Genomic DNA, 140,455 nt, shown 5'->3' with positions numbered 1-140,455 from the left:
CAGTGAGCTGAGATGGCGCCACTGCATTCCAGCCTGGGTAACAGAACAAGACTCCATCTTAAAAAAAAAAAAATTAAATTAAATTGGACCATGCATGGTGGCTCACACTTACAATCCCAGCATTTTGGGAGGCCAAGGAGACCAGCCTGGACAACACAGCAAGACCCCATCTCTACAAAAAACCTTAGAATTTGCTGGGCGTGGTGGCACATGCCTATAGTTCCAGCTACTTGGGAGGCTGAGGTGGGAGGATTGCTTGAGCCTAGGGAGGTCAAGACTGTAGTGAGCCATGATTGTGCCCCTACACTCCAGCCTGGGCAAGAGAGCGAGATCCTGATTCTGTATTAATAAATGAAGTTCTCTATTCCTTGAGCCACTGTGATTTTGGCTTTTGTCCCAGCAGCCAACAAAGAAAAAGTCTTCCTTCATTGACTTTTGTGGGGATTCAATGAGGTCGTACACATAAAGCACATAGCATATGCCTAGTACATAGTAGGTGCTCAGTAAATGTTCATTGTTCCTACCCACACTTTGGTTTTGGGAAGGAGATGCCTTTGGTCTCCAGACTGGCTTTTTAGGGGTGTCCCTAAGGTGCATGAGGAAGTTCGGACAGGTGGCTTCTGTGCAGGTCATTCTCTGTTCCTGTTACCCCAGGTTCAATCTGCAATCCAATCCTGGTTTTTTGTTTTTTTTGTTTTTGGTTTTTGATTTTGAGACAGAGTCTCGCTCTTTCTCCCAGGCTGGAATGCAGTGGAGTGATCTCAGCTCACTGCAACCTCCACCTCCCAGGTTCAAGCAATTCTCCTAGCTCAGCCTCCCACAGTGTGGGGTTACAGGCATGAGCCACTGCGTCCGGCCAACCATCCTGTTCTGTGTCCTGGGAGCTGACCTCTAGGGCTACACCACTGTGCTCCATTGCCCTCTGCTTTGGGGTTGGATTCAGCTAAAAGGAGGTACTGGTGGGAGGGGAAAAATCTGGGCGTTCCCCTGCAGCTTCACCCACTCATGGGCAGATCTTCTACTTCTTCCAAAGGGAACCTCTTTTCTTCAATCAGTCACATCCATTTCTTTTTTCTTTTCTTTCTTTATTTTATTTTTAGACAGAGTCTCGCTCTGTCACCCAGGCTGGAGTGCAATGGCGTGATCTCGGCTCACTGCAACCTCCACCTCTGTGGTTCAAGCGATTCTCCTGCCTCAGCCTCCTGAGTGGCTGGAACTACAGGCCAGGCATGTGCCACCATGCCCGGCTAATTTTTTGTATTTTTAGTAGAGACGGAGTTTCACCATGTTGGCCAGGCTAGTAGTGTTGAACTCCTGACCTCAAGTGATCCACCTGCCTTGGCCTCCCAAAGTGCTGGGATTACAGGTGTGAGCCACCACAGCCGGCTGACATCGTTTTCTTAAATGCCCCTCCACTAAACCCCTTGAAGCAGCCGCACGTGCTTCACTCTGGCCCCAAACCCGCCAGCAGCCCCAGGCACAGGGCCTGGACCGGTTTCTTGCAAAACTTTATCTGAACCCGCTCTGACTACTAAGTGGTTAAAAATATCCACTCCGCCCAGGCAATTTTGCTAAGCTCGTGTCAGGGGGAGAAAGGGAGACTCCGGAGAGCTCACAAATGAAGCAAATTGCTGAAAATCGGATTTTTACTGTCTTATCTCGGAGCCACATGAGAGGAGAGGAGATTGCAATTTCTGCTGGAACTTTCTCACATCCCCGAGTTTGAAGAGAGCAAGTGGCAGGGGAGGAGGTGCAGAGAGAAGGCTGGGAGAGGGAACCAGAGAGAAGATAGAGGTGTGAGAAGGAAAAAGCAAGTAGAGGCTGGGCGCGGTGGCTCACACCTGTAATCCCAGCACTTTGGGAGGCTGAGGGGGGTGGATCACTTGAGGTCAGGAGTTTGAGACCAGCCTGACCAACATGGTGAAACCCTGTCTCTACTAAAAATACAAAAATTAGCCGGGCATGGTCACATGCGCCTGTAGTCCCAACTACTTGGGAGACTGAGGTGGGAGAATCGTTTGAAGACGGGAGGCAGAGGTTGCAGTGAGCCAAGATCACACCACTGCACTCCAGTCTGAGTGACAGAGACTCAGTCTCAAAAAAAAGCAAGAAGACAGAGGGGGAGGAAAGAATGCACAAGAGAAAAGGAAAACAGCCACATGAGACATTAAGGTAGAACTGAGAAAGGTAGCCGGGTGCAGTGGCTCATGCTTGTAATCCCAGAACTTTGGGAGGCTGAGGAGGGAGGATTGCTTGAGACCAGGAGTTCAAGACCAGCCTGGCCAACATGGCAAGACCCCATTTCCACTAAAAAGAAAGAAAAGGGCCAGACACAGTGGCTCACACCTATAATCCCAGCACTGAGGCAGCCGGATCACCTGAGGTCAGTGGTACACGCGTCCATGTGACGAGACCACCAAACAGGCTTTGTGTGAGCAATAAAGCTTTTTAATCACCTGGGTGCAGGTGGACTGAGTCCAAAAAAGGAGTCAGCAAAGGGAGACAGGGGTGGGACAGTTTTATAGGATTTGGGTAGATAGTGGAAAATTACAGTTAAAGGGGGTTTTCTCTTGCGGGCAGGGGCGGGGGTCACAGGGTGCTCAGTGGGGAGCTCCTGAGACTCATTGTCCAGGAGGAATGTCACAAGGTCAATTGATCAGTTAGGGTGGGGCAGGAACAAATCACAATGGTGGAATGTTACCAGTTAAGGCAGGAACTCACTATTTCACTTTTTCTGTGGTTCTTCAGTTGCTTCAGGCTATCTGGATGTATACATGCAGGTCACAGGGGATATGATGGCTTAGCTTGGACTCAGAGTCCTGACAGTAAGGAGTTTGAGACCAGCCTGGCTAACATGGTGAAACCCTGTCTCTACTAAAAGTACAAAAATTAGCCAGGCATGGTGGTGGGCGCCTGTAATCCCAGCTACTCAGGAGGCTGAGGCAGGAGAATTGCTTGAACCCGGGAGGTGGAGGTTGCAATGAGCTGAGAACATGCTACTGCACTCCAGCCTGGGTGACAGATTGAGACCCTGTCTCAAAAAAGAAAAGAAAAGAAAAAGAAAAGAGAAAAGAGAGAAAAGGGCTGGGTGCAGTGGCTCACACCTGTATTCCCAGCACTTTGGGAGGGTGAGGCGGGCGGATCACCTGAGGTCAGGAGTTCGAGAACAGCCTGGTCAATATGTCGAAACTCTGTATCTACTAAAAGTACAAAAATTAGCTGGGCGTGGTGGTGGGTGCCTGTAATCCCAGCTACTCAGGAGGCTGAGGCAGGAGAGTAGCTTGAACCCAGGAGGCAGAGGTTGTAGTGAGCCTAGATCACGCCACTGCACTCCAGCCTGGGTGACAAAAGTGAGACACTGTCTCAGAAAAAAAGGAAAAGGAAGGAAGGGAGGGAGGGAGGGAGGGAGGGAGGGGAGGGGCAGGGAGGGGAGGGGAAGGGAAAGAGGGAGGGGGAAGAAAGAAAGAAAGAAAAGAGAAAGAGAAAGAAAGAGAGAGAGAGAGAAAGAAAGAGAGAAAAAAGAAAGAGAAAGAAAGAAAAGAAAAAAGAAAAGAAAAGAAAAAAGAAAAGGAAAAAAAAAGAGAAAGAGAAAGAAAAGAGTAAGAGAGAAAAAAGAAAAGAGAGAGAAAAAAAAGAAAGGAAAGACGTGCGGATTACTGGGGTGTTTTGGATCCTGTGACTCCAGCCAAGAGCACCTGCAGGAGCTGTCCCACTTTCAAAGTCCCTTGGCCCATGACATGCCGTTTTAATTGCAGAGCAATTAAGTAGGGGCCACTCACCCCATTTCACAGAGGACAAAATGGAGCCTTAGAGAAAGAACACTGACATATTTGACTGTGTCTCCACCCAAATCTCATCTAGAATTGTAATCCCCACATGTCATGTCAAGGGGAGGGACCTGGTGGGAGGAGATTGGATCATGGGAGCGGTTCCCCCTTGCTGTTCTCGTGATAGCGAGTTCTCACCAGATTTGGTTGTTTGATAAGTGTCTGGCACTTCCCCCTTCTCTCTCTCTCTCTCTCTCCTGCCTCCGTGTAAGATGTGCCTTGCTTTCCCTTCACTTTCTGTCATGATTGTAAGTTTCCTGAGGCCTCCCCAGCCATGCGGTACTGTGAGTCAATTAAACCTTTTTTCTTCATAAATTACCCACTCTCATGTAGTTCTTTTTTTTTTTTTTTTTTTTTTGAGGCGGAGTCTCGCTCTGTCGCCCAGGCTGGAGTGCAGTGGCGCGATCTCGGCTCACTGCAAGCTCCGCCTCCCGGGTTCCCGCCATTCTCCTGCCTCAGCCTCCCGAGTAGCTGGGACTACAGGCGCCGCCACCACGCCCGGCTAATTTTTTTTGTATTTTTAGTGGAGACGGGGTTTCATTGTGTTAGCCAGGATGGTCTCGATCTCCTGACCTCGTGATCCGCCCGTCTCGGCCTCCCAAAGTGCTGGGATTACAGGCTTGAGCCACCGCGCCCGGCCTCTCACGTAGTTCTTTATAGCAGTGTGAAAACAGACTAATACAGACATGTTTGTTCAAGATCCTAGAACTAACTTATTCATTGTGGGAATGACCAAATGAAGTCTACAGCAGAGGATGGAAAGCTTTTTCCATCAAGGATCAGAATCTAAATACTTCTGCCTTCATAGGCCACATGTTCCTTTTTTTTTTTTTTCCTTTGAGATGGAGTGTCACTCTTGTCACCCAGGCTGGAGTGCAATGGTGTGATCTCAGCTCACTGCAACCTCTGCCTCCCAGGCTCAAGTGATCCTCCCGCCTCAGCTTCCAAAATAGCTGGGATTACAGGCGTGTGCCAACACGCCCTGCTAATTTTTTGTATTTTTAGTAAAGACAGGGTTTCACCATGTTGCCTAGGCTGGTCTCGAACTCCTGAGCTCAAGCGATCCGCCTGCCTTGGCCTCCCAAAATGCTGGGATTACAGGTGTGAGCCACTGCGCTGAGCCAATGCTTCTCATTTATAGAATCCACCCCGTAACACTCCTGGCGACAGAATCTTAGACAAAGAGTAGTTGCCAGAATTCCAGCCCCTGAAATACACGGGAAAACAAGATGCAGACAGGCTAACAGATAATCCAACGCATTCAACAAGGTGACAAATGGCATTGTTGGCCACAGGGTTTGAAACATGCTTGAAGGAGGAACTGGAAGTGTTTGGGGCCATGGTAGAAATCCAACTCCATTCCAGACGTCCAACACAGCTTCCTTGTTCCATGAGGTCATTGCCTCCCAGTGTCTCTTTGGTCGTGTTCCTCCCCACAAAGCAATAAAAGTTGGATGACAAAGTTGAGCCCTGGTGAATGAAGGCTATATTAAAAAGTAAAGAATGGAGAATTGTTGGTAATAAAAGGAAATGAGCAGGACGGTCCACTGTGGCTCACGCCTGTAATCCCAGCACTTTGAGAGGCTGAGACAGGAGGATTGCTTGAGCCCAGGAGTTTTGAGACCAGCCTGGGCAATGTAGTGAGACCCCATCTCTACAAGCAGTAAAAAATATACTAGCCAGGCATGGTGGTGTGCACCTGTGATCCCGGCTACTCTGGAGGCTGAGGATGGCTTGAGCCCAAGAGTTTGTAGCTGCAGTGAGCTATGACTGCCCCACTGCATTCCAGCCTGGATGACAGTGAAACCTCATCTCAGGAAACAAACAAAAAAAAGAATGGCCGGGCTTGGTGGCTCACACCTGTAATCCTAGCACTTTGGGAGGCCAAGGTGGGCAGATCACCTGAGGTCAGGAGTTTGAGACTAGCCTGGCCAAAATGGTGAAACCCCGTCTCTACTAAAAATACAAAAAAATTAGCCAGGCATAGTGGCACACACCTGTAGTCCTAGCTACTCGGGAGGCTGAGGCAGGAGAATCACTTGAACCCAGGAGGCGGAGGTTGCAGTGAGCTGAGATTGCACCACTGCACTCCAGCATGGGCGACAGAGTGAGACTCCGTCTCAAAAAAAGAAAAAAGAAAAAGAAATGAGGTATGAGCTAGGCAAAGGCACGGAAGAATCTGAAACGAGTATTGCTAAATGAAAAAAGCCAATCTCGGCCGGATGCGGTGGCTCACGCCTGTAATCCCAGCACTTTGGGAGGCACGAGGTCAGGAGATTGAGACCATCCTGGCTAACACAGTGAAACCCCGTCTCTACTAAAAATACAAAAAAAATTAGCAGGGCGTGGTGGCGGGCGCCTGTAGTCCCAGCTACTCAGGAGGCTAAGGCAGGAGAATGGCGTGAACCCGGGTGGTGGAGCTTGCAGTGAGCCTAGATCGCGCCACTGCACTCCAGCCCAGGCGACAGAACAAGAATCCATCTGAAAAAAAAAAAAAAAAGAGAGAAAAGAAAAGTCAATCTCAAAAGGCTGCATGTATGCACCGTATCATTCCAACTCAGTAACATTCTGGAAAGGGCAGAACTATAGATTCAGTAAAAAGATCAGTGGTTACCAGGGGTTCAGGAGGAAGAATGAATAGGTGGAGCACAGAGGATTTTTAGGACAGTGAAATTATCCTGTATGATATTGTAATGGTGGATACATGTCACACATTTGTCAAAACCCATAGAAGGTACAACACAGAGTGAACCATAATGCAAACTACAGATTTCAGTGAATAATAATGTATCAATCTTGGCTCATCCGTTGTGACAAATAGACCACACTAATGCAAAACGTTCATAGTAGGAGAAAGGGCAGGCGGGAATGATTCATGCTTGTGATCTCCACACTTTGGGAGGCTGAAGCAGGAGAATCACTTGAGCGCAGGAGTTTTGAGACCAGCCCGGGCAACAAAGCAAGACCCCATCAGCTCAGCTACTCGGGAGACTGAGGTGGGAGGTCCGCTTGAGCTAGGGAGGTCGAGGCTGCAGTTAGCTGTGATGGTGTCACTGCACTCCAGCCTGGGTGACAGAGCAAGACCCTGTCTCTAAAACTAAAATAAATAATAACAGGAGAAAGAGGGAGAGGGGATAGAGCGGGTATATGAAAACTGTCTGTACTATCCGTATAATTTTGCTGAGAACCTAAAATGGCTCTGACAAGTGAAGTCTATTAATTAATAACAACAACAAAAGGATAGAGTGGCTTTCTTTCTTTCTTTCTTTCTTTTTTAGATGGAGTCTCATTTTGTCACCCAGGCTGGACTGCAGTGGTGTGATCTTGGCTCACTACAACCTCTGCCTCCCAGATTTGAGCAGTCCTCCTGCCTCAGCCTCCCAAGTCGCTGGGACTACAGGTGGGCGCCACCCACACCCAGCTAATTTTTGCACTTTTAGTAGAGATGGGGTTTCACCATGTTGGCCAGGCTGGTCTTGAACTCCTGACCTCAAGTGATCTGCCCACCTCGGCCTCCCAAAGTGCTGGGATTACAGGTGTGAGCCGCTGCGCCTGGCCAGAGTAACTTCTTGAGGCTGGACTGGAGGGGGTTTGAAAGGTGATAGAAGCTGGGTATAGCGGCTCACACCTGTCATCCTAGCTACTCAGGAGGCTGAGGCAAGAGGATTGCTTGAGCCCAGGAGGGCAACATGGCAAGACCCCATCTCTATACAAAATATGAAAATTATATGGGCATGGTGCCATGTGCCTGTAGTTCCAGCTACTTAGGAGGCTGAAGTGGGATGACTGCTTGAGCCCAGGAGTTTGAGGCTGCAGTGAGGTAAGATTGTGCCATTGCACTCCAGTCTGGATGACAGTGTGAGACCCTGTCTCTTTTTTTTTTTTTTTTTTTGAGACGGAGTCTCGCTCTGTCGCCCAGGCTGGAGTGCAGTGGCGGGATCTCGGCTCACTGCAAGCTCCGCCTCCCGGGTTTACGCCATTCTCCTGCCTCAGCCTCCCGAGTAGATGGGACTACAGGCGCCCGCCACCTCGTCCGGCTAGTTTTTTTTGTATTTTTTTAGTAGAGACGGGGTTTCACCGCTTTAGCCGGGATGGTCTTGATCTCCTGACCTCGTGATCTGCTCACCTCGGCCTCCCAAAGTGCTGGGATTACAGGCTTGAGCCACCGCGCCTGGCCGACCCCATCTCTTAAGAGAGAGAGGCCAGGTGCGGTGGCTCACGCCTGTAATCCCAGCACTTTGGGAGGCCAACGTGGGCGGATCATGAGGTTAGGAGTTCAAGACCAGCCTGGCCAAGATGGTGAAACCTCGTCTCTACTAAAAATACAAAAAAATTAGCTGGGCATGGTGGCACGCGCCTGTAGTCCCAGCTACTCGGGAGGCAGAGGCAGGAGAATTGCTTGAACCTGGGAGGCGGAGGCTGCAGTGAGCTGAGATCACGCCACTGCACTCTAGCCTAGGTGACAGAGCAAGACTCTGTCTCAAAAAAAAAAAAAAAAAAAAAGAGAGAGAACATGATAATTCTGTGATCTCTAATGAACAGATATGAGCTGACTCCTTGAGCTGCCAGGGATGTACTAGGCATTGATTTCCAGCCTCTGTGGCTGCAAGCTATGAACCCTTCATGGCCTCACCTAAGTTTGTATGCAAACTGGGCCTCAGTTGTGAAACTGAGGTTGGGGTGATGGGGGTAGATATTTCCAAGTCACCACCACAGAAGTGGCAAACACACAGCTGTCAATGCTTTTGCACATGCCTCCACCTGTCTCCTGCCCAGAGGAGAAAATTATCTGGGCGTGGTGGCATGTGTCTGTTTCACCGACGATGAAGTGGAGATACAATATGTAATAGTCAGATAACCGAAGTTATGCTACGTAACAAGCAATCCCATACAAGGCCAGATTGTTGAACTGAAAGAGGCTGTATTTCCAGATTCAGGACCTGCTGCCTGCCAATAATTTGGGAAGTAGGACTATAAAACACACTTGATTATGGGAGGGCAGTCCTGGTTCCATAGCGGGTCAGGGTGGTGGGGGTAGATATTTGCAAGTCTCTACTGCAAAGGCAGCAAACACACAGATGTCAATGCTTTTGCACACTCCCATCTGTCTCTTGCTCAGAGCCCACTAGAAGACAGCACAGCTCCAAACCTCCCCTCTCCCTGGGTCCAATCTCCTAATCTGGAAAACTCTGTTCTTTCCTTCCCTCTCCCCTGCCCCCACATTCCTTCAGAGCTGGAGGTTAATAAACTCATCACTGCTAAGCAGGGAACACGTCTGCAGAGGTTTTAATTACAGCAGAAAATTGGTCCAATTGGTATTTAATGTAGAATAAGTGTCGTGTTAACTGGTCAGGGCGGGAGGAGTGGAGGATTGCCTGGAAGAGTCCTGAGCCCTGTCTGACTGGCCCTCCCTGGGAGCTTCTGAGTGCAGAAGGGACTCTGAGACCCCGGCAAGTGACAGGAGGCAGCCCAAGGGGTGAAGAGGTGAGAAGACATTTCTGAAACCTCAGTTCCGGGCTTCCTCAGGACCCAGGAGTTTAGTGGCTCAGCTCTCTGGCTTGAGGATTTTTCTCCCTTGTAGCAAACAATTGCTGTCCAGCCCTTAGGAGAAAGCGTTAGGGCTCATGTGATCAGAGTGTAGGCAGAGCAGGCGAATGGCACGGAGATCTGCCGGGACAGGAGATCAGAGGGGACTGGAGGTGTAAGGCTGAAGGAACTAAAGGGTCCAGGTGGGCGTTAGAGGGAGGAGAATGTTCCTCAGTCCTCTTGTCCAGCCTCCTAGATATCCCTCAGGGGAGGTGATAGAGAGAGACCAACCAAGAGAGCCAGTGCTCAAGAGGAAAAGAAACAAGTGCCAAAAATGATCAGGGGCGGCAGGGCGAGATGGCTCACGCCTGTAATCCCAGCACTGTGGGAGGCTGAGGCAGGCGGATCAACTGAGGTCAGGAGTTTGAGACTAGCCTGGCCAACATGGTGAAACCCCGTCTCTCCTAAAAATACAAAAATTAGCCAGGCATGGTGGTGCATGCCTATAGTCCCAGCTACTCAGGAGGCTGAGGCAGGAGAATCGCTGGAACCCAGGAGGCGGAGGTTGCAGTGAGCTGAGATCATGCCACTGCACTCCAGCCTGGGCCACAGAACGAGATGCCGTATCAAAAAAAATATATATATATCAGAGGCAACAGGACAGCAGAGGCCAACCTCATCCAGAATCTGTTGCAGTTTGTGAATTTTCCATATGTTTAAGGACCCCATCCAGATAACAATTTAGAAACAACAGCAGGCCAGGCCTGGTGGCTCATGCCTGTAATCCTAACACTTTGGGAGGCTAAGGCTGGAGGATCGCTTGAGGCCAGGAGTTGGAGACCAGCCTGGGCAATATAGCGAGACTTACTTTACACACACACACACACACACACACACACACACACACACACAGAGAGAGAGAGAGAGAGCCAGGGGTGGTGCCGCATGCTTGTAGTCCTAGCTACTTCAAAGGCTGAGGTGAGAGGATTGCTTGAACCCAGAAGTTTGAGGCTGCAGTGAGCCGTCATCACATCACTGCACTCCAGCCTGAGTGACAGAGGAAGACTCTGTCTCTAAAAATAAAAAAAGAGGTTGGGTATGGTGGCTCATGTCTATAATCCCAGCACTTTGGGAGGCCGAGGCAGGTAGATCACCTGAGGTCAGGAGTTTGAGACCAGCCTGGCCAACATGGCGAAACCCCGTCTTCTAAAAATACAAAAATTAGCCAGGCATGGTGGTGTCTGCCTATAATCCCAGCTACTCGGGAGGCTGAGACAAAAGAATCACTTGAACCCAAGAGTCAGAGGTTGCAGTGAGCCAAGATTGTGCTACTCCACTCCAGCCTGGGTGACAGAGCAAGACTCCTTCTCAAAAAAAAAAAAAAAAAAAAAAGGCCAGGCATGATGGCTCATGTCTGTAATCCCAGCACTTTGGGAGGCCAAGGCAGGAGGATCACCTGAGGTCGAGAGTTCGAGACCAGCCTGACCAACATGGAAAAACCCCATTTCTGCTAAAAATACAAAATGAGGCCAGGCGCGGTGGCTCACGCCTGTAATCCCAGCACTTTGGGAGGCCAAGGCGGGCGGATCACGAGGTCAAGAGATCGAGACCACCCTGGCTAACATGGAGAAACGCCATCTTTATTAAAAGTACAAAAAATTAGCTGGGCATGGTGGGGGCGCCTATAGTCCCAGCTACTCGGGAGGCTGAGGCAGAAGAATGGCCTGAACCCGGGAGGCAGAGCTGGCAGTAAGCCGAGACCGTGCCACTGCACTCCAGCCTGGGTGACAGAGCGAGACTCCATCTCAAAAAAAAAAAAATACAAAATGAGCCGGTCATAGTGGCTCATGCCTGTAATCCCAGCTACTCGGGAGGCTGAGGCAGCAAAATCGCTTGAACCTGGGAGGCGGATGTTGTGGTGAGCCGAGATGGCGCCATTACACTACAGCTTGGGCAACAAGAGTGAAACTCCGTCTCGAAAAAAAAGAAAAGAAAAGAAAGAAAGAGAGAGAGAGAGAAATAAAGAGAAAGAAAGAGCAGAGATTCTAAACTCAGACTGTCCGGATTCTAACCTTGACTCTATCACTTTGTCACTTACTAGCTGGGTGACCAAGAACAGTGATTTAACCTGTCTATGCCTCAGTTTCTTCACCTTTAAAAAGGGGGGTGTAATTTGTAATGGTTAGGATAGGCTAGATCATGCTGCAGAAACAAACTAGCCCAAGAACCTTAAAACTACAACGTTTATTTCTCACCCAGGCTTCAGGTCTGTTTTGGGTCATTGCAAGGAGGTTCTGCTCTTCATAGTCTTTGATGGAACAGCCACATTCTGGAACATTATGAAACATTGCTTGCTGTCATGCTGGAAGGAAATAAGAGCTTTGAGGGGCTCTCACACAGGCAATTAAATGCTGTAGTTTGGGAATAATGCCTGTCAATTTCACTCACAGCTCATTGGTTAGAGCTAGTCACATGACCTCATCCAACACAAGGTGGGCAGGAAGTACAGCTACTGTAACGAAAATGTGAGTTAGTCACTTGCCAGCTTGCAAAGTCCAATTAACGAGAGCTAGGTCTGGTCTAAAGAAAGTGATTTATTCCAAAACTAGCTTAGGGGAAGAAGCAGAGGCGTCCCACCTTTAAACATGCTGCTTCCATTTTGGAGGAGAAAGCCAGCACTTTAAAAGGCAGGGGGAAAAGTGGGGTGGGGGCACATGTTAGCCCTGGTGCTTTATCTACAGGGTGGTTGAGCTGTGGCTGCTGGCACCTCTGTGGACAGGACTAGGCCAAAATCTCCCCAGGTGGGAGTTTTTCGAGGTAGTCTCCTGGTGGAGGGAGTTTTGTAGATTTGGCTGTTACCCCTTGAAGCAACCTCCTGATGGGTGAGAGTTCTGCAGCAGGCATGCTTTGGTCTGTAAATCAACTGTCAACTCTTGAGGAATTTGATGAACTTGCCCTGTAGGGAGTGTCTGGTGAATCAAGGGGCTGGGGGTGCGTGGAGCAGGAAGGGGTAAAAGGTTATATTTGGGGGTTGTTTATTTTGAGACAAAGCCTCGCTCTGTTGCCCAGGCTGGGGTGCAGTGGCATGATCTCGGCTCACTGCAACCTCTGCTTCCCAGGTTCAAGCGATTCTCCTGCCTCAGCCTCCCGAATGGCTGGAATTACGGGCGCACGCCACTGCACCCAGCTAATTTTTTGTATTTTTTAGTAGGGACGGGGTTTCACCAAGTTGGCCAGGCTGGTCCTGAACTCCCAACCTCAGGTAATCCTCCCACCTTGGCCTCCCAAAGTGCTGGGATTACAGGAGTGAGCCATCATGCCCAGTCTATATTTGTATTTCTAAAGGGCTGAGTAGGAAGTGGGGAACCAGGGGAATGATAAAAGAGGAGCGAGAGAGAAAAAATAAACCATATCTTAGAAAAATGGGGGTGGCTGGCCGGGCGCGGTGGCTCACGCCTGTAATCCCAGCACTTCGGGAGGCCGAGGAGGGCAGATCACGAGGTCAGGAGATCGAGACCATTCTGGCTAACATGGTGAAAATACAAATACAAAAATACAATTTTTTTTGTCTCTACTAAAAATACAAATATAAAAAAATTAGCCGGGCATGGTGGCGGGCGCCTGTAGTCCCAGCTACTAGGGAGGTCAGGAGATGGAGATCATCCTGGCTAACACAGTGAAACCTTGTCTCTACTAAAAATACAAAAAAAAATTAGCCGGGCGTGGTGGCGGGTGCCTGTAGTCCCAGCTACTCGGGAGGCTGAGGCAGGAGAATGGCGCGAACCCGGGAGGCAGAGCTTGCGGTGAGCTGAGATCGCGCCACTGCACTCCAGCCTGGGTGACAGAGCAAGATTCTGTCTCAAAAAAAAAAAAAAGAAAGGTGATCTCACTCAGGTACCTCATGCCTCTCTGACACTGGGTGAGCAAGACCAAGATGGATCAGTGGCGGAAAGCCTGAAAGATATGTGCCATGTGTACACCAACTGTGTGCCAGGCATAGACCGGGTGTGCACCAGGAATGTGGCAGGCGTGTGCCAGGTGTGCACCAGGAATGTGGCAGGCGTGTGCCAGGTGTGCACCACGTGTGCACCAGGAATGTGGCAGGTGTGTGCCAGGTGTGCACCAGGAATGTGGCAGGCGTGTGCCAGGTGTACGCCAGGTGTGCACCAGGAATGTGGCAGGCGTGTGCCAGGTGTACACCAGCTGTGCATCAGGAATGTGGCAGGCGTGTGCCAGGTGTACACCAGGTGTGCACCAGGAATGTGGCAGGCTTGTGCCAGGTGTACACCAGGTATGCATCAGGAATGTGGCAGGCGTGTGCCAGGTGTACACCAGCTGTGCACCAGGAATGTGGCAGATGTGTGCCAGGTGTACGCCAGGTGTGCACAGGGAAAGTGCAACCACTGAGGCACAGTTCAGGCACACTGGTGCCTGGTCCTGAACTCTGATCACATCCATGTCTGGTCATAGAGCTCCATCATACATTCCTAGGGAAATAAAAACTGAAGACCCAGATTCTTTACCTAGACCCTTTACCACTGGGCCAATAGACACCCACCGCTTCCCCACCCAGAGACCCCCTGGGCATCTACAACTGCTGGGCAAGAGCAGGTATTCGTGTCAGTTTTGGCCTACAGCCTGATAGCTCTAGAAGGTAGGAGCCGGCAACCTCCCCACCCCACCAGTCCCAGTCACTACAGCTGTCCACCCACCCCCTGTCCTTCCTCTTTCTCTCTTGGCCAGGAGGAGCACTGATTCTGAACCAGGCCCTTTTAGTCATTCAGTTCCTGACCCAGAGGAGCTGACAGGTGAGAGGTGAGGAGAGAGTTCCAAGAAGCAAAGTCACTCACTCAGGATCTCCCAGTTCTGGGTGGTGGAGGCAGGATTCGAACCTAGGCTGCTCTGTCTTTCAAGTTTTTTTTTTTTTTTGAGATGGAGTCTCGCTCTGTCGCCCAGCCTGGAGTGCAGTGGCCAGATCTCGGCTCACTGCAAGCTCCGCCTCCCGGGTTTACACCATTCTCCTGCCTCAGCCTCCCGAGTAGCTGGGACTACAGACGCTCGCCACCTCGCCCGGCTATTTTTTTGTATTTTTTTACTAGAGACGGGGTTTCACCGGGTTAGCCAGGATGGTCTCGATCTCCTGACCTCGTGATCCGCCCGTCTCGGCCTCCCAAAGTGCTGGGATTACAGGCTTGAGCCACCGCGCCCGGCCAAGTTTTTCTTATTTTATTTATTATTATGATTATGTTTGAGAAATGGTCTCACTCTGTTGCCCAGGCTGGAGTGCAGTGGTACGATCATAGCTCACTGCAGACTCCAAACTCCTGGGCTCAAGTGATCCTACTACCTCAGCTCCCCAAGTAGCTGGGACTACAGGTGTGCCACCACACCTGCTTTTTTTTTTTTTTTTTTTAGAGACAGGGTCTTGCTATGTTGCTCAGGCTGGTCTCAAACCCCTGGGCTCAAGCAGTCCTGCCTCAGCCTCCCAAAGTGCTAAGATTACAGGTATGAGCCACTCATGCCCAGCCTGCCACAGCCTGGGTAACATAGTGAGACCCCTTCTCTACCGAGAAAGAAAAAAAATTTAGCATAGTGTGCTGGCATGCACCTGTAGTGTCCCAGCTACTCAGGAGGCCAAGGTAGGAGGCTCACCTGAGCCTAGGACTTCGAGACTGCAGTGAGCTATGATCACGCCACTGCACTCCAGCCGGGGCAACACAGCAAGGCCTGGTTTCAAAAAACTTAAACAAAAATTTTCAAAGCATTTTTAAAAATGTTAGCAGGCTATCTCTTTGACACTGCCTCTGTTTCCCCCATTAACCCCCCGCATTTCCCGCGGAATTCCTCCCAGACCCGGCCCAGCAGAACATCCCGCTTCCCCCTCCCTCCTCCCACCATCCAACCAGAGCTCACTTCAAAGGTGGGAACAGAGGCCTGCCAGGCATCCAGAGAGCCCCCTGAACAACCGACATCGCCCGGGGCCCGAAAAGCGCTGGCAACTCGGGTTAAAGCCCTGCGCCCTCGGAGGACGCCTCCTAATCACCCCGGCAGAGAGCCGAGCCAGGCCGGGGGCCAGGGGCTCCACTCCCTCCAGCGGCGCTGGTTTCTTTAAGGAGAGAACAGCAAGTCAGGGCGGCTTCCCAGCTCCCAAATCCTCCTTCCCCTGATGGCGACCAAGAGAGGCCACGGCTGGCCGAGGGGGAAGTGGGGGCGGTCTACCCGGATTCTGGAGTCGGAAAAGGTGTATTCCAAGATGGGGGATTCGGAGGGGCAGAAAAGGGCAGTGTCCTTGCCCACAGGTGGGTAGGGGTTGGGGGGCCCGAGATGCTTGTTGGGGGGGGAAAACCCACCATCCCTTCTCCGTTTTAGGGGGGCCCTAGAGGTCTCCCAGTGCGCTCCAGTTTTCCAGCTCTCATTCGCTGCGAGCTAAACCCAGCCCGGGGGCCTCCCTGCCCGGAAAGGGCAGGAAAGGAGAGTTAAGGAGGATTTAGAGGCCCGCCCGCCTGCGGAGAGATTAGATGCGATCAATAAACAGAGGGCTGGGCGAAGATCCCCTCGGAGGGGCTCCTTAAGACCCGTGACCCTGAGAAGTAATTAACAAGCTTGCTGGGGTTGGGCCAGGCCCGGGGCGGCCCCACCCCCAAGGCAGCTCCTCTGAAGCTGGGGCTGGGGTCCGACTGCTTTGGCTCCAAGGCTTCTAGGGGTGTAAGTCGGGGGCTAACCAGGCTCCCTCTTCCTCTTCCACGCCAACTCTGTGGGTTCAGAATCTGGGTCCTCCAAAACGCTACTCCCTAGGGAGCCCAAGGGATCGTTGTGATGGAGGCTTCATTGATTGACCGCTTGCCGCGGACCAGTCACTGTCTAAAGCTACCCATAGCTCCCTCAGTTCACACCACAATTCTAGGAAGCAGGTTACCAAGACCAGGTCTACTTTACAGATGGAGAAACTGAGGCACGGGAAGATGAGAGGGCTTGTCCAAGGTCACACCACAAGTAAATGATGAATCTGGGATTCAAGTGCAGGCATTTGGGAACCAGTGCTTCAGTCCTTATCCATAGGGACTACCGTTTCTTTTGTTCCCTTCCCACTCCCAAAATTGCTCCCCTCCTAGACAAGGCATCACCAATAACAGCACCTTATTGTCCCCCAGCCATTGTTCTGACACCCTTTAACTATCTGAAACTCAGCTTAGCATCCAGTGCAAAGAAAAACTGAGAACTGAAACACGTATTTAAAGTCTGCGCAGGCCAGGTGCGGTGGCTCACACCTGTAAAGAAATCCCAGCACTTTGGGAGGCCAAGGTGGGCAGATCACTTGAGGTCGTCAGGAATTTGAGACCAGCCTGGGCAACATGGTGAAACCCCATCTCTACTAAAAATACAAAAAGTAGCCAGGCGTGGTGGCGCATGCCTGTGGTTCCAGCTACTTGGGAGGCTGAGGCAGGAGAATCACTTGAGCCCAGGAGGTTGAGGCTGCAGTGAGACAAGATCACACCACTGCGTTCCAGCCTAGGTAACAGAGCGAGACCCTGTCTCAAAAATAAATAATAATAAAATAAAAGTCTATGCATAAGCTAAAGGATGTGACCCAGGAGTCTTAAAAGCTCCAGGAAAGTGGGAGATCTGAGCTGTTTTTCCTTAACAAGTATAAGGTCTAGCATGTGGTGGGTGGTTACTATATTCTGGTCAAGTTGAACTGATGGTTGTGGCCCTTACTTGTAGCCAATTTCCTCGTGCTTTAGACACAATAATAACAAGCTTGGTGATGTCAAATGGAGGCAAGGCACAACTTACGGGGAAATACCGACAGTGCTCATGGCAAAGGATGGAGTGAAATCCTGCCTCCTCCTCTACTTACTTGCAGTGCCTTGATCCATCCTTCCTTCCTTCCTTCCTTCCTTCCTTCCTTCCTTCCTTCCTTCCTTCCTTCCTTCCTTCCTTCCTTCCTTCCTTCCTTCCTTCCTTCCCTCCCTCCCTCCCTCCCTCCCTCCCTCCCTTTCTTCCTTTTTCTTTTTTTTTTCTTTTTCTTTTTTATTTATATTTTTCTTTTTTGAGACAGTGTTGCTCTGTTGCCCAGGATAGAGTGCAGTGGCACAATCTCCACTCACTGCAATCTCTACCTCCCAGGTTCAAGCGATTCTCCTGCCTCAGCCTCCCGAGTAGCTGGGATTACAGGCACCAGCCACCAGTCCCAGCTAATTTTTGTGTTTTTGGTAGAGACAGGGTTTCACCATGTTGACCAGGCTGGTCTGGAACTCCTGACTTCGAGTGACCTCAAGTGATCCACCTGCCTCAGCCTCCCAAAGTGCTGGGATTACAGGCGTGAGCCACCGTGCCCAGCCCTCCTTTCTTTCAAATGGGTTCTTGTGACTGTTATAGAAAATAATGTCTGTCAAAGTGTTTAGCCTTTGTGCATGGAACTTAGTAAGCACTCAATGAAACATTCACTTGATTATTTTTTCTTTAAGAGATAAGGTATCTATCATTCTGTGGCCCAGGCTGGAGTGCAGTGGCATGATCATAGCTCACTGCAGCCTTGGACTCCTGGGATCAAGCCATCCTCCCACCTCAGCCTCCCAAAGTGCAGGGATTACAGGCATGCACCACTCTACCTGGTCTCACATTTATTTTTTATTTATGTTTTTTTTTTTCTTTTTTGAGATGGAGTCTCGCTCTTCTTGCCCAGGCTGGAGTGCAATGGCGCAAAATCGGCTCACTGCAACCTCCGCCTCCTAGGTTCAAGCAATTCTCCTGCCTCAGTCTTTTAAGTAGCTGGGATTACAGGCACACGCCACCACGCCCAGCTAATTTTTGTACTTTTAGTAGAGACAGGGTTTCGTTATGTTGGCCAGGCTGGTCTTGAACTCCTGACCTCAGGTGATCCGCCTGCCTCAGCCTCCCAAAGTTCTGGGATTCCAGGCGTGAGCCACCGCACCTGGCCTTAAATTTTTTTTTTCAACAGGGTCTCACTCTCTTGCCTAGGCTGGAGTACAGTGGCATTTACACCCAGCAATCCAACAAAGTTGACACTATGCTTACCACATTTATAAATGAGGAAACTGAAGCTCAGAGAGGTCGAGACACTTGCCCAAGTTCACAGTGCATATCGTGGTCAGGCTGGCATTCAGGCCCGGCTCTGTCTGATCCCAGAGTCCTGTCCTGAGAAAGACAAGAGGGAGGCTGGCTGCGGCGGCTCAGGCTTGTAATCCCAGCACTTTGGGAGGCTGAGGCGGGCAGATCACCTGAGGTCAGGAGTTCAAGACCAGCCTGGCCAACATGGTGAAACCCCATCTCGACAAAAAATGCAAAAAATAGCTAGGTGTGGTGGCACGCCCTTGTAGTCTCAGCTACTCAGGATGCTGAGGCAGGAGCATTCCTTGAACCTGGCAGGTAGAGGCTACAGCGAGCTGAGATCACACCACTGCACGCCAGCCTGGGCAAGAGAGCGAGACCCCCATCTCAAAAAAAAAGGTGGGGGGGCCAGGTGCGTTGGCTCACGTCTGTAATCCCAGCACTTTGGGAGGCCGAGGCGGGCAGATCACGAGGTCAGGAGATCCAGACCATCCTGGCTAACATGATGAAACCCTATCTCTACTAAAAGTACAAAAAAATTAGCCAGGCGTGGTGGCAGGCGCCTGCAGTCCCAGCTACTCCGGAGACTGAGGCCGGAAAATAGCATGAACCCGGGAGGCGGAGCTTGCAATGAACTGGTATCGCACCATTGCACTCTGGCCTGGGCGACAGTGCAAGACTCTGTCTCAAAAAAAAAAAAAAAAAAGGCCGGGCGCGGTGGCTCAAGCCTGTAATCCCAGCACTTTGGGAGGCCAAGTCGGGCGGATCACGAGGTCAGGAGATCGAGACCATCCTGGCTAACCCAGTGAAACCCCGTCTCTACTGAAAAATACAAAAAACTAGCCAGGCGAGGTGGCGGGCGCCTGTAGTCCCAGCTACTTGGGAGGCTGAGGCAGGAGAATGGCCTAAACCCGGGAGGCGGAGCTTGCAGCGAGCCGAGATCGCGCCACTGCACTCCAGTCTGGGAGACACAGCGATACTCCATCTCAAAAAAAAAAAAAAAAAAAAAAAAGAATAAAATAAATTTAAAAATAAAATAAAAATACAAAAATTAGCCGTGGTGGCAGGTGCCTATAGTCCCAGCTACTCGGGAGGCTGAGGTAGGAGAATTGCGTGAATCCAGGAGGCAGAAGTTGCAGTGAGCCAAGATCACGCCACTGCACTCGAGCCTGGGCGACAGAGGGAGACTCCGTCTCAAAACAAACAAACAAACAAACAAACAAACAAAAAACGGCCGGGTGCGGTGGCTCAGGCCTGTAATCCCAGCTCTTTGGGAGGCTGAGGTGGGTGGATCACGAGGTCAGGAGATCGAGACCATCCTGGCTAATATGGTGAAACCCTGTCTCTACTAAAAATACAAAAAACTAGCCGGGCGTGGTGGCGGGTGCCTGGAGTCCCAGCTACTCGGAGGCTGAGGCAGGAGAATGGCGTAAACCCGGGAGGCGGAGCTTGCAGTGAGCCGAGATCGAGCCACTGCACTCCAGCCTGGTTGACACAGCGAGACTCCGTCTCAAACAAACAAACAAACAAACAAACAAACAAAGAAGGGCGGGCATGGTGGCTCATGTAATTCCAGCACTTTGGGAGGCTGAGGCAGGTGGATCGCCCGAGGTCAGGAGTTCGAGACTAGCCTGGCAAACATGGTGAAACCCTGTCTCTACTAAAAATGCAAAAATTAGCCAGGCATGGTGGCAGGTGCCTGTAATCCCAGCTACTCGGGAGGCTGAGGCAGGAGAATCACTTGAACCTGGGAGGTGGAGGTTGTGGTGAGCGGAGATCATGCCACTGCACTCCAGCCTGGGCAGAGAGCGAGACCCTCTCTCATAAAAAAAAAAAAAAAAGAAAAGAAAAGAAAGAAAGACAAAAAGGATAGACACCTAAAGATCAGCAGTGGTTTTCCTCAGGGCTGGAAATGTGGAGATCTTTATTGTCTTTTGGTTTACACATAGCGTATTTCCTGCCTATAATAACAAAAAAGAAGAAAAAGTTATTTTTAAATGTTCCCGAAATCTAACGCTTTTGGTATCAGGAAAAGCTCCTGGGGAAGAATGCTTTTTGGTTACGATCCCCATGGGAAGCATCCTGCAATCACAGTGGGTGACTGAGGTCTGTCATAAAGATAAGAGAATTTGCAAGAAAAGCTTCAAAGGACCGCACCGCACCGTGGCTTATGCCTGTAATCTCAGCACTTTGGGAGGCCGAGGTGGGTGGATCACTCCCTGAGTCCAGGAGTTCAAGGCCAGCTTGGACAACATGGCAATACCCCGTCTCTACAAACAAATTTTAAAAAATTAGCCAGGTGTGGTGACGTGCACCTGTACTCGGGAGGCTACTCGGGAGGCTGAGATGGGAGGATCACCTGAGCCCAGGAGGTCAAGGCTGCAGTGAGCCATGATTGTGCTGCTGTACTCCAGCCTGGGTGGCAGCATGAGACTCTGTCTCAATAACAAACAAACAAACAATAACTAACTAAATACATAAAAAATTTAAAAGGCTTGAATCACAACCCTAGCACCGTGGAACACTGGGCAGCTGTTGCCATCCCCAGAAACCATGGATCTGGGTCTGACCTGTTCTCAGGACAGGCTTGAAGCTGAATTCACTCCCCTCCTGCCATCCATCTCCTCTCAGTTGTCTGACCCCAGCTGGAAGGCAGAGGATCTGGGAACCCCAGATCTGTCCAAGGAACCAGAACCAAGTAGAGGCACATGAAAAGTGGATATAGAAGGCCAAGTGGGAACTATCTTATCCTACCCAACTCAGAACACAAAAACAGCCCGTCGGACGGGCGTGGTGGCTCACACCCATAATCTCAACACTTTGGGAGGCCAAAGTGGGCAGATCATGAGGTCAAGAAATCGAGACCATCCTGGCCAACATGGCGAAACTCCAACTCTATACAAAAATTAGCCGGACATGGTGGCAAACTCCTGTAATCCCAGCTACTCGGGAGGATGAGGCAGGAGAATCATTTGAACCCGAGAGGCAGGGGTTGCAGTGAGCCGAGATCATGCCACTGCACTCCAGCCTGGTGACAGAGCAAGACTCTGTCTCAAAAAAAAACAAAAAACAAAAAACAACAAAAAAAACAAACCAGCCCATCAGCCAGGCGAGGTGGCTCACATCCGTAATCCCAGCACTCTGGGAAGCCAAGGCAGGCGGCTCACCTGAGGTCAGGAGTTCGAGAGCAGCCTGGCCAACATGGTGAAACTCAGTCTCTACTAAAAATACAAAAATTAGCTGGGGGTGGTGGCAGGCACCTGTAGTCCCAGCTACTCGGGAGGCTGAGGCAGGAGAACTCTGCGAACCCAGGAGGCAGAGCTTGCAGTGAGCCGAGATCGTGCCACTGCAGTCCAGCCTGGGCAACAAAGTGAGACTCCATCTCAAAAAAAAAAAAAAACAAAAGAGAGAGCCATGATCAGGAAGCCATCGTGATGACTTGTGGAGACACTGGCCCTGAGGTAGCTGCAACCCTCTTAATACACAGGATGCAGGAAGAAAGGGCTGAGGGTAGGCACAGGCAGTCTCTCTGTGAACCCTCAGGTGGGAGCCAACCGCCCATTTTACTGCTGAGTTTAGCGTTTGGGTTTTTCAAGAGTCTAGGGCTTCTGGGAGACTAGAGAATGCCCTAATCTCCAGGGCACTTAAACCTCAGTTACCTAATCTGTGAAATGGGTATGATGATAGCAATCCCACAAAACTGCTGCTCGGGTTACATGTAATTATTTCTTCTTCTTCTACTTTTTTTTTTTTTTTTTTTAAGAGATGGGTTCTCCCTATGTTGCCCAGGCTGGACTTGAACTCCTAGGCTCAAGTGATCCTCCCATTTTGGCTTACCAAGCCCAGTAAATTATTTCTTCTAGACACAGAGTCTCCCTGCTTGGCGCGGTGGCTCACACCTGTAATCCCGGCACTTTGGGAGGCTAAGGCGGGTGGATCACCTGAGGTCAGGAGTTTGAGACCAGCCTGACCGACATGGTGAAACCTCATCTCTGCTAAAAATACAAAAAATTAGCTGGGTGTGGTGGTGGGCACCTGTAATCTCAGCTACTCAGGAGGCTGAGACAGGAAAATCGCTTGAACCCGGGAAGCAGACGTTGCGGTGAGCCGAGATCACTCCATTGCACTCCAGCCTGGGCAACAAGAGCAAAACTCCGTCTCAAAAAAAAAAAAAAAGGAAAGAAAGAAAGAAACAGGGTCTCCCTCTGTTATCCAGGCTGGAGTGCAGTGGTGCAATCATATCTTACTATAGTCTCAAACTCCTGGGCTCAAGCGATCCTTCCACCTCAGTCTCCCAAGTAACTAGGACTGCAGGCACAGACCACTGTGCCCAGCTAACATATTTTTAAATTTTTGAAGAGATGAGGGCTCATTATGTTGCTGAGGCTGGTCTTGAACTCCTGGCCTCACTTGGTCCTCCCACCTCTGCCTCCCAAAGTGCTGAGATTACAGGTGTGAGCCACAGTGCCCGGCTAGGATTACATATAATATTACACATAAAAGTGACTGACATGTGATCTGGCATATAAAATAATAATCAGGCCAGGTGTGGTGGCTCACGCCTGTAATCCCAGTATTTTGGGAGGCCAAGGCGAGTGGATCACCTAAGGTCAGGAGTTCGAGACCAGCCTGGCCAACATGGTGAAACCCTGTGTCTACTACAAATACAAAAATTAGCTGACGTGGTGGGGCACACCTGTAATCCCAGCTACTCAGGAGGCTGAGGCAGGAGAATGGCTCAAACCCAGGAGGTGGAGGTTGCAGTGAGCCAAAATGGCATCACTGCATTCCAGCCTGGTTGATGGAGCAAGACTCTGTCTCAATAATAATAATAATAATAATAATAATAATAATAATGTCAGGTGCAGTGGCTCACGCCTGTAATCCCAGCACTTTGGGAGGCCGAGGCGGGCGGATCACGAGGTCCGGAGATCCAGACCACGGGGAAACCCCGACTCTACTAAAAATACAAAAATTAGTGGGGCACAGTGGCAGGCGCCTGTAGTCCCAGCTACTCAGAAGGCTGAGGCAGGAGAATGGCGTGAACCTGGGAGGCGGAGCTTTCAGTGAGCCGAGATCGTGCCACTGCACTCCAGCCTGGGCGACAGAGCGAGACTCTGTCTCAAAAAAAAAAAAAAAAAAATTAGCTGGGCGTAGTGGTGCACACCTGTAATCCCAGCTACCCAGGAGGCTGAGGCAGGAGAATCGCTTGAGCCCAGGAGGCAGAGGCTGCAGTGAGTCAAGATCGCACTGCACTTCAGCCTGGGCAACAGAGTGAGACTCCATCTCAATCAATAATAATTATTATTAATAATAACTATCGATTGGTTGAGAGATCACCGTATGCCAGAAGTTGCTTTAAGCATTTTGCATGTGTTAATCCATTTTACGCCTCATACTATCGCTACGAAGTAGAAACGATTATCTCAATTTTGTAAAAAGTGAAACAGGAAGAAGCCACTAGAGCAAAGCTGCCAGACTCTCAACCTTCTTTTCCTTCTGACTCCAAACGACAGGCAGCATTCTTCCCATCTCTCACCTCCTCATGCCTCCTGTGGAAAAAATGAATGAACAGATGAGAAAAGTTGGAACTGGAGAAAGACCGTGTTCCTCGTGTTTTGTGGGACCTGGGAAGGCTGCTAAAACCAGGGAGCAGGGGTTCTCCTCCCTCCATCCATTTCCACAGTCCGGGTCCCATCCAGACCCTCCTCTCCAAACCGGGGTTTGGGACAGAGCAGGTAAGGAAAGCATTTCCTTCCAGAGCAGAAGAAGGGGGTTCCTCCCCCGTCCCACTCCCGTTTCATTTTTAAGGGGGAAAAGCAGCTCCCCATACGGTGAGGCAATGAGGCGGACCAGCAGGTTCCTGGGGATCTCCGCAGCCCTGTTGCCATAGCAACCGAACTCACTCGCAGCCTCTAATACGTGAGTCAGCTGGGACCACAGCTTGGGTAGGAAAGGGATGAGGGAGTAGGAAAGAAACTTCAAGATCAACCACTGGCCCTCACACCGAGCTGCCCACACCCCAGTCTCCCAAGGACAAGGGAGGCTGGAAACCCTTGTCATCCCCAGGAAATGGGGGAGGGCACTCATACCCCTGGGACCTCCCTCCTGAATGTGGGCAGCTTTAAACATTTTTTTCCAACTTTGGAAGACAATTGTACGACCTCGAAGGAGAGGAGGTGTCAGGATTCACAAAGCTTATGGATCACACATGGCTCCAGGGGACATTTTCTTTGCTCTGTTTTATTTTTATTGTATATTTTATTCTTTTACTTTGAGGCAGGGTCTTGCTCTATTGCCCAGGCTGGAGTCTAGTGGAGTGATCACGCCTCACTGCAGCCTGAAATTCCTGAGCTGAGGTGATCCTCCTGCCTCAGCCACCCGAGTAGCTGGGACTACAGACGTGCACCACCACACCTGGCTAATTTTTAAAATATATATGTTTTTGTAGAGATGAGGTCCTGCTACATTGCCCAGGCTGGTCTCAAACTCCTGGCTCAAGTGATCCTCCTGCCTTGGCCTCCCAAAGTGTTGAGATTACAGGCATGAGCCACTGCATCCAGCATCATTTCTTTTTATTATTATTATTATTATTTTGAGATGGAGTCTCGCTCTGTCACTGAGGCTGTGGTGGAGTGGCGTGACCTCGGCTCACTGCAACCTTCATCTCCCAGGTTCAAGCAATTCTCCTGCCTCAGTCTCCTGAGGAGCTGCGATTATAGGTACCCTTCACAACGCCTGGCTAATTTTTTTTTTTTTTTCTCTTTTTGAGACAGAGTCTTGGTCCGTCGCCCAGGCTGGAGTGCAATGGCGTGATCTCAGCTCACTGCAATCTCTGCCTCCCGGGTTCAAGCAATTCTTCTGCCTCAGCCTCCCGAGTAGCTGGGACTACGGGCACCCGCCACCACGCCTAATTTTTGTATTTTTAGTAGAGATGGGGTTTCACCATATTGGCTGGTCTCAAACTCCTGACCTTGTCATCTGCCCACCTTGGCCTCCCAAAGTGCTGGGATAATAGGCATGAGCCACCGTGCCCGGCCTAACCTGGCTAATTTTTATATTTTTAGGAGAGACGGGGCTTCGCCACGTTGGCAAGGCAAGTCTCGAAGTGATCTGCTCACCTTGGCCTCCCAAAGTGCTGGGATTGCAGGTGTGAGCCACTGCATCCAGCCTAATCTTTTTATTTTTTTTTAATTTTTATGTTTTTGCAGACAGGGTCTCATTAAATTACCCAGGCTGGCGAGGCAAGTCTCAAAGTGATCTGCTCGCCTTGGCCTCCCAAAGTGCTGGGATTACAGGTGTGAGCCACTGAACCCACCCTAATCTTTTTTTTTTTTTTTTTTTGACAGTCTCACTCTGTCGCCGAGGCTGGAGTACAGTGGCGCGATCTCAGCTCACTGCAAGCTCCGCCTCCCAGGTTCACGCCATTCTCCTGCCTCAGCCTCCTGAGTAGCTGGGACTACAGGCGCCCGCCACCACACCTGGCTAATTTTTTGTATTTTTCAGTAGAGACAGGGTTTCACCGTGTTAGCCAGGTTGGTCTCGATCTGACCTCATGATCTTCCTCCTTTTTTTTTTTTTTTTTTTAAAGCAGACAGGGTCTCACTACATTACACAGGCTGGTCTCGAGCTCCTGGACTCAAGCGATCCTACCATCTCAGCCTCCTCAGTAGCTTGGATTACAGGCACAAGCCACCATGCCTGGCTTTCTTCTTTTTTAACGAATATGGTAAAGTGCACAAATCATAAATTTCAGCTTGGTGAATTTCTACACGTGTGTATACCTGTGTATCCACCATGCAGACCAGAAGAACATACTTGTCCCTCCAGGAAATTCCCAAATGCTCTTTCTCAGTCAATATCCTCCAATTTGACGTTTTCATCATGGATTAGTTCTGCCTACACCTGAACTTTGTGTAAGTGGAAATACATGGTGTGTCCTCTTTGGTGTCTTGCTTTTATGCAACATTGTATCTGTGAGAATATATTGTCAAGGCTGTTTTCCTATTCTTTTTCTTTGTTGTATGATATTCCATTGTGGAGATGTATCACAATGTATTTAGCTTACTGCCAATGGACATTTGAGTTGTTTGCAGTGAATGGTTATCGTAAATAAAGAGGTTATGAACATTCTTGTACAAGAATGTTCAAGAATGTACAAATGTCTTTTGATGAACATAAGTTTACCTTTTGTGGGGGTGTGGACAGGCTCAGTAACTCAGGCTGGATCTCATGAACCTGTCTCACTGCAGGCTCAACCTCCCAGGCTGGGAGCTGGCACCACAGGCATACACTATCACACCCAGCTAATTTTATGGTAATTTTTGTAGAGACAGGGTCTCACTATGTTGCCCAGGCTGCTCTTGAACCCCTGGTTCAAACTATCCTCCTGCCTTTGCCTCCCAACATGCTGGGATTACAGGCATGAGCCACTGTGCCCAGCATCTTGGTTTATTGAATGCTGGCGACCTGCCAAGAACGTTACCTCTATTATATCCTTACATAGTCACAACATTATTTATTTAATTCACTCATTCAACACATATTTGAAAATCTAGTAGGTACCAGGTATTGTGGGACACACCGAGAATAAGTGTTAAGGTTTATAAATAAATTTTGGCCAGACGCAGTGGCTCACACCTGTAATCCCAGCACTTCAGGAGGCCAAGACAAACGGATCACTTGAGGTCAGGAGTTCAAGACCGGCCTGGCCAACATGGTGAAAACCTGTCTCTATTAAAAATACAAAGATTAGCTGGGAATGGTGGCACCCACCTGTTGTCCCAGCTACTCGGGAGGCTGAGGCAGGAGAATCACTTGAACACGGTGTAGGTTACAGTGAGCCAAGATCACGCCACTGCACTCCAGCCTGGGTGACAGAGTGAGACTCCATCTCAAAAAAGAAAGAAAGAGCCTGGCTCGGTGGCTCACGCCTATAATCCCAGCACTTTGAGAGGCTGAGGCAGCTAGATCACCTGAGGTCAGGAGTTCAAGACCACCCTGGCCAACATGGTGAAACCCCGTCTCTACTAAAAATACAAAAATTCGCCGGGTGTACAGCTGTGCCTGTATCCCATCTACTCGGGAGGCTGAGGCAGGAGAATAGCTTGAATCCGGGAAGCAGAGGTTGTAGTGAGCCGAGATCGTGCATGTAGCCTGGGTTACAGAGCCAGACTGTCAAAAAAAAAAAAAAAAAAGGAAGAAAGGAAGGAAGGAGGGAGGGAACGAGAGAGGGAAGAAAGGAAGGGAGGAAGAGAGAGAGAGGTTATTCCAGTAGGGAATAAGTCATGAAAACAAATAAGTAGGCGGCATCAGAGAGTTGATGGAGATTGACTGGGGGTGGTGACATGGAGCCAAGGTGTGAAGAAGAAGGCAGAGCTGGTTGGCCATGTGAAATCTAGGGGGAAGGGTGCTGCAGGAGGTGGGAACAGCCAGTGCGAAGGTTCAGTGTAGCTACAGTGGACTAAGTGATGGAGAGAGGAATCCCAAGGAGGCTGAGTGAGGGATTTGGGTCTTAATCTAAGAGCCATGGGGGTGCATTCCAGTGTTCTCAACAGAAGGAAAACGTGAACATCCTTGTCTTTTCAAATATACCTCTGGGCGTAAGGACGGATGGAGGCCAGGGCAGAAGTCAGGAGGCTGTGGTCAGTGCAACCTCAGTAAATCCAGGCAAGTGAAGAAGGAGTTGGGAAGCACAAAAGTGGAAAGAAATGGATGAATTCAGGTTCTTTCTCTTTTTTTTTTTTTTTTTTTTTTGAGACGGAGTCTCGCTCTGTCGCCCAGGCTGGAGTGCAGTGGCCGGATCTCAGCTCACCGCAAGCTCCGCCTCCCGGGTTCACGCCACTCTCCTGCCTCAGCCTCCCGAGTAGCTGGGACTACAGGCGCCCGCCGCCTTGCCCTGCTAATTTTTTGTATTTTTTTGGTAGAGACGGGGTTTCACCGTGTTAGCCAGGATGGTCTCGATCTCCTGACCTCATGATCCGCCCGTCTCGGCCTCCCAAAGTGCTGGGATTACAGGCTTGAGCCACCGCGCCCAGCCTCTTTTTTTTTTTTTTTTTTAGAGACATGGTCTTGCTCTGTTGCCCAGGCTGGAGTGCAGTGGCGCTACCTCCGCTCAAGTGATTCTCGTGCCTCAGCCTCCTGAGTAGCTGGGATTACAGGCATGCACCACCACACCCAGCTAATTTTTATACTTTTTTTTTTTTTTTTTTTTTTTAGTAGAGACAGGGTTTCACCATTTGGCCAGGCTGGTCTTGAACTCCTGACCTCAAGTGATCCACCTGCCTTGGCCTCCCAAAGTGCTGGGATTACAGGTGTGAGCCACCATGCCTGGCCCTTAACTTGACTAATTTTTTTTTAAGTTTTTTTTTTTTTTTTCAGAGACAGGAGTTTCACTATGTTGCCCAGGCTGGTCTCGAACTCCTTGCCTCAAACGATCCTCCCACCTCAGCCTCAGATTCTTTGAACGTAATTATTCCCAAATTACAAGTAGAGAGAACTGAATCTCAGAGAGGTTAAGTGATTTGCCTAAGGTCACACAGCTATGAAATTGAGAAAGGGTAAGAAAATCGGTCTGACCTTCCTCCAGTTATGCAAAAGATGTCATGTTGTGGGTGGTGTGACCTCAGAAAAACTAGAGGAGTGGGGGTCCAGGCTGGTGGCGGGGTAATAAGACCCAAGGGAACCCACCTGTCCTGCTGGGGTAACTACTCGCCCCTAGGCCACAGAGCAAGCAAAGTGGCAAGCCGCAAATTGAATTGGGGGGCTGGAGGGGGACGTTTCAGAGATGTCACAAATGAGCATGGACCCCGGATCTGCAGCAGGGATGGTTCAGGGCCAGTCAAGTAGATGATTGGGGCGCACGGACTCTCAGACGAGTCAGAAAGCCAGGTTGGTCCCTGAGTGTGTGTGATGGGGTGTGTGTTTGTTGGGGAGAACTGCCGGGAGCTGCCGCCGCCGGCCCCATTAGCAACACCGTCATTATCCCAGATTTATGTATGTATAATTCTTCTTCCTCCCCCTCCCCGAACCGCTCGAACATCTCCCCTGGCTGCAAACCCGCCTCCCCCGGAAACAGCCACGGAGCTGCCTGCCACCGGGCCATTAGCACGCAGGGAAGGGGGTGTGGCGGGAGGGGGCAGGCAGCAGGGAAGGGGAAGGGGGGAGCCAGGAGAGGACGAGAGAGGCGGGAGCTGTAAGGATGGGAGTGAGGCGGCAAGATGGAAGAGAAGAGGGGAAGGAAACAGGGCCTGGAGGAGATAGGGAACCTCGGAGGGTTCTAGGGGGGAGGGGAGGACACGTGTCCCAGAGGACCTGGCCGCAGAAAGCGGGCCCCAGGGACAGCCGAGGGTCTCCTGCGCCCTTTCTGGCCAATGCCAGGGCTGAGAACAGGCGAGTGAGGGTCCCATCGGCCGGGACTCTGTGGCTGGGTCTCAGCCCAGAAGTTACTAGAGGGCCTCACGCCGGAACGCCCTCCCCCACTCTGGAAACCTGGGCCCCCAGCCCAGCTAGTTCCACCTGCGGGGTGGGGTGGGGGTCTCCGGGCGGGGCGCGGGGAGGGCGCCGGCTGCAGAGCTGGGAGCCCGAGGCGATGACTCCACCACCCTCCACTTTTCCCTCCCCGCCCCCGAACCTGGCCCCCTCCCTTCTTGCGCCCCTCGGGTTAGGGGCGCGGGAGAGCCCCCTCTATTCCGAGGGAAATCAATGCCGCATTAATGCAAGGTTTCCAGGCGGGGAGGGGGGATCGCTTCATAAAAGATGCATTGTTTCCATTGCCTGCACGCGGCTCCCTCCCCAGCATCCTGCAAGATGGCGGCGGCCCCAGGGAGGGAGGGGGAGGGGCTGGGGGGGGGAGCGCGGCCCCCTCTCTCCTGCTGGGGAAGGTGGGAAGAGAGGCCGGGATGAAGGAAGGAAGGGGAGAGAGGGAGGGAGGGAGGAGGGGGCTGGGAGGCTGGGAGAGCGTTGGGGAGGCGGGATCCAGTCAGAGGGAGGAGGGCGGACTGGGGAGGAGGAGAGAGGGGATGGCTGGGAACTCGAAGGAGGGAAGAGAAACGCAGCCCATAGAGGTGGCACGGGGGAGGCAGGAGAGCAGGCCGGGGGGTTGGGAGTGGGGGCGCTGGGGCCTGGAGGGGAGTAGGCGGGGATGTGGGGCAAAAGGGGAGAAAAAGGCCGAGAGGGCAGCGTGGCCAGGAGAGAAGGGAAGACAGTACCCCCTAAACTGTCCCTAGGCACCAGGCCCCTCCAGCGGGGCCCCTTGGTTCTCTTTCCTGGTCCCCGTGCACCCTCCCGCCGAGGAGATGATCCAGGGAGCCCCCATTTTCTGGCATGGAGGTGGCTGCACCCCATTGGCTTGCCTCCCTACCCTCCTTCCTGCCTTGGCACCACGGCTGCCATGCTGAGAGGGATCAAGCCTCCTCCATCTGCCTCCGAAGTCAAGGCCTCCAGAGTTGACCCGAAAGAGCTCCTTTGCAAGAACCTGCCGTTTGGGCACATCTGCATCCGTCCTACCTGCTGGGGACGGTTCCAGAAATCAGGCAGAGGTTCCAGAGAGAGAGAAACTGGGGCAGAGGAGAGCCGAGAACTCAACACGGGTCTCTACCTGCCCAGCGCCCCATCCGTGGCCCCAGACCAACCTCAGCCCCCCTCCTCCTCCCCGCCTTTTCCTCCATCCTCCGCGGGCAACCATGAAGAGAGTTTCAAGGCCCCCCACTTCCCAGCCTTCCTGCTTCGCCGTAGGGGAGCTCCCAAACGCCTGAAAATATCTTTAAATTAGGAAAAAGAGCTAAGCCGCCAGAGTCCTTTGGTCTATTAAAGGAAGAGCAGAGGCCACCGGCGCCCCCCCAACCCATCCCCTGCCCGGTTTTGCATTTGAAGCCCTGACCGCGGATCTAGCGGGAACAATGACGGGGCCTGCCCAGCCGGCCCCAGCTGAATCCCTTTCAGTGGCCCTGGGCCCCCTGCCAGGTGTGCCAAAATTAGGACGGCTCCCCTCCTAGGCCCTTTTCATCCCCCCGGGGCTGCTGGGGCCTCAGAGGCGCTAATGAAGCGCCTCTTGCCGCCTTCCCTATAGGAAGAGGGGGCCTGGGGGAGCGGGAGGCAGGGCCACATCCAGGCAGGCGCCTGGAAATCTGCCTTCCAAGAACTGCCCCAGGAACATGTTTTTGTGCCATGGTCAGCGGCAGCTGCCTCCCTCCCTGCTCCTCAGGGTCCTCCCCCAGGTCCTGGTGACATCGACCTCCTCCAGGCAGCCCTCCCAGCCTGCTGTCATTGGCTCCCTACTGTGTTTCCCTTGGGGTTGGGCAGTAGGGTCAGGCTGCCTGGATTCAGATTGGAGCTCCATTGCTTTCTGGCTGTGTGTCCTTTGACAGCTCAATTAGCCACCCTGAGCCTCAGTTTCCCCACCTGTCAAGAGAGGAGAATTATAAAAACCTACATCATGAGACTGTTGTGAAGGAGTCGCTGTGAAGAATTGTGGAAGGTCACACATGCAAAGTGGGTGCAATAATCCCTAGACTTTCGCCTCAGCCATAGGGGCCCCTCACTGCACCCCAGACACACCCAGTCTGTGCCCATTTCTGGCACTTCCCACTGGCTGTTCTCTTTAATTTTATTTGTATTTTTTCTTTTGAGGCGGAGTCTTGCTCTGTCGCCCAGGCTGGAGTGCAGTGGTGCAATCTCGGCTTACTGCAACCTCCACCTCCTGGGTTCAAGCAGCTTCCTGAGTAGCTGGGATTACTGGCGCCTGCCACCACACCCAGCTCATTTTTGTATTTTTAGTAGAGACAGGATTTCACCATGTTGGCCAGGCTGGTCTAGAATTCCTGACCTCAGGTGATCCACCTGCCTCGGCCTCCCAAAGCGCTGGGATTACAGGCATGAGCCACCGCATCAGCCTTTTTTTTTTTTTTTTTCTGAGATGGAGTCTCGCTCTGTCACCCAGGCTGGAGCACAGTGGTGTGATCTCAGCTTACTGCAACCTCTGCCTCCTGGGTTCAAGCAATTCTCTCACCTCAGCCTCCCCAGTAGTTGGGACCACAGACACATGCCACCATACCTGGCTAATTTTTTTTTTTTTTTTTTTTGAGACGGAGTCTCGCTCTGCTGCCCAGGCTGGAGTGCAGTGGCCGGATCTCAGCTCACTGCAAGCTCCGCCTCCCGGGTTCATGCCATTCTCCTGCCTCAGCCTCCCGAGTAGCTGGGACTACAGGCGCTCGCCACCTCGCCCGGCTAGTTTTTTGTATTTTTAAAGTAGAGACGGGGTTTCACCGTGTTAGCCAGGATGGTCTCGATCTCCTGACCTTGTGATCCGCCCGTCTCGGCCTCCCAAAGTGCTGGGATTACAGGCTTGAGCCACCACGCCCGGCCAATTTTTGTATTTTTAATACAAACAGGGTTTCGCCATGTTGACCAGGCTAGTCTCAAACTCCTGATCTGAGGTGATCCAGCCACCTCTGCCTCCCAAAGTGCTGGGATTACAGGTGTGAGCCACCTTGCCAGGCCCAATGGTCCATGTTATTTACCATCATCTGTCTTACAGCCAGCTGACTTAACCTGAACTCAGGATCTTAGGCTCTCGAATCCAAGGACCTGGGTTCAAATCCCGACTTAACAGTTACTAGCTGTGTGACATTGGGCATGTTACTTAACTTCTCCGAGCCCTTTTCCTCATTTATAAAATGAAGATAGTAGGTCGGGCACGGTGGCTCACGCCTGTAATCCCAGTGCTTTGGAGGCCGAGGCAGGCGGATCACGAGGTCAGAAGACCATCCTGGCTAACACGGCGGACCCGGTCTCTACTAAAAGTACAAAAAATTAGCTGGGCATGGTGGCAGGCACCTGTAGTTCCAGCTACTCGGGAGGCTGAGGCAGGAAAATGGCGTGAACCCGAGAGGCAGAGCTTGCAGTGAGCTGAGATTGCGCCACTGCACTCCAGCCTGGGCAACAGAGCAAGACTCCATCTCAAAAAAATAAAATAAAATGAGGATAATAATAAAACCTACCTTGAGCCAGGTGCAGTGTCCGGAGTCTGTAATCCCAGCCACTCAGGAACCCAAGGTAGGAGGGTCGCTTTAGGTCAAGAGTTTGAGACCAGCCTGAGCAACATAGTGAGACCCTGTCTCTACAAAAAAAAAAAAAGCCAGGCACAATGGCTTACACCTTTAGTCTCTAAAAAGAATCCACAAAAACCGGGAGGCGGACCTTGCAGTGAGATGAGATTGCGCCACCGCACTCCAGCCTGGGCGACAAAGTGAGACTCCTTCTCAAAAAAAAAAAAAAAAAAAGAATCCACAAAAACAAAAAACCTGCCTTATGTAGCTTCGGTAATGAATGATTGACTTAGTGCATGAGAAGTCCTCAAAGCAGTGCCTGGACCACAGTACAAGTTATTCCTATAACCAGTATTATTTCTGAGCCACCCCATCGCTCAGCAACTAGAATATAAGCCCTCTTGAAAGGTAACTCCGCGGGGATGGTATTGGCTTTATTTATTTATTTATTTATTTAAGAGTTGAGGTCTTGGGGCCAGTCGTGGCGGCTCACGCCTGTAATCCCAGCACTTTGGGAGGCTGAGGTGGGTGAATCCCCAGAGGTCAAGAGTTCAAGACCAGTCTGGTCAACATGGTGAAGCACCATCTCTACTAAAAATACAAAAATTAGCTGGGCATGGTGGCAGATGCCTGTAATCCCAGCTATTTATGAGGCTGAGGCAGGAGAATTGCTTGAACCTGGGAGGCAGAGGTTGCAGTGAACTGAGATCGTGCCATTGCAGTCCAGCCTGGGCAACAAGAGCAAAATTTCATCTCAAAAAAAAAAAAAAAAGGAATAATTTGCCTTGAGTCTATAGCATAGTGCTTAGTCCTTAGCGGGCACTCAGTATACTTCCTCCAGATTCAGAGGCAGGGAGAACTGTGGGAGACACACTTGGTTGCATTCACACCTATCTCCTTCCTTTGCTAACACAGGGCTCCTAAAGTGTCAATGTGCCCTGCTAATCCTTGCCCTCCAGCCCCACTTGCTTCTATATTACTATATTATTTATTTATTTATGTATTTATGTTTTTTTTTTTTTTTGCCTTCTATCCCCTCTTCTAGCCCGCTTTGCCATTATTTCAGCCTTCAAGCCCCGCTTGCTTCTATTTTATTTATTTATTTATTTATTTATTTATTTATTTATTTATGGGACAGAGTCTCATTGTGTTACCCAGGCTGGAGGGCGGTGGTGCAATCTCGGCTCTCTGCAACCTCCGCCTCCCAGGTTCAAGCTACTCTCCTGCCTCCCGAGTAGCTGGAATTACAGGTGCCCACCACGACGCCCGGCTAATTTTTTGTATTTTTAGTAGAGACGGGGTTTCGCCATGTTGGCCAGGCTGATCTCAAACTCCTGACCTCAAGTGATCCGCCCGCCCCAGCCTCCCAAAGTGCTGGGGTTACAAGCGTGAGCCACCATGCCCAGCCAATACAACTAATGTCTTTTTAAGAAGAGAATAGACACAAGCACACAAGAGAGAGTCCATGTGATGGAGGAGGCAGAGACTGGATGATGCAGAGATTGGAGATATTCATCATCTACAAGCCAAGGAGCACCCAGCATTGCTGGCCACCACCAATGCCCGCTGGCCAGGCAGAGGCAAGGAAGGAGTCTCCCTTGCAAGTTTCGGAGGGAACATGGCCCTGTCAACACCTTGATTCCGGGCTTCTGGCCTCTAGGTATGGGAAGAGAATAAATCCCTGTTGCTTTAAGCCACCCAGTGGATAGCACTTCCTTACAGCAGCCTGGGAGACTAACACAAGAGGGTTGAAAGCACCAAGATCTCTTGCAAAGGCTCCTTCCGACTTCCAGGCTGCGTGACCTGCGGCGAGTCATTTACCCACTTTGGCTTTTTTTTTTTAGACGAAGTCTTGCTCTATCACCAGGCTGGAGTGCAATGGCGCGATCTTGGCTCATTGCAACCTCCAACTACCTGGTTCAAGCGATTCTCCTGCCTCAGCCTCCCAAGTAGCTGGGATTACAGGCATGCACCACCACACCCAGCTAATTTTTGTATTTTTAGTAGAGACGGGGTTTCACTGTGTTGGCCAGGATGCTCTTGATCTCCTGACCTTGTGATCCACCCGTCTTGGCCTCCCAAAGTGCTGGGATTACAAGCGTAGGCCACTGCACCCGGCCTTTTTTTTTTTTTTTTTTTTAAGACAAGGCCTCATTCCGTCACCCAGGCTAGCAATCTCCCAAGCTCAAGGAATCCTCCTGCCTCAACCTCCTGTGTAGCTGAGACTACAGGTGTGTGCCACCATATCCAGCTACTTTTTTGTTATGTTTTAAGACATGGGGTCTTGCTATGTTGCCCAAGCTGGTCTTAAAGCAATCCTCAAGTAATCCTCCCACTTTGGCCTGCTAAAATGGTGGGATTACAGGCATGAGCCACCGTGCCCTGCCTCAGTCTGGCCTTTGTGTGTTTAGCTGGCTGAGAATACAAAGATGGGCCAGCTGTGGTGGCTTACACCTATAATCTTAGCATTTTGGGAGGCCGAGGCAGGCCAACCAAGACCAGCCTGGCCAACATGGGGAAGCCTCATCTCTACTAAAAATACAAAAATTAGCCAGGCGTGGTGACATTCACTTGTAATCTCATATACTCAGGAGGCTGAGGCAGGAGAATCACTTGAACCCAGGAGGCAGAGGTTGCAGTGAGCCGACATCTCACCACTGCACTCCAGCCTGGGCGACACAGCAAGACTCTGTCTCAAAACAAACAAACAATAACCAAAAAGAAAAAGTCAACAAAGATGAACAAAAAGAGTCCTTCTGGCCTTTCCAAATCTCTCCCAGGCAGAATTAACACATCCCAGATGCTCTTACACGGGATTGGGTAGTTCCTGTGGAATTAAGTTTAGTGATACCTTTGTCTCCCCCGCTATGCTAGACCCTCTCTCGGAGGACAAGAAATGGGCCTGCTCATCGGTGCAGCTGAGAAAGACCAAACCACCTTCTGGACAAAGCCAAGGGATGTAAACTTGCCGGGATCTCCGGGCACTTGGAAACGCCCATCTGTTTGGAAGTGAGAGAATTAACACATTGGATTCATAAGCTGAATGTCAAGGAAGACTCCAGGGCTGGTATTGAAACTGCGTAGGTTCAAATCCCAGCCCTGGGGTCGGGCACAGTGGCTCACGCCTGTAATCCCAGGACTTTGGGAGACTGAGGCGGGCAAGTCACTTGGGGTCAGGAGTTCGAGACCAGCCTGGCCAACATGATGAAACCCTCGTCTCTACTAAAATACAAAACTTAGCCAGGCGTGGTGGCATGCGCCTGTAGTCCCAGCTACTTGGGAGGCTGAGGCAGGGGACTCGCTTGAACCCAGGAGGCAGAGGTTGCAGTGGGCCAAGATCGCACCGCTGCACTCCAGCCTGGTGACAGAGCAAAATTCCATCTCAAAAAAAGAAAGAAAAGCCGGGCGAGGTGGCTCACGCCTGTAATCTCAGCACTTTGGGAGGCCAAGGCAGGCAGATCTCCTGAGGTCAGTAGTTCGAGACCAGCCTGACCAACATGGAGAAATCCTGTCTCTACTAAAAAGATAAAAAATTAGCTGGGCATGTTGGCACATGCTTGTAATCCCAGCTACTCAGGAGGCTGAGGCAGGACAATCACACGAACCCGGGAGGCAGAGGTTGCGGTGAGCCGAGATCGCGCCGTTGCACTACAGCCTGGGCAACAAGAGTGAAACTCCAACTCAAAAAAAAAAAAAAAAAAAAAAAATCAGCCAGGCATGGTGTTACACACCTGTAATCCCAGCTACTTGGGAGGCTGGGGCACGAGAATCGCTTGAACCCGGGAGGTAGAGGTTGCAGTGAACTGAGATAGCACCACTGCACTCCAGCCTGGGTGACAGGACAAGACTCCGTCAAAAAAAAAAACCTACAAATCCCAGCCCTGCCTGGCATTGACTGAGTCACCTTAGGTAAGTGGTTTTGCTGGTCTGTGCCTCTGTTTCTCTGGCTATAACATGGGTACAATGACAGTAGGGTCATTTCAAGGATTAAATGAGAAAAATGCCTATTGGATACTCAGAGGTCAGGTGCATACAGTAAGTGCTTAATGAGTGCTGGTCTCATGCATGAATGGAAGCACTGGGTGAGCATGTGCTTGAGGAAGAAGTGCAGGAGACCAGGTGCGGTGGCTCACGCCTGTAATCCCAGCACTTTGGGAGGTGGAGGTGGGAGGATCGCTTGAGGCTAGGGGTTCGAGACCACATCTTTACAAAAAATTTAAAATTAGGCCAGGCACAGTTGCTGACGCCTGTAATCCCAGCACTTTGGGAAACCAAGACAGGCAGATTGCTTGAGGCCAGGAGTTCGAGACCAGCCTGGCCAACATGGCAAAACCCCATCTCTACTAAAAATACAAAAATTAGCAGGACGTGGTGGTGCACACCTGTAATATCAGCTACTTGGGAGGCTAAGCAGGAGAATCACTTGAACCCGGGCGACAGAGCCAAGATCACACCACTGTACTCCAGCCTGGGCAACAGAGTGAGATTCATTAAAAAAAAAAAAAAATAGCTGAGTGCAGTGGCATGCACCTGTAGTTCCAGCTGCTGTGGAGGCTAAGGCAGCAGACTTATTTAAGCCCAGGAGGTTGAGGCTTCAGTAAGCTATGATCGCACCACTTCACTCTCTTCTGGGCAATAGAGTGACACCCTGTCTCTAAAATAAAGAAGAAAAAAGCCTAACTTGGCTGAGGAGATCCACCTGGATAGACCTTGATAGGGAGTAGAAATCTTTGCTTCAATTCAGATGACAGACAAGAATGACTTGCCCCAGGTGGGTGGCAGTGCAGGTGGGGAAGGCTCTATGGGCTCAGGGTGGGTTTTGGAATTGGAGTGGACAGGGCTGGCTAACGGATTGGATGTGAGGGATGACAGAAAGAGGGGAGTCTACAATGATGGGGATAGAGATGGGTTACCAGCTGGGCGTGGTGGCTTAGGCCTGTAATCCCAGCACTTTGGGAGGCCAAGGCGGACGGATCACAAGGTCAGGAGTTCAAGACCAGCCTGACCAACATGGTTAAACCCCGTCTCTGCTAAAAATACAAAAATTAGCCGGGCATGGTGGTGCGTGCCTGTAATCCCAGTTACTCAGGAGACTGAGGCAGGAGAATCTTGAACCCAGCAGAAGTTGCAGTGAGCCGAGATCGAACTGCTGTACTCCAGCCTGGATGACAGGGTGAGACTCTGTCTCAAAAAAAAAGAGATGGGTTACCAGCCACTGTTCCCATACCCTCCCGCCATGCCTCTGTGGCAATCAGCATTTCTAATTATCTATTGGCCTGTAACAAATTACTCCCACATAGCTGGGTGAAGTGGATCATGCCTCTAGTCCCTTGGAGGCCAAGGCAAGGGGATCGCTTGAGCCCAGGAGTTGAAGACCAGCCTGGACAACATAGTGAGACCTTGTCTCTAAAAAAAAAAAAAAAATTAAAATATTAGCTGGGCATGGTGGTTCACACCTATAGTTCCAGCTACTGGGGAGGCTGAGGCGGGAGGATCACTTGAGTCCAGGATTTCAAGGCTGAAGTGAGCTATGACTGCACCACTGTACTCCAGCCTGGGCAACAGAGTCAGACTCCATCTCAAAAAAAAAAAAAAAAGAAAAGAAAGAAAGAAAGAATGAAAGAAAGAAAGAAAAAGAAAAATTACCGCAAAAGTTAATGGCTTAAAATAACATGATTTGTTATCTGACAGTTTTGGCAGGTAAGAATCCAGGCGTGAGTTTTCTGAGTGCCTCTGACTCAGGGTCTCTCGTGAAGTTTCAGTCAAGATGGTGGGTGGGACCCAGTATGGTAGCTCACGCTTGTAATCCCAGCACTTTGGGAGGCCAAGGCAGAAGGATTGCTTGAGCCTAGGACTTCAAGACCAGCCTGGGCAACATAGCAGGACCCCATCTCTTTTTTTTGTTTGTTTGTTTGTTTTTGAGATGGAGTCTCGTTCTGTCTCCCAGGCTGGAGTGCAGTGGCACAATCTCGGCTCACTGCAAGCTCCACCTCCCGGGTTCACGCCATTCTCCTTCCTCAGCCTCCCAAGTAGCTGAGACTACAGGTGCCCACCACCACACCCAGCTAACTTTTTGTATTTTTAGTAGAGACAGGGTTTCACAGTGGTCTTGATCTCCTGACCTCATGATCCGCCCATCTCGGCCTCCCAAAGTGCTGGGATTACAGGTGTGAGCCACCACACCAGCCAACCCCATCTCTTAAACTTAAAAAAAAAGGCCGGGCGCGGTGGCTCACGCCTGTAATCCCAGCACCTTGGGAGGCCGAGGCGGGCGGATCACAAGGTCAGGAGATCGAGACCACGGTGAAACCCCGTCTCTACTAAAAATACAAAAAAAAAAATTAGCCGGGCGCGGTTGTGGGCGCCTGTAGTCCCAGCTACTCGGGAGGCTGAGGCAGGAGAATGGCGTGAACCCGGGAGGCGGAGCTTGCAGTGAGCCGAGATTGCGCCACTGCACTCCAGCCTGGGCTGGGCGACAGAGCGAGACTCCATCTCAAAAAAAAAAAAAAAAAAAAAAGGACCGGGCATGGTGGTTCGTGCCTGTAATCCTAGCACTTTGTGAGCCCAAGGGAGGTGGATTGCTTGAGGTCAATAGTTGTAGTCCAGCCTGGGCAACATGGTGAAACCTGATTTCTACAAAAAATACTAAAATTAGATGGGCATGGTGGCGTGTGCCTGTAGTCCCAGCTACTTGGGAAGCTGAGATGGGAGGATCACCTGACCCCAGGAGGTTGAGGCTGCAGTGAGCCATGATCATGCCACTGCACTCCAGCCTGGATGACAAAGTGAGTCCCTGTCTCCAAAAAAGAAAAAAAAAAAAAGAGCAGAGAGTGAATGGTGGTTACCAGGGGCTAGAGTGGAGGGACGGGGGAGATGTTAGTCAAAGGCTATACACTTTCAGTTAGACAGGAGGACTGCAGTCAAGAGAAGTCTTCTACAGTATGGTGACTACAGCTAATAACAATGTATTGTATACTTGAAAATCACTGAGAGGGCCGGGCGCGGTGGCTCAAGCCTGTAATCCCAGCACTTTGGGAGGCTGAGACGGGCGGATCACGAGGTCAGGAGATCGAGACCATCCTGGCTAACACGGTGAAACCCCGTCTCTACTAAAAAATACAAAAAACTAGCCGCGCGAGGTGGCGGGCGCCTGTAGTCCCAGCTACTCGGGAGGCTGAGGCAGGAGAATGGCGGGAACCCGGGAGGCGGAGCTTGCAGTGAGCTGAGATCCGGCCACTGCACTCCAGCCTGGGCGACAGAGTGAGACTCCGTCTCAAAAAAAAAAAAAAAAAAGAAAATCACTGAGAGATTTTAAGTGTTCTTGTCACACACAAAAATAGGCATGTGAGATAATATATATGTTAATTCACTCCATTTAGCCATTCTGAAATGTATACGTACTTTAAAACATCATGTCATACACCATAAATATGTACAATTTTAATTTATCAATTAAATAAATTTTAAGCCAGTGCAGTGACTTACCTCTATAATCCCAGCATTTTGGGAGGCTGAAGTGGGCGGATCACTTGAGGCCAGACGTTCGAGACCAGCCTGGCCAACATGGTGAAACCCTATCTTTATTAAAAATACAAAATCTAGCCGGGCATGGTGGCATGGGCCTGTAGTTCTAGCTATTTAGGAGGCTGAGATAGGAGAATCACTTGAACTTAGGAGGCGGAGGTTGTAGTGAGCCAAGATTGCACCACTGCACTCCAGCCTAGGTGATAGAGTGAGACTCCATCTCGAAACAAAAATAAAACTAAACTAAACTAAAAATTAGCCAGGTGTGGTGGCATGTACCTGTAGTCCCAGCTACTTGGGAAACTGAGGTGGAAGGATCACTTGAGCCCAGGAGTTTGATACTGCAGGGAGCTATTGATCGCACCACTGCACTCCAGTCTGGGCAGCAGAGTGAGACCCTATCTCTATTTTTAATTAATTCATTAATTAATTAACTAACAACAACAAAAAGCAAATGGGCATGGATGCATTTCAATCAAAAAGGAAAAGTTGGGCCGGGCGCGGTGGCTCAAGCCTGTAATCCCAGCACTTTGGGAGGCCGAGGTGGGCGGATCACAAGGTCAGGAGATCGAGACCACAGTGAAACCCCGTCTCTACTAAAAATACAAAAAATTAGCCAGGCGAGGTGGCAGGCGCCCGTAGTCCCAGCTACTCAGGAGGCTGAGGCAGGAGAATGGCGGGAACCTGGGAGGCGGAGCTTGCAGTGAGCCGAGATCGCGCCACTGCACTCCAGCCTGGGCGGCAGAGTGAGACTCCGTCTCAAAAAAAAAAAAAAAAAAAGAAAAAGTTGGTGGCTGAAACCATGATCTCATCTGAAAGCTCGACTGGAGAGGATCCACTTTCAAGCTCACGAGTTGTTGGCAGGATCAGTTGCCCACTGGCTGTTGGTCAGAGGCCTCTTCTAGTTCCTGGCCTTGTGACCCTCGCCAATGGGCAGCTTACAGCCTGGCAGGTGGCTTCCCTCAGAGTGAGCAGAAGAGAGGGCAAGAAAGGGAGTGCATCCAGCTGGGCACAATGGTTCACACCTATAATCCTAGCGCTTTGGGAGGCTGAGGTGGGTGGATTGCCTGAGGTCTGGAGTCCGAGACCATCCTGACCAACATGGTGAAATCCCATCTCTACTAAAAATATAAAATTAGCTGGGCGTGGTGGCCCATGCCTGTAAATCCCAGCTGCTTGGGAGGCTGAGGCAGGAGAATCACTTGAACCAAGAGGTGGAGATTGCAGGGAGCAGAGATTGCGCCATTGCACTCCAGCCTGGGCGACAGAGTGAGACTCCATCTCAAAAAAAAAAAAAAAAAAAAAAAAGTGGGGGGGAGTGCATCCAAGATGAAAGGCACAGTCTTTTTTGTTACCTAATTTTGGAAGTGACATCGCATCGATTTTGCCACGTTCTATGGACAGGAAGCAAGTCATAGAGTCCCAACCACACTCAAGGGTAGGGCATTAATGCAAGGGCTGGAATGCTGAGGGCCATCTTAGAGGCTGTCCCCACACTGTGCACATCAATCTAGTGGTGTCATACCACCCATACCTGTGACTCTTTGCCTGATGGCTTTGCTCTGGTGCATGCAGGCAGCCAGAAGTTCTGGAGAATTCGTTTTCCCTGCTAGCATACCTCAACTAATAAAGGCTGGGAGTTGGAGGATAAATACCCCAACTCCCTCACCCTTTGCATAAGATAACTCTCAGGGTTTGTCCAAGATGAGTTAAGCCCTAGATATCCCAGGATAACCTGCTCATTCCACATGACTTATTGGCTTCCCTCCCTTCTGCATCTCACCTCCTCCATCCCCTGTCAGCACTCCCTGCAATCACCTTCCAGGTAAACCACTTTTACTCAAATCAGAGTGTCTCAGGCATACTTCTGAAGCACCCAATTGTATCAGTTTTCTAGCACTGCTGCAATAAATTACCACAAACTTCGTGGCTTGAAGCAAGGTAAGTTTGTTATTCTCTTACAGTTCTAGAGGCTCAAAGTCCAAAGTCAAGGTGTTGGCAGGGCTGGGCTCCCTTTGAAGGCTCTAGAGAAGAATCCTTCCTTGCCTCTCTCCTAGATTTTGGTAGCTGCTTGTAATCCTTGGTGTTCCTCAACTCAAAGCTGCATCATTCCAATCATTCCATGGAGAGGCTTCCATCGTCTCTGTGTGTCTCTGTGTCCTCTCTTCTTCTTAGACGGACACTTGTTGTTGGATTTAGGGTTCATTCTAGTCCAGTAAGACTTCATCTTTATTTTATTTTATTTTATTTTTTTAAGAGACAGGGTCTCTTGCCGGGCGCGGTGGCTCAAGCCTGTAATCCCAGCACTTTGGGAGGCCGAGGCGGGCAGATCACAAGGTCAGGAGATCGAGACCATCCTGGCTAACACTGTGAAACCCCGTCTCTACTAAAAATGCAAAAAATTAGCCGGGCGAGGCGGCGGGCGCCTGTAGTCCCAGCTACTCGGGAGGCTGAGGCAGGAGAATGGCGTGAACCCGGGAGGCGGAGCTTGCAGTGAGCCGAGATCGCGCCACTGCACTCCAGCCTGGGCGACTAAGCAAGACTCTGTCTCAAAAAAAAAAAAAAAAAAAAAAAAAAAAAAAAAACCAAAAAAAACCTAGCCGGGCGAGGTGGCGGGCGCCTGTAGTCCCAGCTACTCAGGAGGCTGAGGCAGGAGAATGGCGTAAATCCGGGAGGCGGAGCTTGCAGTGAGCCGAGATCCGGCCACTGCACTCCAGCCTGGGCGACAGAGCGAGACTCCGCCTCAAAAAAAAAAAAAAAGAGACAGGGTCTCACTCTATCACTCAGGCTGGAGTGCAGTGGCACAATCACGGCTCACTGCAGCCTCCAATTTTTGGGCTCAAGCAATCCTCCCATCTTGGCCTCCTAAGTAGCTGGGACTACAAGTGTATGCCACATGCCTGGCTAATTTTTAAAAATTTTTGGCCAGGTGCAATGGCTCACGACTGTAATCCCAGCATTTTGGGAGGCTGAGGCGGGTGGATCATTTGAGCTCAGGAGTTCGAGACCAGCTTGGCCAACATGGTGAAACTTCATCTCTACTGAAAATACAAAATTAGCTGGGCGTGGTGGTGCATGCCTGTAATCTCAGGTACTTGGGAGGCTGAGGTAGGATAATCACTTGAACCCAAGAGGCAGAGGTTGCAGTGAGGAGAGATCGTGTCACTGCACTCTACCCTGGGACACAGAGTGAGACTGTCACAAAAAAAAAAAAAGGGCTGGGTGCAGTGGCTCACACCTGTAATCCCAGCACTTTGGGAGGCTGAGGCAGGCGGATCACGAGGTCAGGAGATGGAGACTATCCTGGCTAACATGGTGAAACCCCGTCTCTACTAAAAATACAAAAAAAAAAAAAAAAAAATTAGCCAGGCGTGGTGGCAGGTGCCTGTAGTCCCAGCTACTCGGGAGGCTGAGAGGCAGGAGAATGGCATGAACCCGGGAGATGGGGCTTGCACCCAGGAGGCGGGGCTTGCAGTGAGCCGAGATTGCGCCACTGCACTCCAGCCTGGGGGACAGAGCAAGACTCCATCTCAAAATAATAATAATAATAATGAAAAATAATAAAAATAATAAACAGATAAAATATGGTTTTGTTTGTTTGTTTGTTTGTTTGTTTTGATAGAGTCCTGCTTTATCACCCAGGCTGGAGTACAGTGGTACATTCATAACTCAGTGCAACCTCAACCTCCCAGGCTGAAGCAATTCTCCTGCCTTGGCCTCTCGAGTAGCTGGGACCACAAGTGTGTGCCACCCGCTGGACTTCTTTTTATTAATGTTTTTTGTAGAGATGGGGATCTTGCTACATTGCCCAGGCTGCTCTCCAACTCCTGGGCTCCAACAGCCTTCCCACCTCAGCCTCCCAAATTGTTGGGACTATAGGCATGAGCCAGCATGGCTCGCCAGGGTTTTTGGGTTTTTTGTTGCTGTTTTTTGTTTTTGTTTTTATTTTTTTGAGACAGGATCTCACTCTGTCGCACAGGCTGGAATGCAATGGCATGATCTTGGCTCACTGCAACCTCCGACTCCCAGGTTCCAGTGACTCTCCTGCCTCAGCCTCTTAAGTAGCTGGGATTACAGGCATGAACCACTATGCCCAGCTAATTTTTGTATTTTTAGTAGAGACAGGGTTTCACCATGTTGGCCAGGCTGGTCTCAAACTCCTGACCTGAAGTAATCCGCTCACCTCAGCCTCCTAAAGTGCTGGGATTAGGGTCTTTTTTCCCTGAAGTTTTCCATTCACAGTTTGTTGAATCCTGGATAAGGAACCCGAGGATATGGAGGGCCAACTATATAATATTTCCTGTGACTGTTGTAACAAATGCCCACAAACTGGATGGCTTCAGGACAGCAGAAAACAAAACAATACAACTATTATCTATCAATAAAGTATAATTTAAAAACAAAAACAAAAACCAGACATTTATTTTCTTACAGTTCTGGATCCTTAAGTCCAAAATCAGTATCATTAGCCCCAAATCAAGGTGGCCCTCTGGAGGCTGTGGAGAGGATCCTTTCTGCCTCTTCAAGCCTCTGGTGGCTCCCGGCATTCCTTGGCTTGTGGCTGCATCACTCCAGTTTCTGCCACCATCATCACATGGACTTTTTCCCTGTGTCTCTGTGTCTGTTTCCCTTTTTTTCTTTTTCTTTTCCTTTTTTTTTTTTTTTTTTTTTTCATTTTTGAGACAGAGTCTCGCTCTGTCACCCAGGTTGGACTGAAGTGGTGCAATCATGGCTCACTGCAGCCTCGACCTCCTAGGCTCAAGTGATCCTCCCGCCTCAGCTTCCTGGGTAGCTAGGACTACAGGCACACACCACCATGCCTCACTAATTTTTAAAAACTTTTTTCTAAAGACGGGGGTCTCACTATGTTGCTCAGGCTGTTCTCAAACTCCTGGGCTCAAGTGATCCTCCCAACTCAGCCTCCCAAAGCTCTGGGATTACAGGTGTGCGTCACGGTGACCTCTCTTTATTATTTTCTAATGACTTTTTTTTCTTTCTTTTCTTTTCTTTTTTTTTCCACTCTCTGGCTCTGTCACACACGCTAGAATGCAGTGCCATGATCTTGGCTCACTGCAGCCTCTGCCTCCCCAGCTCAAGTGATCTGATCCTCCCACCTCAGTCTCTTGGGTAGTTGGGACTACGGGCCCCCACCACCACACCCTGCTAATTTTTGTATTTTTAGTAGAGACGGGGTTTCACCATGTTGGTCAGCCTTGTCTTGAACTCCTGACCCCAGGTGATCCACCCACCTCAGCCTCCCAAAGTGCTGGGATTACAGGCGTGAGCCACTGCACCCAGCCAGGACACTTGTTAATAGATTTAAAGCCCATTCTAATTCAGGATGATCTCATGTCAGGATTCTTCACATAAATACACCTTCAAAGACCCTTTGTCCAAATAAGATCACACTAACAGGCTCTGGGGGTTAGGATATGAACACATATTTTTGGAGGATTGCCATTCAACCAACTATAGGAAGGAAAGGGATGGGCTGCGGTGGGGAGGTGACTTGGCGAGCCAAGTGCTATGGTGTGAATGTTTGTGTCCCCCCAAATTTATACGTTGAAATCTTTTCTTTTTTTTTTTGAGATGGAGTCTCATCTCACCCTGTTGCCCAGGCTGGAGTGCAGTGGTGCAATCGTGGCTCACTGTAACCTCCACCTCCAGGGTTCCAGTGATTCTTCAGCCTCAGCCTCCTGAGTAGCTGGGATTACAGGCGCCTACCACCATGCCTGGCTGATTTTTGCATTTTTAGTAGAGATGGGGTTTTTGGCATGTTGCCCAGTCTGGTCTTAAACTCCTGAGCTCAAAGCAATCCGCTCACCTTGGCCTCCTAAAGTGCTGGGATTACAGGTGTGAACCACACCACCTGGCCAATATATGTTGAAATCTTAATCCCTCGAGGTCGTGGTGTTAAGAATTGGGGCCTGGGCGGGGCCCGGTGGCTCATGCCCGTAATCCCAGCACTTTGGGAGGCTGAGGCGGGCGGATCACGAGGCCAGGAGATCAAGACCATCCTGGCTAATGCAGTGAAATCCCGTCTCTACTAAAAATACAAAAAAATTAGCTGGGCGTGGTGTCGGGCGCCTGTAGTCCCAGCTACTCGGGAGGCTGAGGCAGGAGAATGGCGTGAACCCGGGAGGCGGAGCTTACAGTGAGCTGAGATCGCGCCACCGCACTCCAGCCTGGAGGACAGAGCGAGACTCTGTCTCAAAAAAAAAAAAAAAAAAGAATTGGGGCCTTTGAGAGGTGAGGAGGGTGGAGACCTCATGAATGGGAACTATGCCTTTACAAGAGGCTGGAGAGAGACTCCATGCCCTGTGAGATTAGAGGGCAAGAACGCTAACATCTTTGTCTAAAAAGAGAGCCTGGCTGGGCACGTGGCTCATGCCTGTAATCCTAGCACTTTGCGAGGCCGAAGCAGGCAGATCACCTGAGATCAGGAGTTCGAGACCAGCATGGCTAACATGGTAAAGCCTCTTTTCTACTAAAAATACAAAAAATTAGCCAGATGTGGTGCTGTGCACCTATAATCCCAGCTATTTGGGAGGCCGAGGCAGGAGAATCACTTGAACTGAGGAGGTGGAGGTTGCAGTGAGCTGAGATTGTGCCATTACACTCCAGCTTGGACAACAAAAGCAAAACTCCATCTCAAAAAAAAAAAAGAGAGAGAGAGAGAGAAAGAGGGACAGCCCCCAGCTGGGTGCAGTGGCTCATGCCTGTAATCTCAGCACTTTGGGAGGCCGAGGTGGGTGGATCACCTGAGGTCAGGAGTTTGAGACTAGCCTGGCCAACATGGTTGAAACCCTGTCTCTACTAAAAATATTAGCTGGGCGTGGTGGTGGTTGCCTGCAATCCCAGCTACTCGGGAGGCTTAGGCAGGAGAGTCGCTTGAACCTGGGAGGTGGAGGTTGCAGTGAGCCCAGATGTTGCCACTGCACTCCAACCTAGGTGACAGAATGAGACTGTCTCAAATTAAAAAAAAAAAAAAAGGAGAGAGAGCCCCCACCAGACACCAAATGTGCTGGCACTTTGATCTTGGACTTCCCAGCCTCCAGAACTGTGAGCAATAAATATCTGTTGTCTATAAGCAACCCAGTCCATGGCATTTTGTTATAGTAGCCCAAATAGAGTAAGACACAAAGCGACCTCCAAAGCCACTGTTTCCACAAGAGCAAAACAAGAACCCTTGCTCCAGGGCAGAATAGGCATAGGACAGTGTCAGGATGGGATAGGATATGCTCGTGGTCAAGCTTCAACACGGGGCTGCATATGGTAACTCATGCCTGTAATCCCAGCACTTGAGAGGCCAAGGTAGGCAAATCACCTGAGGCCAGGAGTTCAAGACCAGCCTGGACAACATAGTGAAACCCTGTCTCTACTAAAAATATAAAAATTAACTGCCGTGGTGGTGGGTGCCTGTAATCCCAGCTACTAGGAAAGTTGAGGCGGGAGAATCACTTGAACCCTGGAGGCAGAGGCTGCAGTGAGCAGAGATCGCACCACTGCACTCCAGCCTGGGCAACAGAGTGAGACCCTGTCTCAAAAAAAAAACAAAAGTCTCAATGCCGGAGGAATGGAAGACTCTGCTCAGGAACAAGACAAAAGTCCGCAAGCCTCTGGCCACTCCCCATGCCATTCCCCAGGACCCCAGCATCCCCCGCCCCGCTACCTCGACTTGGCTCCATGACTGTTCTCCCAGGTCAGAGCCCACATCACACTCTTTCAACCTCTAGAAGTTTGCCCAGGACGTCTCTCTACCTGGCTGGTCTTCCCTCCCACAACTCCCTCTGTCTGTCTGTCCTTAAAGTAGCAGCCAGGGTGACTCTTCTGAAGGGGGCTTGGGTTATGCCAAGATCTCTTCTTCCCTCCCCTCCCCTCCCCTTCCCTTCTGACAGAGTTTCACTCTGTCGCTCAGTCTGAAATGCAGTGGCACAATCTTGGCTCACTCCAACCTCTGCCTCCCGGGTTCAAGGACTTCTCTTGCCTCCTCCTCCTGAGTAGCTGGGATTACAGGTATGAGCCACCACACCTGGATAATTTTTGTATTTTTAGTAGAGACGGGGTTTTACCATGTTGGCCAGGCTGGTCTCGAACTCTTGGCCTCAAGTGATCCACCCACTTCGGCCACCCAAAGTGCTGGGATTACAGGCATGAGCCACTATGCCCAGCCTTCTTTTCTTTTTTGAGATGGGATCTTGCTCTGTGGCCCAGGCTGGAGTACAATGGCGTGATCATAGCTCACTGCAGCCTTAAATTCTTAGGTCCAAGTGATCCTCTTGCCTCAGCCTCCCAGGTAGCTGGGACTAGAAAGCATGGGTCACCACGCCCAGCTAATTTTTTAAATTTTTTTAGAGTTGGTAGTCTCGCTATGTGGTCCAGGCTGGTCTCAAACTCCTGACCTCAAGCGATCCTCCTGCCTCAGCCTCCCAAAGTGTTGGGATTGTAGTTGTGAGCCACCATGCTCAGCCCAGCCCTGCCAAGATCCATTTTCCATTCCCATGGCACTCAACATTCTCCTCAGAGCAGTTTCCACAATTGTAATTACCTAGTTTGGCAGAGCCATGTCTTAATGTTGCTCTCTTTGCTTCTAGAATGTGAGCCCCCAGGGAGGTCAGGGCCTGGGAGGTTTGTTCATTTACATATCCCACGCACCTAATCAGGCATAGCACACAGTAAGTGCTTAATATATGTGCCCAGGAGGTTTTCAAATGAATCACTTTCGACCAGGCACAGCGGTTCACGCCTGTAATCCCAGCACTTTTGGAGGCCAAGGTGGGTAGATCACGTGAGGTCAGGAGTTCGAGATCAGCCTGGCCAATATGGCGAAACTCTGTCTCTACTAAAAATACAAACATTAGCTGGGCGTGCTGGCGGGCGCCTGTAATCCCAGTTACTCGGGAGACTGAGGCAGGAAAATCGCTTGAACCAGGGAGGCAGAGGTTGCAGTGAGCTGGGATTGTACCACTGCACTCCAGCCTGGGCAATAGAGCAAAACTCAGTCTCAAGAAAAAAAAAGAAAAGGAATCCCTTTTGTCCAGGCAAGGGGGATGCACTGGTTCTCTGACCAGCAATTCCCCAATTCCCCAACTGGATGGGTCACTTGGTGTCCCAGTGGAATATTCGGGAATCTTCTCTGAGGCAACGGGATACACACACATACACACACACAAGCACAATCACACACAGACACACTCAAAATGAATCCCCCTCCTCCTTAATTTCTTTACCAACTATTTTTCCCCCCAGGCAGAAAATGAACCATTATTAAAACAACACGGCAACCGGCCGGGAAAACCCATTTACAGCGATTTATATCGCGTCGCCGCGGCTGCCGAGAGGAAATGGGAGGAGAAGCTCGAGGTTTAAGCACTGGGTGAAAAATCACATTCCATCAGAGGAAGAACAGATGGGTGTTTTTTTCCTCCCCTTTCTCCCCCTTGCTTGGGCTCGGAGTCAGGAATCTATGTCAGCTGTGGGTTTGTTCTTGGTGTGACAGGGTGATTCTGGGGAGATGGAGGCCCAGGCAGGCTGCTGGGTCCCAGGGAGTAAGGGGTGGCTTGTGAACCACTGAGGACCCCCGCGCCCCATCCTCCATCCTCCTGCCCACCTGCTCTGTCTTCTGGGCCTGTAGGCTGCCGGATGTGAGTCCCATCCCCCATCCTCCTATTTTCATTTTTACATTTTCTCATCACCCCCTGGAATTACCGTCTCTCCTTATTTCCTTCCTCCTTCATGGTCTTTTTCCTTGAAGGCAGGGCCATGTCTGTCCTGTTCATCGTTGCATCCTTAGTGCATTGAACACATAGCAGTGGCTGCCATATCTGCAGACAGCCACTAACCCTCTGCCACGGTCCCACCATCACGCCTGCCATCCTATCCTAACCTTACTAAGGACGCCTTCCCCTACTCCTCGCCGGGCTGTGAGCGCGCTGGAAGACGGGGGCTGTTTAGTTTGTTTCCTTCATGGATGGATCTACGGTCCCGGTCCCTCCACCCCCAAAGCAAGCCTGATTCACAGCTTTCTGGGTGTCAGGATTGGGGGATGGGGACAGACAGGCATGACTGAGTCATTGAGCTGTTTAAAAGCTATCACCGACTTCTTCAAAATTGAAAAATGTTAGTGTGGCTCCAAAGGTCCTTTCCAACCTAGACTCAAAACACCTGTTCAGTGTAAACCACACCCCCGCCCCCCGCCTGCCCTCACAAACATGCTGGCACCTGCCTAGGCACCGCCTAGTCAAACCCCCTGGCCCATGTGGTCCCCAGCTCACCCATGATGCTTTGCGTCACCTTCACCAAATGCCCCGCCCCTCCCTCTGTGTCCACCCCAGAGCTGAATCCAGCCCACAGATGTAAGTGGTTTGGTCCATGCAGGGTTTAAAAACATTTTGTAATGACTTGCTAGCTTTTAAATATAGGCTGCCTTTTTGGTGGTGGTGATGGTGTTTTTGAGATGGCGTCGCGCTCTGTCGCCCAGGCTGTAGTGCAGTGGTGTGATCTCTGCTCACTGCAACCTCCGCCTCCCGGGTTCAAGTGATTCTCCTGCCTCAGCCTCCCAAGTAGCTGGGATTACGGGTGAACGCCACCAGGCCCAGCTAATTTTTTTCTATTTTTAGTAGAGACGGGGTTTCACCACGTTGGTCAGGCTGGCCTCGAATTCCTGACCTCAAGTGATTCGCCCCCCTCGGCCTCCCAAAGTGCTGGGATTACAGACATGAGCCACCAGTGCCCGGCCTCAGGTGATTTTTGCATAAAAATCTGGATGCCTGACTTCCCATAAAGACGAAACCTTGGCTGGGCACGGCGGCTCACGCCTGTAATCCCAGCACTTTGGGAAGCCTAGGTGGGCAGATCACCTGAGGTCAGGAGTTCGAGACCAGCTTGGCCAACATGGTGAAACTCTGTCTATACTAAAAATGCAAAAATTAGCCAGGTGTGGTGGCACATGCTTGTAATCCCAGCTACTCGGGAGGCTGAGGCAGGAGAATTGCTTGAACCCAGCAGACAGAGGTTGCAGTGAACCGAGATTGCGCTACTGCACTCCAACCTGGGCGATATAGCAAGATTTGTCTCAAAAACAAAAGCAAAAAAACGAATTGAGTGAGTTCATACTATATAAGGAGTGGGCTTAGCAAGTGCTGATTAATATTACTCATTCTTATCATTGTTTGCCATAGTCCCACCCCTCCTTACTGTCTCCCTGACACTGAAGTTGTTCCATTGCTGGTGCAGTCTTTTTACCTTGGCTGCTTGGACAGACCTACTGTCTGTCCCTGTAGGTTTGTCGCCTTCTCCAGGCTCAGTTCTGGGTCATCACCTCTGCCATAAAGAGGTTCCCCAGTCTGGGTGCAGTGGCTCACGCCTGTAATCTCAGCACTTTGGGCGGCCAAGACAGGAGGATTGCTTGAAGCCAGGAGCTCAAGACTAGCCCGGGCAACATAGTCACACCCCATCTCTACAAAAAATAAATAAATAATTAGCCGTGCATGGTAGCACGTGCCTGTAGTCCCAGCTACTCGGGAGGCTGAGGCAGGAGGATCGCTTGAACCCAGGAGGTCGTCTGCGGCACTGCTTTCTAGCCTGGGTGACGAAGAGAGACCCTGTCTTTAAAAAAAAAAAAAAAAAAAAAAGGCTCTCTGGTTGGTGCTCCACCTCACTGCCCATCCGTTTCTCAACACTCCCCATTTTCGAGTTTCCCTCCCTCCCCGCTGCACCGTGGACCTCTCCAGACGCTTCCTCAGGTGCCTGTGGAATTGGATATCAGGGCCTGTGTTCATTTCCTGGGGCTGCTGAAATACATTACCATAAACTAGGTGGCTGAAAACAACAAGAATTTATTATTTCACCATTCCGGAGGCCAGAGGTTGCAATCAGGGTGGCGCAGGGCTGCAATCCCGCCGAAGGCACTAGGCGAGGATTCGCCCTTTCTTCTTCCAGCCTCTGATGGTTCCTTGCTTGTGGCTGTATTGCTCCAAGCCCTGCCTCTGTCTTCACTTGGCCTTCTCCTCTGTGTCTTCCCCCCTTCTCTTCTAAGGTCATTTATCATTGGATTTCGGGCCACCCTAATCCAGGATGATCTCATTGCAAAATCCTTAACTTAATTACATCTGCAAAAACTCTTTGTCCAAATAAGGTCACTGCTATGGTTTGAATGTCTGTGTCCCTTCCAAATCCGAATGTTGGAAGAGTTGGGGCTCTTGGGAGGTGATTGGGCCAGGAAGGCCCCATTCTCACGGGTGGGATTATTGCCCTTATAATAGAGTGTGACAGTTTGGAGATTTCTCAAACAATTTAAAATTCTTCTATTTTATTTGACCCAGCAATCCCATTACTGATTATATACTCAAAGGAATATAAATTGTTCTACTATAAAAACACATGCACATGTATGTTCATTGCAGCACTATTCACAATAGCAAAGACATGGAATCAGCCTAGGCACCCGTCAATGGAGGACTGGATTAAAAAAAAATGTGGTACTTGGCCGGGCGCGGTGGCTCAAGCCTGTAATCCCAGCACTTTGGGAGGCCGAGGCGGGCGGATCACGAGGTCAGGAGATCGAGACCATCCTGGCTAACACGGTGAAACCCCGTCTCTACTAAAAAATACAAAAAACTAGCCGGGCGAGGTGGCGGGCACCTGTAGTCCCAGCTACTCGGGAGGCTGAGGCAGGAGAATGGCGTGAACCTGGGAGGCAGAGCTTGCAGTGAGCTGAGATCCGGCCACTGCACTCCAGCCTGGGTGACAGAGCCAGACTCCGTCTCAAAAAAAAAAAAAAAAAAAAAAAAGAAAATGTGGTACTTACGCACCATGGAATACTATGCACCCATTAAAAAAGAATGAAGCCAGGCATAGTGGTTCATGCCTGCCCAGCATTTTGGGAGGACAAGGCGGGTGGATCATGGGCCAGGAGTTCGAGACCAGCCTAGCTAACATGGCAAAACTCCATCTCTACAAAAAAATACAAAAATTAGCTGGCTATTGTAGCAGGTGCCTGTAGTCCCAGCTACTCAAGAGGCTGAGGCAGGAGAATTGCTTGAACCTGGGAGGTGGAGGTTGCAGTGAGCCGAGGTCACAACACTGCACTTCAGCCTGGGTGACAGAATGAGACTGTCTCAAAAAAAAAAAAAAAAAAAGAATGAGATCATATCCTTCGCAGCAACATGGATGGAGCTGGAGGCCATTCTCCTAAGCCAACTAATGTAGGAACAGAAAACCAAATACCGCACGTTCTCACTTATAAGTGTTAGCTAAACACTGAGTACTAAGTACACAAAAAAATTGGAAAAAGAAATAAGTAAATAGGCCAGGCGCAGGGGCACACGCCTGTAATCCCAGCAATTTGGGAGGCCAAGGTGGACAGATCACTTGAGCTCACTAGTTTGATACCAGCCTAGACAACATGACAAACCCTATCTCTACAAAAAATACAAAAATCGGCCGGGCGCGGTGGCTCACACCTGTAATCCCTGCACTTTGGGAGGTCGAGGCGGGTGGATCAAACATCAGTAGATTAAGACCATCCTGGCCAACATGGTGAAACCCTGTCTCTACTAAAAATACAGAAAATTAGCCGGGCATGGTGGCAGGCACCTGTAATCCCAGTTACTTGGGAGGCTGAGGCCGGAGAATTGCTTGAACCTGGGAGGCGGAGGTTGCGGTGAGCCGAGACACGCCACTGCACTCCAGCCTGGTGACAGAGTGACACTCCGTCTGAAAGAAAAAAAAAAAAAAAAAATAGGCCGGGCGCGGTGGCTCAAGCCTGTAATCCCAGCACTTTGGGAGGCCGAGATGGGCGGATCACGAGGTCAGGAGATCAAGACCATCCTGGTGAACACCGTGAAACCCCGTCTCTACTAAAAAAATACAAAAAACTAGCCGGGCGAGGTGGCGGGCGCCTGTAGTCCCAGCTACTCAGGAGGCTGAGGCAGGAGAATGGCGTAAACCTGGGAGGCGGAGCTTGCAGTGAGCTGAGATCCGGCCACTGCACTCCAGCCCGGGCTACAGAGCGAGACTCTGTCTCAAAAAAAAAAAAAGAAAAGAAAAAAAAATCAGCTGGGTGTAATGGTGCCCACCTGTAGTCCCAGCTGCTCCCTGGGAGGCTGAGGTGGGAGGATGGCTTGAGCCCAGGAGGTGGAGGTTGCAGTGAGCCGAGATCATGCCACTGCACTCCAGCCTGGGTGACAGAACCAGATCTTGTCTCAAATAAACAAATAAATAAAATAAAAATAACTCTCTTGGCCAGGTGCGGTGGTTCACACCTATAATCCCAGCACTTTGCGAGGCTGAGGCGGGTGGATCACCTGAGGTCAGGAGTTCAAGAACAGCCTGGCCAACATGGCAAAACCCCATCTCTATTAAAAATACAAAAATTAGCCAGGCATGGTGGTGCACGCCTGTAATCCCAGCTACTAGGGAGGCTGAGGCAGGAAAATCTCTTGAACCTGAGGGGTGGAGGTTGCAGTGAGCCAAGATTGCACCACTTAACTCCAGCCTGGGCGAAAGAGCGAAACTTTGTCTCAAAAAACAAAACAAAACAAAACAGACAAAAAAAATTACTTGAGGAAGAGTTAGTCTCTTGCCTTTCCATCCCTTCCTCCCTGTGAGGACATAGTGTTCATCCCCCTATAGAGGATGAAGCAACAAGGTATCATCTTGGAGGCAGAGGGTGGCTTCTCACCAGACACCAAATCTGCTGATGCCTTGATCTTGGACTTCCCGGCCTCCAGAACTGTAAGCAATACATTTCTACTGGCTGAGCACAGTGGCTCACATATGTAATTCCAGCACTTTGGGAGACCAAGGTGAGCAGATCACCTGAGGTCAGGAGTTTCAGACCAGCCTGGTCAACATGGCAAAACCCTGTCTCTATTAAAAATACAAAAATTAGCCAGGCATGGTGGTGGGTGCCTGTAATCCCAGGTACTTGGGAGACTGAGACAGGAGAATCGCTTAAACCTGGGAGACCGACGTTGCAGTGAGCTGAGTTCCTGTCACTGCACTCCAGCCTGGGTGACAGAGCGAGACTCCACCTCAAAAAAAAAAAGAAAAAATTCTATTACAGTTGACCTTTGAACAACATGGGCTTGAGCCATAACTGCATGAGTCCCCTTGTAAGTGGATGTACTTCCGCCTCTGCCACCCCTGAGACAGCTCCTCCTCTTCCTCTTCCTCCTCAGCCTACTCCATTGGAAGACTTGTGGATGAAGACCGTTATGATAATCCACTTCCACTTCATGAACAGTAAACACATTTTCTCTTTCTCATGATTTTCATAACATTTCTTTTCTCTAGTTTACTTTACTGTAAGAATACAGTATATGATATTTAGAACATACAGAATACGAGTTCACGGATTGTTGATGTCATTGGTAAGGCTTTGGATCAACCATAGGCTATTAGTAGTTACGTTTTTGGGAAGTCCAAAGTTATATGCAGGCCAGGTGCAGTGGCTCACGCCTATAATCCCAGCACTTTGGGAGGCTGAGGCAGGAGGATTACTTGAGCCAGGAGTTTAAGACCACCTTTGGCAACATGGCAAAACGCTATCTCTGCAAAAAATGTGAAAGTTAGCTGTGTGTGGTGGTGTGTGCGTGTAGTCCCAGCTACTCAGGAGGCCTTAACTTTCTTTTCTTTCTTTTTTTTTTTTTTTTCTGTGGGACAAGGTCTTGCTCTGTCGCCCAGGCTGGAGTGCAGTGGTGGGATCTCAGCTCACTGCAAGCTCCGCCTCCCAGGTTCACGCTATTCTCCTGCCTCAGCCTCCAGAGTAACTGGGACTACAGGCGTGTGCCACCATGCCTGGCTAGTTTTTGTACTTTTTGGTAGAGACAGGGTTTCACCAGGTTGGCCAGGCTGGTCTCAAACTCCTGACCTCCAGTGATCTGCCCGCCTCAGCCTCCTAAAGTGCTGGGATTACAGACATGAGCCACCATGCCTGGCATCCTTAATTTTCTTTCTATCTCTCTTCATTCATTCATTTTTTAATTTTATTTTATTTGTTTTTTGGGTGGAGTCTCCCTCTGTCGCCCAGGCTGGAGTGCAGTGGTGCAATCTTGGGTCATTGTAACCTCCGCCTCCCGGATTCAAGCAATTCTCCTGCCTCAGCATCCCGAGTAGTTGGGATTACAGGCACCTGCCACCACACCCGGCTAATTTTTGTATTTTTGGTAGAGACAGGGTTTCACTCTGTTGGCCAGGCTGGTCTGGAACTCCTGACGTCCAGTGATCTGCCCGCCTCAGCCTCCCAAAGTGCTAGGATTACAGGCGTGAGCCACCGCGCCCAGCCATCATTCAGTTTTCTGAAACCAGTGGAGACTCAGACCACGCACCCCCAGCTGTGCCCCCAGAAGCCCGCTGTCCTCTCTCCTCCTTGCACCCACGGGAATAGCTTTCCCTCCATGAGGGATGGGTAGGGGCAAATGCCACGCCATCCGCCCTCTGTTTCCAGGGAGGCCGAAAGTTCTTCACACTGCAGAAGAACTCGGGTGAGCACCCCCACTTTCCCGCAAGCTCGCAGAGAGCATCCTCCGCCCGCCCCGGCAAGCACCACTTCATCACGCCACCGCCAGGGTGTCAGGCAGGGCGGGGCTGAGCGGTTGTCATTTCTCTCTCACCCGTCAGAACTCTGCACTTCCTTCGACAGTTCGCTGGCTGGCCTCCGACCCGTGGCTGATTTCTTTCCAGGGCTGACAGGTTGGGTTAAGAGGGAGCGCTCCCCTGAGCCGAGACATACTTTCTTTTGCCTCCAAGTTGCTTCATCCCCCACCCTTCACCAAGAACGCCCACAACTCCTGGATGGTGCATTACCTCCGCCCCCCCCCTTACCCCATCCCCTTCCTTTCCCTCCATTCCCAAGTGACTACAGCCTTGGGGCCAAGCTGGCCCCGGATGTGTTTTGTTTGGCCCATATGATTAACTCCTTGTTTTTAAAAAATTCCTTCTTTTAAAAAAATTAAAAAATTTTTTTAAAAATTCCTTTTTCGGATAAAATTCACCTAACATAACACTCGCCATTTTATTTTACATTATTTTTAGAAACGGAGTCTCTCTCTCTGTTTCCCCGGGCTGGAGTGCAGTGGTGCAGTCATAGCTCACTGCAACCTCAAACCCCTGCGCTCAGGCGATCCTCCCATCTCAGCCTCCCAAGTAGCTGGGATTACAGGCAGGCTTCACGTTGCCCAACTAATTAAAATTTTTTTTTTTTGCCAGGCACTGTGGCTCACGCCTGTAATTCCAGCACTTTGGGAGGCTGAGTTGGGTGGATCACCTGAGGTCAGGAGTTCAAGACCAGCCTGGCCAACATGGTGAAACTTCGTCTCTACTAAAAATACAAAAATCAGCCAGGTGTGGTGGCATGCACTTGTAATCCCAGCTGCTCGGGAGGCTGAGGCAGGAGAATCGCTTGAATCCGGGAGGCAGAGGTTGCAATGAGCCAAGATCGCACCACTGCACCCCAGCCTGGGCGACACAGCAAGACTCTGTCTCAAAAAAAAAAAAAAAAAAAGAAAATTTTTTTTTTTTGCAGAGGTGTGGTCTTGCTATGTTGCCTAGGCTGGTCTTGAACTCCTGGGCTCAAGCAATCCTCCCGCCTCTGCTTCTCAAAGTGTTAGGATTACAGGCATGAGCCACTGTGCCCAGCCAAGATTAATTGTACATTTTTTTGTTTTTGTTTTTTGAGACAGAGTCTTGCTGCGATACCCAGGCTGGAGTGCAGTGGCGTGATATTTGCTCGTTGCAACCTCTGCCTCCTGGGTTCAAGTGATTCTCTTGCCTCAGCCTCCTGAGTAGCTGGACTACAGGTGCGCGCCACCATGCCTGGCTAATTTTTGTATTTTTAGTAGAGATGGGGTTTCACCATATTGGCCAGGCTGGTCTTGAACTCCTGACCTCAAGTGATCCGCCCACCTTGGCCTCCCAAAGTTCTGAGATTACAGGCATGAGTCACTGCACCTGGCCCCAACTGTACATTTTAAAATGTACAATTCACTGGACTTTTGTATACTCAAAGAGTTGTGCAAGTATCACCTCTAATTACAGAACATTTCCATCACCCCCAAAAGAAGCCCTATCCCCACTAGCAGTCAATCTCCATTCCCCATCCCCCAACCCCTGGCAACCACCAATCTGTTTCTGTCTCTATGTGTTTACCTGTTCTGGGCATTTCATACAAAGGAAGTCATACCCTATGTGACCCGCTGTGTCCGGCTTCTTTCACTTTTCCAAATGTTTCCAAGGGTCATCCATGCTGTAGAGTTAATGCCTTTATTGTGAAACACATAAATTTTAGGGGCATAGGTCCGTGGATTTTTGAAATACATTTCACCCTTATCACTGCCACCTAGTTCAAGATGAAGAACATTCCAGTCTCCCGGGAGGCTCCCTGGGCTACCTTCCAGGAAGTGGTCTGCCTCAAAACGTCACTAAGCCAGTGGCTTTTTTTTTTTTTTTTTTTGAGACATAGTCTTGCTCTGTGACCCAGGCTGGAGTGCAGTGGTGCGATCTTTGTTCATTGCAACCTCTGCCTCCTGGGTTCAAGTGATTCTCCTGCCTCAGCCTCCCAAGCAGCTGGGACTATAAGCGCATGCCACCATAATCAGCCAATTTTTTTGTATTTTTAGTAGAGACAGGGTTTCACCATGTTGGCCAGGCTAGTCTCGAACTCCTGACCTCAAGTGATCCACCCGCCTCAGCCTCCCAAAGTGCTGGGATTACAGGCCTCCCAAAGTGCTGGGATTACAGGTGTGAGCCACCACGCCCAGCCCAGTGGCTCTCATCTGATGGTGATTATGCCCCTAACAACAGACATTTGTCACAACTCAGGGGGTGCTGCTGGTAAGTAATGGTTGGAGGCCAGGGATTCTGCTTAACATCCTACAGTGCACAGGACAGCCCCCATCACACAGAATCACTTAGTCACAAATGTCAATGAGGCCGAAGTTAGGAAACCCTGGGCTTCCCCAACTCTCTTCATAGGTTACTTCTGCCTGGCCTTGAACAACACAGGAATGGGATCACTCGGGGTATTCTCTTTGTATCTTGCTTCTCCTACTGAGCATTATGTCTCTGGGATTCATCCATGCTGTGAATGCATTAGTAGTTTATTCTTTTTCATTGCTGTGTTATATTCCATTATAGGAATGTCCTCCCATTTGTTTTCCGCTTGACAGTTGATGGTCAACTTAGGGGGTGTCCGGTGTCTGGCGATCATGAATGAAGCTGCTAGGCACATCCATGGATGTGTCTTTAGGTGAACCTAAGCTCCCGCTTCCACTGGGAATCAACCCAGGAATGGAATTGCTGGGTTGAAGCAATTTAACTTTAGTAGATCCCCATGGGATATTTAAAACTCAGGGAATTTTGCACAACAACCGTGATTTCTGGCTTCTCTTGAAGAAGCTATTCTGGCAACATTGAGCCTGAGTTCCCACGTGGGAGCGCACAGCTGGAGCTGAGTGGTAGCAAGCGGGTGCCCATGGAAAAGGGGGGTGCAACTTCAGCTACCCTGTTCTTTACCACTGCCTCGCACCTGCCCAATTTCTGCATTTTCATTCCCTGGTCAGCATTTGGCTTTTGTGTCCCCTGAAATGAGCTCATGTAAGGTTAGGAGTCACCTTCTACCTTCCCGTGGCCATCACCTCTACCTCTCTGGGACTCACCTATAACCCCTCACCCCTAGTCCCAACCCCCTTCCCAACCTTTCTCCATTCCGCCACACCCACCTTGATCCCTTTAGACCTGGCAGGCATTTCTGGGTTGCCACAGACCCCACCACTCCCTATCGCCTGCCGGCTTTGTTCTTGGTAACACCCTCAGAGCCTCCATATGAGTGGTCCTCTCTGCCCAGATCACCACAAGGGGGACTGCTATTTAAAGCCAGCAGGTCCCTGCCTCAGTTTACCTGTCACTTCCCCCGGTCTGGACAGCCTTCTTTGTGCCGGGACTGGATCTGTCTCATTCATTGCTGTTTTCCCACCACTCAATTCATTACACAATGAATCCTGGCCCTGGGGCATGAAGGAGAGAGAGGGAGAGTCAGTGTCAGGTTGAATAAGCCACTTACGGGTCACACGTTCTGCAGAAGCTATCTGGTGAGCTTGCCAGGCACATCTCACTCCTCAGTGGGGAAGTCCCTCCCTGTTGCTGGTCCCAAGGATCAGGGTCTGAGAAATCCCTCCTCCTCCCCAGAACACACTGGCCAAGTCAAAGTCCAGCAAAGCTTAGGGCTTCTTCCCTGGGATCCTCACCCCACAGGCCAATCCCACCCCTTCAATCGTCCCGGTCTTTTCCATGCATGGTCCAAATTTCCTCCAGTGGAGCCACCAGGGCAAGGCCTTCCCCCTGCCAGACTTTCCCGGACTCCCCAGCTGCTCACCCATCTTCCCGCACCTCCCTCAACTCTCAACTCCTCTCTCTCTAGCACAGGGCTGTCTCCTCACCACCTCACAGCTCCCAACCTCCCCACGCATTTTCCCCTTCCTTTCAGCAGCCCCCACCTCAAACACGCTCAGCTGTCTCCCTTCACCCCAACTTTGCCCCCTCACAGCCCAACTCCCCCAGCTCTGCGCTCATCACCCCCCTCCCTTCCCCGGGCTGCCCCTCCTGGGCACTTGGGGAGAAGGGGCGGGGCCCCCTCACCTGGCGGCCGCAGAGCAGCGGGGAAGCGGCCCCTAGCGGCCGGGGAAGGAAGCGCAGCCAAGCCGGGCCCCCCTTCCAGCTAGTGCCTAACTAGGAATCCGCCTCCACTTAAACGCCCGCCTGCTGCTCAGGCTGGAACCCGACGGCTTCCGGGATTCTCGCTTTCCTGCACTCCCCCGCTTTCTCCTGATTGCCTACTATGTGCCAGGACAGGTCCTAGGCTCTGGGTAGACAGCAGTGAACAAGAAACAAACATCCCTGGCCTGGTGAGTTGGTATTCTAGTGAGGGAGACAAATAAATGAATGAAAACGAAACTAGGTCAGGATATGCTGTAGGGACCAGGAGTTCGAGACCAGCCTGGACAACATAGTGAGACCCCCCCATCTCTGGGGCTGGGGAGAGATAAAGGGGAGAAGGGATCAAGTGAGTGAGAAGGGTGGGGGTGTTTGCAGTTTTCTTTTTTTCTTTTTCTTTTTTGAGACAGAGTTTCACTCTTGTTACCTAGGCTGGAAAAAATGGCCTGATCTCGGCTCACTGCAACCTCCGCCTCCCAGGTTCAAGCGATTCTCCTGCTTCAGCCTCCCGAGTAGCTGGGATTACAGGCATGCATCACCACACCTGGCTAATTTTTTGTATTTTTAGTAGAGACGGGGTTTCTCCATGTAGGTCAAGCTGGTCTCGAACTCCCGACCTCAGGTGATCCACCTACCTCAGCTTCCCAAAGTGCTGGAATTATAGGTGTGAGCCACCGCGCCAGGCCTTTCTTTTTTGAGACGGGGCGTCGCTCTGTCGCCCAGGCTGGAGTGCAGTGGCCGGATCTCACCTCACTGTAAGCTCTGCCTCCCGGGTTTACGCCATTCTCCTGCCTCAGCCTCCCGAGTAGCTGGGACTACAGGCGCCCGCCACCTCGCCCGGCTAGTTTTTTTGTATTTTTTAGTAGAGACGGGGTTTCACTGTGTTAGCCAGGATGGTCTCGATCTCCTGACCTCGTGATCCGCCTGTCTCGGCCTCCCACAGTGCTGGGATTACAGGCTTGAGCCACCGCGCCTGGCCTGCATTTTCAATGGAGTGATGAGGAAGTAATATGAGCAGAGTTCAAGGGGGGTGCAAAGTAAGGGGTTGACTCTGCCCCTAAGACATGCCCCAAACCTACCGTTTTCCCCTAGCATCCTGTTCTGGGCCTCCATCACCTGCCTCTCACCTGGATGATAGTGGTGATCACCTTCCGAATCTCCTGGCTCCCTCTCAAATCGCCTATATTATTTATTTATTTATTTATTTATTTATTTAGAGACCAGGTCTCACGATGCTGCCTAGGCTGGTCTCGAAATCCTGGGCTCAAGCGATCCTCCGGCCTTTACCTCCCAAAGTGCTGGGATTACAGGCATGAGTCACTGCGCCCAGCCGACCTGTATAATTAAAAAATAATAATAATAATAATAAATAATTTCTTTTTAAGAGATAGGGGTCTCGCTCGGTCACCCAGGCTGGAGTGCAGTGTTGTAATCATAGCTCACTGCAGCCTCTAATTCCCAGGCTCAAGTGATCCTCCCAGTTCAGCCTCCCAGATAGCAACTTCCACTCCTGGGTTCAAGTGATTCTCCTGCCTCAGCCTCCTGAGTAGCTGGGACTACAGGCATGCGCCACCACTCCTGGCTTTTTTTGTATTTTTAGTAGAGATGGGGTTTCTCCATGTTGGCCAGGCTGATCTCAAACTCCTGGCCTCAAGTTATTCGCCAGCCTCTCCCTCCCAAAGTGCTGGGATTACAAATCTAAGACACCATGCCCGGCCCCTAGCACTTTTTTTTTTTTTTTTTTTTGAGACAGAGTCTCACTCTGTTGTCCAGGTTGGAGTGCAGTGGCACAATCTCAGCTCGCTGCAACCTCTGCCTCCTGGGTTCAAGAGATTCTCCTGCCTCAGGCTCCCAAGCAGCTGGGATTAAAGGCGCCTGCCACCATGCCTGGCTAATTTTTGTAGTTTTAGTGGAGACGGTGTTTCACCATCTTGGCCAGGCTGGTCTTGAACTCCTAACCTCGTGATCCACCTGCCTCAGCCTCCCAAAGTGCTGGGATTACAGGCATGAGCCACCATGCCCGCCGGCCAGCATTTTCAATTGAGGTAAAATTCCCACAGCAAGAAATTAACCACCAACCATTTTAAGGTGGACAATGTCATGTCATGTCATAGAACATTCATCATGTCTAGTTCCAAGACATTTTTCATCATCCCCTAAAGAAAACTCACACCCGTTAGCAGTCACTCCCCATTTCCTCCTTCCCCAGCCCCGGGCAACCACTCATCTGCTTTCTGTCTCTGTGGATTTACCTGTTCTGGACATTTCATATAAATTTCATATAAATAGAACATGTAATAGTACACTATGAGACCTTTTGTGCCTGGCTTCTTTTGAGCATGGTGTTTTCAAGTTTCATCCGTGTTGTAGTGTGTACCAGGACATCTTTCCTTTTAATGGTTGAATAATATTCCATTGTATGAGTATACATCTTGTTTATCTGCTCATCTACTGATAAACACTTGGGTTGTTTTAACATTTTTACTATGGTGAGTAGTGCTGCTAGGAACATCCACGCACAAGTATCTGTTTAAGAGGCTGTTTTCAATTCTTTCGGTTATACCTAGGAGAGGAATTGCTGAATCATACAGCTTTTTTTTTTTTTTTTTTTTTTTTTTGAGACAGGGTCTTGCTCTGTCGCCCAGGCTGGAGTGCAGTGGTGCAATCATAGCTCACTGCAGCCTCGACTTCCTAGGCTCAAGCGATCCTCTCACCTCAGCCCCTAACCCTGAGTAACTGGGACTATAGATACAAGCCACCCTGCCCAGGTAATGTTTGTATATTTTGTGGAAACCGTGTCTCACTATGTTACCCAAGCTGGTCTTGAACTTCTGGACTGAAGCGAACCTCCCATCTTGGCCTCCCAAAGTGCTGTGATTACAGGCGTGAGACACTGCACCCTGCCTCATATAGTAATTCTGTGTTATACTGATTGAGGGAGCACTCCTCAAATCTTTTATTTATTTATTTTTTAATTAATTTAGTTTTTGAGACGGAGTCTCGGTCTGTTGCCCAGACTGGAGTGCAGTGGCCAGATATCAGCTCACTGCAAGCTCCGCCTCCCGGGTTCATGCCATTCTCCTGCCTCAGCCTCCCGAGTAGCTACAGGGGCCCGCCATCAGGCCCAGCTGATTTTTTGTATTTTTAGTAGAGATGGGGTTTCACTGTGTTAGCCAGGATGATCTCGATCTCCTGACCTCATGATCCACCAGCCTCGGCCTCCCAAAGTGCTGGGATTACAGGTGTGAGCCACCGTGCCCAGCCTATTTTATTTATTTTTATTTTAACATTTTGTTTTAGAGACAGGGTCTCGCTCTGTTGCCCAGGCCGGAGCTCAGTGGCTATTCACAGATGTGATTCCACTACTGATGAACGCAGGAGTTTTGACCTGCTCTGTTTCCAACCTGGGTCAGTTGACTCTTCCTTAGGCAACCTGGTGGTCCCCTGCTCTCGGGAGTCACCACATTGATGGTCATAGCACACCACTTCCCAGAAGTCCTAGGCTCAAGCCTGTGTGTGTGAATCCTCCTGCCTCAGCTAGGATACAGGATCACACCACCAAGCCCAACCCTATAATCTTTTAAACATGCAAATAAGATCATGCCACCCACTTCGGAAAGCCCTCTTGGGGTTCCTAGTATCACTGGGAATATAGTCTAGATCCTCTCCTGGCCTCCCACCATGCTAGCCTAGCCTTGGCGCCGTTCAAATAGTCCTGCCTGGCCAGATGCAGTGGCTCACGCCTGTAATGCCAGCATTTTGGGAAACCTAGGCGGGAGGATTGCTTGAGCCTGGGAGTTTGAGAACAGCCTGGGCAACATAAGTGAAACCCTGTCTCTACAAAAATTAGCCAGGCGTGGTGTTGCATGCCTGCAGTCCCAGCTACTCAGGAGGCTGAGGCAGGAGAATTGCTTGAACCTAGGAAACGGAGGTTGCAGTGAGCTGAGATTGCATCACTATACTCCATTCTGGGCAACAGAGTGACAAAAAAGACCACAGTTGGAATTATTCCCCATCCCCACCGTATCCTCCCAGCCCAAATCTGGGACCTGGCTCAGATTTTTTTTTTTTTTGTGAGACAGAGTCTTGCTCTGTCGCCCAGGCTGGAGTGCAGTGGCTGGATCTCAGCTCACTGCAAACTCCGCCTCCCGGGTTTACACCATTCTCCTGCCTCAGCCTCCGGAGTAGCTGGGACTACAGGCGCCCGCCACCTCACCCGGCTAGTTTTTTGTATTTTTTAGTAGAGACGGGGTTTCACCGTGTTAGCCAGGATGGTCTCGATCTCCTGACCTCGTGATCCGCCCGTCTCGGCCTCCCAAAGTGCTGGGATTACAGGCTTGAGCCACTGCGCCCGGCCTTTGTTTTGTTTTGTTTTTTTAGACGGAGTCTTGCTCTATCTCCAGGCTGGATTGCAGTGGCACGATCTCGGCTCACCGCAACCTCCAACTCCCAGGTTCAAGCGATTCTCCTCCCTCAGCCTCCCGAGCAGCTGAGATTACAAGCATGTGCCACCATGCCTGGCTAATTTTGTATTTTTAGTACAGACAGGGTTTCTCCATGTTTGTCAGGCTGGTGTGGAACTCCCAACCTCAGGTGATCTGCCCACCTCGGCCTCCCAAAGTACTGGGATTACAGACGTGAGCCACTGTGCCCAGCCTGTAACTACATTTTTATTTTTATTTTTATTTATTTTTTTTTTTGAGACGGAGTCTCGCTCTGTCGCCCAGGCTGGAGTGCAGTGGCGCGATCTCGGCTCACTGCAAGCTCCGCCTCCCGGGTTCACGCCATTCTCCTGCCTCAGCCTCCCGAGTAGCTGGGACTACAGGCGCCCACAACCTCGCCCGGCTAATTTTTTGTGTTTTTAGTAGAGACGGGGTTTCACCGTGGTCTCGATCTCCTGACCTTGTGATCCGCCCGCCTCGGCCTCCCAAAGTGCTGGGATTACAGGCGTGAGCCACCGCGCCCGGCCAACTACATTTTTAAAACTACTTGGGCATGTTCTGGAGCCTTCCTTGTGCCTTCTGTAAGATAGAGAGAAAGTCCTTCACCCACAGAGTTACCGTAAAGTATAAATGAGACTATTTGTGCTCATTTGAGCCATTTCTCAGCCAGCCTGAACCTCTCCCCGGCACCAGCTTCATGCCTCCACTTGGACATATCAAACCAAAGGCTTGGATCTAACCTACAAAACTGCCCCCTCTCCATCCTCTCCATCCTTCCAGGGGCTCACTCAGGTCACAAATTTTGACTTGCCTCTTTCCCTCGTATCCCACTTCCAATCCATCTGCTCCACCTTCAGAATATACCTGCTGAGGATGGGCGCGGTGGCTCACGCCTGTAATCCCAGCACTTTGGGAGGCTGAGGTGGGCAGATCACCTGAGGATGGGAGTTCGAGACCAGCCTGACCAACATGGAGAAACCCAGTCTCTACTAAAAATACAAAATTAGCCGGGCGTGGTGGCACATGCCTGTAATCCCAGCTACTTGGGAGGCTGAGGCAGGAGAATTGCCTGAACCCGGGAGGTGGAGGTTGCGGTGAGCCGAGATCACACCATTGCACTCCTGCCTGGGCAACAAGAGCGAAACTCTGTCTCAAAAAAACAAAAAACAAAAAATAAAAAACAAAACCTGGCCGGGTGCAGTGGCTCATGCCACACTTTGGGAGGCTGAGGCAGGCAAATCATTTGAGGTCAGGAGTTCAAGACCAGCCTGACCCACATGGTAAAACCCTGTTTCTACTGAAAAAAAAAAAAAAAAAATCAAAAATTAGCCTGGCATGGTGGCACATGCCTGTAATCCCAGCTACTTGGGAGGCTGAGGTAGGAGAATCAATTGAATCTAGGAGGCGGAGGTTGCAGTGAGTCAAGATCATGCTACTGCACTCCAGCCTGGATGACAGAGTGACACTCCATTTCAAAAAAAAAAAAAAAAAAGACCAGAGTTGTAATTATTCCCAGCTCCCAACCTATCTTCCTAGCCCAATTCTGGAAACTCTTTATCTTGCCCTCCATTTGGTCTGGCAGTGGGGGTGGAACTGAATGGAGTTCAGAAATCACCCAAGGTTGGCCAGCCGCCATGGCTCACACCTGTAATCCCAGCGCTTTGGGAGACTGAGGAAGGAGGATCATCTGAGCCCAGGAGTTTGAGACCAGTCTGGGCAACATAGCAAGCTATGGAAAAACAAAAAACAAAAAACAAAAAAACAAAAATTAGCTGGGTGTGATGGCTCGGGCCGGTTAGTCCCAGCTACTTGGAAGGCTGAGGTGGGAGGATTGCTTGAGCCCAGGCGTTCCAGGCTGCAGTGAGCTATGATTTCACCACTGCACTCCAACCTGGGCGACAGAAAGAGACTCCGTCTCTAAAAATAAATAAATAGGCCGGCACAATGGCTCACACCTGTAATCCTAACACTTTGGGAGGCCGAAGGGGGTGGACCACTTGAGGTCAGGAGTTCGAGACCAGCCTGGCCAACATGGTGAAACACTGTCCCTACTAAAAATACAAAAATTAGCCGGAAATCACTTGAACCCAGGAGAGGGAGGTTGCAGTGAGCAGAGATCGTGCCACTGCACTCCAGCCTGGGTAACAGAAGGAGACTTCTTCTTAAAATAAATAAATAAATACAAATAAAAGAAGTTGCCCAAGATGGGGGTACAGGGAGCCTCTGGAAAGGCCAGGGACACACAAAACTTCACCCACACCTCAAGGATAGGTCCATCCTCCGCTGCCTGGCACCTGCTGACTTTCCAGGGCTCATTCCACCACGCATTCTGTGCCCATCTTCTCCATGATGAAGGGAGCGCCCAGAGAAGGTTCCCTGCCTTGTTCCTTGTGCACTGGAGGCACATCCTCAATGCATCACACCGCACCTGACAGGTAAGGGCATATAAGGTGCGTGCTATGTGTTTGGGGCGTAAATGGAATGAAGACGTGCACCGAGCAATGAAATGAACAGCAGGGTTGTGCATCCTATACAGAGTGAGCTATAGGAAAACACGGGCTGGGGGCGCCTGGTGGGCAGTGACTGTCTGGCGTTGCCCTGACCTGTCCAGGAGCCTGAGGCAGGGCGCTGGGCCTGAGGTAAAGGGAAGCTGAGCACTGGGGCGAAGCAGAGCCTTCAGGATGGTGAGGCTGGGGGCCCAACCGAGGCGGTGGGCGCAAAACATGGAAGACACAGAGAGGGGGACAGACAAGGCACAGGCGAGCCCGACTGTGTCTGACGCTGGGATGCTGGAGATGCTAGGGGTACAAAATGTGGAGTCCCAGATACGCAGGAGAACACGGGGTGCCCTAGGCATAGGGCACCCTGGACGTGCGGGTTCTCTAGCACAAGGTGCACAGAAGGTGGGGCGTCCGGGTGCAGGGTTCACAGAACATGGGGTACTCGAGGCGCGTGGCACCGTGGGCGTGGAGGTCCCGTGGGACGGAATGCACAGAGCGTGGGATGCCTCAGGCGCGGGGCTCATGGGGATCCCAAGGCAAGGTGGGAGGCTGGAAGCGAGGAGCGCCCTGGGAGCAGGGTGTCCGAAGCGCGGGTACAGACCCGGGCAGCGCGGGGCACGCGGCGCGCAGGCGAGTCTGCGTGCGCGCGCGGACGCCTTGGTTCCCGGAGCCCAGTTGCTGGCGCGGCCTCCACTGCGGCTGCGCAGCCGAAGGTCTGAGGGGCGCCAGGGCTCTTTACGCGCCCCCCAGTCTCCTCGCACTCTTTGCCTGCTGAGCACGCCGCTCACAAGTCCAGGAGACATGGATCAGATGGAGGCTGGAGAACCGATCCCAGCTGAGACCAGGGGGGTTTAGAGGGTCTAGAAAGGGGTGAGGGGTGGGGGTGAGGGGGCTCCGGCTGGGGTTTCTCAAACTGAGCTGAGGGTGCCTTAAAGAATGTTGTTGCTTTTCTTCATGTAAGTAAAGGCTACTCTTTCTCGCAGCCTCTGGAGAATGCAAGTTAGAACCACATCCTAGGCGTGCTCTGTAGGGGGAAGTGGATGGGCTGCTCAGGGCTGGAGGGTGGGGTGGGGGCAGAAGGCCTGGAGCGAGAGAACAAGGAGGTGACCAGCTTTTTCTGAGCGTCAAGTTCTGTTCCCTTTTCGGTACTGCTGGGTTTATAGAAAGCTGGCTGCCTGGAGTGTCCAGCATCTCAAGGCCTTTATGGGTCTTACTTGGTGCTGTCAGTATCTCAAAGTGGGAAATTGAGGCATAGAGAGATGGGATGCCCTCCTCCATACCCAGTGGATCTGCAGTCAACCACAGATGGATGGGATCCTTTTTGCACTCACCAACTCCTACTTTATACCCCTTTGGTCCCCCAGGTCCAGGTGTCCAGCTTGGTCACCCAGATTCAAGGCTGGACTGCTCTGCAGCCATGAAATCCTGGGCATGAAGGAGGAATGAAAGTAACCCATCCCTCCACTCTGAAGTTCTCTGGGGCCAGATTTGCCTAGGTTCTGGCTTTTTTTTTTTTTTTTTTTTTTTTTTTTGAGACGGAGTCTGGCTCTGTCACCCAGGCTGGAGTGCAGTGGCGCGATCTCGGCTCACTGCAAGCTCCGCCTCCCGGGTTTACGCCATTCTCCTGCCTCAGCCTCCCGAGTAGCTGGGACTACAGGCGCCCGCCACCTCGCCCGGCTAGCTTTTTGTATTTTTTAGTAGAGACGGGGTTTCACCGTGTTAGCCAGGATGGTCTCGATCTCCTGACCTCGTGATCCGCCCGTCTCGGCCTCCCAAAGTGCTGGGATTACAGGCTTGAGCCACCGCGCCCGGCCAGGTTCTGGCTTTTAAGAATCCCTTCCCAGTACTGAAAAGACAGCTGTCCATAGAAGGCGGTGGAGGGTGACAGGCTGCCACAGCAGTGGCATGTGGTCACCCGGCCAGCCTGGAAGTCTGGTGTCCCTGCCCTTCCTCCAGTTTAGCCACAGGGACATGCTTCTAGGAAGGAGTTCTTAGAGCCCAAGTTCATTCCCGTGCAGATATTCAACTCAGGCTTTCTTAGATACTCATTTTTTCCCATCCAGATAACGCTTCAAGTTTTGTGGATTTACCACTCCTACTCAGGAATCCTTTTCTCGTTCCTCATTCACTCTGCAAAGTGCCTGGTGAGCAATGCACTCTCTTCCCTGGACTGGCGGTTTCCCCCATCCCCATCCTCAGCCAGTCCCCCTCCTCTAAAACTCAGATCAAGATTTGTCTGCCCTGCTGCTAAGATGCAGGCCAGCTTTGAACTTTGAGCTGTCTGCCTTAACATTTAGGCCTCACTTGAATGGATTCCTTTCCCTGAGGATCCAAGCCCGCGTTTTGCTCCTCCCCAGCCATCAGTCTTCCCGTTGCACCCATCTTTCATAAAATGGAGCCAGCAGCCCCGCTTCAGGGACACCCCCTCCCCCCTGTTCCCTCCACTCCAGGAGTCTGTACCCCACTTCCATTTCCCTCCAGCCCCCACCCTGCATAAAGTTGCCGAAGTGTCTATTTTTGGCTTGGGGCCCGGTTTTATAGCCCCGGCTATAGGTCTTGGCAGTCGTAACTTTGGCTCTCCGGAGAGCAAAGCCGGGTCCAACAGCCTTCCCCACCCCAGAGAGGGGGTCCCGGGGCTCCCTCTGCAGCCTCAATCCGAAACCTGCTCCTCGCCTCACTTGGTCTGATGCCTGGGAACCCAAGCCTGCTTCTTGCCCTACTTCTCTAAGTCCACCAGCTGCAATGGAGTTGTTAGGTGGTGAAAATCCATGCCGGGTTTTTACTCTTTCAGAGAACATAAAATTCAATTTTTCTCCCGCATCCCCTCCCCAAAAGCAAGACTTTGAGGCGTTTATAGATACAAACCTCCCCCTAACGCTTCCCTCCGCCCCTCCTGCCCGGTCAGCTCCAAGCCCCTGTCTCGGTGGCCCAGGATCCTCTGCTGAGGGTCTCATCCCGTCCCGCGCGCTCCAGTCCTGGCTTTGCGTGCCTCCCTCGCCTTTTATTGTAGGTCTGGTCTCCCAGGGTACCGGCCTCAACGCATTCCCTTCGCAGCGCCCCTGGATCCAGAAACCGCTTTTACCTGTCCGCTCCGGTGCAGCCAGCGCGCCGAATCCCTTCGTACCCGAGTCCAGCCCTCCTTTTGCCCCTCCCCCTTACACGTCGCTGCCAGGAAGATGAGGGCAACCCAAGTCGCCTCAGACACTAAGCATCCCCCTTCCAGAACACCCTTCCCATGCGAACCCAGGTCCCGGGAATTCCGGGCCGGGTCTTGCTTGTTTCCACTGCGTTAGGCCTGACGCATTACTCCGTCTCCCGAGAAAGAATCCGGCCCGAAATTTGCGTGCCCCGGGTGCATTTGGCCGTGTCGCATCTACCCCCCAACCACCCACCCCAACACCCGTTCCTCACATCTTTATCTAATCCAGCTCGGGTTTTGCACAACCCTTCCAGATCTCCACATTTGCGCCCTCCTTCTCGGGCTCGGCGCCTTTCCTTTTACTTCGCTGGAAAATCCTCTCCGGGTCTTCCTTACGTCTGTCTCCCTTCCCCCACTCCCCGCTCCAACGCGGGGCTCCAGCACGTCGCCTTCCTTCTCCCTGCTTTTCCAGAGAGAAGGCGAGAGGAGTCGAAGGGAAGGAAAGTCCAGCCCGGGTTTTCGGGCCGGCCCCTGGGGTGCTCAGGCGGGTTGCGGCTGCCAGTCCCGGGCGGCGACTCCGGGCCGGGTTTTTTGCGCGCCCGCCGCCCCCCTCCCGGAGCGGGTGCGCCGGGGAGCGGGGCGAGCAGGCGGCTTGTCATTGCTGGTGCCCGGCGCCGGCTCGGTCCGCGCGTCCTGCGGTGCCCACGGGCCCGGCCCGGCGCCCCCCCTCCGGCCGCACCGGGGGCGCGACGCCGCGGCACCCGCCTCCAGCCGCGCCGCCCCCCTCCGCCAGCTCCGCGCCGCCCACCCCCAACCCGAGCCCCCCGCGGCCACTGCGGGGAGCCCGAGCCGTCGGCGCGGGAGCTGTCGGCGCTGCGGCGCCCCCGCCCCGCCGTCTGCCGAGGAGGTCCCGGCTGATGGGGCCGCGCGGGCCCCGGAGCGGCGCCGCCGGGCGGCGGAGGCCTGCAGGGGCGCCCCGGCTGCCCCGTTAACCCCTCGGCCACCGCCGCCGTCGGAGGGGGCTGGGAAGTCGCCTGGGCGCACACGTGCCGCCTCCGTCGGGGCCGCGGAGCTGCGGGGGAGATGCGGGCCGCTGCCGGCGCCGCCTCGGGGCGCTCCGCCTCGCCCCAGCCCCCAGTGCTCTGACGCCGCCCCCGCCCCACCGCCTCGCTCCCCGGGAGGGGCGCAGACCCGATCGCCCCCAGTCCCGAGCCTCCGCCGCCGCGAGGGGGCCGCCTTTGGTTCCGTGTAATCCGCCTCTTTTTTTTATTTTCTTTTTCTTTTTTTTTTTTTAATTTTTGGTCGGTGGCGGCGGTGCTGGGCTAGGGGAAAGAAGGGACACGGAGGCCGCCCTCGCCCCGCCACCTCCTATCCGCTTCCCCTCAGCCCCGGCTCCGGGAGATGTGCCGGGCGGGGGGCCCGGGTTCGCGGAGCCGCAGGAGAGACACGCTGGGCCGACCCCAGAGCGGCGCTGGACAGGTGAGTGTCTGCGGGCCCAGGGCGAGGGGCGACGCCGCACCTGGGCCAGGTGTGCGGGGCGCGCGGAAGAGGGGAGGCGGGAAGGATGGGAGCCGGGGCCTGTCCTGGCCGCGAGGGGGGAGGGGACGCTGGAGCCGCGCGGGGCACTGCACCTGAGCGGGAGGGGCGTGGGGGGCAGCCCGCAGCTCACCCCCACTGGCTAGGGGCCCGGGAGGGGCGGCCCCCACGGAGCGCCCGGGGCGCGGGGGTGCGGACGGGCGGCCGCAGGGTGCCTGGCGGGGGGAGGGGACCGCGAGTGTGCCCGCGCGTGGTTGCGTGTGCCCGCGCGCGCGCCAGCCTTTGTGGGGAAGCGGCGCGGCGGTGCCTGCGTGTCCCCGGTGCGTGTGCGCGCGGGTGCTTGGCGCTCTGTTTGTGTAGGTGTCTGGGTGTGAGCGGAGGGGGTGCGTGTGCGCGCCGCGCGCCGGTCCCGGGCCTCGGAGGAGCCGTGGCTGGCACCACAAGATGCTGGGCGAGGGGATTGTTTTTCTCTGGGAGGCAGTGGCGCGGGGGATGGGGAGGGGTCTGTCAGGGTGTCGAGCTGGCCGCAGTCCGGGGGGCGCCGCTGTCAGGAGGAGGGGGTGCAGCCGGGCAGCACCTTCTCTCCGTGGTGCCGGGTTAAAGCACGGGAGGCCGGCAGGTTTGATCCACCGGGATTATTCGTGCTTTGAGGACAACTCCCCACCCCCACCCCAGGTGCGCATTTGATTGAGCTACCAAGGTTCGGTTGTCATCCTCCCATATGACGGTCCTGGGACCCTAGTCCAGGCCTGAAGTGGTGGTGGGGGGGGGGGTGCTGTGTTTGCTCCAGCCGTGTCCAGAAAGTACCCTCCCAGGTATCTCTCCAGTGCACCCCTGGCCCCCATCTGATGACAGCCGCTGGCTACACACACCCCTGTCGCTACACTTGGAGTCCGGGTCCTCACACTGCCCCATCCCTGGCCAGCATCTCTCTGTACCTGCCTGGACCCTTTCCTCCTGTTGCAACCCCCATCCACCTCCACCCATGGCAGCTGCGTGGGTGTCTCTATCCCAGTTCCAGGCAGGGCCCCCCTTTCTGCCTGGCTTCCACCGGACTTAGAGCTGGGGTCTGTCTTCCCACATCCAACAGCCCAACATGTGTGCCTGGGGGCAGGAGGGGGAGGGGTTCAAAATGGCTGCCAAGATGGCTGGCTCGCTCGCGCTCTCTCTCTCTCTCTCTCTCTCTCTCTCTCTCTCTCTCTGTCTTTATATCTCTCTCTCTCTCTCTCTCTCTCTCTCTCTCTCTCTCTCTCTCTCTCTCTCTCTCTCTCTCTCTCTGTCTTTATATCTCTCTCTCTCCCCCTCTCTCTGCTTGCCCGGCTTCCTTAGCCTGGTATGGAGTCACCGCTTAGAGGAGGTTGGACCTAGTGGGGCACACCTGAGGGTGAATGTCTATTCCGGACCGTTGACCTCCGTGCTGTTTGGGGACAGGCTATTGGTTTCTGCTTCTCTCTCCAACACCCCAAGGGCTGGCATGAGTCTAACCTGACCCCAGACCGCACTCCTTCACCCTGGCTGACAGCCTGAAAGCTCCCTGCCCTCCACCTGTTCTCCAGGGCCTGGACCCCTGAATTGATCACCCCCGCGGAGGGTCCACACCCCTCATTCTCTTCTCCAATCTGCCCCACGGCCTGGGGGGCAGGGGACTCTGCGTGGGCCCCTGTCAGGCCCCAGCTTTGGGGGCCAGGTGACTTCTCCTTCCTCCCTGCTCCCCTCCCACTAATGCCAAATTTATTACTTAAAAGTAGGATGAAAACAGGGAGAATAAGAGAAGGATTCCAACGTTCATTATCATATCGAGAAAATTATCCGTGATTTTCCTAACTAGCAATTTGCCTGCCATGCCGTTCAGAACTGACTTGCCCATTAATTACAGAGATGAAAAATCATCTGGAATTCGGAAAAGGGAACTAATTCCATGGCTGGCAGCGATCGCACCCGTGTACGGAGCCACATACTCGTGCAACATACGTGTGCACTCACATGTGGGTGCCGGCCCTCCTGCTGGTCTTGCCACCATCTTCCTCCCTAGCTTGGTGACCTCCCACATGGCCTCGCTCAGTCCACCCTGTGTGTGTAGCACCTGCCCTGGGACGCCCCTCCAGGCGCTCGCTCTCTCTCCAAGGGGCACCCGTCTCAATCCCCACTTCTGGGGGGCTTGCGTACCCGGTGATCACCCATGCTGATGCCTGCTCTTGGGGGTGTAGCTGGCGTGCAGGGTTGGGGAGGATGGGGAGCTGGGGACCAGCACACCTGGGCTGTGGAGCCTACAGGGAGGGAGGGGAAGGCAGGGACTTGAAGCCCAGCTTCTATTCCCAGCCTGCCCAGGGGAGCCCTTTCTCCTGGGGGACCTAGGAGGACCCTGTGGACACATTGGGGAGGAGCCTACAGGCGCCTCAGCTGCTCGGGAGTGTGTTTGCATCCAGCGGTTTGGGCTCCTGGCCGGTGGCGTCTCCACCTGCATGCGAGGCTGCGTGATGCGTGTGTCTCGGGGCATCTGCGTCCTCCCTACCCTGCCAGGCTGGTGGCAGAACGTGTGTTGCTTCAGCCCCAGTGCAGGCATCTCGGTGGGGAGGGTGGCAGCGGGTACCCCTCAAGAGGAACCAGAGCAGTGGGAGCAGTGCCATCCCCGCCAGAGCATCGTCTTTGCCCTCCACCCCCTCCTGCCTCCCCGGCGAGACGTGTGGCCAAGGACACACAAGGCTCTGGTTTCTGTGTGGGTTCCTCTCACGGATCTGATTTCCAGATGCCAGACGCTTCCCCTCCTCCAGCTCCTCCATGGGGAGGCAGGGGGAGGGACTCCTGAGGCGGGGGTTCCCTGGGTCTGAAACCCTGACCCCAGTGACCCTGGGGGTGCTGTGGCAAGACAGACAGCTCCTCCCAAGCTGGGTTTGGGGCAGAGTGGTTGCTATTGGGCACCCTGGTGGAAGGGAAGAGACGGGTCCTAGAGTGAGGCGGGAGGCCAAGTAGAAACATGGAGGGGGTCCCGGTGTCCCCAGAATCCAGATGTCTGTCTGTCTGCCTGCACCTGTGCGTAGGTGTCGTCTACCTGTGTGGCCTGGATGGTGATCTAGCCAAGGGCGCATGTGGCCACGTGTCTTATCAGGCTCATCCGGTGTTCATAAGGGTCCCTCGTGTGCTGGTGTTTGTGTTTTGCAGAGGGGGTGGTCATGCTGGGGGACTCAGGGCTGCAAGAAGGAGCAGCTGTCTGTGTGCACACATGGGACTGTCTGCATCTTGTGTGCACCTGCAGCTGTGTGCTCAGGACTCCTTTGAGCAAGGCTGGGTGCACCTCGTCATGCAGTCTGCACACACTTGTCAAGTGCTTTCCCTACCCAGCGCCATATGGGTGGCGCCATGGAGGGTGGTGGCCACGTCCTGTCCTCGTGGAGCTCACGTTCTTGCAACACATATGGGGTTTCTGTCAAATCTCTCCTATCAGCTGGGCATGGTAGCTCATACCTGTAATCCCAGCACTTTGGGAGACTGAGGCGGGTGAATCACCTGAGGTCAGGAGTTCGAGACCAGCCTGGCCAACATGGTGAAACCCTATCTCTACTACAAGTACAAAAATTTAGCCAGATGTGGTTGTGCGCATCTGTAATCCCAGCTACCAGGGAGGCTGAGGCGGAAGGATCGCTTGAATCCAGGAGGCGGAGGTTGCAGCGAGCCGAGATTGCGCCACTGCACTCCAGCGTGGGTGACAGAGCGAGACTCAGTCTCAAAAAAAAAAAAAAAAAAAAAAAAAACCCAAAAAACCTCAAAACAATAAAGCAAAACTCTCCTGTCATGCGAGTTGGGGAGAAGGCATGTGTCTCCTTTTCGAGGGCAGCCCCAAATTCTGACTGCAGTAGCCCACACAGGCTTGGGCCGTCCTGGGGTCTGGCCCTTCACGGTCTTTCTGGGCCACCTCCTCCCTCCTCGTTGCTCCTCCAATGTGCCAAGCGTGATCCTACCCCAGGGCCTTTGCACTGGCTGTTCTGCCACCTAGGACCCTCCCCTAGATATTTGCGAGGCTTTTTCTCCCCCACCCTCTTGAAATATCACCTCCCCAGTAACGTTTACTGCCAGGCACCTTCTGCAAAGTCGCAGCTTCCCACCCATCTCCTGACGTGCAGTACAGCGGATGGCTTTTCACGTAGTCTGTAATTTCCTGATGCTCTGTGCTTGTTTGTTTACTGTCTTGTGTCTGTGAGGAGGATCCAAGTGTGCGAGGATGTTGTGATTTGCTTTGCTTTGGGAATCTCAGGTGTCAGCCGTCATCGCTGGCCCACAGTGTGTGTTCAGGAAGTCTTACCTGGCCCGGGTGTGGTGGCTCACACCTGTAATCTCAGCACTTGGGAAGCCGAGGTGGGAGGGTTGCTTGAGGCCAAGAATTTGAGATCAGCCTGGGCAACACGGCAAGACTCGTCTCCAAAAAAATTTTTTTTAATAGCTGGGCGTCGTGAATATGCTCCTGTAGTCTCAGCTGCTCAGGAGGCTGAGGTGGGAGGATCGCTTGAGCCCAGAAGTTTGAGGCTGCAGGGAGCTATGATTGCACAAGTGCACTCCAGCCTGGGTGACGGAGCAGGATCCTGACTCTAAAAAAAAAAAAAAACCCTGCCTTCCCTGCCTCCTGTTCCAAAATTGGGGGGAAGATAGAAATTCAATGAATAGATGCCGAGGCCAAAAATAGCCTTGGCTCCCCCCCCCCCAAAAAAAAAAAAACTCAGAATAGCCAGTGCCCCTCCCTCAGAGGCTAAAAATACCCTGCAGGTCACAAATGATCAGGCCAGGAAGCCAGGTAGATTCTCCTTCCGGTCCCTTAAGGAGGTGAGGGGCCTGGGGCTGGCTTTCACAGACAGGATTTCCCAGACGATTTCCATTACTCCTGACTTTGGCACCACGTCATTCTCTGTGGGAGGCTGTCCTCTGTACTATAGGATGCTCGGAGGCCACCCTAGCCTCTGCCCGATAGATGTCAGTGACACCCCCACCCCCACAGTTGTAACACCTCGGAAAGTCTGCAGACATTGCTAAACATACTAGGATCCGGGGCAGAATTGTCCTGGGTTGGCAGTGATGGCTGTAGAGTAGAGGTTGCTAGCGGGGCAAGATGGTTCACGCCTGTAATCCCAGCACTTTCGAAGGCTGAGGCAGGAGGATCGCTTCAGTCCTGGAGTTCGGGACCAGCCTGGGCGACAAAGCGAGACACCCCCCCACCCTGTCTTTACAGAATAAAAGATGAAAAAATTAGGCCAGGCGCAGTGGCTCACGCCAGTAATCCCAGCCTTTTGGGAGGCTGAGGCAGGCAGATCACAAGGTCAGGAGTTCGAGACCAGCCTGACCAACATGGTGAAACCCCGTGTCTACTAAAAATAAAAAAATTAGTCGAGTGTGGTGGCGCGTGCCTCTAATCCTAGCTACTCAGGAGGCTGAGGCAGGAGAATCGCTTGAACCCGGGAGGTGGAGGTTGCCATGAGCCAAGATTATGCCACTGCACTCCAGCCTGGGCGATAGAGAGAGACTCTGTCTCAAAAAAGAAATTTTTTAAATTAGTTGGGCATGGTGCCACACGCCTGTCGTCCCAGCTACTTGGGAGGCTGAGGCAGGAGGATCACTTGAGCTTGGGAGGTAGAGGCTGCAGTGAGCCGTAATCGCACCACTGCATTCCAGCCTGGGCTATAGAGCAAGACCCTGTCTCAAAAAAAATGTGTACGTAAATAAAGTAGAGTAGAGGTTGGCTGGGTGACTTTTCTGTAGAAAGCCAGATGGTAAATACTGAGAGCTTTGCGGGCCCCAGACGGGTTCTGTGGCCTGTTCTCTTTTCTCTTCTTCAGTCCTTTAAAAACGTAAACACCATTCTTAGCTTACCAGCTGTACAAAGGCAGGCGGGGGCCTGACCATGGTTGGCCGACCCTGCCCCAGAGCGCCCCCCAGTGGCTTCTGGGAGTGAAGGCTGGGCAGAGGGGCGGCCCCATTCGGGGAGCAGTTGTGTGCTTAAAGTACAAGGAGTCCCGCACAGTCTGTTTCCGGCACCTCCCTGCTCTCACCTCCTCCCACTCTCCCCACCAGCTCACAACCCGCTTCCTCGAGGCAGCTGCTACCGTTATTCAAACATACAGGCACGGTCCAGCCCCAGGGCCTTTGCACGGACTGTGACCCTGCCTCGGACTCTCTTCTAACTTTCCTGAACTGAACACCTGCGTGCTCCTCCCTCAAATTCACAGGGCTTTGCTAAAATGTCATCTTCTCCAGGGGAGATGACCTTTCCTGATCATCCTATTTAAGATGGCAACAGCCAGGCAAGCGGCTCATGCCTGTAATCCCAGCACTTTGGAAGGCTGAGGTAGGTGGATCACCTGAGGTCAGGAGTTCGAGACTAGCCTGACCAATATGGTGAAGCCATGTCTCTACTAAAAATACAAAAATAAGCTGAGTGTGGTCGTGGGTGCCTGTAGTCCCAGCTAATCAGGAGGCTGAGTCAGGAGAATCGCTTGAACCTGGGAGGCGGAGGTTGCAGTTAGCCAAGATCACGCCGTTGCACTCCAGCCTGGGCGACAGAGCAAGACTCTGTCTCAAATAAATAAATACATAAAATAAAATAAAATTGCAACAGCCGGGCACAGTGGCTTATGCCTGTAATCCCAGCACTTTGGGAGGATGAAGTGGGAGGATCGCTTGAGTTCGAGACCAGCCTGGGAAACATAACGAGGCCTCCATTTCTACAAAAAAATTAAAAATTAGCCAGGCACGGTGGTACACGCCCTGTGATCCTAGCTACTTGGGAGGCCGAGGCAGGAGGATCCCTTGAGCTCAGAGGCTGTGGTGAGCTATGATCGCGCCACTGCACTCCACCCTGGGCAATAGAGCGAGACCCTGTCTTTAAAAATACGATTTAAAAAAAAAAAAAAAACCACTCCCAAACCCACACACACTCGTAGCCACTTCTGCTGGCTTTATCTTCTTTTACAATACTGGTACGCTGTAGAATCGACTTTTTTGTACCCAGCCCCTCAGTGTCTGGCACATAGAAGATGCTCCAAAAAAGATGTGTGGAATTGCCGAAAAATATTTCTAACCCCCACAGCCACCCTGGGAGGCTCTCGTTCCCCAGCTCCCCCGTGGAGAGACAGAATTGAGAGGAGTGACGTGGGTGTCCTGTCGTGCCGACATGACAGCGCACAGCTGGGATTTGAACCTGCAACTTGAGGGCGCTATGCCCGGGGCCTCTTCTCTCCTGCCCTGCCAGGCACCATGCCCCCGTCTCCTGGTCTCTGCAGTCCCCACCCTGCCCCTTAACAGCTAGTGTCTGATGCAGCAGGGGGATCCCGCCTCTGTGCCCTCTGCTCGGGCCCTAGCTTCTTTTTGTTTGTTTGTTTGTTTTTTTCTTGAGACCGAGTCTCGCTCTGTCGCCCAGGCTGGAGTACAGTGGCATGATATCCTCTCACTGCAAGCTCCACCTCCTGGGTTCACACCATTCTCCTGCCTCAGCCTCCCGAGTAGCTGGGACTACAGAAGCCCACCACCATGCCCGGCTAATTTTTTGTGTTTTTTAGTAGAGATGGGGTTTCACCGTGTTAGCCAGGATGGTCTCGATCTCCTGACCTCATGATCCGCCCATCTCGGCCTCCCAAAGTGCTGGGATTACAGGCGTGAGCCACCGCACCTGGCCTTGGGCCCTGGTTTCTAGAACTCTTTCCAGCTCTGCTCTGCTGAGCTAAGAGTGCAAAGCTTGGGGCTGGACAGTGAACACTTTGGAGTAGAAACAGACCACAGGCTACTGTGATGCGGACCTGCCATGATGGTGAGCGCAGCAGAGGTGCAAATCAGGGAAGGCTTCCCGGAGGAGGGGGCTTTCCAGCTGCAACCTGGAAGGGGAGGATGGGTATGGTGGAGGGGAAGGAGCATCTGTGAGAGACGGGCTGCCCTGAGGTCAGAGAGAAGGTGGTGGCTCAAAGAGGAGGAAGGAGAAATGTTTCACAACTGCACATGGAGAGAGGCTGGAGGCTGCTCGCTGGCCTTGTGACCGTGAGTCTGTGTTTGGTTTGTCCATGGGGCTGCCAGGGCCTGTGACCGGGGTGGGGATAGGGAGAAGGGAGTTGGGTCAGGATCCAGATGGCAGGGTGAGAATGTTTAGCATGAGCTCCCTCTAGCTGCTACATGGGATAGAGCCACAGTTGGCAGGAACGGAGGACAGGAGGCCAGACGGGAGGCCAAGAGGCAACCAGCTCTGGTGGAAGCTTCAGGTTTCTGGCTTAGACAGCCCTGTAGACAAAAGGCAAGGGAGAGGTGGGGTAGGGAGTACCCTCCACTCCTCTCAACTTCCCCACACACAGTCTGATCTCCACCTCTGTGGCCAGAAGATGCCTGTGAACACCCGAGCCACATCCCATCCCTCCTTTGTTCAGGATTCCCAACACCTCTCTAGAAAGCCAAAGTCCTCCCTAAGGTCCACAAGGCCCTGCATGGCCTCTGTGACCCCAGCCACCCTCACCTGCTTCCACTCTTCCCCTTGTTTACAGAGCCCCAGCCACATCTCAGCACGTTCCTTCCCCAGGACCTTTGCACGTGCTGTTCCCTCTGCCCAGAATGCTCTTTTCACCTCCTCAAGACCTCTGCTGAAATGTCACTTTTTACGGGAGGCATTTCCTGGCCACTCTGTCTACAGTTGCACCTACACATATACCCACTCTCAGGCACACCTTCTTCCATTGCACTTGTGACCAGTTGGGAACTCGGTAAACATCCGCTGAATGGGTGACCTGCTTTTTGGGTTTCTTTTTTTTTTTTTTTTGAGACAGTGTCTTGCTCTGTTGCCCAGGCTGCAGTGCAGTGGCACAATCTCGGCTCACTGCAAGCTCCACCTCCCGGGTTCACGCCATTCTCCTGCCTCAGCCTCCCGAGTAGCTGGGACTACAGGCACCCGCCACCACGCCTGGCTAATTTTTTTGTATTTTTAGTAGAGACGGGGTTTCACCGTATTAGCCAGGATGGTCTCGATCTCCTGACCTCGTGATCCGCCCACCTTGGCCTCCCGAAGTGCTGGGATTACCGCGCCCAGCCTTCATTCATTAAACAAATGAACAAGCATCCACTCCTTGCCCAGGGCTGGGCACGCAACAAGAGCCAGCCCAACCCACAGTGGTACTTTCCCCTCAGAGTCCCTCGATGGTGGGGAAGACAGACATTTAACAGCTGAGCCCAAGTCCTGTTAAGGGAGCAAAACATGGAGGCCCTGTGTGCTGGGAGAGTGGATACCAACGCTGTCCTCCAGGCAGAGTCCTTTGGAGGGAGAGCAGAATAAGGAACTGTGTTTGCGAGAGAGAGACAGGTGCTGAGTAGAGGTGATGGGAAGGTGGCAGGACAGCAGGGCCTGAGATGCCCTGAGATGCCCGGAGATGCCCTGAGATGTTAGAGCATCACAGGCAGTGGGGAACCATGGAGGGTTGTAGGCAGGGAGGGGTGTCACTGGATTTTCATTTTGCAAAGATCATTCTGGCTTCAGGGTAGAGATTAGATGGGACGGGGTGGCAGATAGATGGGGAGACGAGGGAGAAGGTGTCTGGGGGAGGGGCAGGGAATTTTTTGAACGACCCCTACCCCTTTGCAGTCCAGTGCTGCTTGCTGGCCAGGGTGACCTTTATTTTATTTTATTTAGAGACGGAGTCTTGTTTTGTCACCCAGGCTGGAGTGCAGTGGCATAATCGTAGTCACTGCAGCCTTGACTTTTTGGGCTTGAATGACCCTGCCGCTTCAGCCCCCCCAGTAGCTAGGACCACAGACGTGTGCCACCATGCCTGGCTAATTTTTAAATTGTTGTAGAGACAGGATCTCACTGTGTTGCCCAGGCTGGTCTCGAACTCCTGGCCACAAGCAATTCTGCATTGGTCTCCCAAATTGCTAGGATTACAGGCATGAGCCACTGCGCCCAGCTCCAGGGTGACCTTCGAAAGGTTCTTCATTGAACAATTGTATGTCAGCTTCTTGCTTGTGCCATGCGCTGTGCTGAGCGTAGTACGCAAACCACACCCTGCAGAGCCAGCATCTAGTGGCGGAGAGTTCATAAGCAAATAAAATGCATGGCGTGTTGGTGATGGGGATCATGGAGAAATCAAGCCAGGACAACGTGTAGGAGTGCGGGGGCCAGCAGTACTTTGCCGAGCTAGTGATGTGTGAGGAAAGACCAAAAGGAAGATGCAGGAGGAGCTGTGAGGGGATCTGGGGAAGAGAGAAACAGCCCGTGCAGAGGCCCTGAGACAGAGCAGTGCCTGGTGTTTCACATTGTACAGGGCCTGTTTGTTTTTTTGTTTTTGAGATGGGTTGTTGTTCCGTTGCCCAGGCTAGAGTGCAGTGGCATAATCTCAGCTCACTGCAACCTCCACCTCCCGGGCTCAAGAGATTCTCCCACCTAAGCCTCCCAAGGAGCTGGGATCACAGGCGTGCGCCACCACGCCCAGCTAACTTTTTGTATTTTTGGTAGAGACAGGGTTTCACGATGTTGCCCAAGCTGGTCTGGAATTTCTGAGCTCAAGCAATCAGCCCGCCTCAGCCTCCCAAAGTGCTGGGATTACAGGTGTGCGCCGCCATACCTGGCCCCCTGCAGAGCCTTTGTATGATGGACTTTGGCTTTTGGTCGAGTGAGGTGGGAGCCACGGAGAGTTCTGAGCAGAGGAGGGAAGAGGCTGACTTAGAATCTCACAAGCGCCCCCTGGTGGCCATGGGGGAAACATACTGTAGACAGTTTCATTTTGCAAAGATCTTTCTGGCCTGGGGGTAGAGGTAGGGACAGGGGTGGCAGACAGATGGGGAGATGAAGTGTAGACAGCGAGGCAGGGAAGTGGGGTCCAGCTGGGAGATGATGGGGCTGAACCAGAGAGAAGCTGAGGAGTGGTGAGAGGTGAGTGGACCCTGAAGGAGTAGCCACAGGACCTGACGGGCCTGGATGTGATATGAGGGGAGAGGGATCCAGGATGACTGTCTGGTTCCTGAGCACCTGGAGGGACTGGGCTGCCATCTGCTGAGCTGGAGGATGGGGCGGGGGCTGAAGATGCTGCAAGAACCTTGCCCTGCCTGAGGACCATGTACCCAGGCCCTCTCTGGGCACGTGCTCTGTCTCTGTGAGGTAGGCCTGTTAGTCCCTAAGTAGCAATGGGGAAATAGGTTCAGAGAGGCCAAGTGCTTGCTCTGAAGCTACACAGCAGATTGAAATCCAGGAGCTTCCTTAGGGACCTGCCGGATGCCTGAGGGCTTCCTGGAGGAGGCGGGCTCATGGGCAGCTGGGTTTGGGGAGTGGGCAGGAGGCAGGACATGCAGCCAGAGGGCTGTGTGTGGAGGGGCCGGCTGCTGCCAGGAAGGGAGGAGACCATGAGGGGGGCCCAGATCCCAGATCCCCACCTTGGTTCCCCACCCCCCCAACCCAAGGCACTCAGACTCCCACCCACTCTAGTGCGCAGAGGGTTGCCATGGCAACTGCAGGCTAGGGCAGGCTAGAGGCGCCCCCTCTCCTCCAGCAGCCGCTTCTCCTCCTGTTGCTCTCCCCATCCCCATCCCAGGGCACCCGAGGACAGAGTCTGGGCCTCAGTGGCCCACCCTGCCGCACCGACCCTTGACTTGAGACAGACGTAGGGCTTAGACGCGAACATACAGGCAGGTGTGCAGCCCCCTGTGTCCCATGGGCGAAATAGGGTCACCTATGGCTGGGTGCAATGGATTCCTGGGTGCACCTGCAGTCCCAGCACTTTGGGAGGCTGAAGCAGGAGGATCGCTTGAGCCCAGAAGTTCAAGACTAGCCTGGGCAACATGGTGAAACCTCATCTCTACAAAAAATATAAGAATTAGCCAGGCATGGTTCTGTGTGCCTGTAGTCCCAGCTACTTGGGAGGCTGAGCTGGGAGGAGCACTTGAGCCTGGGAGGATGAGGCTGCAGTGAGCTGAGAGTGCACCATTGCACTCCAGCCTGGGCAACAGAGCAAGACCCTGTTGTCTCAAAAAAAAAAAAAAAAAAAAAAGAGAGAAAAAAGAAAGACACATAGGGTGACTAAAGACCACTCAGGTGCAAGGTGGGGACAGACACAGGTGTGGGCTCACCTGGCCTCACAAGTGCAGAACCTCTAGGCATGACCAGCTCTGAGGATGCATAGTCACTCAAATGCAGTGTGGGCCTAGGAGTGGGGGCTCTTCTGGCGCCCCAGGATCCCCCCACAGCTCACCAAGCCCAACCTGGGGAGCCAGCCCTCCCTGGGTTCAAGCCCCCTTACCAGCTGAGTGTTCCTGGGTATGTCTCTTCAGTGACAGGACCTCACTTTCCTCCTCTGTAAAATGTGGGTACAAGCCTCTCCCCTTCCTAAATGGTTATTAGGATTACGTGAGCTACACATGGAAGGTGCTCGGGCTGGGACATGGAGGTGTCCGCCACTGTTCCTGGCATCTCAGGTGGTTCCTTGCTGGAGAGCCCAGCTAGACACCCACCCTGTCGTTTGCTGTTTCCTGTAAATGGTTTCTCTAAAGTTCTGCAGCTCAGACCCCTGGCCCCATCTCTGCCTCCCTCCTCACTCCCTGTGTGTCCTGACTCCGTATATGAATTTCCTAGGTTCCCACAACAAATTACCACAGACGGGACGGCTTTAGCAACAGAGACTTTATTGATTGGTTTATTTATGTTTCAGAGATGGGGTCTTGCTCTATTGCCCAGGCTGAGGTGTGGTGGTGCAATCACAGGTCACTGCAGTCTCAACCTCCCGGGCTCAAGTGATCCTCCCACTTCAGCCTCCTGAGCAGCTGGGACTACAGGTGCATCCCATCATGCCCAGCTACTTTTTTGTATTTGTTTATAGAGCTGGGGTCTCACTGTGTTGCCCAGACTGGTCTCAAACTCTTGGGCTCAAGCAGTTCTCCCGCCTTGGCCTCCCAAAGTGCTGGGATTACAGGTGTGAGCCACCGCAGCCAGCAACAGAATTGTGTCGCCTCCCAGCTCTGGAGGTTGGAAGTCCAAGATCAAGGTGTCGTCAGGCTTGGTTCCTTCTGGGAGCCTTCAGGGAGAATCCGTTGCAGGCCTGTCTCCTGACTTCTTTTGGTCATTAACTGGCAATCTTCCCTGGCTTCTAGAAGCATCATTCTGGTCTCTGCCTTCATGGTCACGTGGTCTTCTGTGCATGTCTGTGTCCAGGTTTCCCCTTTATATAAGGGCGCCAGTTGTTGGATTAGGACCCATACTAATGACCTCATTTTAACTTGATTATCTCTGTAAGGACTCCAGATATTCCCAACACAGTCACATGTGAGTTATCAGGAGTTAGGACTTCAACATATCTTTTGTTTTTTTGGCACCCTAGGACTCCAACCTATCTTTTGTTTTTTTGACACAGAGCCCCACTCTCTTGCCCAGGCTAGAGTGCAATGGTGCAGTCAGAGCTCACTGCAGCCTCAACCTCCTGGGCTCAAGCGACCCTCCCACCTCAGCCTTCGCAGTAGCTAGGACTTATAGGCACATGCCACCGTGCTCGGCTAATTTTTGTGTTTTTTGTAGAGATGGGGTCTCACCGTTGCTCAGTCTTGTCTCAAACTCCAAGGCTCAAGTGATCCTCCCACCTTGGCCTCCCAAAGTACTGGGGTTGTGGGTGTGAGCCACTGGGTACTGTGCCTAGCCTGGCATTCTTTTTTTTTTGGCAGAGGGGGTGCGGGGGGGCGGCCGTAATTCAATCCATAACACCTCCCCCTCCAGAGGCCTCAGGGATGGTCAGGCCTGGGTCTCCCAGGGGATACCCACCATCTGCCAAGCTTAGGCTGGTCCCTTGGGGTGCCTGGAGCTTCCTAGGGGAGCCACTCTGGGGAGAGGGGGTCATGTTCCTGCGGAACTCTGTCTGTACCCCTAAAGCAATGGCCCCCTGCCTGTGGGGGTCAGGCATGGCCCCCCAGGTCACAGGGCAGACACCCCATCTCCAGCTATCCTCACTGCCGTCCTTAGTCACTCCCCTGTCTTCAGTACTTTTTTTTTTTTTTTTTTTTTTGAGACGGAGTCTCGCTCTGTCGCCCAGGCTGGAGTGCAGTGGTACAATCTTGGCTCACCGCAAGCTCCGCCTCCTGAGTTCACACGCCATTCTCCTGCCTCAGCTTCCCGAGTAGCTGGGACTGCAGGTACCCGCCACCACGCCCGGCTAATTTTTGCGTTTTTAGTAGAGATGGGGTTTCACCTTGTTAGCCAGGATGGTCTCGATCTCCTGACCTCGTGATCCATCCACCTCGGCCTCCGAAAGTGCTGGGATTACAGGCATGAGCCACTGCTCCTTGCCTTCAGTGAGTTTTTGCTTGGTGACCCACTGTGTGTTCAGGGGGCCAGGAGACAGGAGTCAGGGAAACCAAGTTCCAGCCTCAGAAGTTTCCATTCTCCTGGGAGTAGAAAGGAAATCTAGAAGACTGGGTATGGTGATTCACGCCTGTAATCCCAGCACTTTGGGAGGCCGAGGCGGGTGGATCACCTGAGGTTAGGAGTTCGAGAGCAGTCTGGCCAACATGGCGAAATCCCGTTTCTACTAAAAATACAAAAATTAGCCGGGTGTCGTGTTATGTTACTGTAATCTCAGCTACTCAGGAGGCTGAGGCAGGAGAATCACTTGAACCCAGGAGGTGGAGGTTGCAGTGAGCTGAGATCGCTCCACTGAACTCCAGCCTGGGCGACAGAGCAAGACTCCATCTCAAAGCAACAACAAAAGGCCAGGCACAGTGGCTCACGTCTGTAATCCTAGCACTTTGGGAGACCAAAGCAGGCGGATCACCTGAGGTTGGGAGTTCAAGACCAGCCTGACCAACATGGCAAAACCTCCTCTCTACTAAAAATACAAAAATTAGCCAGGATTGATGGTATGTGACCGTAATCCTAGCTACTCAGGAGGCTGAGGCAGGAGAATTGCTTGAACTCGGGAGGTGGAGGTTGCAGTGAGCCGAGATCGCGCCACTGCACTCCAGCCTGGGCGACAGAGTGAGATTCCATCTAGGAGTGGTCAAGTAAAAGTATGAAGCAGGGATGGGATGGATGAGGTTATAGACTAAACTGTATGTTCTCACCTTCCTCCCAAATGCAGAGGTTGAAGCCCTCACTCCCAGCGTGAGTGTATTTGGAGGTAGGCCCTTGAGGGAGGTAATTAAGGTTAAATGAGATCTTAAGGGTGGGGCCCCCTACTCTGAAAGGACTGGTATCCCAATAAGAAGAGAGAGGCTGGGGCTTGTGGCTCATGCCTATAATCCCAGCACTTTGGGAGGCCAAGGCAGGAGGATCACTTGAGGCCAGAAGCTCAAGACCAGCCTCGGCAACATAGCGAGACCCCATCGCTACAAAAAGAATCAAAAAAGTAGTTGGGCACAGGGGCATGCACCTGTAGTCGCAGCTACTCAGAAGGCTGAGGCGGGAGGATCGCATGAGCCTGGGAGGTTGAGACTGCAGTGAGCTGGGATTGTGCCACTGCACTCCAGCCTGAGCAAGACAGCCAGAACTTGTCTCAGAAAAAAAAGAGAGAAAGACACAGCAGGGATCTGTCTCCCTCTGTGCATGTCCAGAGAAGAGGCCCTGTGAGGATACAATGAGAAGGCGGAAGAGAATTTCCACAGAAACTGAATTTGCTGGCACCTTGATCTTGGAGTTCTGGCCTCCAGAACGAGGAGGAAGTAAATTTCTGCTGTGTAAGCTGCTGCACAGTCTGTGGTACTTTGTTATGGCAGCCCAAGCTAATAGAGAAGGTGACAATGGGGACAAGGGATGCCTCACCCTGTCTGTGTGCCAGGAGCACCCCGAGTGTCTCGTGTGTGAATTTGTCCTGTTGTACAGCTGCCCTCTGAGGTATCCCCGTTTTACCAAGAAGAAAACAGAGACACGAGGTCACGGCATGGCGAGGGATGCACAGGCAGGCGGCGACCACAGGGCGCTGTGTGTGATACAGGGTGGCGGAGGCCCATGTCTGCGTCTCTGGGGAGGACACCTCTGAGTCTGAGGGACACAGATGGGGACAGAGGCTGAGGCTGAGGCTGCAGGGTGGGAACCCGCATGGCTGGAGGGAGATAAGGTGGGGGCCAGAGGCATCGGAGGGGTTAAAGCAGAGGACTCACCAGTCAACATTGTCTTTAGTTTTTTTTTTTTTTTTTTTTAAGATGGAGTCTCACTCTGTCGCCCAGGCTAGAGTTGGTGGCGCAATCTTGGCTCATTGCGACCTCCACCTCCCAGGTTCAAGCAATTCTCCTACCTCAGCCTCCCGAGTAGCTGAGAATACAGGTCCCTGCCACCACACCCGGCTAATTTTTGTATTTTTAATAGAGATGGGGTTTCACCACGTTGGCCAGGCTGGTCTTGAACTCCTGACCTCAGGGGATCTGCCCTCCTCAGCCTCCCAAAGTGCTGGGATCACCGGCGTGAGCCACCGCACCCGGCCACGATTGTCTTTTAAAACACCCCTCTGGAATGGATGAACCTGGAGGACATTATGCTAAGTGAAATAAGCCAGACACAGAAAGACAAATAGCGCGTGATCTCACTTATCTGTGGAATCGAAAAAAGAATTGAACTCATAGAAGCAGAGTAGGCCGGGCGCGGTGGCTCAAGCCTGTAATCCCAGCACTTTGGGAGGCCGAGGCGGGCGGATCACAAGGTCAGGAGATCGAGACCACAGTGAAACCCCGTCTCTACTAAAAATACAAAAAAATTAGCCGGGCGCGGTGGCGGGCGCCTGTAGTCCCAGCTACTCAGGAGGCTGAGGCAGGAGAATGGCGTGAACCCAGGAGGCGGAGCTTGCAGTGAGCCGAGATCGCGCCACTGCACTCCAGCCTGGGCAACAGCGTGAGACTCCGTCTCAAAAAAAAAAAAAAAAAAAAAAGAAGCAGAGTAGAGCAGTGGTTACGGGGATGAGGGCACAGGGGAAGGTGGGGGATGTAGGTCAAAGAGTACAAGCTTTTGGCCGGACGCGGCGGCTCAAGCCTGTAATCCCAGCACTTTGGGAGGCCGAGACGGGCGGATCATGAGGCCAAGAGGTCGAGACCATCCTGGCTAACACGGTGAAACCCCGTCTCTACTAAAAAATACAAAAAAAAACTAGCCGGGCAAGGTGGTGGGCGCCTCTAGTCCCAGCTACTCGGGAGGCTGAGGCAGGAGAATGGCCTAAACCCGGGAGGCGGAGCTTGCAGTGAGCCGAGATGCTCCACTGCACTCCAGCCTGGGGGACAGAGCGAGACCCCGTCTCAAAAAAAAAAAAAAGAGTACAAGCTTTCAGCTTTCAGATAAACACGTTTTAACCAGGCAGGATGGCTTGTGCCTGTAATCCCAGCACTTTGGGAGACCAAGGCAGGAGCATCGCTTGACGCCAGGAGTGCAAGGCCAGCCTGAACAACATAGCAAGACCTGTCTCCACAAAAAAATTTAAAATTAACCAAGCATGGTGGCACACACCTGTAATCCCAGCTACACGGAAGGCTGAGGTAGGAGGATCTCTTGAGCCCAGGAGTTCGAGGTTGCAGTGAGCTGTCATGGTGCCACTGCACTCCAGCCTCGGCAACACAGCAAGATCCCATCTCTAAAAAAAAAGTTCCAGAGACCTAAGGTACAGCATGGTGACTATAATTAATAATAGCAGGGCCGGGCGCGGTGACTCACGCCTGTAATCCCAGCACTTTGGGAGGCCGAGGCGGGCAGATCACGAGGCCAGGAGATCGAGACCATCCTGGCTAACACGGTGAAACCCCGTCTCTACTAAAAATACAAAAAAAAATTATCCGGGCGTGGTGGCGGGCGCCTGTAGTCCCAGCTACTCGGGAGGCTGAGGCAGGAGAATGGTGTGAACCCGGGGGGCGGAGCTTGCAGTGAGCTGAGATGCGCCACTGCACTCCAGCCTGGGTGACAGAGCGAGACTCCGTCTCAAAAAAGAAAAAAAAAAAAGGCCAGGTGTGGTAGCTCACACCTATAATTGCAGCACTTTGGGAGGCCGAGGCAGGCAGATTGCTTGAGCTCAAGAGTTTGAGACCAGCCTGGGCAACATGAGACCCCATCTCTACTAAAAATACAAAAATTAACCAGGCACAGTGGTGCCCACCTGTAGCCCCAGCCATTTGGGAGGCTGAGGCATGGGAATTGCTTGAACCTGGGAGGGAGAAGTTGCAGTAAGCCAAGATTGCGCCACTGCACTCCAGCCTGGGTGACAGAGTGAGATTCCATCTAAAAATAATAATTATTATTATTATTAAATTATTGTTATTAATAAAAATTATTGTTGTTATAGCATATTGTTTTCTTGAAACTTGCTGAGGAATTAGACTCAAGTGTTCTCACCACACATACCAGAAAGGTATCTAGGTGAGGTGTTGGATATGTTGTTAGTTAGCTTGGTTGTAATTTCACAACACATACGGATATCAAAATATCATATAACCTTAAATATATGTAATTTCTACTTGTCAATGATGCCTCACAGTAAAGCTAGGGCAAAAATAAAAAGGACCCTTCTGTGCGGCAGCCCACATGTCCATTACCGACGAATGGATAAAGCAAACGTGGGCCACCCACGCAGTGGAATATTACGCAGCCGTAAAACAGAATGAAGCTTGAATCCAGGCTATGACGTAGGTGAGCCTTGGAAACTTGGTGCTGAGTGAGAGAAGCTGGACCCAAAATAAGGCCGGGAACAGTAGCTCACACCCGTAATCTCAGCACTTTACGAGGCCAAGATGGGCAGATCACTTGAGTCTGGGAGTTTGAGGCCAGCCTGGGCAACACGACGAAATCCTGCCTCTACAAAAAATACAAAAATTAGCCAGGAGTTAATTTAGTGGGGTCATGTGACTATAGTCCCAGCTACTCAGGAGGCTGAGACAGGAGGATCACTTGACCCTGGGAGGTAGAGGTTCCAGTGAGCCGAGATTGTGCCACTGCACTCCAGCCTGGGCAACAGAGTGAGACTCCCATCTAACTAGGGGAAAAAAAAAAAAAGGACACATAGTGTGTGATTCCATTTGTATGACATGTCTAGAATAGGTAAATCCATGGAGACAGAAAGTAGATTATAAGGTACCAGGGCTGGGTGACGAGGGGAGAGGGTGTTACTGTTTAGTGGGTAAGGAGTTTTTATTTGGGGTGATAAAATGTTTTGGAGGCCAGGCACGGTGGCTCATGCCTGTAATCCCAACATGTTGGGAGGCCGAGGCGGGTGGATCACTTGAGGTCAGGAGTTCCAGACTAGTCTGGCCAACATGGTGAAACCCCGTGTCTACTCGTGGTGGTGGGTGCCTATAATCCCAGCTATTCGGGAGGCTGAGACAGGAGAATTGCTTGAACCTGGGAGGCGGAGGTTGCAGTGAGCTGGGATTGCACCCTTGCACTCCAGCTGGGTGACAAGAGTGAAACTCTGTTTAAAAAAAAAAAAAAGTTTTGGAAATAGATAGTGGTGATGGTTGTTGAACAGCATTTGAGAATTCAGTTACTGCCCCTGAATTGTACACTAAGAAGTGGTTTAAGTGCCAGCCTGGGCAACATAGCAAGACCGGCTGGGCATCGTGGCACGTGCCTGTAATCCTAGGTACTCGGGAGGCTGAGGTGGGGGGGGATACTTGAGCCTGGTAGTTCAAAGCTGCAGTGTGCTGACATCATGCCACTGCACTTCAGCCTGGGCAACAGAGAGAGACCCTGTCTCAAAAGCATAAATAAGTAGTTCATGTGTTTAAAATTATACCATAATTAAAAAAAAAAAAATACTGGCCTCTAGGCTAGGTATGGTGGCTAACACCTATAACCCCAGCACTTTGGGAGGCTGAGGCAGGTGGATATCAGGCGTTCAAGACCAGCTTGGCCAACATAATGAAACCTCATCTTGGCTGGGCGGGGTGGCTCATGCCTATAATCCCAGCACTTTGGGAGGCTGAGATGGGTGGATCATGAGGTCAGGAGATCAAGACCATCCTGGCTAATACAGTGAAACCCCATCTCTACTTAAAAAAAAAAAAAATACAAAAAATTAGCCGGGTGGTGGTGGGCTCCTGTAGTCCCAGCTACGCAGGAGGCTGAGGCAGGAGAATAGCGTGAACCCGGGAGGTGGAGCTTGCAGTGAGCTGAGATCACGCCACTGCACTCCAGCCTGGGCAACAGAGCGAGACTCCGTCTCAAAAAAAAAAAAAAAAAAAAGTCTTTACTAAAAAAAAAAAAAAATTATAACAATTAGCTGGGCGTGATGGTGGGTGCCTGTAATCCCAGCTACTCAGGAGGCTGAGGCAGGAGAATTGCTTGAACCTGGGAGGTGGAAATTGCAGTGAGACGAGATTGCACCACTGCACTCCAGCCTGGGTGACAGAGTGAGACTCTATCTCAAAAAAAAAAGAAAAAGAAAAAATGGCGGGGGGCGGGGGTTGCCTCTGGCAGCCAAGAGAGCCTGGACGCAGGAGGCAAAGGGGCCAGAGGGCACTTGGGGAGTGGCCAAGGCCCAGGACTAGAGGGGCAGATGCTGAAGACACATGTGTGGACCAACACTGGGGTGTTCTGGAAGTATACACAGCCCCAAGACTTACTCTGGAACTGGATTTAGGGGTGAGAGAAAGAGGAGTCAAGGGTTTCAGCTCCTGGGGTTCTGGCTGGAGGGCCTGGGAGGATGGTGGCACCGTGCACTGACGTAGGGGCTTGTTTTGGTCTCGTTGGGCTGAAGATGCCTTAGAGTTCCCGGCGGAAGTATAATGGCTCGGGGGGGCTCCACTCTGGAGTCTCAGCATTCTAGGGTGCAGCCTGGGAGGAAGAGAGGGACTGCCTCTTCCGTGGGTGTCTTTGTGCCCTGACTGGCACCAGGCTGTGCATGGCACCAGGCTCTGATGGGGCCTATGTGGGCCCAGCGTGGACATGCACCGCTCTCCTTACCAGCACCCTGCAGAATAGCAGCACAGAGGGAACCAGGGCCAGGGAGGTGAAGAGACCAGCTCAAGGTCACACCAGGCACGTACGCGGCAAAATTGGGATCTAGACCCATGTGGATTGGCTGCCCACACATCGGCTGGATTCCCCGCCATTTTTTTTGTTTTGTTTTATTGGAGGGTCTTGCTGTGTTGCCCAGACTGGAATGCAGTGGCAGGATCATAGCTTAATGCGACCTTGCAAACTCCTGGGCTCAAATGATCCTCTTGCCTCAGCCGCCCCAGTAGCTAGGTGCCACCACACCAAATTAAAAAAAAAATTTTGGCCAGGCACTGTGGCTCATGCCTGTAATCCCGGCACTTTGGGAGGCTGAGGCAGGCCGATCACGAGGTCAAGAGATCAAGACCATCCTGGCCAACATGGTGAAACCCCGTCTCTACTAAAAATACAAAAAAATAGCTGGGCGTGGTGGTGCACGCCTGTAGTCCCAGCTACTCGGGAGGCTGAGGCAGGAGGATCGCTTGAACTCAGGAGGCGGAGGTTGCAGTGAGCCGAGATCGCACCACTGCACTCTAGCCTGGTAACAGAGCGAGACTCCGTCTCAAAAAAAAAAAAAGAAAATTCTAGAGACATGCTGCCCAGGCTGGAGTGTAGTGGCACCATCATAGCTCACTGCAGCCTTGAACTCCTGGGCTCAAGTGATCCACCCACCTTAGCCTCCCAAAGCACTGGGATCACAGGCATGAGTCACCACACCAAGCCAGCCATTTTTACTTCCCCTCAGTAGCTCCTCTTGCTAGGATACCTGTTGCAGTGTGAAAGAAAGCACTTGGAGACCCAGAGAGGGAAGTACTCCTCAGCTTGGGGCTCCCCTGAACCTTTCTGTTGTTCTGGGAAGTTGGCGGGGGAAATGAGGAAGTTGAAATGAGAAAGCCACTCCCCATCCCCAAGGTAACGTGCTGGAAAACGATCTGAAAGTGACACCGGCCATGTCTAGTCAGGGATGTTGGGGGAGATGCGGATGGGGGCTGGTGGCGGCTGGGGGGGTAACACGCTGTAAAATGATCTGAAAGTGACACCAGCCGTGTCTAGTCAGCGGATGGGGGCTGGTGGCGGCTCGGGGGGTAACATGCTGTAAAATGATCTGAAAGTGACACCAGCCGTGTCTTGTCAGGGATGTGGGGGGAGATGCAGATGGGGGCTGGAGGTGACTGGGGGGGGATTTACTGAAGAAGCTGGGGCAGTGGAGAGGGAGCTGGCATCAGGAGTGGGCATGAGAGGGGAAGCGGGCAGAGAGCTGCAAGGCTGGAGAGGGGGTGTTCAGGGCTGTCTAGCAGATATTATCTTCCCATTTCCCATGTGAGGAGACTGAGGTCTGGAGGCAGGTGTCCTCCCCTATGGGGATCTTTATTTTTTGAGGGTCTGTGCTGTTTATTTTATTTTATTTATTTATTTATTATTATTATTTTTTGAGACAGAGTCTCGCTCTGTCACTCAGGCTGGAGTGCAGTGGCACGATCTCGGCTCACTGCAAGCTCCACCTCCGGGGTTCACGCCATTCTCCTGCCTCAGCCTCCTGAGTAGCTGGGACTACAGGCGCCTGCCGCCACGCCTGGCTAATTTTTTTGTATTTTTAGTAGAGATGGGGTTTTACCGTGTTAGCCAGGATGGTCTCGATCTCCTGACCTTGTGATCCGCCCGCCTTGGCCTCCCAAAGTGCTGGGATTATAGGCGTGAGCCACTGCGCTTGGCTTATTTATTTATTTTTGAGACAGTCTGGCTCTGTCGCCCAGGCTGGAGTGCAATGTCGTGATCTTGGCTCATTGCAACCTCTACCTCTTGGGTTCAACCAATTCTCGTGTCTCAGCCTCCCGAGTAGCTGGGATTACAGGCACCCGCCACCATGCCCGGCTAATTTTTTGGCATTTTTAGTAGAGACGGGGTTTCACCATGTTGGCCAGGCTGGTGTTGAACTCCCGACCTCTGTTGATCCGCCCTCTTCGGCTTCCCAAAGTGCTGGGATTATAGGCGTGAGTCGCCGCACCCGGCCGTGTGCTCATTTGTAAGGGCCTCTCTCAAGAAGCTTGTGTTGATATAAAAAGGTAATTTCAGGTGCTCACTTGAGAGCTGTGAATTAAAAACATGGAAAAGGATGGCGGCCGAGGGCAGCAGGCGAGGGCTGTTTCGTTTGCAGGGGGCCAGGGTAGGTCACTCTGCTGGGGTGACCTTGCTGCTGAGCCCCGAACAATGAGCAGCTGCAGCCGACGTGCAGGGATCCTGCTTGGGGGCTGGAACTGGAATGTTTCAGGAAGGAGGAATGTTTCAGGAGGGAGGACAGAATGGGGCTTGGAGAGCTTGGTGGTACCAGTTCACCCACAGCCTCTGGGCTCTGGTGAGGAACTGAGACCCCAGCAGAGACTGGTTAATGTTGGGATCAGCGTCATTACGTGGTCCCTTAGCTCTGAGTGGAGGGCGGATTGGGAGGCGGGCAAGGAGGCCGGGACAACGTACAGGATAGGATGGTGGCATGGACCTGGGTGCTGTGCTTGGAGCCAGAAGCGGGCAGGTTGGCGAGATACTTTAGAGGCAGAGCCCACAGGACTTGCGGATGGCTTCTGTGAGGGGGATGACAGGGAAGGTGAGAAATCAAGGCAGAGTCCTAGCTTTAGGATCTGAGATTCATTCAACAAATAATTGATTGCCGCGTGCCGGGCCTATTCTAAAAGTTGAGGATATGAAGTCAGCTGTGGGGGGTGGCCTCACACAGTAATCCCAGCACTTTGGGATGTTGAGGCAGAAGGATCTCTGGAGGCCAGAAGTTCATGTTCAGCCTGGGCAACATAGCAAGACCTCATCTTTACAAAATAAAATAAATTAGCCGGACGTGATGGTGTATACCTGTGGTCTCAGCTACTAGGGAGGCCGAGGCAGGAGGATCGCTTGAGCCTGGGTGGTGAAGGCTGCAGTGAAGCATGATTTCACCACTGCACTCCAGCCTGAGTGACAGAGCAGGATCCTATCTCTAAAAAAATAAAAGTAAATAAAAGTTGGGGATACGGCTACCATGAGCAAAACAGTTCAATGATCCCTGCCCCATGAAAAGGACATTCTATACACCAGGTGAATAGTTCTATCGAGCAGAGGCCTGAAGGAGCTGGCCATGTGGACAGTGGGTTGGCAGAAGCGACAGGTGCACAGGCCCTGGGGCAGGGCCTGCTGTGGTGCAGGAATGGCAAGAGTGACTGGAGCAGAAATAGGGTCAGGGAGCTAACTGGGCCAATTGCAAGGGTTTCGGTTTTTAGCAGGGAAATAGTAGTGGGGGCTTGGAGGAGAGATTCCAGGCTGGACACAAGGGATTTGAAAGTGCTGCCTCGGCCGGGCGCGGTGGCTCACGCCTGTAATCCCAGCACTTTGGGAGGCCGAGACGGGCGGATCACGAGGTCAGGAGATCGAGACCATCCTGGCTAACACGGTGAAACCCCGTCTCTACTAAAAAATACAAAAAACTAGCCGGGCGCGGTGGCGGGCGCCTGTAGTCCCAGCTACTCGGGAGGCTGAGGCAGGAGAATGGCCCGAACCCGGGAGGCGGAGCTTGCAGTGAGCTGAGATCCGGCCACTGCACTCCAGCCCGGGCGACAGAGAGAGACTCTGTCTCAAAAAAAAAAAAAAAAAAAAAAAAAAAGAAAGTGCTGCCTCAATGATAGTATTGAGAGCCCAGGACAGCCTGAGATGGGACAGGCTGCGATGATAGCTGGATGTGACAGAGCAGGGGTTCCCACGCTGGAGGGCCTACCTCAGAGAATGTGTATTTCTGGCCAGCACAGTGGCTCACGCCTGTAATACCAGCACTTTGGGAGACTGAGGCGGGAGGATCTTTTTTTTTTTTTTTTGAGACTGCACCCGGCCAGCAGGAGGTGAGGCCAGGAGTTCGACACCAGCTTGGGCAATATAGCGAGATCCTGTCTCTATAAAAAAATTAAAAATTAGCTGGGCGTGTTGGCGAGAGCCTGTGGTCCCAGCTACTGGAAAGGCTGAAGTGGGAGTATCACTTGAACCCAGGATCTGGAGGTTGCAGTGAGCTGTCATTGTGCCACTGTACTCCAGCCTGGGCAACAGAGCAGGACCCTGTCTCTTAATAAAAGAAAGAGAGGCTGGGCGCGGTGGCTCACGCCTGTAATCCCAGCACTTTGGGAGGCCGAGACGGACGGATCACAAGGTCGGAAGATCGAGACCACAGTGAAACCCCGTCTCTACTAAAAATACAAAAAAAAATTAGCTGGCCACGGCGGCAGGCACCTGTAGTCCCAGCTACTCGGGAGGCTGAGGCAGGAGAACGACATGAACCCAGGAGGCAGAGCTTGCAGTGAGCCGAGATCGCGCCACTGTACTCCAGCCTGGGCGACAGAGCGAGACTGTCTCAAAAAAAAAAAAAAAAAAAAAAAGAAAGAGAATGCGTTTCTACCAAGTTCCTGGCAAGGCTGATTCCAGTATGCTGGGGCCACACCTGGAGAACCAGGGTGTCGATAAAGAGCTGAGGACAGATATTTGAGCATGCAAACTTGAGAGGATCTGGGGAGACTGAGGCAGGGAGAGGTGAGAAGGAGCAGCCTTAAGGCAGGAAGAAACTGGTTGGAACCAAGCCCTGGACTGGGCACAGTGGTTCACTCCTTTAATCCCAAAGTTTTGGGGGGCCCAGGCAGGAAGATCCTTTAGCCCAGGAGTTTGAGATCAGTCTGGGCAACACAGCAGGACCTCCTCTCTGCAACAAATTTAAAAATTAGCTGGTGGTAGAGGTGCAAGCCTGCGATCTCAGCTACTCGGGAGGCTGAGATGGGAGGATCGCTTGAGTCTGGGAGGTCGAGGCCGCAGTGAGCTATGATTGTATCATTGCACTCCAGCCTGGGCAACAGAGTGAGACCCGGTTTCTAAAATAAAAAAAGAAAAAGAACTGAGCCGCTATGCCTGGTGACAGAGCAGGTGGGGAGGATGGCAAGGGACGGCACACAATTCTCACCCCTCCCGCATCCCCCCTGCCCTCCCACCAGAGGGGGAGGCGGTGCCCCCCTCCCATCCCGCCTGCCTGTCTCCAGCTTACCCTGAAGGTCTCCCAGAGAGGAAAGAGGGGACTCGGGCGTCCCTGGTTCCCGATCTGTGGCGCCAGCTAGATTCTAATTAGCCACCAGAGCTTGAGAGACAGGAAGCAGGGGGCTGGGGGCGGGGGCTTGGATTCCTGCCCAAGACGGAGGCTGCAGGTTGGGCTGCACGCCTGTGTCCCTCACTCAGGAGGACGCTCATCACCTCCTTTCTCACAGTGAGGATGCGGGTCGGGGAGGTGAGTGGGCAGGGTCAGGACAGGGGCATGGGGAAGAGGCTTCCGGAGGAGCTGTCCCAGGAGGTTCTGGCGGGGAAGAGTTGGCAGTCTGTTTGCCCAGAGGTGCCCAGATGGGTGGGTCTGCCTGCTGCGTGTAGGGGTGGGGGCTGTGGTGTGAGCTGCAGGCCCTGGAGGGGGCCCTCCAGATAGGGCTGGCTCGAGGGACGTGCTGGACCTCAGGCTCTCAGAGCCACTCAGCCACCAGCAGGAGGAGAGGGGAGCAGCCCGGAGGTCCTATGCCCACCTTACTCTCCCTGTCCTCCCCCAGGCTGGTGGTCCAGGCCGTGGTGCCCGCCAGGTGATGCGGGGCGAAGCCCCCCGCACAGGCCACTGAGAGTCCCGGACACGCACCCGGCTGCCACCATGGCCCGCCTGGCCGCAGTGCTCTGGAATCTGTGTGTCACCGCCGTCCTGGTCACCTCGGCCACCCAAGGTAGGTGCTGCTGGCGCCGAGGAGGGGCCTCGGCTCCCAAACCCTGCTGGGAGGGCAGATAAAATGTTGAAAACCCTCCTGATGACTCAGTAAAGAATCACAGCCCCCGCCCCGCCCAGACCTCAGCTGAAGCAGGCCAGCGGAAGACTCAGTGGTAACACACACCCCAGCGCCACCAAGAGGCCCCTGGACCATCCCCTCACCTCCAACAAGTCGGCTGGGCCAGGTTGGTAGGGGCCATCCTGCTGTGGCCCCTGGGACGAGGACAGGCCTTGGTGAGCCGATGCTTCTCTCTCTCTCTCTCTCTCTCTCTCTCTCTCTCTCTCTCTCTGTGATTACATCTTCAAGGCTCTCACTGGGAAGAAGGCTTAATTAAAGCATGCCCGCTGACGTTTATTTAAAAACAACTAATTACCCGCTCAGCCCTATGCCGGCCCTGGGATCCTGCACACGCCACAATTAGTGCCCCAAGCCTGCCCGCCCACCCTCACCGGTTACTCAATTACTGGCCCCGTGGCGGGCCCAGGCCAGGGGCAAGGGCAGGATAAGGTGAGAGGCCAAGAGAAGAGGCCAGTGGGCCTGGCCCCTCACCCTGGGATGTGCCCCCTGCCCGCCCTGACATCCCTTCACACACCCGCCGTGTGAAGGGCATCGGCGGGTGACTCTGCTCCCTCCGGCCCTGCCCTCTGGAAAGCTCCAAAGGTTGAAGGGACACGGTTCGGCTGGGCCCCAGGGCCTTGGCACTGCCCCGCTGGCCAGCAGCCTCACTCCCCTGCTGCTACATTCTCTGCCCATCCAGGTCCTGCCCCATAGCCCCAGCTGGGCCGGGAGGGGCCGCCTCCACCCCCAGACCCATCTGAGCCAGGCTTCCACCCCCGGCCCTCCCTCCCAAGCCCGGGAAGGCTAAAATTAGATGAGGAGGCAGATGGTGCTGGAGGAACACATGTGAAATGTTCCCCCTGCTGGGACTCAACTCACCCCAAAAAACCCCAGGGGCCTCCCTGCCATACCCCTGGGGTACCCACCCAGATCTCTGGAAAGGTTCGACTCCGTAACTGTCCCACACGAGTGCCCCCCCGAAACCTCGTACGGCAGGGGGTCACTTCCTTCACCTCCAAGAGACGGTCCCCACATTGGGGCGTCTGGGCCCCTGGCTGAATCCCTGCTCCCCTCCAGCACCCCGCACGGCCTGGCTGGGACCAGCGTCACAGAAGGTGCTGCCCCGGCCAGCATGGACCCTGCCAGGCACCCTCTGTTGTGCAGACAAACCGCCTTAATAATACTCATAATAACAATAATTAGCATTCATATCATCTTACTGCGCTCTGCGCACATTAACACCCTGGAGCCATCACAACAGCCCTGTGAGATGGGAATTGTCCTCTCTGCCCCTCAGGGGAGGGACAGAGGCACAGAGGCGGTCAGTGACTTGGATGAGGCTGCATCCAGGGAGTGGCCGGGCTGGAATTCCAATCCCAGCCGGCAGTCTGGCTCCTACATTCTGGTTCTCCGTCCCCGTGTGGTACAAAATGATGGCCGACATGGGGCAATGCAGTCCGCCCGGGGAGCTCAGCCTGCTCAGGACACGTCCCTTCCTTGTCACAGTGAAAACCCAGGAGGTTTCCCAGATGATACTGATCAGGCACCCTCCATGTACAGGGTGCCATGCTCCTTGCTTCCTTCAAGAGCATTTTCTAAGGCACAGAATCCCTGCAGGATGACCCGGGGCTGTAGGTGCCCATTTCACAGATTGGGAAACTGAGGTTGGGGAGAGAACAACAGTGGGTGTTCAAACTTTTTTTATATTTTTATTTTGAGACAGAGTTTTGCTCTTGTCACCCAAACTGGAGTGCAGTGGCATGATCTTGGCTCGCTGCAACCTCTGCCTCCCGGGTTCAAGCGATTCTCCTGCCTCAGCCTCCTGAGCAGCTGGGATTACAGGTGCCTGCCACCACACCCAGCTAATTTTTTGTATTTTTAGTAGAGATGGAGTTTCACCACGTTGGCCAGGCTGATCTTGAACTCCTGACCTCAGGTGATCCACCTAGCTCGGCCTCCCAAAATGCTGCGATTACAGGCATGAGCCACTGCACCCGGCCACTGTTCGAACTTGATCGTGCATCACCATCACCTGGTTGGCACAGAACCCTGCAGGTTCCTGGCCTCACCCCTGCGATTTTGATCCAGCAGGCCCAGCATAGGGCCTGAATCTGCATTCTGAACCAGCCCTCACATCTGCCCTCTCAGCCGCAAAACCAGTCTCCTGTGGTTTCTTCTAGAAACATGAGTTCATTCCCGTGCTTTCTCTGCTCCTCGCATGGGGTGGGGTGAAGTTAGGGAAGTCCCCAAGACAAGCTTCACTTCTGATACCAACAATACATTTGGGGGTCTCCCAGAGAACACTCAGGTATGAGCATTCACTAGAAGGACTTAGAACTGACTAGAAGGTGTTATGCTCTCAGTTTATTACATCAAAAGGATACAGATTAAAATCAGGGCCAGGTGCACTGGCTCACTCCTGTAATCTCAATGCTTTGGGAAGCCAGGGCGGGAGGATTGCTTGAGCTCAAGGGTTCGAGACCAGCCTGGGCAACATGGCAAGTACCCCATCTCTACAAAAAATAAAAATTAGCCAGGCATGGTGGTATGTGCCTATTGTCCCAGCTACTCGGGAGGCTGAGGCAGGAGGATCCCTTGAGCCCAGTAGTTTGAGGCTGCAGTGAGCTATGATCGCGCCACTGTGCTCCAACCTAGGTGACACAGTGAGACCCTGTCTGAAAAAACAAACAGGCCAGGTGCGGTGGCTCACGCCTGTAATCCCAGCACTTTGGGAGGCTCAGGCGGGCAGATCACCTGAGGTCAGGAGTTTGAGACCAGCCTGGCCAACATGGCGAAACCCCATCTCTACTAAAAATACAAAAATGAGTGGGGTGTGGTGGCGGGCGCCTGTAATCCCAGCTACTTGGGAGGCTGAGGCAGGAGAATCACTTGAACCTGGGAGGCAGAGGTTGCAGTGAGCTGAGATTGCACCACTGCACTCCAGCCTGTGTGACAGAGCGAGATTCTGTCTCAAAACAAATAAAAATAAGGCAAGGGAAGAGGTGCATAGGGTAGAGTCCAAGAAAGTTCCGTTCATGGAGTTTCCAATTACCCCCTCCAGTGGAGTCCTGGACAGCGTTAACTCTCCCGGCAACAATGTGTGACAACGCACATGGTGTACTGCCAACCAGAGAGGCTCCCCCAAGCCTTGTTGTCCAGGGTCTGTATTGGAGTTCAGTTCTGTAGCCCTGATTGACCACCTGCAGGGCTGAGCTGAATCTCTAGCACGTCTAGAGGTTAGCTGAGACCACGTGACCCAGAGCTCCTGCCCTAAGTCCTGTTAGCATATTCATTAACTAGGGCCGTCCTAACAAAGTACCAGAGACCATGTGTCTTTGTTTGTTTGTTGCCCAGACTGGAGTACAATGGCATGATCTTTGCATGCCATCACTGCAACCTCCACCTCCTGGGTTCAAGCAATTCTCCTGCCTCAGCCTCCTGAGTAGCTGGGATTACAGGTGCCTACCACCACACCCGGCTAATTTTTGTAGTTTTTTAGTAGAGACGGGGTTTCACCATGTTGGCCAGGCTGGTCTCGAACTCCTGACCTCAGGTGATCCACCCACCTCAGCCTCCCAAAGTGCTGGGATTACAGGTATCAGCCATTGTGCCTGGCCTCTCCTTGACTTGTAGCTAGATGGCCACCTGCTCCTGTGTCTTCACATTGTCTTACCCCTTTACACGTCTGTGCCCACATTTCCCCTTTTAGCCGGGTGCGAGGGCTCAGTCCCATAATCCTAGCACTCTGGGAGGCCAAGGCAGGAGAAGTGCTTGAGACCAGACTAGCCTGGGCAACACAGAAAAGGGACCCATTTCTATGAGACAGTTTAAAAAATTAGCTAGGCATGCTGGCGTGAATCTGTAGTCCCAGCTACTTGGGAGGTTGAGGCAGGATCACCTGAGCCCAGGAGGTTGAGACTGCAGTAAGCCATGATCGCACCACTGCACTCCAACCTGGGTGACAGAGGAAGATCCTGCCTTAAAAACAACCTCCCACCCCCTCTTTTTTTATTGAGATAGATAGGGTCTCGCTCTGTTGCCCAGGCTAGAGTGCAATGGCACAGTCATGGCTCACTGGAGCCTCAACTTCCTGGGCTGAGGTGATCCTCCCACCTCAGCGTCCCCAGTAGCTGGGACTACAGGTGTGTGCCACCACGTCTGGCTAATTTGTGTATTTTTGTAGAGACAGGGTTTCACTATATTGCCCAGGCTGGTCTCGAACTACTGGTCAATTTGCCCACCTTGGTCTCCCACAATGCTGGGGTTACAGGTGTGTGCCTCTGCGCCTGGCCAAAATTTCCCGTATTTATAAGGACCACAGTCATATTGGATCGCAGCCTACCCTAACAGCCTCATTTGAGTGTACCTCTATGAAGACCTTATCTCCAAACAATGTCACATTTTCAGGTCCTGGGGGTTAGGACTTCAGCATATGAATTTTCGGGGGGACACAGTTCAATCCATAACAGCATATCTGATGTAGCCCAAGCACTTTCTAGGAAAACAGACGCTCTTAAGCAGAGCATTCCAAAGGCTTAGACGTCACCTCCTAGGAGGTGAGAGTCCAGCCTCTCTTTGCACCAGGTTAATGTCCTCACTACACAAATGGGCACACCGAGAGGCCCATTCTACAGCTGAATCAACTGAGGCTGCCTCCGCCGGCTTCCGGGACTCAGCCAAGCTACAGGTGGTGTTTTCTCGGCAGCGGGCAGGGTCTTTCCTTCCTGGCCCAGGCCCGGGAGTGACACCGTCCCCAACCCTCTCCGCAGGCCTGAGCCGGGCCGGGCTCCCGTTCGGGCTGATGCGCCGGGAGCTGGCGTGTGAAGGCTACCCCATCGAGCTGCGGTGCCCCGGCAGCGACGTCATCATGGTGGAGAACGCCAACTACGGGCGCACGGACGACAAGATTTGTGACGCTGACCCTTTCCAGATGGAGAATGTGCAGTGCTACCTGCCAGACGCCTTCAAGATCATGTCACAGAGGTGAGTGGGCTCTCATTCCTGGATGAAGCGCCTGCCTAAAAGCACTGGACACCTGCCGGTGCACCCGTTCACCTTAAGTGGTTTTTTAATGCATTCATTACATGTTTACTGAGCGCTTAATGGGTGCTGGGCCCTATGCAGATGAGAATAAGACCCAGTTCATCTCCCCACAACCAGCCCGTGCCCCCCACAGAGGCCTATACCCATACGTACACTGGCAAGTCCCTCCCTGCACCAGCCACTTGCTTCCAAAAGCTTCCATCCCAAGATCAGCCAGGGCAGTTTGTTTGTTTTTGAGACGGAGTCTCACTCTGTCACCCAGGCTGGAGCGCAGTGGCATCTCGGCTCACTGCAACCTCCACCTCCTGGGTTCAGGCGATTCTTCTGCCTCAGCCTCCCAAGTAGCTGGGGATTGTAGGCGCACGCCACCACGCCTGGCTAATTTTTTTGTATTTTTAGTAGAGACAGGGTTTTGTAATTGGCCAGGCAGGTCTCGAACTCCTGACCTCAGGTGATCCGCCCACCTTGACCTCCCAAAGTGCTGCCATTACAGGCATGAGATGAGCCACCAGGCCCAGCCTTAACCAGGGCAGTTTGGAGCTTGTAAAAAAATATAAAGAAGAGCAGCACAGAGTGGAGGTGTCATGGGAGGACTTTTCCCTTTATCCCAGACTTTTTTTTTTTCGGAGATAGGGTCTCACTGTGTTGCCCAGGCTGGAGCACAGTGGCACAATCATAGCTCGCTGCAGCGCTGACCTCTCAGGCTCAAGCAATCCCCCTGCCTCAGCCTCCTGAGTAGCTGGGACTACAGGCGCATGCCTCCATGCTTGGCTAATTTTATTTTTTTGTAGAGGCGGGGTCTTGCTGTGTTGCCCAGGCTGGTCTTAAACTCCTGGCCTCAAGCAGTCCTCCTGCCTTGGCCTCTCAAAGTGCTGGGATGACAGGCATGAGCCACCGCACCCACCCATCCCAGATTTGAGAGCTCATCAGGCTACTCCAAGGACAAGACACCTGTGCACAGATAATGGAAGCACAGGCCTGTGTGAGTGATTGTGTGTGGGGTGAGTGCTTGAGCATGCAAGACTGGAACTTGGAGTGTGTCTGTGTGATTGCATGCATCTATGAGTATGACTGTGTATTTGTCTTGTTTTGTTTATTTTATTTCTTTACTTAATTTTTGAGACAGAGTCTTGCTCTGTCACCCAGGCTGGAGTGTAGTGGCGCGATCTCGGCTCACTGCCACCTCTGCATCCCGGGTTCAAGCGATTCTCCTGCCTCAGCCTCCCAAGTAGCTGGGACTACAGGCGCCCACCACTACACCCAGTTAATTTTTTTGTATTTTTAATAGAGCCAGGGTTTCACCATATTGGCCAGGATGGTCTCGATCTCTCTCTCTTTTTTTTTTTTTTTTTGGTGAGACGGAGTCTCGCTGTGCCCAGGCTGGAGTGCAGTGGCGCGATCTTGGCTCACTGCAAGCTCCGCCTCCCGGGTTCACGCCATTCTCCTGCCTCAGCCTCCCGAGTAGCTAGGACTACGGGCACCCGCCACCACACCTGGCTAAATTTTTTGTATTTTTTAGTAGAGACGGGGTTTCACTGTGTTAGCCAGGATGGTCTCAATCTCCTGACCTCATGATCCGCCCACCTCAGCCTCCCAAAGTGCTGGGATTACAGGCGTGAGCCTCCACGCCCAGCCAATCGCGATCTCTTGACCTCATGGTCCGCCCGCCTTGGCCTCCCAAAGTGCTGGGATTACATACGTAAGCCACTGTGCCGGCCTATTTTATTTATTTTTGAGACAGAATCTTGCTCTGTCACCCAGGCTGTAGTGTAGTGGTGTGATCTCAGCTCACTGCAACCTCCACCTCCAGGGTTCAAGCGATTCTCCCGGCTCAGCTTCCCAAGTAGCTGGGATTACAGGCACGCACCATCATGCCCGGCTTATTTTTGTATTTTTGTAGAGACAAGGTTTCACCATGTTGGCCAGGTTGGTCTTGAACTCCTGACCTCAGGTGATTCGCCTGCCTACCTTGGTCCCCTGAAGTGCTGGGATTACCAGCATGAGCTACGGCGCTCAGCCTGTGTATTTTAGTGTATGTGTGTGTGTTTGAGTGTGTGACTAAATGTGTGTGATAGTGACTGTGTGTGTCTGAGTGTGTGTGAACAGGTGTGGGTGTGTGCAGAGGTATGTGACTAAACATGTCTTTGAGTGTGTCTGAGTGTGTCTGTATGAGTGACTGTGTGTATTGGAGTGTGTATCTGGGTGGGTGGATATGTGTGTGTGAATGTGGGTGTTTGTGGGTAAATATGTGGTTATATGTCTGAGTGTGTTTGGGTGTGTTTAAGTGTATGTGAGCAGGTGTGGGTGTGAGCACGTGTGTGAGCATATCTCTTTGAGTGAGCATGTGTGTTAGAGTGTGTGTGGCTGACTGACTGAGGTGTGTTTTCGTATGTGTGAGTGGTGGGGTGGATGGGTGAGTGTGTGTGGGGGTGGGTGGATGGATGTGGCTGTGTCTTTGTGTGTTTAAGTGTGTCTGTGGGCAGATGTGTGTATGTGGATGAGGGTTTGTGTGTGGTTGACTGAGAGTGTATTTGTATTTCTCTGAGTGTGTTTGTGACTGTATGTGTGAGCATGGAGTGTGGTTGCCCCAGGCTGAGGCAAATCTGCACAAGCCTCTCTCACACCCAGTCAGTCCACGTAGAGCCGATCAGCCTTTCCTTCAGATTACACCCAGGCTGGATGCGGCGGCTCATGCCTGTAATCCCAGCACTTTGGGAGGCTGAGGCAGGGGATCGCTTTAGGTCAAGAGTTCGAGACCAGCCTGGGCAACGTAGCAAGACCCTGTCTCTACTAAAAACTAAAAAATAAATTAGCCAGTCATGTTAGTGTGTGCCTGTGGTCCCAGCTACTTAGATGACTGATGCAGGAGGATCACTTGGGCCCAGGAGTTTGAGGCTTTGATGAGCTATGATCCCACTGTACTCGAGCCTGGGTGACTGAGCGAGAGACCCTGTCTCTTAAAAAAAAAAAAAAAAAAAACAGACCGAGCGCGGTGGTTCACTCCTGTAATCCCAGCACTTTGGGAGGCCGTGGCGGGTCGATCACCTGAGGTCAGGAGTTCAAGACCAGCCTGGCCAACATGGTGAAATCCCATCTGCTACTAAAAATACAAAAATTAGCCTGGTATGGTGGTGCGAGCTTGTAGTCCCAGCTACTTGGGAGGCTGAGGCAGGAGAATCGCTAGAACCTGGGAGGTGGAGGTTGCAGTGAACCAAGATAACACCACTATACTCCAGCCTAGGTGACAGAGTGAGACTGTGTCTCAAACCAAAAAAAAAAAAAAAATGTGTGTTACTCGAGGAGGAGCGGGTCACTGACAGCCCCAGGAGAGCAGGAGAAGTTTGGGCAGCGGATGGGAGTGTTCAGGTGGCTGAGACAGCTGGGCTGGGCTAGGCTGGAGGCGCCTCATCATCTCCTCCTCCTCCTCTGTCTCTCTCTCAAACTGCCATTCCCCTCCAACAGTCTTGCCTCTCTTCCCTGCTTCTTGTCTCCTGACACCCCTACATGGGCATTCTCAGTCCAGGCTCCAGCCTTTGCTTAGGCTGTGCGCCCCCTCCTGGGGATCCCCCTTCCTCCCACCTCTCCAAATTCTCCCTGCTGACTTCATTCAACACCAGCTTTGGGGGACTGCATTCTTCTCCATTCTCTCTCCAGCACCTAGTACAGCATCTGGCCTAGTTCCCAAGTCCATGGGGAATGCTGTGCATAACAGTTACCGGGGCTGAGGGAGTGTGACGAGGCCTCTGGAGTAGTCCTGCTTCCTCTCCACTGAGTCCCCAACCCCTGCTGCTCCACACCCAAGCCTGGAGGCTTTTTTTTTTTTTTTTTTTTTTTTTTTGAGACGGAGTCTCGCTCTGTCCCCCAGGCTGGCGTGCAGTGGCATGATCTGGGCTCACTGCAACCTCCGCTTTCTGCCGCTTTCTGGTTCAAGTAGTCCTCCCGCTTCCATGTCCCTTGTAGCTGGGACTACAAGCATGCACCACCACGCCCAGCTCATTTTTGTGTTTTTTTTTTTTTTTTTTTTTTTTTTTTGAGACGGAGTCTTGCTTTGTCGCCCAGGCTGGAGTGCAGTGGCCGGATCTCAGCTCACTGCAAGCTCCGCCTCCCGGGTTCACGCCATTCTCCGGCCTCAGCTTCCCGAGTAGCTGGGACTACAGGCGCCCACCACCTCGCCCGGCTAGTTTTTTTTTTTGTATTTTTTAGTAGAGACGGGGTTTCACCGTGTTAGCCAGGATGGTCTCGATCTCCTGACTTCGTGATCCACCCGTCTCGGCCTCCCAAAGTGCTGGGATTACAGGCTTGAGCCACCGCGCCCGGCCCATTTTTGTGTTTTTAGTAAAGACGAGGTTTCACCATGTTGGCCAGGCTGGTCTCAAACTTCTGACCTCAACTGATCTGCCAGCCTTGGCCTCCCAAAGTGCTGGGATTACAGCCATGAGCCACCGCGCCCAGCCTAGCTATTCATTTGTTGGTGGACATTTGGGCTTCCTCCACTTTTTGGTGATTGTGAATAATCCAGCTGTGAATGTGCACGTACAATGATTTGCTTGTTTTAAATTCTTCTGGGTACAGTAGTCCCCACTTATCCACTGGGGAAACGCTCCAAGAACCCCAGTAGATGCCTAAAACCGCAGAGAGCTACTTACTGAACCTTGTATATACCATGTTTTCTCCCATACATCCCTCATTATAATACAGTTTAATTTACAAATTAGGCACAGCTAGATGTGGTGGCTCATTCCTGTAATCCCAGCACTTTGGGAGGCTGAGGCGGGCGGATCACTTGAGCCTAGGAGTTCGAGACCAGCCTGGGCAACATGGCGAAACCCCGTCTCTACTAAAAATACAAAAAAATTAGCCAGGCGTGGTGGTGCATGCCTGTAGTCCCAGCTAGTCAGGAGGCTGAGGCAGGAGAATAACCTGGGAAGTTGATGCTGCAGTGAGCCATGATCACACCACTGCTTTCCATCCTGGGCAACAGAGTAAGACCCTGTCTAAAAAAGAATAATAAAATAAAATAGGCTGGGTGTGATGGCATACAATTGTAATCCCAGCACTTTGGGAGGTTGAGGCAGGTAGGTTGTTTGAACCCCGGAGTTCAAGACCAGCCGAGGCAACATGGCAAAACCCCATCTCTACTAAAAATACAAAAATTAGCAGGGCATGGTGGCACATACCTGTAGTCCCAGCTACTTGGGAGGCAAAGGCTGGAGGATCACTTTAGCCTGGGAGGCCGAGGCTGCAGTGAGTCAGGATTGTACCACTGCACTCCAGCCTCGGTGACAGAGTGGGACCCTGTCTCAAAAAATAATAATAATAAAATAAAGTAAAATAAACTAGGCACAGTAAGATCCTAACAACAATAGTAATTTTTAGTAGTAAAATATTGTTACATAAACTAAGGGCTACTTGAACACAAGCACTATGAAACCGTGACAGTTGATGGATAACTGAGATGACCACTAGTGTGACTGACACACAGGGAGCAAGCAGATACAGCATGGATACGCCCCATACAGCATGAGATTTCATCAGGCTACTCACAACAGCACACAACTCAAAACGTATGAATTGTCTACTTCGAGAGTGCCGTGGTGCGATCTTGGCTCACTGCAACCTCTGCCTCCTGGGTTCAAGTGATTCTTGTGCCTCAGCCTCCCGAGTAGCTGGGATTGCCGGTGTGTCCCACCACGCCTGGCTAATTGTTGTATATTTAGTAGAGATGGGGTTTTACCAGGTTGGCAAGGCTGCTTTCAAACTCCTGGCCTCAAGTGATCTATCCACCACAGCCTCCCAAAGTTCTGGGATTATAGGCGTGAGCCACTGCACCCTGTCCCAGGATTCTATTTTTTGTTTTGTTTTGTTTCAGACGGAGTCTCGCTCTGTCACTCAGGCTGGAGTGCAGTGGCTCAGTCTCGGCTCACTGCAACCTCGCCTCCCGGGTTCAAGCAATTCTCCTGCCTTAGCCTCCTGTTTAGCTGGGGTTACAGACATGCACCACCACGCCTGGCTAATTTTCGTATTTTTAGTAGAGACAGGGTTTCACCATGTTGGTCAGGCTGGTCTCAAACTCCTGACCTCAGGTGATCTGCCCGCCTCAGCCTCCCAAAGTGCTGGGATTGCAGGCGTGAGCCACCACGCCCAGCCAGTGTTCTTTTTTTTTTTTTTTTTTTTTTTTGAGACGGAGTCTCGCTCTGTCGCCCAGGCTGGAGTGCAGTGGCGCCATCTTAGCTCACTGCAAGCTCCACCTCCCGGGTTCACACCATTCTCCTGCCTCAGCCTCCTGAGTAGCTGGGACTACAGGCGCCTGCCACCATGCCTGGCTAATTTTTTGTGTGTTTTTAGTAGAGATGGGGTTTCACCATGTTAGCCAAGATGGTCTCGATCTCCTGACCTCATGATCCGCCCACCTCGGCCTCCCAAAGTGCTGGGATTGCAGTGTGAGCCACCGCGCCCAGCCAGTGTTCTATTTTTAAAGAAGAGGGTGAGGTGGATGGATATAGACAGACCTTCCCATGCCCCATCCTGCCCCCCATTTTTCTCTCTCCCTGCTAGATCCTTCGTCCCTTCTCAAGTGTCTGCCTGTGTTTAGTACCCTTGGTTAAGAGCAGGACTGAAGGGGAGACACAGGGCCTCTTCTGCCCCATACCTGTGGGGAAGCCTGTCAAACTATGTCCTGCATGCCTGCGTCCTGCCTGGCCTAGCCCCAGCCTGCTGCAAGGGACAGGGACCCTGACAGTGGGGACAGAGAGACAGATAGCAGATGAGACACATCTTTTTGTTGTTGTTAAATAGGTTCCCCCTTACATGCTAGCCAGCCCCCTGGGAAGTTGACAGTGACTTGGAGGAGTTCCCTCTTGGGAACTGAGAATGGCTTTTCCCTGGGGACGCTTTCTCCTGGCTGCCCTGGCTATAAGTCTGCACAGCAGCACTGCCCAAAGGGTGGGACGTGTCCACGAGATGGTGTGAAGTGGACACAGCTGGACACTGAACATTTCATTGATCGTAAGTTCGCAGAGGCACCACCTCACGTGCATGGCTTCACATGTATTACTCTCCAGTGACCAATGCGGGGGCTTTAAAGTCCATTTAAAGAAAAATGCCAAGGATATAATATTGTCAGCTACATTCAGAATGAAAGTGATGAGGGGTGTCCAGGAAAGCACTGTTGAGGGGGTGACTCCTCCTTCTCAGCTCTGAGGATGATGCTGTGCTGGGGCTGAAAGTAGAAGAACGCTGGTGGGAAAGAGAGAGCAGGCAGGAAACAAAAAAGTGCCCAAAAAAGGCCTCTGGGCTTGATGTATTAGTTCGTTCCTACACTGGTATAAATAAATACCTGAGATTGGGTAGTTTATAAAGAAAAGAGGTTTAATTGCCTCATAGTTCTGCAGGCTGTACAGGAAGCATAGTAGCTTCTGCTTCTGGGGAGGCCTCAGGAAACTTACAATCATAGCAGAAGGTGAAGGGGAAGCAGGCACGTCTTACATGGCCAGAGTAGGAGGAAAAGAGAACAGGGGAGGTGCTACACACTTTTAAACAACCAGATCTCAACAGCACGGAGGGGATGGTGCTAAAACCATTCATTAGAAACCGTCCCCATGATCCAGTCACCTCCCACCAGGCCCCACCTCTAACATTGGAGATCACAATTCAACATGAGATTTGGGCGCAGACACAGATCCAAACTATATCACTTGGTTTCCAGCTCCACTGCCCCTTCCCAATTTGGGGGTGTCTATGACACCATGACCCTGGAGCATGAACCCCTCCCGCCCCCAATCCAGTCTATGTGTTTCTTTCCCAATACCCTGTCTCTCCTCTGAAGGTGTAACAACCGCACCCAGTGTGTGGTGGTCGCCGGCTCGGATGCCTTTCCTGACCCCTGTCCTGGGACCTACAAGTACCTGGAGGTGCAGTACGACTGTGTCCCCTACAGTGAGTCATCTTGTTCCTTGTGCGGACGCGGGCCCTTCCCCCATGAGTGAGTGAGGAGGAGACACCTTGACACATGCGCACACATGCATGGGGCCTGGGCACAGAGGGGACAGCCGGGCCTGCTCTCTCCAACACACATTCTCTTCTCCCAGACACCACTGTCCTTACTCAGTGCCTGCTCCCCCACCTCACAGACTCTGTCACCTCCTGTGGGGGCACCGTCTCCAGCTCTCTTTACCCCAGCCCACTCACCCTGCTTCTTCATGCACCCTGTACTCATTTCCACACTGCCAGGCTATGGTCCCGTGCTCTGCCTGGCACACTTACATCTCTCTTTTCTCCCTTGGCCTCGATGCTTTTCTCGCCCATCTGCCTCCCTCCTCTTCTCACATCTCTTCCTTTTCTGATCCTTCTCATCTACCCTTCTCTTCCCTCTCACTTAACCCCACTGCCCCTCTCAACACCTCTTCTTTATCTCAGCACCCTCACTCCCCACACACTCCTTCCCAATCATGGAAGCTGGACTCTATACCCATAGAGCGGCATACCACCCTCCGAGGCCTGGTGGCAGATCCAGGGTGAAGGGCTGGGGGCATTTTCAACAGATTCATAACTCCCCATTGGTTTCCCCATTACCATGTGGCACTTCCTGTCTGCAAAGGAAATACCGCCATGGTGGACTGAGGATGGCCTCCAGGCCGCCTGAAGAAAGTGATCTGGGGAGCCAGGAGCCTCCCCATCTTGCACCTGGCCAAGGGGATCAGACAAAGACAGGGTCTCTCCTCCTCAGCACCCCACCCTTGACATCACCTTTTTCCTGCCCTCTCTCCTCCCTCCCTCCTTCCCGTTATCCCTTCCCCTCTCCTCCCACAATGGGTTCCATGTGGCCAACCTGGTGGTAGGGCCTCCGGGCAGGGTGGGGAGAAGGCAGGGCCATCAGGGTGTCTGAGTGTGGTGGGCCGGGGTTGGGGACCAAGAGGCCCTGTAACTCTCCCTCCTCTCCCCTCCCACCCCAACCTTCCCCGCCAACCTTTGATTTCTCCTCGCAGGTGATTCGATGCTGGGGAAACAGGATCCCTTCTGTGCTTCCGTAATTTTCTTCTTTTACTCCTCGTCCTTTCCTTTCAGCGCCTGAGGCCTTCAGCCACCACCGAGGGGGATGCCCATCTGCTCCTTGAAGCCTCCCCACAGCACTGGGGACACGGCCGACTCCCGCGGCTGGGGCAGCCGGGAAAGGGGGCGGGAGGCAGCGAGCTCACCACAGCGGGGGCAGTCAGATAGGTGTAGGTTCAAGGCTCGACTGGACTCTTGAGTTTTCTGGCTCTGAAACCTGAGCAAATGACTTAATTTCTCTGGGCCACTACGGAAGGAGGAGGGAGTCCACAAGATGACCTGTGAGAAGCGCTTGGCCCAGGCCGGCCACAGAGTCGCTCCCGGTGGCAGGGTTTTGAGTGTAAACTTCCCAAGGGCAGAGGCTTCGTCTTCACCCGCCGCCCCAGCGCCCAGACCCATGCCTGGTTCAGGATGTACTCAGTAATATTACCGATGCCATTTAAGCCAGCTGAGCCTGTTTATTCATCTGTGATGGGGTGAAGAGGGGTCAAAAGCTTTCCCTTGGAAGCTGCAAGGAGTAGCGACAGTGTGTCAAGCTTGTGTGCACATGAGCTATAGATGCAAAGGAAATGGTACCTGCTTCCGCCAGCCATGTGTGTGCCTCAGTTTTCCCATCTGTAGACAGGGTTCTTGAAAGATGGCCCGTGAGGTGCCTAGCATAATTGCTGGCCCCTCGTGAGTGCTGGACACTTGGTAGTTGTTGCTTTTGTTGCAACTCCTTGTAATGCCTCTTGTCAATTACGATTATTGCTGTGGTAATCAAAATTAAAATAACAACGGATAATGAACCCAACTTCTCCCGAGGCCGGTGAGATAAAGGGCAGGAAAAACTCCCTGGTCCAAGTGGAAGCCAAAGCAAGTAGACGAGAGGCTCAGATCAAGTAGCAGGAAAGAAGCTAGGGGAGGAGAGGAGCTGAGAGACCTGAAGCCGAGGCCCTGAGTGTGGTCCAGGGGCCACAACCGACAGAGAACAGGCGGGCTCCGGGGACAGAGGGCAGGACAGTTCAGAGGATGGACAGCCGCCTGTCTGATGGAAGAGAGATAGCCTGAGCCCTTGGGGAGACAGGAGACACACGCGCACACACAAACACGCATGCACACACACGTGTGTGCATACATATGGGGTGGATGTTGGGGGCAGAGCTAACTCCTGATCCTCCAGAGGAAGGAGGCTGGAGTTAAAAAGGGGGACAGCAGATAGCTAGAGGACAGGGAGGCCAGGCACTCGTCTCCCAAATGTTCGCTGAGCATCTCCTGAGTGCCAGGCCCTGGGTGAGGCGCTGGGAAGGGAGCCAGAGGCTGACCCTGTGGAGCTCCGTGCTGGAAGCTTCAGAGAGGGGCCAGGAGAGCCAGTCCCTCTGGTCAGAAGTTCCTGAGGGGCCAGGGATGCAGAGGGGAGCGGCCTGGGCAGCCACCTGGCCCAGGGCTTCAGAGGCTGGGGTGACCCCAAGTGCTGGTGAGGGTGGGTCAGGGGTGGGTGGCAGGGGGCATGTGATGTGTGGGAACCCGCCCACACACTGGACAAGCCCGACTAATGCTGGATTTGCTTTGCAGCTGAGCACAGTCTAACCGTGCCCCTTCCTCCCCTAGGTGCCACCCGTCCGCAGGGCAGCGGGCAGGGCGGAGCTCCCATCTCCTGGGCCCCTGGGCCCTGGGTGGGTTAAGCAGAGAAGCCGAACCTCAGGCTTGCCCCTGGGGAGCCTGGGAGCGTGTCTGTGCCCCCACCTGCTGTCCCACCCAGTCTGTGTCCCCCACCCCCGCCACCTCTCTGCCTCCGTCTCCCCGACCCTGGCTCTCTCTGGGGTCCGGGTACAACTGCCTGTCTGCCTCTCTGTCGTTCTGTGTCTGGCTCTGCCTCCTTCTCTCTGTGTTGGCTTCTTCTGGGTTGTGAGGGCTTGGGGGAAGTCAGCTGGACCTGGGTGAGGCCAGCACAAAGGGGAAGGAGTTCAGCCTGTTTCTCGGCTGAGGGTGGGCCCAGGCCCTGGGAGACACTGAACCCCTTCCCCTGGGGCCCCTGGTTCTAGCAGGAGGGCAGCAGGCAGGGTGGGAAGGGAGCCGAGTGGCTCCTCCACCTCACCACTCCCTGGTGCCCCCTCTGACCGGAGCCCACCTCCCAGCTGGGGCTCCCCACTCCCTGCCCCCTCTGCACCAAGGGTGCCCCCGCCACCTGAGGGCTCTGTCCGCCTGCCTGCCTGTACCCCCCTACCACACCTGTGTCTGTGTCTTTTCCCTCCCGTGTGTGTCCCCCTCATCCCTCTGACTGTCTCCCTGGCACCCTCTCACCCCACCTGACCACCCCCAGAGGAAGGGACCTGGGGGCGGGGGCCCAAGCTGATGCTACGGAAGGGGTTGGGGAAGCAGGAGCAAGGAAGGAAAGGAAAAGGGGGCGTGTTGCCAGAAAAGAAACGAAAGCAATTTAATCTCTTTTTTTTTTTTCTCTTTTTTTCTTGCACATTTTTTTTTTCAATTTGTTTTCTCTCTCTCTTCCGATGCTTAAAGTAGAAGTGGAGCAGAAAGGTAAACGCACTGTTACCAATGCTAACCCCTAACTCACACTTTGTTCTACCTGTACCATACTTATGTGACCTGCCCTCCCTCCCGGCCCCTTCTTCTCTCCCCCACCCACACTCGGTCCGGTCGGTATCCCCAACCCCGGGTTGTCCTCCCAGCGGGGCCAGCCCTGGTGCGGCCACGGGCATCTCCACCCTCCAGATACCCACGGAAGCTCTTCTCTGAGCTTGGGCAGAATTTCTCTCTCTCGCTGTTTCTGTCTCTCTCTGTCCCTCCTTCCCGGTCCCTGGCCCTTTCAGGGGACCTGGCCTTCTCTCATACTACTTTTGCCTCCTTCAGGAGAAGTGTATAAGCATCCAGGGCGGGTGGGGAGGGAGGGACTCCCTTCCCCGGCTCCCCCACTGGGGCACCGGGTGAGCTGTCTCTCTCTCTCTCTCTCTGTCTCTTTCTCTCTGTCTCTCCCCTCTCTCTTCCTCCTTCACCTGCACCTTTTATAACATGTTTCTGGTTCAGGGGAGGCGGGCTGGAGGGGACACCATTGTTTTCCTTTTGGGGAGCAGATTCCTCCTATGTCTCGGGCTCCTGGTGGCTTAAGTTCCTTCTGGTTTGACGTTTCCAAGGCCCAGAGCTGTTTTGGAGCACGGAGCACCAGTCCTCCCCACCCCCAACCCGATCCCATCTCTGACCAGCTGGGGGCCCAGCCCTGGGGAGGGGTGTCAGCTGTCCCCAGCCCTGGGAGGGGGCAGCCTGCCAAAAAATGAAAAAATGAGGGCGAGGGGGCGGGGGCGGGCCTCATGGTTGGGGGAGCGAAGGGTGGGGGAGCGTGTTCTCTGTTTCTTTCACACTTGCAAAGCTGCAGTCAGGGTTTCTTCTGGGCTGTTGTGGTTAGAGGACCAGGGAGAGGGGCGGCGGGCGGGGGGGGCACAGTCTGGGGACTTCCACAGACTCTGTAATTTCTGGCAGAGAACTCCCTAGTGGATGGGGCTGTCCGTTACTGGTGGGGCGGAGGTGCTGCTGCTGAGGGGCTTCTAGGGTGAGACGTTAGGGATGACCATTTCCTCCCCTGAATTTTGGGAAATTACCCATTTGAGGCTGGCAGCAGCGGGCGGGGCTGGAGGAATGGCCTTTAGGGATCCCTTTTGCCTTGAAATTACAGTGGTCTGTGGAGCATCCCTTCCGAAGGAGGTGGGGCAGGGCCCCTCTGAGCTGCTCCCCTCCCCGTCTTCCCCTCTCCCCCATCTCAGAGAGGCCTGGGCTGTTGGCCCGAGGTCCGCCCCCTCACTGCACCCCTCCACTCTCCTCTCTCTCTCCTGGAGTCTCTCTCCCTCCCAGCACCAGCCACTCTTCTTGCAGGCCCACTGGTTTGGATGCGGCACCACTGGAGCTTTTCTCTTCGAGGGCCAGGGCAGGGCGGGTGGGGTGATGGGGTAAGGGAGGGAAGAGGAGGGATTGGGAGCTTGGTGCTGGTGAAAGGTCCTTGCTGTCCAAGGCCCCAGACAGACCCTTCCTCATCTTCTCCCCCTTCCCCTGGGTTGACCTCTAACCACATTTTTCCTCCCCTGATACCCTCTGAGCAGGTTAGGCTCTGAGGCCTCCCACCATCCCCCTCACACAAACATGTCCCCTCAGATGCCACACACCTGGCGGGGGTGGGGACCGGCTTGGGCAGAGCCAGTGTGCTGGACGGAGTGTGCAGGCTGACCCCCTCGGGGCATCAGGGACAGGGAGATGGCCAGTCCCCAGGGCCCAAGCCAGGGTCGTTCTGGCTCCTGGCCAGCTCTATGTCCCAGGCTTCTCTCCCTCTACAAAACTACATCCTCCTGGCTGCTTTGTGCCGGGGGCCCTGAGCCACATTGTCCCCACGCTGTGAAGGGAGTGCTGCCTGTCCCCCTCCCTCCCAAGCCTGCTGAAGGTGGGGAATGAGGACTAGCTCTTGCCCGAGCCCCTCTTGCCACTGGGGCTGCCCCCCAAGCCGGTGCCAGGTCCCAGCCGCCCCCCCCCGGTCCCATTGGGGCCAGCTGCTTTGGTGACAGGCCAAGCAGGAGCAGAGAATTCACTGCAAACCCTCCGCCCTCGCCCCGTGCCCTCGCCCCGGCCTGTGTGTGGGTTCTGCCAGCCGGGAGGTGAGGGAGGCCCGGCCATCCTGGATGGAGGGGCGCATGGATGTCGGCACTCTGGGAGGAGGTGGGGGGGTCTGGCCACACTGACCCCAGGATCAGTCAAGGGGAGGCTAGGAGTAGGTGGCGCTGGGACGTGACTGGGCAAGGGTGGGCCGGCCAGCAGCGGCCAACGAGATGCAGTTGAGGTTTTCCTCCTTTTCAGGGATTGGGGGGGTGGGGCGGGGCCCCCCACCTTTCTGACATCAGCGCTGCCTTGGTCCCTCCTCCCGAGCCGGGGATGGTCGCAGGTAAATCGGGGTCCGGGCCAGGGGAGGTGGGGGGCCTGGCTGGGGCGGGCTGGGTCTTTATCCTAGCGCCTGGTTCCCTCCCCTGCCCCCTCCGAGCTGGACCTGGGACTGCCCCCCTGAGGGACCCTCAGTCGGGCCTGGGCCTTGGAGTGAATTCTCTGCTCACCCCTCTCTCCTCCGCCAGCACTAACCCTTTCTTCCCAGGTGGTCTGCAGCGCGGCCTCCCACGGAGCCAGGACCTCGCCAAGCCCCCATTCCCCCTTGTCTCTCTTCCCTCTGCACAGCTCTCCGCTCCCTCCCCACCTCTCCCGGGAGTCCTGTCCCTCTCCATGTCCCCACTCCCACCCCCACCCCTGTGCACAGTGCCACTGTCTGCTGCTGAGCCAGACCCCATGAGAGACCCTGCCGGCTGGGGGCAGGGCTGGGCGCCCTCCAGGAGGGGCCAGACTCTCCGTTCCCTGTCCTAGCCTGGGAGCTGCCTCTGGGAATCCCTTCCTCGGCTACTGACTTCGTGGGTACCGGGTGGGGGTGGGGCACAGGCTGCATCAGGAACCTGGGGAGAGAGTTGAAACCCCTATCCTTCCCCCAGCCTAGAATAGGGGGACACTCCTGACACCCACAGTGGGTATGGGAACGTGACTCTACGTTGCAGTTTTTGCAGGAGGAAGAAAGTGGAGTTTAAAAAAAAAAAAAAAAAAAAAAGTCTGTCCGGGTGTGGTTGGTGAAGGATGGGACCCTGGACCCTAGCTCTTCCCTAAGTGGCAGAGAAGAGGGAGAAGGGGCCGGATGCTAAGTCCCTGGACCGTCAAAGTCAGGAGTGACTGTAGTGGGGAGATTCTGCCCCCACTTAAATCACACGGGACCACCTCTGGGAGGGCTCTTGCCAACTCCTTCTCCCCAGCCTGTGGGGTCTCTAGCAGCCAGGGAAGGGAAGAGGGGCACCACTTCCCCCCACTAACCCTGCTCTTAATGGCCTTCAGGGCTCACATTTCCAGGGAGAGGGGCAGCTGGGCAGGGCGTGGGGAGGGGGGTCGGGTCCCAGCCCGGAAACCCCCTTCCCATCACCAGCCCTACCAAGCAACCGTGACTGCAGCAGCAGGAGGGGACAACCTGACTCCCCGCCGGCAGCGTGACCAACTTGCCTCTCTCCCCCTTCTCTCTCTTTCTCCTCCCTCTCGCCTCTGCCCCTCCTCTCCCGTCTCCTCCCCTCCTGCCCGCTCTGCCCAGTCTTCGTGTGCCCAGGGACCCTGCAGAAGGTGCTGGAGCCCACCTCGACACACGAGTCGGAGCACCAGTCTGGCGCGTGGTGCAAGGACCCGCTGCAGGCAGGTGACCGCATCTACGTGATGCCCTGGATCCCCTACCGCACGGACACGCTGACCGAGTACGCCTCGTGGGAGGACTACGTGGCCGCCCGCCACACCACCACCTACCGCCTGCCCAACCGCGTGGATGGCACAGGCTTTGTGGTCTATGATGGTGCCGTCTTCTACAACAAGGAGCGCACGCGCAACATCGTCAAGTATGACCTGCGGACGCGCATCAAGAGCGGGGAGACGGTCATCAATACCGCCAACTACCACGACACCTCGCCCTACCGCTGGGGCGGCAAGACCGACATTGACCTGGCGGTGGACGAGAATGGGCTGTGGGTCATCTACGCCACCGAGGGCAACAACGGGCGGCTGGTGGTGAGCCAGCTGAACCCCTACACACTGCGCTTCGAGGGCACGTGGGAGACGGGTTACGACAAGCGGTCGGCGTCCAACGCCTTCATGGTGTGCGGGGTCCTGTACGTGCTGCGTTCCGTGTACGTGGATGATGACAGCGAGGCGGCTGGCAACCGCGTGGACTATGCCTTCAACACCAATGCCAACCGCGAGGAGCCTGTCAGCCTCGCCTTCCCCAACCCCTACCAGTTCATCTCCTCCGTTGACTACAACCCTCGCGACAACCAGCTGTATGTCTGGAACAACTATTTCGTCGTGCGCTACAGCCTGGAGTTCGGGCCACCCGACCCCAGTGCTGGTGAGGACGACTCACTTCCAGGCATGGAGCCCGCTTGCCTTTGTCCCTTCCACCCCCACCCACCCGTGGGTCCCAGGGTGGGGAGCCCCATCCTGTGAGCTCTTGGGGATCGGGAGGTAAAGGAAATTCACAGCATGTGACAGACGCTGTTCTAAGCACTTCACAGTCATTAACTCATCTCCTCCTCATGGTCTATGATAGGGATCCTTACTGCCCTGTTTTACAGATGAGTACACTGAGGCACTGTATGGGTAGGGGATTAAGTTATTTGAGGATTTCTTTTTTTTTTTTTTTTTTTTTTTTGAGAGGGAGTCTCGCTCTGTCGCCCAGGCTGGGATGCAGTGGCCGGATCTCAGCTCACTGCAAGCTCCGCCTCCCGGGTTTACGCCATTCTCCTGCCTCAGCCTCCCGAGTAGCTGGGACTACAGGCGCCCGCCACCTCGCCCGGCTAGTTATTTTTTTGTATTTTTTAGTTGAGATGGGGTTTCACCTTGTTAGCCAGGATGGTCTCGATCTCCTGACCTCGTGATCTGCCCGTCTCGGCCTCCCAAAGTGCTGGGATTACAGGCTCGAGCCACCGCGCCCGGCCTATTTGAGGATTTCAGCCAGCCTCCCAACCACTGAACTGTACTGCCTCTCCCTGGGGCTTGGGCACCTTTACTCCAGGAACCCTTGGATCCACCAAAATCCTGGGTGGAAGTCCAATATCCACAAAAGAGCTGAGTTGCTGATGTTGACCGGGCTGAGGGCAACTCTGCAGTCTTCTTTTATCCCCCTTAGCTGCCCTGCTAGCTCTGTGCCGCCCCAGGGCTCCAGGAAGCCTGATCTAACCCCATCTTGTTTGCAAAAGGGGGAGCTGAGGCCCCCAGAAGGAAGGAGCATAGCCAGGTTACATAAGCCAAAGTCAGCTAGAAGGAGGGTGGGAGGCGGTGGTATTCAGCCCCTGCCTGGTGGCGGGGCGGACCTGGATCGGGGAGGGCTCCTGTCCCCCAGACACCTCTGTCCCTGCCTCTCCTGACTGTTCTCTCAGACCTTACGGAACACATAGTGGATTTTTACCACCCTTTGCTACTTTATATGGTCCCATGGGCATAAGGGACTTTGGTGGACACAGAGAGGCCAGGGGAGATCAACTTCCAGACCCAGCAGGGCCCAGCATGTGTTTCCACTTGAGCAGGTGAGGAAGATGCTAGGATGGCCTGGGGCCCGCCGCCCAGGCCCGCTGTGGCATGGCCCCGAGCACGGGGATGACCCTGTCTCGTGTCCCCTCTCCAGGCCCAGCCACTTCCCCACCCCTCAGCACGACCACCACAGCCAGGCCCACGCCCCTCACCAGCACAGCCTCGCCCGCAGCCACCACCCCGCTCCGCCGGGCACCCCTCACCACGCACCCAGTGGGTGCCATCAACCAGCTGGGACCTGATCTGCCTCCAGCCACAGCCCCAGCCCCCAGCACCCGGCGGCCCCCCGCCCCGAATCTACACGTGTCCCCTGAGCTCTTCTGCGAGCCCCGAGAGGTGCGGCGGGTCCAGTGGCCGGCCACCCAGCAGGGCATGCTGGTGGAGAGACCCTGCCCCAAGGGGACTCGAGGTGAGTGCAGAGGCTGCGGCCAGGGGAGGGATGGGGGCCACGCCCCCCGCAGCTTAGCACAGATGCATGTGCGGGTGGTGGTCTCTGCTGCGAAGCAGAGGCTTTCTGAGGGCAGGGGTCATCCCCAGTGACCAGCAGAACTCTCAGGGCACAGAAGCCACTCAGTGCCCCTGGCCCGGCCTGCGGAACCTGCAGGGAGCCTGCAGAAGGCGACCTGGCTCCCAGCCTCAGACGGACCTGTGACTGCCCCAGGCACAGCCAGTTTCACCTGGGTGGCCAGCTGAAGTGCGAAAAGGGCAGGGCCGCGTGTCCTGGAGATCTGAGGGGAGGGTTGGCAGGTGCTTTGTGGAGAGGGGGCGTTCAAGATGGGCCTTGCTGGAAGGGTCTGATTCCGGAGGCAAAGACAGAAGGGGGCAGGAGGGAGAGCTCAGGCGAAGGGAGTGGCGCCTCTTTCAACTGTCCGGCCCGCTTCATGTCTGTTTCTCCGTGTTTCCCTCACCTCCCTCTTCGCCCGTTCGTCCCCCGCTCTCTGTCATCTCCTTTCCCCCTCTCCGTCCCATCCTTCTCTTCTTCCCTTTGGCTCCCTTGTCTGTTCCTGTCTGTCTGTCCCTGCAGGAATTGCCTCCTTCCAGTGTCTACCAGCCTTGGGGCTCTGGAACCCCCGGGGCCCTGACCTCAGCAACTGCACCTCCCCCTGGGTCAACCAGGTGGCCCAGAAGGTACCAGCCACCACCCCTCGCAGGCAGGCACATGTGCTCAGGCCCAGGGCCCAGGGCCCAGCGGGGGTCGTGGAGCAACTGGGGAGACTCGGGCTGGCAGGTCTGGAAGGCAGGACTGCGGGGTCACCTCTCTGGCCTACAAAGGGAGCAGGGACAGATGGGGTGGGAAAGGGCAGACGGTGATGGGGAAGTGGAGAGAGAAAGAGGAGAGGCTGCACGGGCCAGGGAAGCTGGGGAGGGCAGGATGGTCCCTGACAGACCTGGGATTTCCCCTCCCTGCCCCCCACCTCATACAGATTAAGAGTGGGGAGAACGCAGCCAACATCGCCAGCGAGCTGGCCCGACACACCCGGGGCTCCATCTACGCGGGGGACGTCTCCTCCTCTGTGAAGCTGATGGAGCAGCTGCTGGACATTCTGGACGCCCAGCTGCAGGCCCTGCGGCCCATCGAGCGCGAGTCAGCTGGAAAGAACTACAACAAGGTGGGGCCTGGTGGCGGCGCTGACCTGGCGCGGGGAAGGCGCCTGCCCCCAAGGGCACAGGAAGTATCCAACCTGGTACCTCCCAGCCAGACTGCCACCTCCACTCCCTTCCTCAGAGAGGAAGGACGCCCCCGCCCAAGGACTGCTGGGTCTCACTCCTGTGCTGCCGCAGACGGTCCTGGGTGTTGGGGATCCCTACGGAATGTCTTGCTGATAGTCCAGCCCTGGGGCAGTGGTAGCCACAGATGAGAGAGCTATACAGATGTGACAGTACTGGGGTGAGGGAACTGGCGTCCAGAGGTCTGGCCTGACATCACCTCCATCTCTTTCTAGATGCACAAGCGGGAGAGAACTTGCAAGGATTATATCAAGGTGAGACCCAAGGGGTCCCAGTGTAAGGACCGTGGGCTCCGGCTGACGGGAGAATAGGGGTATAGGTTGAGAAGAGGGCATGCAGAGCCCACCCCAAGGAATTAGAGGGTGTTGAGGGGCTCACAGCACCATCCCCCCTGCCTGCGCAGGCCGTGGTGGAAACAGTGGACAATCTGCTCCGGCCAGAAGCTCTGGAGTCCTGGAAGGACATGAATGCCACGGAGCAGGTGCACACAGCCACCATGCTCCTGGACGTCCTGGAGGAGGGTGCCTTCCTGCTGGCCGACAACGTCAGGGAGCCTGCCCGCTTCCTGGCTGCCAAGGAGAACGTGGGTGAGTGCCACGGTCACCCAGAGCAAACTCAGATACGAACCTTAAACCATGGGGTTCTGGCCTGGAGGCCGCAGAGGAGCTACCCGACGCTTGGGCGTCTTGCCACAGGGTCTTGTTCTGTAGCCTGAGCCCCTGGACTGGGAACAGACCCCAACTGCGTGTGCCTTGCCTTCCCCTGTCCCCACAGTCCTGGAAGTCACAGTCCTGAACACAGAGGGCCAGGTGCAGGAGCTGGTGTTCCCCCAGGAGGAGTACCCAAGAAAGAACTCCATCCAGCTGTCTGCCAAAACCATCAAGCAGAACAGCCGCAATGGTCAGTGTCCCTGGCGGGGCCTCGGGTGGGGAGGCAGCCCCCTCCCCGCCCCCTAGCCCTGTGCCAGCATCTCTGTGCCATTTGTGGAGGGCAGCAGTCCTGAACTTTCCTCCTGCTAGTGTAAAATTTGAGGGGATTCATGGGTTCCCTGAAGTGCTGCAGAGCCCCAAGGGTGAGCCTTACAGTTGCAAAGCTGGCTCCTGGGCCTCACAGCTCAGACAGGATGGGGCCACTGAGACAAAGGTTCAGAGAGGTCAGGGGCTTGCCCAAGGTCACACAGTGAGAATGGGTGGGTCGGAGGCCCAGGCCATGTGTCCTGGCACACTGCCCTGCTGTTTCGAACTGCCTTCGGCTGAGCAGTGGTCTTGTGGACAGGGCTCCCTGCCCCCCACCCGCCTGGGCTATGGAGTGGCTTCAGAGGTCCCAGTGGCCGGCATGGCCGAGGGCTGAGGAGCTGGCCGAGCTGGGAAGCCAGGGGCCTGGACAGAGGTGCGCCAGCTGAGGATGCTGACACATCCAAACATGCCTGTCCTCGCCAGGGGTGGTCAAAGTTGTCTTCATCCTCTACAACAACCTGGGCCTCTTCCTGTCCACGGAGAATGCCACAGTCAAGCTGGCCGGCGAAGCAGGCCCGGGTGGCCCTGGGGGCGCCTCTCTAGTGGTGAACTCACAGGTCATCGCAGCATCCATCAACAAGGAGTCCAGCCGTGTCTTCCTCATGGACCCTGTCATCTTCACGGTGGCCCACCTGGAGGTGAGCTGAGCTGTCCTTCTCCCTCCATGGGGGTCCCTGTACCCTCTGTGTTCCCAAGCTGTGTACCTGCCCCTCCACCATGTGCTCACTTCGAGAACAAGTTATGGGTTCTTCCACTTCAGTAGCTTGGGCCATTTGTCCCCAGAGCTCTTAGAATGTCAGCTGGAGCCCCAGACTCCAGGCACTTCTTTGATACTTGGCACCATCCCTGTAGCCAGGTGTGGGGGGCCAGAATGGGATTCCCCAGTTCTGACTCCAGTTCTGACACCCCGGCGCCACCACACAACAGGACAAGAACCACTTCAATGCCAACTGCTCCTTCTGGAACTACTCGGAGCGTTCCATGCTGGGCTACTGGTCGACCCAGGGCTGCCGCCTGGTGGAGTCCAACAAGACCCATACCACGTGTGCCTGCAGCCACCTCACCAACTTTGCCGTGCTCATGGCTCACCGCGAGATCGTAAGCTGGCTGGCGCTCTGCTCCTCCCGGCAGGCCCGCTTGCTGGCCTGGCTTTGCATGGCATCCTAGAGAGATCATGGGCAGTGCTGGGGAGGCCGGCCTCATGGCTGTGGGGGGCTCCTAGTCTTGCCTGGGGCATGAGGCCATGCATCTGGTTCTCTCTGGTCATCTATGGCCATGGTCCCACCGTCTCCCAAGGCACTCTGGAGAATCAAGTTGGTGTCACGTTAGTCATCTCTCCACAAGCCTTCCAGAGCATGAGGAAGTGAGCACATTGCTGCGTGCAGAGGGGTGGGGCCTGCCAGATTGGCGGCACCAGAAGTCCTCGTGGCCCATGGCCTTGCCCAGGGCCCTGTCTGCAGCTGGCACCTGGCTGAGCCCAGTGTGCAAAACCAAAGGCCCTGAGCGTGCCCCCTGCTCCTGTCCCCAGTACCAGGGCCGCATCAACGAGCTGCTGCTGTCGGTCATCACCTGGGTGGGCATCGTGATCTCCCTGGTCTGCCTGGCCATCTGCATCTCCACCTTCTGCTTTCTGCGGGGGCTGCAGACTGACCGCAACACCATCCACAAGAACCTGTGCATCAACCTCTTCCTGGCTGAGCTGCTTTTCCTGGTCGGGATCGACAAGACTCAGTATGAGGTGGGCTGGGACTCGAGGGCAGGTGACGGCCAGCGCCTGGGGGGCCGCGAGAGGAAAGGGGACGCCTGCCCGAGCCCCTCACCCTCGGTGCTCCCTGCAGATTGCCTGCCCCATCTTCGCCGGCCTGCTGCACTACTTCTTCCTGGCCGCCTTCTCCTGGCTGTGCCTGGAGGGCGTGCACCTCTACCTGCTGCTGGTGGAGGTGTTTGAGAGCGAGTATTCCCGCACCAAGTACTACTACCTAGGCGGCTACTGCTTCCCGGCTCTGGTGGTGGGCATCGCGGCTGCCATTGACTACCGCAGCTATGGCACCGAGAAGGCGTGAGTTTCCACATCCCAGCCCTGCACCGGTTCCTCCCGCATGGTTCCCTGCTGGGCGGCACCCCTTGGGAAAGGACCCTCAGGGCGGTGGCCTCCCTTCCTCCTGATCCCAGAGGCTGTAGCCTGCAGAGTCCTAGGTCTTCATGGGTCGCTGGGAATGGCTCCTCGGCTTCTCTCTATACCCCGGCCCTGTTTCCTTTACAGCTGCTGGCTCCGAGTGGACAATTACTTCATCTGGAGTTTCATCGGGCCCGTCTCCTTCGTTATCGTGGTGAGTTGGGAGGTGACACCCCTAGCACCACATCTTCCTTCATCCAGGCTGGCCTTGACTCCAGCCCCTGCCCCCACCACACACACACACACACACACACACACACACACACACACACACTCCCCACATCGGAACTGAGCCACCAGCTGAGAGGATGAGAGTGTGCACACACACACACACACACACACACACCCCCCACATCGGAACTGAGCCACCAGCTGAGATGAGAGTGTACACACACACACACACACACACACACACACTCCCCACATCGGAACTGAGCCACCAGCTGAGATGAGAGTGTACACACACACACACACACACACACACACACACACACTCCCCACATCGGAACTGAGCCACCAGCTGAGAGGATGAGTGTGCACACACACACACACACACACCCCCCCCCCACATCGGAACTGAGCCACCAGCTGAGATGAGAGTGTACACACACACACACACACACACACACACACACACACACCCCACATCGGAACTGAGCCACCAGCTGAGAGGATGAGAGTGTGCTGGGTTCATGGAGCTCCGATGCTGAGGGCTACTCGCCTGGGGGACTGTGATTTGAGCCCCTACTGTATGTCAGGCCATGGGCCTTGTCCTCCCGGCAGCCAGGAGTGGCATTCAGTTGCCAGTCATGTCAGTCAGCTCACTGTCACCTCAGGGGCAGATACAGGGTTCTCCCAGCAGAGGCGAGGGCCACAGCTGAGACTTCACCAGGCCGGGCCCATGTCTCAGTGCTCACTGAGGGAGGCAGGGCCACTCTCAGCCCAGCCTGTCCCTTGTCCCGCCCCCAGGTCAACCTGGTGTTCCTCATGGTGACCCTGCACAAGATGATCCGAAGCTCATCTGTGCTCAAGCCTGACTCCAGCCGCCTGGACAACATTAAGTGAGCCTCACCCCTGCCTGCCCCCTGCCCCATGACACACCCCCACCCCGCGCGGGGCCCACCTCCTCCAGGGTGTCCTAAAAGGTAGTGCTGTCACCTCTGGTGACACATATTGCGATTTTAAGTACCAAGAGGGGTGTTTTATTGTGGTCACTATGTGCCTACTTAATGGGTCTTAGAAAGTGTATCATTAGCACGTCCAACCTGTGGTTTTAGAGGCATGACTGTGTAGGGTGAGGCTAAATTCAACAGGTGAGTGTGTTTAAGGGCAATTTAAAGAGAAATAGGCAGCAAATGTAGCCTCAGTGGTCTGGAAATTTGGCAGAAACAATGAAGGTGGCAGAGGAATGACTGATGTTCACAATACCCCGCCCCCGACCCAGTACCTTTCCCTCAGGCCCAGGCTGGGGTGGAGGCATCCTGGGCAGGCCAGTGCCCCTAAGGCCCACTCAGCCTGCTCAGGGCTTTGCAGACAGTGCCCAGGCCCACCCAAGGGCCCCTTTGTAGGCTGCAGGGGAGGCCCAGGCTGAGGCCGTCCCCTCCGGTGGGTACTTTGACACCTCTATTGCCCCACCCCCAGATCCTGGGCTCTGGGGGCCATTGCGCTGCTGTTCCTGCTGGGCCTCACCTGGGCTTTCGGCCTCCTCTTCATCAACAAGGAGTCGGTGGTCATGGCCTATCTCTTCACCACCTTCAACGCCTTCCAGGGGGTCTTCATCTTCGTCTTTCACTGCGCCTTACAGAAGAAGGTGAGGTCGAGGCGGGGTCCTGGGTCACAGCCTCCCTTGGAGACATTTCCTGGGCATCCCGGAAAAGGCAGCGAGGGTGGAGGAGACTCAGGGGCTCCCTCAAGCCCCCAGTGAGTGCTGCAGGGCTTCTACGGTCAGGTCTGCGTCCACGGAGAGGGGAGCACGAGCTCAGGGCTAGGGAGGGTTTAACCACAGGTGAAGAGGGTTCTGGAAAAAAGCAAGATACAGCAGCTTAGAGGAGTGAGAGCAGGACAGATTTGGTGATGGGGAACCCTCACCACCATGAGGGCCACGAGTCAGGCCTGGGAGGGGGAGGACTTCGGGAGCCACCCTGAGGGAGCACTGCCTGCATTCATAGTTCAGGAAATAATTATGAATTTTGTGGTGACAGAAAGGATCTTTTTAAAATAAATGTGTTAAAATCTGAATCTTAAGAAAACATACAGGCCAGACGCGGTGGCTCACGCCTATAATCCCAACACTTTGGGAGGCTGAGGCGGGCGGATCACCTGAGGTCAGGAGTTCCAGACCAGCCTGGCCAACATGGTGAAACCCTGTCTCTACTTTAAAAATATAAAAATTAGCCAGGCATGGTAGCAGGCGCCTGTAGTCCCAGCTACTTGGGAGGCTGAGGCAGGAGAATCGCTTGAACCCGGAAGGCGGAGGTTGCAGTGAGCCGAGATTATGCCACTGCATTCCAGCCTGGGCAACAGGGTAAGACTCTGTCTCAAAGAAAAAAAAAAAAAAAAAGGACTGGGTGCAGTGGCTCATGCCTGTAATCCCAGCACTTTGGGAGGCTGAGGCAGGAGGATCGCTTAAGCCCAGGAATTCGAGACCAGCCTGGGCAACAGAGACCCTGTCTCTATTTAAAAAAAAACAAAGGGGACAACAGTAGCCGGGGAATGTGGGCAGGGAGTGGGGGGTACAGGCAGCACTGTCAGGACTGAAGCTGGGGAGATGGAGCTGAGGCATTTGTAGAGTCAGCCCTGGCAGCAGTGCGGGCGATGGAGACTGCTGTTAGACTTGGGGAATGGTGAAGCGGGTAAGGCTTAAGGCAGGGGATGGCGGAGGCAGTGATCATGAGAATCCTGGTTGCAAGGGAGGAGGTGGCCTGTGTCCCTGCTCTGTCCATCTGTCCAACACTGTCCCGGCCCCTCCTCAGACAGATGGTCAAAGACAGTGTCTGCGTGGCCCCCACCTCACACGCAGTGACAGCGATGTCCTTTCAGGGGACCCCAGGCCCCTATGTTCTGATCTGGGCCCCTCGGCTCCCCTCCCTCCAACCTCCGCTCTCAGACACCTAGATGTGGACCCTCCTCAGAGTGCAGCCCCTGTTCTTACGTTGGCCTAAATGAGGCCTCTGATCTATTTATTTTTTTAGGTTTTTAAATTTTTTAATTATTTTTTTTGAGACAGAGTCTCGTTCGGTCCCCAGGCTGGAGTGCAATGGCGCGATCTCGGTTCGCTGCAACCTCCGCCTCGTGGGTTCAAGCAGTTATCATGCCAAGTAGCTGGGATTACAGATGCCCACCGCCACGACCAGCTAATTTTTGTATTTTTAGTAGAGATGGGGTTTCACCATGTTGCCTAGGCTGGTCTTGAACCCCTGACCTCAGGTGATCCACCCACCTCTGCCTTTCAGAGTGCTGGGATTACAGGTGTGAGCCACCATGCCTGGCCTCCTCTGGTCTATTTAAAATCACAACCAGTTTGGCCAACATGGTAAAACCCTGTCTCTACAAAAAAAAAAAAAAAAAAGCCGGGTGTGGTGGTGTGCGCCTGTAATCCCAGCTACTCGGGAGGCTGAGGCAGGAGAATCGCGTGAACCCAGGAGGTGGAGGTTGAAATGTGCCAAGATCGCGTCATTGCACTCCAGTCAGGGTGACAGTGCGAGATTCCGTCTCAAAAAAAAAAAAAAAAATTCACAACCCGCTCCCAAGTCAGCACTGCCTAACCCCCTTTCCAGCCATAGTTTTCTCCGCAGCACGCAACACCATCCAACAGCCTGCATATTTATATATTCATCTATGTTCTGTCTCTGTCTACCGAAATATAAGCTCTCAGAGGTACGGATTTGTGTCTGTTGTCTTCCGTACCATCCCTGAGGCCTAAATTGTGCCTGGCACATAGCGAATGCTCATTAATGCTCTGTTGATTTTATGAATGAATGAAAAACTGTCAGTGGAGGTGGAGAAGAGGATGGGCCTGAGTAAGAAGAGATTGAAACCTGATCGGCTGGCTGTTGGGGGACAGGGGACAGCAAGATTTCCATGGCTTGCAAGTTGCTGAACAGGGCAACATAGTCATTGGAAGCTCGATCTCTGGCCTCCCAAGGCTGGCTGTCTTGTGACCAGCCCTGTGGTAGGCTGGATCACAGAGGAGGCCAGCGTCCCGACCAGCTGACTGTCCTCCTCAACCCCCAGGTGCACAAGGAGTACAGCAAGTGCCTGCGTCACTCCTACTGCTGCATCCGCTCCCCTCCCGGGGGCACTCACGGATCCCTCAAGACCTCAGCCATGCGAAGCAACACCCGCTATTACACAGGGACTCAGGTATCAGGCCAGACAGGGCTCCCTGGGGCTGAGTGTTGGAACCTAGAGCCTGAGAGGCGGGGAGTGGCTTGGCCTGGGTTTCTGATCGTGATGATTGGCTGAGCAGTCTCAAAAAGACGCCAGAGGGTGGGTGGCCCAAGGACCCCCTCACATCTGGGTTGTGTCCCCAGAGTCGAATTCGGAGGATGTGGAATGACACTGTGAGGAAACAGACGGAGTCCTCCTTCATGGCGGGTGACATCAACAGCACCCCAACCCTGAATCGAGGTGAGAAGGCGTCCCTCTGCCTCTGGCGCCGGTCTCTAGAGGCTCCCGGCCGCCTTGTGACCTCTGATCCCTTGGCCAGGTACCATGGGGAACCACCTGCTGACCAACCCTGTGCTGCAGCCCCGTGGGGGCACCAGCCCCTACAACACCCTCATTGCCGAGTCGGTGGGCTTCAATCCCTCCTCGCCCCCGGTCTTCAACTCCCCAGGTGAGAGCGCGGGGGAAGCATCCCAGGTTGGGAAATGGAGGGTTTGTGTCCCAAGGGACCTCCGCCTGGGATGTTCTGTGCCCCAGAACTGGAGCCTGGACTTGCATTTCAAGCTCACCCTCGCCTTCTCTTTTCTCTCCTGGCTGCCACCTGCAGGGAGCTACCGGGAACCCAGTAAGTGTGACTCTTCCCTGGGGATGTTTCTGAGGCTGGGGGAGGGACAGACAGTGGCCTTCTCAGATGGCCTCACTTGAGGAGAACTCGGGATGCCCTTCCCATGCCCACATCTCCCCACCCCCCGACACACAGCCTCTGGTTGGCAGCCGAATGGAGGATAATGGATGGTGTTCATTGAGTTTGGGCCGTTAGGTGCTGAGGGTCTGAGCATAGGAAAGGGATCCTGTCGCCCAGGCCTCCTCACACTGCTGAGATTCTGAGCCTCCAGCTGAGGATGAGACTCTGGGGGAACTGGTCCTTGTCCCCTACCTTTCATCAATCCACTGCTGGGCTGGTGTCTCTACTGCCAGTGAGGGAGAAAGGGGATGTGAGACCAGAGATCCAGGGGGTAGGGGGAAGCCTACGGAAAACCAGCAGGAATCGAGCCCCACTTCACACAGACTGCATCCCCTCACTATAACCCCTAGTGCATCCAGGGCCCCTCTTCTACCTTACCAGCCCCTTTCTGCCCTGCAGAGCACCCCTTGGGAGGCCGGGAAGCCTGTGGCATGGACACCCTGCCCCTGAACGGCAACTTCAACAACAGTTACTCCTTGCGAAGTGGGGATTTCCCTCCCGGGGATGGGGGCCCCGAGCCGCCCCGAGGCCGGAACCTAGCTGATGCGGCGGCCTTCGAGAAGATGATCATCTCGGAGCTGGTGCACAACAACCTGCGGGGGAGCAGCAGCGCGGCCAAGGGCCCTCCACCGCCTGAGCCCCCCGTGCCACCTGTGCCAGGGGGCGGGGGCGAGGAAGAGGCAGGCGGGCCCGGGGGTGCTGACCGGGCTGAGATTGAACTTCTCTATAAGGCCCTGGAGGAGCCTCTGCTGCTGCCCCGGGCCCAGTCGGTGCTGTACCAGAGCGATCTGGACGAGTCGGAGAGCTGCACGGCCGAGGACGGCGCCACCAGCCGGCCCCTCTCCTCCCCTCCGGGCCGGGACTCCCTCTATGCCAGCGGGGCCAACCTGCGGGACTCACCCTCCTACCCGGACAGCAGCCCTGAGGGGCCCAGTGAGGCCCTGCCCCCACCCCCTCCCGCACCCCCTGGTCCCCCCGAAATCTACTACACCTCGCGCCCGCCAGCCCTGGTGGCCCGGAATCCCCTGCAGGGCTACTACCAGGTGCGGCGTCCTAGCCACGAGGGCTACCTGGCAGCTCCAGGCCTTGAGGGGCCAGGGCCCGATGGGGACGGGCAGATGCAGCTGGTCACCAGTCTCTGAGGGGACCTCATGGACCAGGGGCTGGTGGCCCAGGCCAGGGAGGGAACCCTGGGCAGGGCTCTGGTGGGAGAGGGAGACAGATGGAGGCAGTGGCTGGTGGGCCACTCTCTCCAGGTGCCCCTCAGCCATGGGCCCTACAGTCCCCTCAGGGGACTCTGACCTGGGGGCCTGAGGTGCCAGGGTTCACAGACAGGGTTTCCCACCAGCCACATGCACCAGCTCTATTTGGGGGAAGTGTAGTGAGGAGGAGCCCAGAGGTCCCCAGGGGAGTGAGGAGGGAGAACTTGGAAGGGTGCAGCCCACTTCCAGACTCTCCACTCTCCCACCCTTCTACGCCGTGAAGGGAAATGAGGGCTTTAGTTTCCCTGGGCGGGAGGGGCAGCTTCTGAGGTTGCCAAAGGCCCCCACTGGATCGAACCTGTCAGCTGCTCCTCTCCGCAGCCAGAAATGCTGCCGGCTGCACCCAGAGGGAGCAGTGAGGCAGGACAGATGGACAGGTTCCTCCTGCGCTACAGTTCCTTGCTCCCTGGAGACTGGGAAAAGGCCACAGGGCAGGGGGACTGGGCAGTGGTGGCTGGTGGTTTAAAGGTCGAACTTTCTCTGAAGCTCCTTTCCCCTTGCTCTTGGTCCCTGCCCCCCAAGCAAGCCTGCCCCCTCTGCCTCCCAGTGCACCCAATGACCCCCTCCCTTGGGGCGACTCCTGATGAAGCACAACTCCCCGCAGGGCCCCCAGCCCACAGGGGTGGCCATATTTGGGCAGTTCCCAGTCCTGTGGGCTCGGCTATCTGGGGAGCAGATTTTGGGTCTGGATCTCCCTGGGGAGTGGGTCCTGGGCTTGGATCTTTCCCTAGGGGGCCCTCTTACTCCTTCCTCTCTCCTCCTCCTCCTTCCCCATTGCTGTAAATATTTCAACGAAATGGAAAAGAAAAAAAAAAAAGACAAAAAAAAAAAAAAGACAAAAAAAATCTCATCACTTGAAGCCACCGGGAGCCTGCGGCCCGGGCCAACCTGGGCTTTCTCCGGAGCAGAGCGGCGCTGCCGGCCCGGCAGCCAGGACTTCTCCGTGTACGTGCATCCCCAGTCCCCGCCGGGGCGGGCGGGCCGCCAGAGCAGCTTTTTACAATCCAGAGACAGAAAACAAAATCTAGATGCAACAGCGAAACAAAGAACCCATTTCCTTCCTGGCACCCGTTTCTGTCCCCTCCTTTCCTGCTCTGCCTGCCCAGCATCATCAGCCCTCCTGGGGCGTGTACCTCACTGCCTGCCCCAGGACCAGAGGCCTGTCTCCCCCTTCCCTCCCCATCGGCCCGGGGGAGACCCCCTCACACCCAAAGATGCTTTGTCAAGATGGCTGCGCTGTCCCTTTGAGTTCCTGCTGCTTGTATATTGCTTTGGGGACTCTAGCTGGGGAAAATGGGGCTGATTTCCCACCTAGAGAGGTTGATGGCCGGGGGAAAATGGGGAGGAACTGGGGTTATGGAGGGCATGGGTACGGCTGAGGAGGGTGCTGGAGTGGCAACGTGGTCTTCTGTCTGGGGGAGGGGGAAGGGGCAAAGGTGAGAGATCACCTTCCCTACCCTCCACCTTCCCGCAGGGAGGACGAAGCCAGGTGCCAGGGCTGGGGTCAGGACACCCATGTGCTGGGGGGGCTTGACGCCAAATCCCAGACCCTGGAAGCTCCAGGCTTGGGATGTCTCCTGAGCACCTCTCCCAGCCCCTCCTCTCCAGCCTGTCAGCCCAGCCTCCCCAGTCCCCTCCCCTCAACTCTAGGGGTAGCATAGCCCTGAGGCCACCTTAGCCCAGCCCCTGCATTGCCATTTCCCCAGAGGTGGCCCGTCCACCTCTGCTCTGACCTCTCCCCGTCTCTTTGCCCCTCCTTCTTTTCTCACAAGTGCCATGAGTTTTCAAACATCTTCGGGTCTCAGCCTGCTGCTGCCATGAACTTTGTTGGGTTAAGGGGGAGGGGCTCTAGGAAGGAACTGGGGGGAAGGGGACAGGTAGGTGGCTGGAGGGACCCTTTTTGCTGCTAGAAAGCCCCTCCCTTCTCCTGGGGAGCTGGGGCTGGCTTGTCCCCATCAATTAGGGGAGAAGGGGTCAGACCAAAGATGGTGGTTTGTCCCATGTAAGGGAACAGGTGTGGGGAAGAGGTGGGGTTGGGTTCCAACTCTGGCTTTTTCTAGTAGAAAGGCCTAACCCATTATACCAGAAGACTATGGGTGAAGTCTAGATGGGGAGGAGAAGTGAGGCCAGGGACAGTCTTGCCAGACGACTCTGAGGAGGGCAGGGGACAGTTCCATGGACCTTCCTGGACTGCACTAGGCTAGGAGCTCTTGTGTGGAGGGGCGGTCAGGTCTGTGAAGAGCGGGCAGGAGTCATGGGCAGGCAAAGAGTCGGCCCGGCCCGGGCAGCAGCCCAGCTACAGCCTATGGCTGCCCCCGACACCAGGAGAAGGGCCGGGAGAGTTCCAGGGGGGCTGAGAGACACAGGGAGGCTCACTTCCTCCCTGCCCAGCCTTCCTTGTATTTCTCCAGACTCGGACAATCAAAGGGAGAGAGGGTGTATCAGTCCTGTTTCAGCCGGCATCGCCCAGTGGCTTCCAGGCCTCAGAGCTGTGTGGCAGGGCCCCCTGCTGGGGCTGGACACCACTGCAGTCCAGTGCAAAGCTGCCCCCAGAGCCCAGGTGTCCCCCCCACCTAACCAGACCTGGTGCCTTGACGCCCCCACCCCAGCTGGGACGGTACAGAGAAGGGTCTTGGTTTCCTCTCCTACTCCCTTCCTTGGGCTCCTGAAATTTGCTCCTAAATCTTGTTAATTCTTTTTCTCTGGATTTTGGTTTCTTTTGGCTTTCCCTTGCCTTCCCTTTCTCTCTCTGTCTCCAACTCTCTTTCCCCACGTGTTTCTCGCTGTCTCTATGTTCCTCTTCTCTCATCCTCAACTTTCTGTCCATTCGGGCCTCCTTCCCGCCTCCCACGCCCCAGCCCCTCCCTCCTTGGTCTCCTTTTCGATATGCCAAACCAATTTTGGGTCGAGTGCATTTAACGAGAACAAAACAAAAGGCTCATAACAACAAGAACGTTTCAGAAAAAAACAAAAAGTTTAAAAAAAATTGTTGAGTCAGAAAGTCAAACAATAAAGAAATTAAGATTTCTTGGAATGACAAGAGTTGTGTGACTTCTTGAGCGGGGGAGGCGCGGTGGCTCAGGCCTGTAATCCCAGCATTTTGGGAGGCTGAGGTGGGTGGATCACTTGAGGCCAGGAGTTTGAAACCAGCCTGGTCAACATGGTGAAATCCCATTTCTACTAAAAAGACAAAAATTGCCGGGCGCGGTGGCTCAAGCCTGTAATCCCAGCACTTTGGGAGGCCGAGACAGGTGGATCACGAGGTCAGGAGATCAAGACCATCCTGGCTAACACGGTGAAACCCCGTCTCTACTAAAAAATACAAAAAACTAGCCGGGCGATGTGGCGGACGCCTGTAGTCCTAGCTACTCGGGAGGCTGAGGCAGGAGAATGGCGTTAACCCGGGAGGCGGAGCTTGCAGTGAGCTGAGATCCGGCCACTGCACTCCAGCCTGGGCGACAGAGCGAGACTCCGTCTCAAAAAAAAAAAGACAAAAATTTAGCTGAGCGTGGTGGCAAGCACCTGTGGTCCTAGCTACTCGGGAGGCTGAGGCAGGAGAATCGCTTGAACCTGGAAGGCAGAGGTTGCAGCGTGCTGAGATCGCACCACTGCACAACAGCCTGGGCTATAGAGTGAAACTCTGTCTCAAAAAAGAAAGAAAGAAATGGTTGAGAAGGTCTGCACAGGGGTGTCCCCATGGGCTCTGGTCTGTGCTTGAGCATTCAGAACCCCTGGCAGAGGCCTGGCAATTATAGAATCATTCACATTGATGAGACCTTGGTAAGTTCCTGGGCTTGGTGGAGCATTCCATGTGCAGTTTCTCTGAATCCTCACAAAATGCTCCCGGGTGGAGACACCTTTACAGATAGGGAAACTGAGGCTTACAGCCCTTAGATGCATGCCCAAGTCTCTGGCCAGGCCACTGTCCCATGCTGTGTCTCACAGAAGCCCTTCTTGGCCCAGACGTCTGTCCCCAGGCTGTACTAGAGCAGAGCTCAGGAATTTTACACTGTGATGTCTCATTACAACTGCCATTCCTACACTCCCACACGCTGCTGGCATGGAGCGCTTTCAAACCTGATACGGTGGGATTGCATCATGTGTGTGTCACTTTCTCAGTTCACCAACGAACTGCCCGTGCTGAGAGAGAGGAATAACTACTCAAACTACAAGGATCAGCCGGGCGCGGTGGCTCACGCCTGGAATCCCAGCACTTGGGGAGGCTGAGGCGAGCGGATCACTTGAGGTCGGGAATTCGAGACCAGCCTGACCAGCATGGAGAAACCCCGTCTCTACTAAAAAATATATAATTAGCCGGGCGTGGTGGCGTATGCCTCTAATCCCAGCTACTCGGGAGGCTGAGGTGAGCGGATCACTTGAGGTCAGGAGGCAGAGGTTGCAGTGAGCCGAGATTGCACCATTGCACTCCAGCCTGGGCAACAACCGTGAAACTCCGTCTGAAAAAAAACAAGAAGACAAAAAAACAAAACAAAACTACAAGAATCCTTCTCCGGGCCCCTCTGACTTAAAAAGACACCTGTGTTTAGGACACCACCCACCTCCCCACAGCCACTCCTTCCCAGTCTTCGTGGCTGGCTCCTTCTCATCTGACCTAATGATGGGGAACACAGTGGCTCAGTCCTTAGACCTTTTCTCTGCCTGCTCTCTCACTCCCTGGAAGGTCTCATCCCATCTCATGGTTTGAGATACCACCGGGCAGGCGTGGTGACTCACACCTGTAATCCCAGCACTTTGGGAGGCCAAGGCGGGCGGATCATGAGGTCAGGAGTTTGAGACCAGCCTGGCCGACAAGGTGAAATCCTGTCTCTACCAAAAATACAAAAATTAGCTGGGCATGGTGGCGCACGCCTGTAGTCCCAGCTACTCAGGAGGCTGAGGCAGGAGAATCGCTGGAACTCATAAGGCAGAGGCTGCAGTGAGTCAAGATCACGCCACTGCACTCCAGCCTGGGCGACAGAGTGAGACTCCATCTCAAAAAAAGAAAAAAAAAAGAAAGAAATGTTACCTATACACTGATCACCCTCAAACGTAGCTCTCCAACCTGAACTCCTACCTGAGCTCCGGATTTGCATATATTCACCTACCTACCCCATCTCTCTCCCTGGTATCTGGTATCTGGTATCTGGTATCTTCCTAATCTCAAACTAACTTGTCCTAAACTGAGACGCTGGCCTCCCCGACCCCCATCTCTACCGCTGCCACGGGAAGAACTACACGTGAGGCTTTGAGGCTTCCTCACCTCAACTAAAAGTGAGTCCATCCATCCCTTGATTCAAGCTAAAGACCTTGGAAAAAAGTGAGTCCATCCATCCCTTGATTCAAGGCAAAGACCTCGGAGCTTCCCTTGAACTCATCTTTGAACTCATCTTGTTTGATACCCCACATCTAATTTGACAGTAAATGTAATGGTGGCTCTAACTTCTGAATATCCAGAATTAATTAGTTCTCACCCGTCTTTCACCAGGGCCACTACAACAGTCCCCTAAATATTATAGCTCCCTTGTCCCTCTTCAGGTTTTTCTCAGAAACTAGAGTGATCTTGCTAAACATATTTTGTCCCTCTTCAGCTCAAAACTCTCCAATGCTCTCCTCTCACCCAAAGCAGAGGTCAAGGTCAACACAATGGGCTACAGGCCCTCCAACCTCACCGCCTGGCTTCCTCCCCACCTTCCCTCCACTCGCTGGGCTCAAACACGCAGGCACCCTCTTGCCTGCCTCAGGGCCTTTGCACCGGCTGTTCTCTCTGCTGGCTTGGGCCCCCTCCCCCGTCCCCATATCTGCAGAGTTGACTTCCTCTCCTGTAGAGTTGATGACAATGAAATCCTGCTTCCCAGAAGGCCTTCCCAAGCCACTCCAGAACTTCCTAACCTGTGCCTTGCTCTGTCTTCATAGTACTACTGGCTAGCAATTACGTTTTGCTTATTTGTTCATCATCTGCCTCTTGGCTAGAATGTAAGATGTGGAAACACAAGGGTTCTTGGTCTGAGCCTAGCACAGCATCTGGCACACAGGCCATCTGTAAGTATCTGTTAAAGAATGAGAGCTGGCCAGGCGCGGTGGCTCAAGCCTGTAATCCCAGCACTTTGGGAGGCCGAGACGGGCGGATCACGAGGTCAGGAGATCGAGACCATCCTGGCTAACATGATGAAACCCCGTCTCTAATAAAAAATACAAAAAAAACTAGCCGGGCGAGGTGGCGGGCACCTGTAGTCCCAGCTACTCGAGAGGCTGAGGCAGGAGAATGGCGGGAACCCGGGAGGCGGAGCTTGCAGTGAGCCGAGATCCGGCCACTGCACTCCAGCCTGGGAGACAGAGCGAGACTCCGTCTCACAAAAAAAAAAAAAAAAAAAAAAAAAAAAAAAATATATATATATATATATATATATATATATATATATATATATATATATATAAACAAAGAATGATGGAAACTGTGAATCTGCCGTTCCCTCGGCTGGTTCAGTTTCACTGTGTGACGCTAAGGTTTTAATTCAGCATGGCTCCAAAACCTAAGATCAGTATTTCCTCTGGTGCCCAGCTGAAGAGGCAATCTGTTCTCACACTGGAGGATGATATGAATCTGCTAGACTTTCTGAGAGATGCTCTGTGGGCAAGCATGGGGACTTTTTTTTTTGAGGCGGAGTCTTGCTCTGTCACCCAGGCTGGAGTGCAGTGGTGCTGTCTCGGCTCACTGCAACCTCCGCCTCCTGGCTTCACGCCATTCTCCTGCCTCAGCCTCTAGAGTAGCTGGGACTACAGGCACCGCCACCATGCCCACCTAATTTTTTTGTATTTTTAGTAGAGACAGGGTTTCACCATGTTACCCAGGATG

The 140,455-nt window shown here is 53.5% G+C and overlaps 1 protein-coding gene, 2 long non-coding RNA genes and 1 pseudogene across 14 annotated transcripts; 2 read left to right on the top strand and 2 right to left on the bottom strand.

Annotated features, from left to right (window-relative positions):
• Positions 1-11,929: 11,929 nt before the first annotated feature.
• On the bottom strand, positions 11,930-15,544 carry LOC135968430 (uncharacterized). Its single transcript, XR_010583224.1, has 2 exons — positions 15,267-15,544; positions 11,930-12,309 (listed from the first exon to the last, which is right to left on the bottom strand). It is a non-coding gene; the product is annotated as an uncharacterized lncRNA (long non-coding RNA).
• A 57,550-nt stretch (positions 15,545-73,094) lies between these two features.
• On the top strand, positions 73,095-136,636 carry ADGRL1 (adhesion G protein-coupled receptor L1). 12 transcript variants are annotated; one of them, XM_015440559.4, is made up of 24 exons: positions 73,095-73,269; positions 99,808-99,972; positions 104,841-105,054; positions 112,940-113,049; positions 116,662-116,679; positions 120,308-121,129; positions 122,384-122,698; positions 123,314-123,417; positions 123,714-123,899; positions 124,233-124,271; positions 124,421-124,604; positions 124,792-124,917; positions 125,457-125,671; positions 125,961-126,131; positions 126,562-126,771; positions 126,872-127,092; positions 127,297-127,363; positions 128,179-128,270; positions 128,851-129,019; positions 131,443-131,571; positions 131,742-131,838; positions 131,918-132,046; positions 132,203-132,220; positions 132,740-136,636. In XM_015440559.4, the coding sequence occupies exons 2-24, from the start codon at positions 99,903-99,905 to the stop codon at positions 133,480-133,482; spliced, it is 4,449 nt and encodes a 1,482-aa protein (XP_015296045.1). In that variant the 5' UTR covers positions 73,095-73,269; positions 99,808-99,902; the 3' UTR covers positions 133,483-136,636. The 12 variants fall into 12 exon arrangements, with proteins under 12 accessions (XP_015296045.1, XP_073882231.1, XP_045236650.1 ...); XM_074026130.1 differs by lacking the exon at positions 73,095-73,269 and adding an exon at positions 118,996-119,080 and having other exon boundaries at positions 99,848-99,972; positions 116,665-116,679; positions 120,308-121,108; XM_045380715.3 differs by lacking the exon at positions 73,095-73,269 and adding an exon at positions 118,996-119,080 and having other exon boundaries at positions 99,848-99,972; positions 116,665-116,679.
• On the bottom strand, positions 99,264-114,379 carry LOC123570346 (uncharacterized). The gene is made up of 3 exons (XR_006694488.3): positions 114,080-114,379; positions 100,176-100,327; positions 99,264-100,018 (listed from the first exon to the last, which is right to left on the bottom strand). It is a non-coding gene; the product is annotated as an uncharacterized lncRNA (long non-coding RNA).
• On the top strand, positions 134,796-136,636 carry LOC107128179 (uncharacterized; annotated as a pseudogene).
• Positions 136,637-140,455: the final 3,819 nt, after the last annotated feature.

This window comes from Macaca fascicularis, chromosome 19 (assembly GCF_037993035.2).
Source record: "Macaca fascicularis isolate 582-1 chromosome 19, T2T-MFA8v1.1".
Taxonomy (NCBI): domain Eukaryota; kingdom Metazoa; phylum Chordata; class Mammalia; order Primates; family Cercopithecidae; genus Macaca; species Macaca fascicularis.
The sequence above is the reverse complement of the archived record's forward strand: the minus strand, read 5'-3'. Positions and strand labels throughout refer to the sequence as shown.

What these genes read in the sequence shown, in the direction of transcription:
- ADGRL1 (XM_015440559.4), top strand. Translation starts at nt 99,903, where the DNA reads ATGGCCCGCCTGGCCGCAGTGCTCTGGAATCTGTGTGTCACCGCCGTC. An exon ending in GGTCACCTCGGCCACCCAAG is followed by an intron (nt 99,973 to 104,840) that starts GTAGGTGCTGCT and finishes CCCTCTCCGCAG; the next exon opens with GCCTGAGCCGGGCCGGGCTC. An exon ending in TTCAAGATCATGTCACAGAG is followed by an intron (nt 105,055 to 112,939) that starts GTGAGTGGGCTC and finishes TCTCCTCTGAAG; the next exon opens with GTGTAACAACCGCACCCAGT.